This window comes from Homarus americanus, unplaced genomic scaffold, assembly GCF_018991925.1.
Source record: "Homarus americanus isolate GMGI-L3 unplaced genomic scaffold, GMGI_Hamer_2.0 scaffold39675, whole genome shotgun sequence".
Taxonomy (NCBI): domain Eukaryota; kingdom Metazoa; phylum Arthropoda; class Malacostraca; order Decapoda; family Nephropidae; genus Homarus; species Homarus americanus.
In genome coordinates, this window is record NW_024736071.1 from 16,289,827 (window position 1) to 16,427,227 (window position 137,401).

At 39.6% G+C, this 137,401-nt stretch overlaps 1 protein-coding gene across 5 annotated transcripts; it reads right to left on the reverse strand.

Annotated features, from left to right (window-relative positions):
- Positions 1–29,861: 29,861 nt before the first annotated feature.
- LOC121871821 (hemicentin-2-like) lies at positions 29,862–118,946 on the reverse strand. Of its 5 annotated transcripts, XR_006089962.1 has the most exons (7): positions 118,862–118,946; positions 75,213–75,487; positions 61,267–61,440; positions 52,516–52,650; positions 41,880–42,093; positions 37,960–41,092; positions 29,862–29,890 (listed from the first exon to the last, which is right to left on the reverse strand). XR_006089962.1 is itself a non-coding variant. In XM_042374333.1 (6 exons), exons 1-6 carry the CDS (start codon positions 118,938–118,940, stop codon positions 40,974–40,976), a joined length of 981 nt encoding a protein of 326 aa, XP_042230267.1. In that variant the 5' UTR covers positions 118,941–118,946; the 3' UTR covers positions 34,654–40,973. The 5 variants fall into 5 exon arrangements, 4 of the variants coding, with proteins under 4 accessions (XP_042230267.1, XP_042230266.1, XP_042230265.1 ...); XM_042374333.1 differs by lacking the exon at positions 29,862–29,890 and having other exon boundaries at positions 34,654–41,089; positions 61,267–61,428; XM_042374332.1 differs by lacking the exon at positions 29,862–29,890 and having other exon boundaries at positions 34,654–41,092; positions 61,267–61,428.
- Positions 118,947–137,401: the final 18,455 nt, after the last annotated feature.

The following is a 137,401-nucleotide window of genomic DNA, read 5'->3' on the forward strand; positions in this document are numbered from 1 at the left end:
GGGTGTAGTGATGGGTGTAGTGATGGGGTGTAGTGATGGGGTGTAGTGATGGGGTGTAGTGATGGGGTGTAGTGATGGGGTGTAGTGATGGGGTGTAGTGATGGGGTGTAATGATGGGGTGTAATGATGGGGTGGTCAGTGATACGTCTGAGTGAACCAGATTATGTTAACGAGTAGTGCTGAGTGTCGTGAATTACCTATAATACGAAGAAAAGCCTGAAATCCCGGTTCGATTCCCACTTGGCTTGGATGTGAGATCAGTGTTGTTCAGTGTGATCTTAGACAGGTATTTCTTGGTACTATTCTATCGTTATTTTCTATATCTGAACTATCAAGTACAAAAAAGGATAACTCATTTATCTAACTAATCTATTCATCGTATTTATCCAATTTGTTTCCAATTACAAAAAAAAAGTAAATATCTCTTTAAAACGTAAACCATTAAAAAAATCGAGGTGGAAAGGAAATGAAATATGAAAACACAGACCAGTCATTATCCCACAAACACTCACCCTCACCATTCTTGCTTGTTTTGTGATAACGCTCAGACAAGACACACAGGCATTACTGCATCTGATAAACCAACGAGCTTAGGAGAGTCTGTAATTAAGGCCGAAGTTATGATGATTAATAATTCCCTCCATGACCTTTATGAGCTACTGTATGTTGCTCGTTCTCTTATCTCTCTCTCTCTCTCTCTCTCTTTCTCTCTCTCTCTCTCTCTCTCCCTCCCTCTCTCTCTGTCCCTGCTAATCTCCAACCCTCATCCTTTTCTCTCCTTCACCTCCTATCTCCTGTAATTATTCTCCGACCACCAACTCCAAAACAAACCCCAAATGTACCACAATCTAACAAAGACCTTGGCCACTTGTAACACTTTCTCACAACAAAAGAAAAACAACATTTAACACAGAACCTAAGAGGCGATACTATATGTACAAAAGCCTGTAATAGACAATAGAAATAAAGTTACTGAAGCAAGACCAAGTAGAGATAAGAAGAGGGATATTAATTGTCTTTATGTTACGTTAAATAGATAAGAAGAAGGTACTTGTTAGGAAATAGATTATGGACTGATAACTGATGATGGGAAGGAGAATTATTATCATTATAAGCTCGTGTATAGATAAGATAATAAAGGAAATACTGTTTTACGATTTTATTTAAAGATAACAGAAGGATAACAAGACAACAAGACGACAAAAAGGACTAAACCGTTAACAGACAACAGAATACCGACCATCAGGACTAAGCCTATCACAGACAACAGAAAGGTAACCAAAAGGACTAAACCGTTAACAGACAACAGAATACCAACCATCAGGACTAGGCCTATCACAGACAACAGAAAGGTAACCAAAAGGACTAAACCGTTAACAGACAACAGAATACCAACCATCAGGACTAGGCCTATCACAAACAACAGAAAGGTAACCAAAAGGACAACAGAAAGGTAACCAAAAGGACTAAACCGTTAACAGACAACAGAATACCAACCATCAGGACTAGGCCTATCACAGACAACAGAAAGGTAACCAAAAGGACTAAACCGTTAACAGACAACAGAATACCAACCATCAGGACTAGGCCTATCACAAACAACAGAAAGGTAACCAAAAGGACTAAACCGTTAACAGACAACAGAATACCAACCATCAGGACTAAGCCTATCACAAACAACAGAAAGGTAACCAAAAGGACTAAACCGTTAACAGACAACAGAAGAGCAACCATCAATACAAACTCACCATCAACACCCGTAATGTACTCACTCACCTTGAAGACTTTACACCCTCACCTTCATTAGCATACAACAGGCTGGCAATATTACAGGGTCTTGACTCTAGCTCTCTGTTTATCCTCCCTACGAGCTGTCATCCCGCTAAGGTAGCAATAGAGGTCCGACTCCATTACTCTTGTTGGCGTAATTAGCACCATAAACAAGCCTCTCGGAGCCCCATCAGCTTCTCAAGGTACCCTTCACTGGCTTCTTTAATTTAGCTAACGGTTCATTAGGCCGAATATTAAAGACGAGAAGTGGAGTGGGAAAGACGGTGTTAAATAGTGGGAATAGTGACGGTAAATAAGAGGGAGAGAGGATAGGTCAGAGGCCTTTATGGTGTGTGTGAGAGGAGCAGCGGTGAGGGTGGTTACGGTTCTGAGGATTATTAAGGATTTGTAGGACCATAGAGTCCTTGTAATGGTGATAAGAGAGAGTCCTTGCCTACAGGAGAGTTTTTTTTATGTGTGAGTTTAATGGTAATTGTACTCCCTCATATACCCTTAAGTGAAGCAGTTAAATGCGTTGTTAATTCACCAGTTATAAGGATAATTTAACCTATGAACATTTAAGAATTCATATCTAACGACACCACAACTTACTTTTCTCTAAAAAAAATTGAATTGACTTACTTATGATTAAAAAATATGTTCTAATATAGTATGAAAATTCTCTCTAAGTTAACCTTACCATAACACACTGTCTTGTAACACGTCTTCACACTTTAACAAACCTCACGTAACTTTCAACAACTTCACCATCATCATAATACAGCCTCAAACCTCTCCCCGTAGCCCCACAAGCACACCCTTCTCCCCACTTCTCCCCACACTCAACCACCCGACACTCATAACTAATCCCAAAACTTTTTACCCTTGTGTCTTCCCCAGCCTACAATTCCCTACCATAATTCAGACTTCCTACTTAACCCTAACTCTAACTTCCCTCCCCTACCCTCAGTACCCTACACAGCTAACATAATCTAACCCCAAACTCCTTTCCCTATCCCCAATACCCTACACACCTAACCTAACCTAACCTAACCCCAAACTCCCTTACCTACTCCAAATACCCCCACACACCTTGCACTAAACCTCACACTCTCCACTAAGCCCCTAACCTCCCCTCCCCCTCCCTCCACCTCACGCATTTACCAGTGCCCCTTAGCCTCTCACTAACACGCTCTGGTCATCAACTGACACTTTATGGCTAAAGCTAATCGTCTTTGATCTTTGAAGGCGTTACTGTGGGTGTGAGACGACCAAACGACCTTGCATATCATTCTAGGTGTTTTATCCAAGCACTAATACGCTCTTAAGCAGATGGAAGCACCAGCAAGCACGTACAGGTAAACGCAGATTGAAGGATAAACACACTGACGAGCACCCACGTAAACACGCAAGCACAGGCAGAGGGATACACATATCAGCACAGATTCAATGATAATCGCACTCTCTCACAAGGACTCACACGTGAACACACAGGTACAGTTAGAAGGAGAGTAAAACTTTATTAACAAGCATAAACCCACACAACACACAAGCATAGATATAAGTTAAACGTACTCATTCTTAAGTACACACCTACACAAGCATTGGTAGAAAGATAAACGAATATATTCATAATAAAGTTAGGAATATGAACACACACACACACACACACAAGCACAGAGAACAAACATGCACACTCGCAAGCACAAATAGAATAATAAACGCAATGAATTCTTTGTACCAAAACGTGCGGCTGTGTATTTGATTGACTGAAAATATTGACATCAGTGCTAGGAAGTTAATTTCTACATACGATATATTATAAAGGAAGTACAGCAGCGTTACCAGTTAGGGTGTGGATCAACGTGTTATAGTAGGGAAGTGTCCAAGTATGGGAAAGTGAAGAGAGAAAGACTATGAATAACATTGATAAAGAGAAGGTTAGGGAAGGGAGGAGGTAAGGAAGAAGTCAAAGTAGAGGATGGTTAAGGGAGAAAATATGGTGTGAATTTCAATAATGGAAAAAATAAATAAAAAGGAGTGCGTTAGAATGGTAGAGGGTAAAGGAGAAGGAGAAGACAGATACGATAGTAAATATGAGTAATAGGGTAAGAGACATGGACATAAGAAAAAGAGAGAGAGAAAGAGAGAGTAGAAGCGTGAGTCAAACAGACAGTGAATGAAATCAAGAATGAGATCGAATGGACCCTCACTAGTAAAGGGGTTGTGATGTGCGTCCCCAAGTTACCTGATGTTATGAAGAGGACGAGGAGGAGGAGTAGGAAGAGGAAGAGGATGAGGATGAGGATGAGGATGAGGAAGAGCCATCACTAAAATTTCCCAATAAGAAAAATAACTCACTATATATTGAACATTTACTTGGTGTCATTCAATACTTACAATTATATAAAGTATTATTTTGTGTGTGTGTGTGGGGGGGGGGGGGGACATGGATGAGTTTAGGTCATTCTTAATCAATCTTTTTGTGATCGTCCAGAAGTCAGAGTGAAGAAGAAGGAGAGGGAAAAAAATGAAAGTCTCAGCAACCTGGAAGTGGATTTTTAGAGGTAACTTTTTGGACGGTCTGGTCGTCTCGGTGACTGGGAATTGGAGGTAAAATTTGTAGACTGACCCGACAGTTTAGTTAAATGTAGAGGAGGAATGTCAGTGAATCCCTGAGGCACTTTATATCACCACTGAGATTGCTGACTGGTCACTGAAGATGTTGTTGAACATGATTTGGCCATATGGCTAAAAGAATGTAAGTTTTCCTGCCCTTAAGAACGACTTGGAAACCATATGTCAGGACGTCCATAGCAGCACAGAGGGAAAGATCTTTAGTTAAATAGAACAAGGTTATATATGTGTAACTTACTAGACCATAGACTTGTATTTACTAGCCCAAGAACAAAGACCTATACCAAAGCAAAGGCATTATCTTCCAGTATAAGGTCAAAGGTTTAGACTATCAATCATCAATGCCAGTGTAGGTACGAGAGTTCCGGTCACCTATAGTCACACCCCATTTATGGTAAATTGATGTAGTGTGTTTAGTTGTTCGAACAGTAAGATAGTATGGATGATATTTATGATAATAAAATACAAACTAACTAATGTGAAAGAACTTGAGTTGGAAAACATTTTTGATAATGATGATGATAAGAAGGGTGATTATGACGATCATGATCAAGATAGTGGTGAAAAAGATTACCAGGATGATGATGATGAGGATGATTGATGTTGATGATGATGAGGATGATTGATGATGATGATTGATGATGATGATGATTGATGATGGTGTTGATAATGATAATGATGATGATGGTTTCAATGACTCAAATAAAAAATAAGTTCCTAAGTGAAGATTAGTCAATTAAAGGTTCATTTGCATAATAAATATATCATATACTCGAACATATATCTCTCTTCAGCTGGCTTCTAGGATCTTGCTCGGGAGGGAGAAAAGGTGATGAATTTTGATATAAAAAAAGACGAACACGTAAAAACAATCATAAAGTAAAAATGAAAATATAGATTATGCTGAAGCCAGAGACCTGCTGGTAATATTTCCATTGAATTCAAAAAGTTAATTACATTCTGAAAATGTCCTTTTCACGTTTCCTATTTATTACCTGAAGTTATTACGAGGTGGAAATGTCAATTAAAACCTCAATCAACTATGTATCACAATAAATAAATAAATAAATAAATAAATATATATATATATATATATATATATATATATATATATATATATATATATATATATATATATATATATATATATATATATATATATATATATATATATATATATATATATATATATATAAGAGTTAAGACATGCTAGACGACACCTACACATAAAACCCTCTGACTTAGTAGTAGGAGTGAGATCAGTGACGGCTCCCTTCAGATGGATGTCAAAAGTTACTCAGTCGTAACCAAAATACTGCCGAGACACTGACACCCTCACGCGCTCCATTAACCCCCGTCAACATCCAGTGGAAACGTGTTATTATTATTATTATTATTATTATTAGTAGTAGTAGTAGTAGTAGTAGTAGTATCATACGTTCATTAAATCATATTTGAGACAAATTTGATTCTCTCTCTCTCTCTCTCTCTCTCTCTCTCTCTCTCTCTCTCTCTCTCTCTCTCTCTCTTTCTATTTCGTTTCCTTTGTCTTTTATATCTGTCGTATTTTTAACGTACTTTTCTTCCTGGGACAAAACAATCTGCAGCGGCTTAAAGGTTCTTTCCTTGTTCTTTTTCTTTACCAAAACTCTCATTCCTTCACCTATAATTTCACATATACTAAACAGATTACCTTGGCTCATGGTTTTTCTTCGAGTATCCATTGATGAATTAAGCCCTTGATGTTGACGGGTGGTTGATGGTGTAGGCTGATATTTCGAGGAAGTTTTGCTGTAATTGTGATATTGATCTTGAGTTTATTTCACAAAATATGAAGGAGAGAAGAATAAACGCCTGTCATTCCTGCCATTATTCCCACTTTTAACAAGAATGATTTCATTGTTGGTTATCGGCGTTGCTCCCTCGAATGATCAGTCGTATAAACAGAAATCACCGTTGTGTTTTATAAGACTATAAAATAGTGTTAAAATCTAAATATGTGAAATGAAAGTTTAACCTAACCTAACCTAACCTAACCAAAATCAAATGAAACACAACACAACCTTCTGTAGATGGGCAAGTAGTTCAGAGAGTCGCTGTGGCAGGTCGGAACCGTGTGCGTGTCAAGAGACTTTTATTCGTGTACAAAAAAACAAACAGAGACTAATTTGTGTACGAAAAAAATATTATTGTTATCTTGGTATATATATTTTTTTTATAATTTATATGCAATCAAAGTTCCCTCTCGTGTTATCTAAATGAGGTTTATTTTGATGTGGTTACAATGCCTAATGATTAAATTTAGTGTTCAGTTTACAGGTAGGATTCATAACTTGGACTTGGAAGACCTGGATGTAATTTTCGTATTAAGCAACACTGTATTATATGGGAAGGGTTATGGGAGGTACAGTAGTGAATTATATCTTAGTACGAAGTGAGATATTGTCTACTGTAACGTAATCGATGGGACTGCACTGTATATTTTTAGGAGACAGACAGACAGACAGTTACACAGAGACAGACAGACAGACACACACACACAGACACTCAGGTCACGTAGGAGGCAGCAAGGGTAGGCGAGACGACCTCCATCACGCTCTCCTGCTCGGGAAATAACATGGAGCAGCGTGTTTGTAGGAGAATTACAAAAAATTACTCCGCAAACTTATTGAAATTTCTTTACATTCAGAGAGATATAGAGACAAGTTTGTTCTTTCTGATAATATAGATGTATATTAATGATACACCGATTTGTATATTGTTGTATGAGCGAAAGGTTATGGTTAATTAAGTTCCAAATACAGTGAAAAGAATAACAGTTCATTTGATGACATTTAAGAAAATATTCCTTGAACGAATATTGTGTTTTCCTGTCATAATGTGTCGTTCTCTCGCGGTCTGTCAAAACGAGGTTTATTGCAAACTTGTTAAAGGAAATCATACTGTGGCCTTAAATCCTTGTTGTTAGTTGTTTTATAAGTTTGTTTTTCTGGTAGTCAGATAATGTGTTAGTGCAATTGTTTCTCTTTTTTTTAATTTAAATTTTATTGTGAAATATGCTCATAGAGTCTGTCTATCTTTCTGTCTGTCTGTCTGTCTTTGCTTCCTTCCTTCCTTCCCTTTTCCTGCTATACCACTCATCAATCCCTGCTGCAAATTTACACACTCGACACCAACTTCACAATACCATAATACTATTTTTATTCCAAGATCTGAAACCATAAAAATATAAATTCTTGTATGTGTACATTCCTTTCGGTATACCTAACCTGTATAATTTCCGGAAATTCTTTACAAAGTCGATATGAACCATAAATCGTCTCAATTTTAGCTCTATGGATTTTCCTTAACTATCGAGCTCTATAAAATGTTATGACCTAAATCGCCAAGATATATATTATAGCTTATAACTTTGTAAATAGACTTAACTGTTTGCTATGAATGTAATATTAATAATTATATTGGCATTTCTACCGGGATTTAGTATTATATTATTACAGGTAGTGGTTTGGTGATGTAGTTATTGACTCACCTCAAGGCATTCTATAATAGACTATTGCAGAGGTTCTGGTATCTTAGTCGTAATCGTTTACATGCTCGTTGTGGTCGTCCTCGTCGTATGCGTTGTCTTTGCCGTGGCAGTCTCTGATGTGTCCTTTGTACTCCAGTAAAACCCTCCATATAACGGACCCTCTATATAACGAAATTTCATGTAAAAGTATACATATAATAATAATAATAATAATGATAATAATAATAATAATAATAATAATAATAATAATAATAATAATAATAATAATAATAATAATAATAATAATAATAATAATAATAATAATAATAATAATTATAATAATAGTCATAATCATAATCATAATCATAATCATAATAATAAGTGTATTGTGCATGAGCAAATGTCAACAACAGAGGAGTAAGTGAAACGTGGTTGGTGATATCCGTAGACTTTCTCAACTTCCGCTAACTCGCTGTGCCGCTTTTTGTTTACTACTACGTACTACCTTTTTTTTACTACTACTACTACTACTACTACTACTACTACTACTACTACTACTACTACTACTATTATTACTACTACTACTACTACTACTAATAATAATAATAATAATAATAATAATAATAATAATAATAATAATAATAATAATAATAATAATAATAATGATAATGATAATGATAATGATAATGACAATAATAATAATAATAATAATAATAATAATAATAATAATAATAATAATAATAATAATAATAATAATAATAATAATAATAATAATAATAATAATAATAATAATAATAATAATAATAATAATAATAATAATAATAATAATAATAATAATAATAATAATAATAATAATAATAATAATAATAATAATAATAATAATAATAATAATAATAATAATAATAATAATAATAATAATAATAATAATAATAATATAATAATAATAATAATAATAATAATAATAATAATAATAATAATAATAATAATAATAATAATAATTGTATTGTGCATGAGCAAATGTCAACAACATGGGAGTAAGTGAAACGTGGTTGGTGATATCCGTAGACTTTCTCAGCTTCCGCTAACTCGCTGTGCCGCTTTTTCTTTTACTACTACTACTACTACTACTACTGGTAATACTACTACTACTACTAATACTACTACTACTACTACTACTACTACTACTACTACTACTAATAATAATAATAATAATAATAATAATAATAATAATACGCAGACACAAACACTCTTAATATAATTTGCCTCATCATTTTCTTTAGCTCCACCCCCCATTATTTTCTCTAACGATTTGGGTTATCATGGTCTCATTCCCGGACACATGTACAGACGGACAGATGGCTGGGAAGATAGGAAAGCATATAATCCTTGGCCACCATCTTCGGATTTCGAGAACAATTACTAAGATTTTAGATTGAGTCCAAGGCCAATATTATCAATCTAAAAGAAGTATTATTCATGACTGACTGACTGACTGAAGTTTGTACCGAGTATTTACGATGGGCGGTGTGTTGCTGAAGCCTTACCGTTGTACCCTATCTGACAAGTAACAGATGATGGTCAACAGGTTATTGAATAGTAAATCAAGATGAGGAAACGAAGGTATGAGTCAGTTTGTGAAAGGGAGTTCGGGTGTTTTCTCTGTCTGTCTGTCTGTCAATACTAAACCTTAGATGACACAATAACCCGAAAATTCACTTTTCTTCACGCATTTGGCAGATTGTAATTTAATTGACGTTCACAACCAGAACATCGTTTGTATTGACCCCGAAATATTAGTAATCGTCCATATCCGAAGCTGATTCCATCCAGTGACATTAAGCTCATTATGTGATTATTTCTAAAGAGATTTCTCCTTCATCCCAACATGACAGGAGCTCATGAGAAACCCGCCTGTAAGAAGATGTCACTTTGATGTCTCATGCCGTTTGAGTCTTTTGTAAACGTGGGGAGTACCTCCGTCTTGCTATTGTGTATGTTTAAAAAAATCAGTGTTTGTTGATGAATAGTGAAGAGACGAGTCCTCATCATAAACCTTTAGATAATTCTTCCTTATTTTTCATTTATATTTGTTATTATAGCAATGTCATTTATTACTGTAGTCTGATGATGACATTGGATTCACCTGTAAAACACGTTTCTTCTTGTTTTTTGTATATTTATATATTTTTTTAAGTGTAATAATTTATCCTTTTTTTCACCATGATGTTTGTGGAAGCTGGGTGACATTTATGCATCTTAAGCTCGCGAATCCTAGCAAGATTTCATTCCAAGTCTGACATATCCATCTTGACGCCATTCAGATTCTGAGAAGGTCTTTTATCTGGTGCCGGAGGCCGTTCTGGTGTTTAATTTAAGAAGCGCAGTTTCTCGGGCTTCTCGCTCCTTACACATGCTGCCGCTTCCTCGTGTTGAAAATGATATGTATCTCAGCTGCTTATTTTAAGTTGTGTTACGCTTGACAACAAGACGTTAATCTAATTAAAGCGTTTTATCTATATAATCATGAGCTCTTGTACGTGATGTTTGATGTTGAAGTAATGTTTACATTATCATTGCTATCCATAGACTCTAGTTCTTTCATTTGTCTATCTTTGGATCTGTTTGTCACACCCCGCGCCTGCGTGTGTTCAATGCGTGTGTTTTCCACAGCTGGGATGAGGTGGGGTGACCAGGTTCCTTGTGAAGCACCAGTACCTCTGGTGGCCCGCTCACTTTTACACCCCCGTGTGAAAAGCAGGCGGTTGCGCACCCCACCTGGAGTACATTACCGACCCGGGGTACACACACATTTTCGTCCTTTGTTTGTGTTTTATGTGCTCCAGATGCCACAGGTTTAGTCGAATATTTTCTATAGTTTGTTTCTGGGTAGAACGTAGGTGTTTAGACTACCAGTGTGACTATGCACCGAGGACAGGTCTTGTCATGGTATATTACAACAAAACACGCTGTAATCATTTAAAGATATGTGTTTAGTTTACTGTTATCATTTTAATATTTTAACATACAGTAACAGTTGAATTATTTAACACAATACGTGTGTGTGCGTTTGCGTGTATCCTGTGTCCTGAGATCTGAGAATTTTACACGGACGGGGCCACTAGAGGAGAGGTGGAAGAATGAAGTACCTCAGAGGTGGTTGAGTGAGAGGAGAAAACTAATAATAATTTGGAGGACAACAATGGCAAGGAAGTTATAGCCTGCTGGTGTACAGGGAGGTGGTGAGAGGAGGCACGTGTGAGGAAGACCCAACTGTGGGGGAGGGGGGGGGCGAAGAAAGTGCCGGTGACCGAGATGGCGTTCTTAAAATAAATGAATATGGGAGAGACTGAACAGAGGAGACGTTGAGAGATAGTAAATGGATATGAGATGAAGAAGAAGAAAGGTGAAGGAGGAAGAAGAGGAAAGAGGAGGAGGAAGAGGGGAAGGATGAGGAGAAAGTGAGAAATGGTTAAGTAAAAAGAAGTGAAATAGAATGGAGGCTCATCCTTGCATAGTGAAGGAGGGAGTATCTAGTTGGTTAGGTTAGGTTAGGTTAGGAAGGAGGAGAACCATGGACTGGGATCGTGTGGAAAGTGACGGAGTGCGTATGAATGTATGAACAAAACTTTGATAACATATTTTAGAGACGTTTGTGTGGCTGAGCTGATTACCATAAAAAACTCTGCACCACAGAGTCAAAGGGGAAGCATAGATGGTAGTTTACGGGCATAGCGATGACCTTAAGAGATGCCAGATGACCCAAGGTGACAGTGATGACCAGACCTGACACAGTATTAAGATTAAGAATCACGGCTGACAGATTTATTGACAGCGCCACCACCCTAGCCAGTAGTTATGTTTCTAGTAACGACTTCAACTGACGGATGTGATGAAAGAGTGTTGACCCAAACTGATAAATATATTGGCAGAAAAGACCTCAGCTGACTGGCGTGGGGACAGGGCTACAACTTCAAATGACAGATGTGGTTCCAGCAAGATTGGTATCCCGAGGGGGAGAAGAGTGGGGGGGGGGGGCGGTGTAGGGTCTCCGTTGGCTAAAGTTAGGAGAGGTCGTAGGGAGGGCCATACAGCTGGGACTGGGACGAGACACACACACATTTCTGTAGACCAAGAAAATATTACTTAGATATATTTACTTGTTCTCACCTTAATGAAGACATAAGCCAGACACAGTCATATAGAATCAACTGGAAAGATCGTAATAAACATAGATAACATGAAATTATTATGAGGAAATAACTTTTTAACTTTACGAAAATATTATTTTTTTTTAGCACACAATAGGAAAATATTCAATCAACCACGAAGAACTTATCGACAGTAGAACATAATACTTGTGTTAATTAAACCTAGAAATACCGAAATTCACATGTGACTGCAACATGTATTTCCCTTCGGCCAGGCTCCGAATGCCGAAATAAATAAATTAATAAATAAATGAATGAAATATACGGGGGGAGTAAGTAAAATATGTCAACATGTATGAAAATATTAATCAATATTGTGATTATTTCAACATTTATTTAGAGATAAAAAATTGAGAAATTTTGTCTTTGCCACACAGACAGATTTATTTTTTGTATCTCCTTCATTCCCAAAGTTTACTTGAGATAGATCAAGTGTTACAGAAACGTCTAGAGAGGGAGAGCAAGGGAAGGGGAGAGAATGGTGTAAGAAATGGATTGAAATGGAGGAAAGATTACACACACACACACACACACACACACGCACACACACACACACACACACACACACACACACACACACACACACACACACACACACACACACACACACACACACACACACATCTTCGTCATAATCTCAAGTTTCATAATTCAAAGAAAAAAAGAAAGAGAGAGAGAACAAAAAAGTATATAAGAGAGAGATTAGAACAGCTCGGTCAACAATACGATAACAGGAATACGGAATCAGCATTTGTAAAAACATATTCAAGAGATCCTTTGTGTTAGGACTAATATATGAAGATTATTGTACTGCTCCCCCCCCCGCCCCCCCCTCCTGTGTAACAATAACAACTCTCCCCAGCCTCTGGTTTTCATTTACTTTAGGCCACTTTTTCAGCTCATTTCGTTCACTTCTTTGTTGTTGGGATATCCATAAAAGCGTAGTGGAGGAGGAGAGTTACTTTGACGAGGAAAAATTGAAAAGACGAAGCAAAAACATAATAATAATAAAAAAACAAATCCTGGTAGCGATGGAGATTAGATGTTCTGAAGACTCACATTGGTAAGTGATGAGGTGGTGAGGGGCGGAGAGGAGGTGTAACTTGGTTTTAGTGGAGAAAAGAGGTAACAGAAAGATGACAAAAGAAAAAAAAACAGACGTGACTTACTGAATATACTGTACATGGATCCTTTAAGTAATATAGGGTGTCCTGGAAGAATGTCCCTCCCTCCCTCCCTGCCTCCCTTTCTCCCTCCCTGCCTCCCTGTCTCCCTCCCTGCCTCCCACCCGCCAACTCAGTGTCTCAGGGAGCAGGCAAGGAGGGAGGGAGGCGGGGATATTTTTTCTGGGACACCCTATATAAGCCCGTGTATGTACGAGTATAATAGAAATAGACTATCCTCCCACTCAGTACCATTATAATCCCAGCCAGAAGCACTACATCACTACATATAACACCATCTATCATCATCACTACATATAATACCATCCATCATCACTACATATAACACCATCTATCATCACTACATATAACACCATCCATCATCACTACATATAACTGGGAAGGGCGTGCGTAGTGTAGTGTAGGATGAGAGGATGAATGGCGTGGGTGTGTGGGATGAGAGGGGGAATCCACAACCTTCCGAGGAGGTGGTGAATGGTACAATCCGTCCGGCGCCGACAGAAGGTATCAGCACCCACCGACTGGGAAGGGCGTGGGTGTGTGGGATGGGAGGGAGAATCCACAACCTTCCCTTCATCCTTCTATTTTTGTTCTTTTCCTTTGATTCTGTCTTTTCCTGATTATTTCCTCCTCCTTCTCCTCCTCCTCCTTCTCCTCCTCCTTCTCTTCCTTCTCCTCCAGCCCCTCGACCCTCTCCCTCTCCCACCCCTCCCTTCCTTTCTTCCACTCTCCTCTCCCTCTTCACTCTCACCTCCTTCACTCGTCTCTCACACTTGACGATGCGCAGTACAAGACTTTTTCATTAGGAAGCTTTCAGGCGACCAATATCGTTCTGTGGAATGTCGTTCTCGGGTGAAGAAGTTAGCCAAAGGATTCGCCAAAGGATTCGGGTGTTGGAGATCGGGTGCTAGAGGTCGGGGTGTTAAAGGTACATGAGAGCCAGTTTACAGTAATCCGTTGTATACTGCGTCGATGGCAAAAATAAACATCACACTTTGTTTCGAAATTCATTTAAAAAAACACTATTTTCTATGTCCAAAAGGGATAAACGTGGTATTTTGTTTACATCAGGGATAAATTAACAAGGCGCCGTTTTCTTCACGTCTACAAGAATCATCAGCATCTCGTTCTCCCTAAGGCTCATAAAGTAAATGGTGGGGAGGGGAAGTGAGCCGCCGCGTTACTCAGCCAAGTTTTGATGATGCGGCATCTGGCTCGTGCTTATCACAGTCTTTAACAGTTAATGTTAATATGATTGGGCCATTTTTTACAAGTTATTGGATATTTTGTGAGTTGCAATGAAGGGAGGCGCGCCATTTTTGCCCCGTATATCAGTTATAAGTTCCTCCATTATGGCCAGTAACAGCTTGTTTATTATGGAACAGACAGAGTGCGGGGGAATGAAACTCGAGGATGAAAGAAAATATGCTGCGGAAGTTGTATTAAATATGAATATATTTACGATGTGAGATTAATTCTTTTAACATTTAATATTTTCCCTTCACATTCATCCCCTTACTTTCACCACGATATCCTCACTTTAAGCATCATCCCCTTCACTTTCACCATCACCACCACCATTCTCATCAGCCACCACCCCTGTTGTTTACTCTCTTCAGAAACTTGTGTACAGGAAGGCACTGTCATTGTAAGGTCTCATTGCCTAAGTTCCCAGTCAACACAGGTTGTATGTCCGATTTCTAGTGTTGGTCCTCACGGGTTTATAGTGTGTTCAATCCTCTTTCTTGATAATTTCAGGAGTTAGATTAATTTAAGACTCAGGTTATGTTATCATTGTCACGCCTTTGGTACTTTGGGTTCTCCTGTGTAGCGAGAGGGATTAAACCACCTATGCTGATACCCTTACTGGCTTACTGAAGATACGCTTCAAAAATTGGCATAAAAAAGTTTGAGGTCGAAGTTACATTGAGATTGTAACTCAGCCAAATGATGGTTATGGGCAGATAATAACCGTAAGAACCTTTTATAACCATGACAGTGATTGACAGCATGATCCTGCTAATTTAAAACTTCAGCTTAGAAGTTAAGAGGCAGCTTAGTGGGGACCTCAGCTTGTTGTAGCACGATGCCGCGGCGTAATATCTGAGGATGACGATTATATTCACTTGTTACAAGCTTAAAGAGAAAATCGGGATATTAATGGCATCGTCTGTTGCGGGTTAAGTCCACCTTAGGCTGATGCATGCGTAGACTGCGTGATACAGAGGAGTTCTCTCTCTTTTTCTCATTCTTTTTGTCTTTTTTTCTCATTCTCTCCCTTCTATTTATACAAATTCTTCTTCTTTCCCTTTTATCATTATCTCTAAATATAGATACGGTACGATGTTATTGAATTGGATAAGAGGCTTTGTACTTACATTAAATGAAGGTAAAAACACCAATTTAACACCGAAATTACCTTTAAGTGAATCAGTATACACAAGTGAGCGACTCATCTAGCCATAATCTCCTCCTCGATGACAGGAAACACCAGAGGCAGGAAGAGTGGGAGACAGAAACGAAAAAATGGAAGACAAAGTGAAGGCAATGCATAATAGAAAAAAACCCAGAATACTTGAGGGAAAAGGGAAGGGGAGTGTAATGGAAGGGGAAGTCTGAGAGAGGAGGAGAAATAGTAACTGAACACACTGCAGGGAGAGAGAGAGAGAGAGATGCAATAATCATTTTAACATTACGAAAGAAAAAACATCTATATAATTAGCGATAGAGGAAACATGAATGAAAAATGAAACATAATAAAGATGATTTACAAATATAATGAAATTTAATCTACGATGAAGGATAACGGCATTTGATACTCAGAATAAGAAGTCGATACCAAAGAAGGAGACAGACTGACAATGAACTATATACAGAAAAAAGAACCCAAGTACTTAATGGAGTTTCTTGTGAGTTGAGGAAATGGACCAGAAGTTTGTGATGAGGAGGAGATAGGGAAGAACCCCTCTGTGGACTGTGTAAGAGGTAGAGAGTTGAGGAGGTGAGGAGTGAGGGGATGATGGATAGGGGAAGAAAGCCGGAAGAGAAGATATGAAGAAAGATTATAAACGAATGAGGAGAGAAGGCTTGGGAGTATTGATAGGGTAGAAGTGGTAAGGTTAGGTTAGGTTAGGTTAGGTTAGTTTAGGTTAGGTTAGGTTAGGTTAGGTTAGGTTAGGTTAGGTTACGTAAGGTGAGATTAGGTTGTGTTTGGTTAGGTTAGGTTAGGTTAGGTTAGGTTACGTAAGGTGAGATTAGGTTATGTTTGGTTACACGATAATATGTTAATAAATTGATCTATAATTGCATCAAACACGGGATTCTTAAAAAAAATATCAAATAACAAATTCTTAGTCAATCCACCTATAAGTTACAACTCTTTAAAAGCAGGACATTCACTCACCTCTAATTATACGACAAAAATATACCTTGTCGTAATTCTTGTTATGGATGATGTACTGAAGAAGTCTACCTTGATTGCAGGTCATTTACAAGTCTAATCATTTATGTTTTTCTTCAGAGGATAACTAGGAAAGGACAGGTGTACATTTATTGCGTATATATAAAACCACATTTATTATTTATCTCTCTGTTTAAGCTTATTTATCTCTCTCTCTCTCTCTCTCTCTCTCCATTTCCCCTCCACTAAATAGTTGCACAGCGAAATTCAAACTGAAATATTTTAATTCCTTGTATCAAATACTTACCTGCATCATTTATTAGCTAATAGTTCAATTGTAACACGTGAGGTGATATCCATAGGTGTGTTGGTACGTGTATTATTAGTATTACTTTTCAAATTATTACTATTATTATTATTATTATTTTTCTTAACAACAAACTCATGCTTCGAGGAGACTAAGAGGGCAGGAGAAAAGAGATTAGCAGTACGGCAGACACTCACTGTATATACCTTCTGTCTCTTGTAATTAATTGTGTCTAACATTATACCAATCAACATATTAATGCTATGACTTCTAAATACCCATTGAGATAAGTGTACTGACGTTATGACAAGTAAATTGACACCATGACGGGAGTATTGGCATTATCGCGGGTGAATTGGCACTATGACGGGTCCATTGGTACTGAAAAATAGGTATAACACTATAACCATATATTTCCTCCAGTCCACATACCACCTTCACATCCCCAACACCGTCACCAGGTGTTACAGGTGTGTTGCTCATAACATCTCCATTAATGAATGTTTTAAGAGTATCGACACTTCTACATAATTTCCATCTGGTTTAACATTTATCTCACTCTCTCCTGTTTATAGTGTCTGCTTTCCAGGTATATGTGTTAAAGTACTGAGCTGGGTGAAACTATGTCATTTTATCCTTGCGATGCGATATGTAAAGTTGCATTATGTATAATATTACTAAATCAGATAAAACTATTACCGTGTTCATGGAATCAATATGTATCGTATGACGCGTTTCAATATGTTAGTAAATGTATATTAGCGTAAAACAGTGTCGATGAGTAGAATAAATTACAGTATATATCGCTTAAAAGTACTATCATTGTGAAGAGTAGAATGAAGAAATATGACTAAAGAACATGGGGTGATGATAGTCATTTAGAATCCATTAAATGATGATGTACTCAGTGTGTGTCATTAACCCAGGGGGATGACGGGTCAGTCCTCGAGTCTGTTTACTGCGTCGTCGTAGAATTATGATGAAAAATTCAGTTCAGTGAGCGACGACTGGGAGAACAAAGACGGAGAGATGTTTAGCAAGTTATATAATCCCTCACTACTGATGACTAAATGTGTGTGTGTGGGTCGGGGGTGGTGGGGGTGGGTGCAGAAATCTCTCAACTCAGTATATAAAACAGTTTTTAGTCACCCTTGTTGAGAAAGAGAAGTCTCAAGATATAAAATGTGTTGGGTGTATCGAGTGTATTGCTGCTGTAAGATGTGAGCATTAAGAGAACGAATAAAAAACCTAACGATTCAGTCATTATTTACGGAACTTTAATGAAACTCACTGGGATATATTTTTAATCATAAGAGCTCTAAGGTATTGTGGGCTGTGTAGGAAGAGAGAATGGGTATTTGTTTGAGGACGAAAATGAAGACGTTTGGGAAAATATATCACATGAAGGGGAATGAGAGAACGAGAAAAGGCTAATTGAAATAAACAAGTAGAGTATAGCAGAGAGCTGTATACGACTGGCACACACACACACACACACACACACACACACACACACACACACACTGGAGGAATATTATTAATCATATAATTAGGATCCATAACTGTACCGGGATCAATGTTGATAGACACTAGACCTCAAACAACGAAATGAAAGCAAAATTATGTTAGTGCTGACGGCTCCTAACTTGTGTGGTAAATTGTTATAGACTCTGGGGGCAGTGTGGAGGTTCACTGTTTGCTCTGTGTAATATATCATTCATTAAATAAATGTAGATATAGATAATCGGAATCAAGTAAAGTCACTGATGCCTAATAGAAAAAGTTAACTCAGACACGCATGTATACACCCACATATTTATATACCTATGTAAACCCTTACATACATATACATACATTCACAAACACATGCACATTCCCATACACACACACACACACACACACACACACACACACACACACACACACACACACACACACACTAATTCAACCATATTCTTTCCGTCTTTGTTTTATTTTCGTTTTGTTCTCCGTCTGTATGTGTGTGTCTGTTTTTTCTCTGTCTCTCTCATTCTCCGGTCTTGGTAAATTCTTTTCCCAGTACAGTTATCACCGATTGACTTTCTCCAGTGACTAACAAAAGCAGTACACCAGTAAAAATACCAAACAGCATCCAGAGCCAGGGTGAAGTACCAAGGAATTCGACCTTCATTACCACGTGTAGTAAGGAAGAAAACAGCTTAGCCCTCTGCTGGTTGGTTACGACCTTCCGTCATATAAACTTGGTCGAGCTCGTTAACGATCGATGGTGCGACGCTGAAGCTGTCAGAAGGTCAGGTCGTTACCCCGAATGACCTGAAGCTGTTGTAGGTCAGGTCATTGGTTCAAATAACCTGAAGACTTTTAGCGGTCAGGGGCCTCGTCCTGAATGACTTGTAGTTGGCTGTTGAAGTCAGGTTGTTCAGTCGAATGACCAGAAGCTGCAGTTATATCAAGAACATTTGGAGGTCAGATCATTACCCTTAAGAAATTGAAGCTAAATTTTAAGGATCCTGTCGTTGACTCAAAGGCACTTAAGCTATTAGAAGAGTAGGTGTTTGATCCTAATTACCTGGAGCTTTTAGTGGTCAGGCTGTTGAGCTGACTGATATAATGGGAAACATGGGAGCCAGGAGTGCTGATCGAGTCGGTGTGAAGATGTCTGGGAGGTCATTGGGTGGAGTGACCTGGATCTGTCAAGGGGGAGTCTCGTTCGCTAGGCTGACCAGAGGTTGTGGTGTATGAGATTATTCCCAGGATGAAATAGACCACTAATGGCTGGTCACTGCGGAAGCCAGATCATTTGTGTTGGCTGAGTTTAACTATTAAGAGACCGGAATATTCTCAGAGGTGACTTGGAGCTAGCAAGAGCCACAAGTTGCTCTCTGTGGTGACCTGGAGCTATCAAGAGCCGCAGGTTGCTCTCTGCAGCGACCTGGAGCTATCAAGAGCCACAAGTTTTTCTCTGCAGCGACCTTGAGCTATCAAGAGCCACAAGTTTTTCTCTGCAGCGACCTGGAGCTATCAAGAGCCACAAGTTTTTCTCTGCAGCGACCTGGAGCTATCAAGAGCCCATTGGTTACTCTCAGAGATGACGTGACTCAGCCAAAGGGACCGATCTATTCTTACCGGTGGTGCGCAACCATCGAAGTCAGAAGTCTTTTGAGAGAGAGAGAGAGTTTATAATTAATCAAACAAAGACATTTTAGAGGGTTAAAGAAAAAGGAAAGAAACCGTTTGTTGCAGCTTTAAAAGATTTATTTATTTTTACACGTTATGTATCGTGAAGAGAGACACACATATTGCTTCCATAACTTTACGAGAGTGATGGGATTTCTGTAACTGGTGATTAGAATGTGACAGGGTTAGTGATTGGTGATTAGAGTGTGACAGGGTTAGTGATTGGTGATTAGAGTGTGACAGGGTTAGTGATTGGTGATTAGAATGTGACAGGGTTAGTGATTGATGATTAGAATGTGACAGGGTTAGTGATTGGTGATTAGAATGTGACAGGGTTGGTGATTGGTGATTAGAATGTGACAGGGTTAGTGATTGGTGATTAGAATGTGACAGGGGTTAGTGATTGGTGATTAGAATGTGACAGGGTTAGTGATTGGTGATTAGAATGTGACAGGGTTAGTGATTGCATTTACGATAACAGTGAGACGGTTTAAACGAGTAGGGATTAGTGACTGGAAGGTGGTAGGAGGCAGACAAACAGGCTAACAATAATGTGAATCATGCAGTAACCTTCAATGACTGATAGCTCTTACCTCTCACTCGCACACACACTCGTCTCCCTCTCACTCCGTGTTCCCTCTCCCACCCATGTTTACTCTCCTTCTCTCCTCCCCTTCCCCTCACTCTCCCACCTCCCTCTCCCATGTTTACTCTTACTCGTTTGTTGCTTATTCGCCTTTTTCTTTTCTATCTCTCTTTCTCTTATACACTTTTTATTTTATCTTGTTTTCTCTTATTTTGTCGTATTCTTATCTCTTCTCTCTCTCTTACATCTTGTCTTTCATGTTTATCCTGTTTTCTTCTCTCTCTCTCTCTCTCTCTCTCTCTCTCTCTCTCTCTCTCTCTCTCTCTCTCTCTCTCTCTCTCTCTCTCTCTCTCTCTCTCTCTCTCTCTCAGGTTAAGCTGGTTAGGTTAGATCTGGTGGAATTCTTACTCTATTCACCTATTCCTTACTCGTCCACCTTACTTTTTACCACTAATGAATTTCCTTTTCTCCAGTCACCTATATTCGTCACCGATTCACCTGCAGTATCACCTCCTAACACTTCATATTCTTCCAGTTAAGTTATCTTTCCTCTTAATGTTTTTCGCTCTCTTCTACACACTCGTTGTCTACACATTGATACTCTACTCTTATTTTCCTTTTGCTCTCTTTTCTTTTAAATTACTTATATTCTTTCGTCAATTGCCTTTTTTCTTTTTCTTTTTTTAATTTTCGCTTTTATTTTATTTTCTTAGTTTATTCACATTACCTTATACTCTTTACAGTATTTGTTTTATTTTCCTGTTATTCTTTTATTAATTTCTTTACTATCGTACGATATTCGTCTGCCCCTATATCTTTCATCCTTTCATCTTTCATTTTCTCTTTCCTCCGTTTTCTTTACCTCTTTTTTACTTTTCTCGCTAACACTACCCCAGCTTCCTTACTCTGTTGCCCTGCGCCCGCTTCTCTCGTCCGGGTCGTGGCCCAATATATTGATTTCCTTTTATAGCTCAGGGAATACTTATGTAAATTGGCAAATTTTTCTCCGTTTCGTTTTTCTTTTGTGTTTGTGTTAAAGCCGAGGATTGCTGTCGCATTCTGGTGGGCGTTCTTAAGTATCCGAATGCAGTAATAACGGCGGAGGTTCACGTTTATTGCCTCGAGAAATCCGAATGGGTGTTTACTGGGGAGGGAACTTGGGAACCTCTGCATATTAACTTGGTGATGTTACGGTGTTAGAAAAATAAATATATAGATACATTTTATATATGTCTGAGTGTCTGTAAGTAACATTAACTAGGGTTCGTCCTTTAATCCTTACAACGGAACTAACAGTTATGTCTAACAGATATATGGTTAATCTTTGTTACTATATCTGAATTAATGTTATTTTATATGAGGTAAAATTAGATCTGTATCATTTAAGGCGTCGTTTATTATCATATAATAACCATATCATAATTAAGTTAGGTGTAATAAGATGGTGTTAGGTTAGGTCAGGATAGGTTAAGTTAGGATAGTTACATGTGGTTATATACTGATAGTTATATATTTGCGAGGAAAGGAGGAAGAGGGGCAGAGAGAGACACAGTACCAGAGGAATATTGACACACAGTAAGAAATAAATAGAGAGGTCTTTTGGAACGTCTTAATCTCTCTCTCTAGCTGTGATTCAGACAGAGACTCAGGCAGCGTTACCCTCCTTTACCCCCACACAACACACCCTGATAACACTCGTGACAAAAGACGCTGGGGAAGATAACAGGAGGCAGTGTGTAGGCAGGCTGCTGCTTCACGTGCAGTGCGCCACCAGGCTAACGTCTTGGACAAACCTCCCACACACTAAACCGTGTGCCTTGAACCCGCTATCTGGTGAAGGTTCTGACTCTGGTGTTTCTCTGTTCCTCTACAGTAAATAGGAAATAATTATCTTTCGTAGAGAAGCAAACAATGAGAGAGTGTTTCAGTGACAAAATGACCTACAGAAATAGATTGAGAGAGACAACATCACCTTACAGAGTGTCTGAATGTTTGTATTAGTGTCCTCACTGGGGGGGACCTCACACATCAACGAGTGAGATCATTGCTGCTGTCGTATTACAATCCTCCACGTGATCTCAGCTACAATATACAAGGCTCTATGTTTACTTGTGTATATTATTTTGGTTATTCAATTTCATGTAGTATCAGTGCAAGCGGATAGGAATATCTATCTGTAAAATCTGTCTGGTATAAGTCGCTTTCTGTTTCCCTAAAGCCTTTATAAAGGTACTTGTCAAACCCACACATAGTTTTGATGGGTGTGTGTGTGTGTGTGTGTGTGTGTGTGTGTCTCAAGGTAATATAACAAACAGCTGTTGAAAAGAGCCAGTGCAAAGCGGAAAACTGAAGTGATCCCTTGAGGTGAGAGCAGATAATTGAAAATTCAAGATCGCGAGCATCGAAGAGACTTTTTATTACAAACTTCAAGCATCAAACCATTGCAATTCATAATCGATGTCCAGAACAGGAGGATGAAACTCGTATCTGAAACACGAGTGATTCATACCTACTGTAGCTGTGGCCGGGAAAGAGGAGCCTGTCCCTGTCGCTGTAGTGTTACTGAGCCAGCATATTCACCTGTGTGTCATCATCTCTATAAATACTAGTCTTCACTGACTGAACGAATGGTGATGGGATGACTGATTGACTGACTGATTGACACTGAGAATTTTGTCCTCAGGTCACATTGACTCAGTTGTTGGCTTGTCCTTCTTGGGTTGTTTCTCCCCCTCAGTGCCCGTAGTAGTGACCAGCAATACGGGAGCCAGGAGAGAGAGAGAGAGAGAGAGAGAGAGAGAGAGAGAGAGAGAGCGCGCATTAAACACGAGACACTAGGATTTTATACCAGGCGTTTGGAGTGACAATCCAGGAGATATATGTCAGAGCCTCACACTGGTGGAGGTTACACTAAATTATTCACGAACATCGACGAACCGGTGACACCATTGCATAATTTTTTTACCATGGACGATGCTGGAGAAAATGAAGGAAAAAATTAACAACAAAAGAAATACAAAAAACTGTAGAATCGTAGATGAAAAACAAAAACAACGAAACTAGTGGGAATAATTATTATACAAACACAAAGATGCGAACACGAGAAAGACATGACTAAACTTACAAACAGCCTTTTAACATGAGCGTCACTTTTTGTGTGTGCTAGAGGCAGTGTGTGGACCTTACCAGTAACTCAACACCTCGTCACGCTGACACTCCCCTACCGACGGCTCCTCACACCTAAACACATTACCACTGAGTAAACATTTTGTCTCTCTCTTTGTCATCCTGTATGGGAACTGTCTTCACGGGTTCCTCGTCTATATGACCGCTAGATTGTGTATTTTAGTGTGTGTGTGTATATGTGTATGATAAATATGTGTCTACATGACTGTGTGTATATTTATACACGTTCTTTTGTGTATCCGTCCGTAATGTGTGTATGGATGTATACATGAATGACTGCGTACGTGAGTGTGCGTATGCGTGTGTGTGGGTGTGTCCGTATGAAGAACGGTGGAGTAGACATACGCGGATTATTGAGGCCATAAGCATACAGACGGTTTGTTTACATGGGTCACGTCACAGTGGGTCAGTGTTCCGCTGAGTAATGCCCCTCACATAGTGCCGCCACGCTGACACCTTCACCCAAAGGGCAGTGTATAGCAGCCGCCCACGTCACACTCCGTTGATTAATCCTAAGGCTCCTACGCCCACAGGCTTCCTACATCACTGTCTACATCACAATAAGTTACACACGAGAGAACACTAAGCCACATTGATGATACTTTCGTGGAAAACCATGAACTAGAGTGAATATTCCTTCTATATTGTTATAACGGCAAGATACTGGTATACCTGTACATGGAAGTTACTACAGTGTCAATATTAGTCTTTTCATATCAATATAATTTCTATCGTGTGAATACTAATGTGTAAGATTATTCTTTCTTCTATTTTTTCTCTCACATTCTAATTAGATCTGTAATCATTCTTAAGTTTTGTCTTATTTTATGTAAACAACTTTAATGTTTGTCATTAATTCACTCATTGACGTAAAGCATTCTCATATTTTATCTTCCACAACAGGATCATGAGATTATAAAAAAAAATACCACAAAAATCTAAATATAAAACACTACATCATCTTCCCGGGATGTTAGACTAGGCGGGGCTCACACAGACACGACATGCGTGATGTATTTGCACCAGTGAAATTGTCTTAATAGGGATGTGTCATGTAGCAGTGGGAGGGCTGGAGGTTAATGTCCTGGCTACACCTCCTCGTAATACTAGACGAACAACATTACATTAAGTCCTACACAGAGCAGAGGTTAAGTTCATTTGTTTAATGTTAATGATAAAAACATAATGTTTATTTGTTACACTAACTCGAGTTAATTGCTTAATAACTATCAATTCTATGTAGTATTTATTTAAGCTTCTGACTGGTCCATGGGTGATCGTGTAGGCCATTATAATACACCTAGCCTAACCTGACCTAAAACTTATAAAATAAACACTAACAATCAATATTCATCTCAGTGCGCCAGTTGTTGTGTCTGTCCGTACATGTACTGTACTCGTATATTTAACTATGGACGAGTTTTTCATTGTTTACCACGGTGTACATGGTTGGGACTGTGTGTGTGTATGAGTGTATTGATGAAGTATCACCTGAGCTGATACATACATGTTCACTACAGTACGTCGATGACTTATTTAAGAATTATTTAATAGTGGATCATAGAGGAACTTTTATGTCTAACTATTCATTCATATGTCTGTCTGTCTGTCTGTCTGTCTGTGCATAAAGCAGATTTTACCATACCACTTACACGCTCATCACCTACTGAACGAAGGCCAGCCAGTCCTAGATCCTCCAGGTCTTTACTGTGTTAGCTAACTGGTGTTTAATGTTCCTGCTGGTAGGTGACATACTTACTTAGCTTTATAAATTCAGTTTCAGTGTTAGGATCTTGTCTTTTGTTGCGCTTTACGATTCTACTCTGCAGTCTTACATTTAAAAGATTTGAGTAATAAATATCAATGTTTTAGTGTTCAGTTATATTTATTTTTGTTCGTATATTTAATGGAACCAGCACTGTATTTAGTGGTATTTGTCATATTGAACTTTTAATATAGATGGTATTGTATGTTGGTTCGTGGTTTTGGTCGGATGATGACAAGAGATATCGAGACGTTGCCCTGCTGTTTATCCTTACGTTGATGCTGTTATTTATCCGGCATATACTATACGTTTCCCCCGAGGAGAGTCAATTAATCAGTTTTATATATATATGTGTGTGTGTGTGTGATGGGAGGTAAATATAGATCTCTCACTTGGTAGTATAAAATAAATTGGTGGTCCAGTTGGCCCTTGCACGGCCTTCACTCACGCTGAACGATGTCTGACCTTTTTTATTTGAGAATTATTCAGGTGAGAAGTGCCGCTGTATTCTCTCCCTACCACCAAACACACCTTGACACAGTAAGAAGCGGATACTTCTTCTTGTGAGATTAACTTATAATGATAATTTCAAGTACAAAATGTTACATACCCAAAAACTTAACTTCACTAGTATTCTTTGTGGATATATATATATATATATATATATATATATATATATATATATATATATATATATATATATATATATATATATATATATATATATATATATATATATATATTTATTTATTTATTTATTTATTTATTTATTTATTTATTTATTTATTTATTTATTTATTTATTTATTTATTTATTTATTTATTTATTTATTTATTTATTTATTCAGTAAATGTGCCTACATGTCTACCCAGGGACACAGATGATCCTTCCATTATACAGTATTTTCGACAGGAGTACAAAGCAAATCTCTGGTGGTATGAATATATGAATATTCATCACAGACGACCATGTCAGATAATCTTCGATCTCCATTATTTTGAAAACAAAATTCTGAAATGCAATATTTTTTTAGTAAGATGAGGTGGAATTGGCAAACACGTGATCTTGAGTTGCTACAGTGTACACAGAGTGGTGGTTGTTCAACATGCACAACACCATGATTGTTCACATGCACAGTTCGTCACATCATATAATATTTTGATAAGATAAACCAAGAAGCATCATAATTGGTTACAAGTACACGATATGACAAGGGAACTCGGAGAGCAGCTGTACTATTAGCTCTGAAATAACGAATAGCATCTCGTTAACAAAGACTTCACTCCAAGATATTATTTTCAACTTTTGTTTCGAAGCTTTATTATGGCTGATCCAGCTTCACATACAGACTTAATTAACTAATTAGTTTCTAAAGCCTTTCTCTTCTAGTCAGGTCAAATTCGATAAAAGCTAAACGAGAAAAAATCTATAATGGTTGCATCAAGGAGAAAATTAATAACATATATTATTAGTTAACGACAATGTCATTGTTATTTACGGGACCCGACAAACTCATAATTGACTTTATTATTTTGACGTAATATATTTCATACATTTTGGTCAATATATTAATGTACACTGAACTATTGAGACTTATTTGTCGTGCTCCAGACATTGTTCACACCGTCAACTGCTGCTCCACCAACACAAACTGGTCTCAACTTCTCGACCTCATCCAGGCATCCGTCCTGCATGTTGTATAATCAGACATAACCAACTTTATGTTGTTGTGTCATTACATGGTGTGCTGCTCGGGTGAGGTAAATACTGTATAACCTTGACTACCACAGGTTATCCTCCATGACACGGGTAACCATCTTCCATCGTCGTAGTGATATATCAGTCGGGGAAGATTTTTGGTTCCGTTTTGGTGATATGGCAGACAGACAGACAGACAGACAGACAGACAGACAGGCACGTTATTGTTGTGTGTATGTTTGGTTTTCCCGAGAGGAATAATATACAAAGTACAGATATGCCGGGTCTCTGGCTACACGAGGCGGGGCGTTGTACTGAAGTAAATATGATGGTAATAAATAATTTTCTCTCATCAGACATGAAAATATTTACACATATATTTTTTCTTTCTGACATAATTCTACTCTCTGGTGAAGGTAAAGTGCGTCTTATAAATAATTGAATTTAATGTTTAACACTCTTATTGAGGCGGTGTTTACACGTACAACACTGATGACGATGTAAGGAATTTAATTATCCACTGTCAAATAATGCAATTATTTGTCTTCCTGGAATATAAAGACGACGCCTTCCGTACACCTCCACCACCCTCCTGCTCCACCACCCTCCTGCTCCACCACCCTCCTGCTCCACCACCCTCCTGCTCCACCACCCTCCTGCTCCTCCACCACCCTCCTGCTCCTGCTCCTCCACCACCCTCCTGCTCCACCCACCCTCCTGCTCCACCACCCTCCTGCTCCACCACCCTCCTGCTCCACCACCTCCTGCTCCCCCACCCTCCACCCCTCTCCTGCTCCTCCACCCTCCTCTCCACCACCCTCCTGCTCTCCACCACCCTCCCTGCTCCTCCACCCACCCTCCTGCTCCTCCACACCCCCCTCCTTTCCCACCTCACCCCCTCCTTCTCCACCACCCTCCTTCCTCCACCACCCTCCTGCTCCTCCACCACCCTCCTGCTCCTCCACCACCCTCCTGCTCCTCCACCACCCCTGCTCCCCTCCACCCACCTCCTTCTCCCACCACCTCCTGCTCCTCCACCACTCTGCTCCTCCACCACCTCCTTCTCCCCCACCCTCCTGCTCCTCCACCACCCCTCCTCTCCCTACCCCTCCCCTCCCACCACCACTTCCACCATCACTCCTCCTTCACCCCTTCTCTATACGACTCTTCTCCTCCTCCCACCACCACTCTTCTCCTACACCACCCTCCTCCTCCACCACCTCCTCCTCCTCCCACCACCACTGCCAGGATATTTCTACCCACCCTCTCCTCTGTGTGTGTGTGTGTGTGTGTGTGTGTGTGTGTGTGTGTGTGTGTGTGTGTGTGTGTGTGTGTGTGTGTGTGTGTGTGTGTGTATGTGTGCATGAAATTGTGTGTATTTGAGCAAGTTTGTGTGTGTTTCTGCCTGAAGGAAAAATTCTCTTTGCCTACCCAGTACACTGTTTACGCTTTAGTGAAACGTCAATCTCAACTTTGTTATTCCGCTGTTAGTCACGTTACTTAAATTCCTATCCCAACACAACCACTTCCTCCCACTTCTACTATCTTCACAATCACCCTCCATCCACTTCCTCCACCCTCACCTCCAACCACTATCCTTCCACCTCCACCCTCACCTCCAACCACTATCCTTCCACCTCCACCAGCCTCCTGCCCCTATCCACCATCACCGTCCTACCCTCTACACACCACCTCCTCCGCTACCCTCCACAAGGATTGATCATGAACCAGGGGCAGGGAGGGAGCAGCTCACTCCCTCATGTCAAACCTTACAATTCACCTCTTCCCTCACCCCCTCTCCTCACCCCTTGACGACAAGATGGATGAAGGTTCCTCGTCTTTATTATTATTATTATTATTATTATTATTATTATTATTATTATTATTATTATTATTATTATTATTATTATTATTATTATTATTATTATTAAGGGCATTAGTATATTTCTTAAGCGAATTGCACTATTTATATTGATTATTTCCGTGTGTGTGTGTCATTCCTTGCCTCGACCACATCTAGCACGTTTGAAGCATCACCTGAACTACTGTATTATCTCCTTTACATAACCCTCCTCAGGTCACTATCACCTCTCTCTATTCACTTCATAACCCGGAAGAGCTTTGTCTATCACCCCGATCTCCCGTTGCTTATTGTTGGCTTATCTCACGTGTCTTCCGGTGACTACTGTACACAAGTGCTCTATACTCCCTGTCAGCCTCCTCTTGTACTGTAAGCTGTGATATATTTTGTATTCCAGTTCACGCACACACATACACACACAGACACACACACACACACACACATACATACATATACACAGACAGACAGACACACACACACACACACACACACACACACACACACACACACACACACACACACACACACACACACACACACACACACACACACACACACACACACACACACACACACACACACACACACACACACACACACCTTTTTGTTGATATAATAATATCATAGGGGATGTAATATTTTAATGATTTTACGTTATCGTGTTTTATCTAGTCTATTTATGTGGATATAGAGCGAAGGTTTATGTGTCTCTACCTTGATGGCTGTGTTGGCTGAGGGTTCATCCACGACCTACCAGTCCCTTTTCCGTCTACACTCCACACAGCTCAACGCTTCCTAAGAGCTACTCCCACATGCCTTTCCTTTCACTCTACCCAACACTCATAGACTTACCTGAACCCCCCACTCGACCAGTTCCAGGATATGAATAAGAGTTGAGGTCGCTTAATGACGCCCTTGACTTTCCAGAGCTTTTATGGACGGGGTAGGGGGGTGGAGGGTAGGTTATTTTCTGCTTTAACTCAGTAAGTGCTTATATAAACCCGGTGAGCCAACACACAGACGTGCACAAACATAAATACAGACACATCTCTCCTACCAACACACGTCAGTCTTTCGTTCTTGGTTATTAGTCACATGAGGTTCTTTTGTTGAGGACACAGCGTGAGGATGATAAACTGTCAGGGTGTAAGGCTAATTATCGGCGGCTTTGTTACTGTTTGTAATATATGTTTGTAAAGTTACTTTTTCTTTTGATATCACTTTTATTACTTTGAAGCTGTTCATAGATAGATAGATAAACAAGTAAGGGTTAATTTTGTCGACTCTCTCTCTCTCTCTCTCTCTCTAGAACAAAGCCGGTTAATGAATATTTTCCCCCAATATGTACAAACCAGCTAGTTCATTTTCCTTTATTGCCCCTTCTGGTCATATTTATTAGCCAGCAAATATAATTTGGAATGTTATAAGCCGCTGTAATATATTGTGAAGCGATAAGCTCACGGGAGATTTGTGTTGTCTGCCAGCGTTTATCATCCTGATTACATCCCGCCTAGTTTATGATGCCTACTCAATTATCATTATGTCGCCTCATTTGTATGTTTGTCGTCGGCCGATTTTGACAGGGCTAATTTTTTTTTCGGCAATATTGTGTGTGTGTGTGTGTGTGTGTGTGTGTGTGTGTGTGTGTGTGTGTGTGTGTGTGTGTGTGTGTGTGTGTGTGTGTGTGTGTGTGTGTGTGTGTGTGTGTGTGTGTGTGTGTGTGTGTGTGTGTGTGTGTGTATTCTCGTTCTTGTTTTTCTGTCGACAAATCAACTATTAAGTGTCACTCTTTCAACTCATTAAACCTATTACACCTTGGCCTCTTTATCAAACACACACATTTGTTCATTGCATTTACATTTTTGTTCAAGAGACGACTGAACATCTAATTTACCTCGGAACCCCCCCACCCCCTGCCGCACATAAACGCCCTTCCATTAAAGATCAAAGTTTATCACCTCCCACAGTAAACATTTACACCATTTTCACCACCACAGTATTTAATTTTATACTATTTAGTGTATACATTTTTTTTATATATAGTATACAACACGGAGTCTCAGTGCCCGATGAGAAAAAAAAAACGATAAACATTTTTTTAAAACCGGCTGAAACTTAATTCCAACGGACTTACATATTCATAAGTCAACTAAAAACCTCAGCTCCCCCTATACACTTTCCCTAGCCTTGATAACCCAATTTTTACACCACAGCGTAGATGATGGAGGTTGGAGGTAAACGTCAGTATATTTTTCTAGTAATTGTGAGTCTTGGCTACATTGGATTGGCTATGTTAACTGCTACATGGCCTTATAGATATATTATAGCCAACTGTGTTAACTTTATCTTCTATATCTGTTTCCTTACCTATAGTTATTATGCTTCATTGTCATTATCTCTCATCATCATTATTTCTCGCCATCATTATCTCTCACCTTCGTTATCTCAGCATCAGTATCTTTCAGAATCATTATCTCTCACCACCAACATTTCACTATCATTATCTCCCATCACCATTAACCCCCACCATCACTATCTCGCGCCCAGACAATACCAAACTTATCTGTGTCATCTTTTATTGCATTCAGCTCCAACTTCAGTGGTCATTCTTTCAGCGAATTCCCAATGTAAGTTCTTGCAATTTTTTCCCTAGTTCAACCTTGCAGGAGGATAATCCGATGATTCTTCAATTACATCTGTCGATAAGTAATATTTTGGCCCCTAGTGTTTATAATAAAAGATATAATATGATGGACGTTTAAAAGAATAACAAGATTAATTTTAGTGTTTTTCGTGTTATGTCGAAACTCTTTAGATTATCTCATCGGATTTCATGTTAATATTCATACAACCCCAAAGAAAGGTGTGAAATCTAGTCCTTTTGATTGTCGTCTGATTTTTCTCTTCTCGACAGTTGCAATGCTTCCTGTCACACACTTTGAAAAGAAAAATTTATTCAGTAACTAACAATATGGCTTCAGTAGTGGATGTTCTAATTCTGATCTTACGTCCTTTTCATATAGTCTTCTTTCCTTCCAGCAATTGATTACTGTGATGAAATATAAGAACCAGAACTTGACCGCTCCGAAAGTATTTAACAGTTTGATAAAGATACTTAATGGAAAAATTACCTTCTTATGACCTTTCCTCTTTAGTTCCTTTTAATTTACCTTTTCTGTCTGGTCATAAAATGTCTAGAGTTCTGGAAGGTTATTCATTGATTTTACTCCATTAATGCCGGAGTTCCTCAGGGTTCCTTCCTATCACTCACTCATTTTCTCGATTATTATTCAATAACAAAACTATTCACTCATATGAGATTGTCCAGCCTTATTGAAAGTTTAAGCATCAGCATTACTTCAAGTCTTACCGTAATAAACTTTGTCATAAATTTAGCCAAAAAAGAATCAGTGAAGCTTGGACACATGATCAGCCAGCAGACTCTACAGTAAGTAACCATTTGTATGTCTTGAACTCTCTCAGGTGTGACATTTTATATTCATCTGTGGGTTGGGTGTTCTGTTAGGGCACGTCACCTCCTCGATACAGTCTAGAAACACAAAACAAAACACCAAAGGAAACCTACAGTGATGATCTTTCTACAAAATGTATCCATTATTTCACATTCATAGAGACTGTTATTGTTCTACATATTCTATAGGAATTTCTAGTTAGTCTTCTGGCGAACTAAACTCAATATTACCATCACCACCATGCATCCTCAATCAGCTTACGAGGACACCTCATAGGACCTATGGCCTTTCTGCTCATATCTCATTATTTACCCTATGAAGAAGAAGCCTTGTGTGGAACTTTTTGCCTATTTTTTTTTCCTATGGCATATAACTTCTTTTAATTTAAGTCATCCTGTGTTAAATATCCTAGGTCTTTATAATGGCGACGCCTCGGTGAATACTCATGATATTTGTTTGATGTGTCTCTGTGCTTTTATTCGTTGAAAAATAAACAATTCTTACCCTCATTATCTCTCAACATCATTATTCCTTACCATCATTATCTCTCACCATCTTTTTTTATCATTTTCATTGCCTCACACCATCATTATTCTTTGTCCTCATTATCTCTCATCATCATTATTCATCGTCTTCATTATCTCTCATCATGAATACTCCTCACTATCAATACTCCTCACCATCATTACTCCTCACCATCATTACTCCTCACTATCATTATCTCTCACTATCATTATCTCTCACCATCATTATCTCTCACCATCATTATCTCTCACCATCATTACCCGTCTCCAACATTTCCTTTCTCCATTATGATCTCTCTCCATCGTCCTCACTCACCATTATTTACTCTCACCGCCAACATCTTTCACCATCATCATACCTCACCATCATTTTGCCTTAACACGAAGTTCATCGCCTTTATGCTGAAACGGGAATTCCTTGACATAAAATTTTCACATGTTTTCACCCTACAAATTGGATTTCGGAAATGCCTTTGTTGGAAATCCAACCAGTTGAACTGAAGCTGTGAGTGGCAACCTCAGGGATTAGTGGTGAGAGAGAGAGAGAGAGAGAGAGAGAGAGAGAAATCGATACTGAGTACGCTTACCACAGGAGAATGTGTTCAGTTTTCGTCTTTCTTTTGAATTGACTTTGGCTTTCTTAGAATCGGAATTTTAATAACTGTGTGGTGCTCTCTCTCTAGCTCTCTCTCTCTCTCTCTCTCTCTCTCTCTCTCTTTCTAGCGTGTCTTATTGAGTAAAAGTAATTAAATTTCTTTCATCACTTCTCAATAGGAAATTATATTCCTTTATGTTCTAGTAATAACCACTACTCACGACTTTTTTATAACACAACCACACAAAAAATATTCTCAGATATAAGTTATGACGTTCCTCTATACATTTATATTCCGACTGAACTAATTTTATGATTCTCTGAGTAAATATTGTCGAGCTAAAACCACAAATAACACTGATATCATGACGGGTGTTTAGTAACAGCTGATACCTCCAGTGATGTAAAGGTTTCCAGGAAAATATATAAAGGAGGAAATATGTTCAACTTGTGACCCTCACTATGAAAAAAAAAACCAATCTACAATATCTTTAAGTAAACTATTCATAATTTTATCTCCTTTAAATTATATGCTGTAGTGAACTTGGCCATTAGTGATTTTTTTGTTTTACATATATCCCATCATCATTACACCCGCCATTACGTGTCATACGGTGATGGAACAACAGCAATACATCTTACATAACACATAACAGACACTAACGACTCAAGCATCACTAACAAGGGCTAAAACATACTCATTAAAGATAACGTCAGGGATAATAGTCTGAACTTACTCTTGAGCAGTAAAGGATAAAGGACAACACAGGATCTTTATGACACGATATATTTTTACAAAAATAACAATTTACAAACAATAAAGTATGAATCCTGTGAAAGAAATATGTAGAGTGACATTGAGAGAAATAAAGTGGCAGCCAATTACATGAAACACTACCAAGACATGAAACTGCAGCACTCTAGGTAGAAAAATCTTCCTAAAAAGCTTTTCTGAATAATTTATATCCGGAACACCACCACTTTCAGTCTACATGGACACCGTTTCTCGCCTTACATAGAATAAACAATAATACAAACTTAAATCTAAATGCTTTCATAAGACCCAATCAGGAAAGAAAGATAATAAATATCCACATATAAATCCGTTAAATAACTTTTTAGGGATTTTTTCTTCATAGAAGGGCAAGCCGATTAACTTAGAACGGCAGTAAGTGTCTAGGGTAAGGGGGAGGCAATACACAAAACGTCGTGGCCGAGGGCATCGACACGCACTTCCGCGAAACTTGGAAACCATGAAAAGATAAAATATGCAAAATACGGAGAACGTTATACGTAACTTTGAGCTCGCCATTGCCCTAGGAAAATATATGTACATGGGCGCTTACACGTGAATTTGTGTACGTATATATATATATATATATATATATATATATATATATATATATATATATATATATATATATATATATATATATATATATATATATATATATATATATATATATATATATATATAGCAAGTCTTTAGCAACGCAATGTTTTAATTTTGACCGAAATAATGTTTGTGTGTTAGGTGTGAGGAGGAGGAGGTAAGGAAGCAGTTATGTTACTCTGGATTATTCATGAAGTTATTCCTCTTGTGTCTCGCCATAACATATTTATTTGGGTTATATTATTAAGAAGAGTTTTTCTCCGTATAACGAATGGTGCAAAAAATCAATTTATCGGCATTATTAAGCTAGTATGGCTTTTAGGGGTATTAGAAGAATATGGGTGAATGCATGGCAAGAGACTTGCAATAATACTGCATATATAAATATATAAATATAAATATATATATATATATATATATATATATATATATATATATATATATATATATATATATATATATATATATATATATATATATATATATATATATATATATATATACTGTATATGCATACATGAAAACATTGCTATTACACATGGTTTATATTGTTCTCGGAGATAGGAGGTAAGTTCTTTCCACTATTATGTTACGTGCAAAACATGTTAACATTCACTGCAGGAATTTTGTAGTATACAGTCTACCAATTGTCACAAAAAAGATTATGTATCACAATTCATTCACTAGAAAATCGCAAATTTCTCAGCATGAAAGATATTTTTGTTTATATTTCCCCCAGGTCACCCACAGTAAGGAAGGTTTAAGGGTAGTGAGAGAGGGCGTGAAGCCTCCTGGAACACCGGTGTGGCACAGGATGTCTTCACCATCCTCACGTTTACTTACATTTACCCTTTGTGGGATACAAGGATAACCTAACCTTAAAAAAATCCTACAGCATAAGAATTGTCGAGCTACGTAACGGTATGAAACGAAAGTGCCGACCATTATAGTGTATACAGACGGCACTAGCAGCGGGACCCTGTCATTGGTAGTGAAGAATACCAGCCTTTTACATATCAAACCTGCACAGTGTATATATGGTACATTGTGTCTCTGTACATCTGGCTCTAAAGTCTTCTTTTGTCTCGGCACACCAAGTACACCTTTAGTGTACTACTTCTGACAGCGGACGAGGCTGTATTTCTCCCCACACATGATGGGAAGCGTCCCTCGCCTGCCCTGGAGGAGCCTTCCTTGACATGACTTGATTCACCGACATACACACACATATACTCTCTGACGCACATGTTTAGCCATGTGTACACATGGCGGTCGTGTAGGTAAACACCCAGTGTACACAAGATGAGGAATATAAAGAAGGTGACGTACAGTACGTGGTGGCCGGAGTGTGTGAGAGAGAGACGCTACGGTGACAGTCGCCTGCAGGCAAACATCTGTAGGGCGTCAGACTGTCACCCTGTGGGATGTGTTACCGTCAGGAGAAGTGCTGATGTCCCAATCAAACATGAATTTTGTTTTGGATCATTAAAAGACGCATTATATGGATGATAACATGTCTATCAGGCTGCACGGGATATAGCTTCAATCAACTGACTTCCCGCTCACTTCTCTATAACAAAATTCCCTCAAAACCATGAAATTGAATAATGGCTCACTGATGGCATTAGTGTTTACTTTATTCACACGAACAAGCACAAACGCGGACATAACAACCTCACTTCACCCAATGATAGCGAAATTAAACTCTTGGATATCTGTCGAGTTAGATCTGTCGAGTATCTCACACCGAGAATAATTGTCATAGTTGATCTTCGCTTTAGTAGTTAGTGTTGATAATCTGCCGTTAATCTCGACACCTCAGAGCACGAGCCTCGCTATAACCCAGCTACACTACACGTGTTTGTTAGCAGCCATGAGTGAAATTCCCAAATATACACCTTACTCTGTGTGGGTGTAAACTGGTATAGGTGTAGATGCGTGTAAATGTAACTGGGTGTAAGAGGGTGTAGGTGGGTGTAGGAGATAGTGTAGATGGGTGTATGAAGGTGTAGGTGCGTGTAGGAGATAGTGTAGCTGGGTGTAAGAGCGAGTACTTATGTTCAGTCAGTAACCAGAGGAGCCGGAATATAAGCACCAGGTACTGTACTCCTTCAGGTTTCATTAATGTAACATATATTTAAGTCACTGAGGCATGAGTGAGCCATTGAGGTGATATATAGCCATCGGTTGCCTGATTAAGCCATAGTATGTCTGCCTTCTTGTTCCATATATGGCTCTTTCTTTAATTGCAACTTTTATGAACAAATTGACGTATGTAGATAACAGTGGACATTAGCTCTTATAAATTTTGAGTAGTATTCATAGTTCATAGATCTGCAAATAACAAAATGGAACTGAAATCCCGTAAAACTTGAAACTTTTCTTATATCTGTCAATTAAGAAAACTTCAGTTCATATATAAAATTGTAAATTATATTAATTGATCTAATTATCCTATTTTAAGTCGTCAAATATAGTGAGAAAAAAGGTCTATATTATACAGATCTAAAATAGCCTTAAATAGTTATGTAATATAAGAGTGAAGTAATCTCTTAAGTCAAACATTTATTTATTGACTAAAACTAACCATAGACAACAATTGAAACTTTTTTTCTTGGTATTAATATTAACATAAGGACCAAAAAAATATATATATATGATCTTTACCACTGACGCCACGGTACACACACACACACACACACACACACACACACACACACACACACACACACACAGAGGGAGATAAGGGGGGACATTAACTATGCAAAGATAATTTTTTTTCCATTTTGTTTTACACTTATGAAAATATTGAGATATTGAGCTGGCCGGACACTCAGCGCTGGAGCCTCTAAGCTCTTCATCACCATCTTCTTCAGTAGCTTTCACTTTGCATGTTTCATATTGTCTGTTCCTTTCTCTCCATTATATTTATTCTCTAATTATTCTCTTCTCTTCCTTCCTATACCTAATTCGTTCTTGTATTTTCCGTCACTGTTTTTATTTACGTTATTATTTTTTTATTTGGTCTTTATTTATTATGTTTCGTTTTCTTTTCATTTCTCAGTTCTTCAATTTCTTTATTCATGACTTTTTTTGTATTTTTATTTTATTTTTCTATATTTTTTATTCATTCACTAATATTTATACTCATTATTTCTTTCTATATTTATATCAGGACACTAGTTACTTTTTTTTCTATTTTATTATATTTCATTATTATCTGTTTCACTTCTTACTCATTTCTCTTCCTTAACATCTCTTATTTTTCTTCATTTGCAACTATTAACCAAAGTTCCTTCAAGGTGTAATGACTTATTACCTATGTACGTCTATACACTCATTAACTTTATATTTAATTAATCCACATTATTATCCTCTCTTCATTAACATAATTTACCTGGTGATTAATTCGATTATTTGTTTCTCGTAATATCTCACCTGTATTCGTCTTCATTCCCTACTTTACAGATTCCTTTTCCATTGGTGTCATCATGTATCCATCGTCTTCCATTCCACTCTCACCTTTTCCGTTATCATCATCATTATCAGCATCATCAGTCAGCATCACGACACTCCGTCATCATTATCTGTGACGTTACCGTTCCTTCTTACTTTCTCTTATTAAATATTTCCCAAGTCTTGTCCGGTTGTTATTTATGTCTGTTAACGTCCTAATATAACCCTTTCAGCATCATACGCTATTTTTACTCCATATATAACATGTAGTATTATATTGTCATTATACATAGCCGTGAGAGTTCGGCCAAGTAGTCTAACAGTATATTAGCAGTCTAGGAATAATTAGGACGCTTCATCATTATATTTACACACATAGGAGTACATTATACTTATATGTTCTCTCTATGTTTCTTCCTGTTCCTGTATGTAAAGTGTTCAAGGTCTTCCATCACTCACTCTTCAGTTACGTAATGTCACCTGTCAGTAGAGAAAAAGTTTTCAGGATTCTGTCACTTATTCTCCTCCACAGCATTTATACCTTCATCGAGATTTTCATGTTTTGTATTTTTTTTTTTTTTCTTTTATGTGTATCTGGTTTCTCGTTCAACTTCTCTCGATACACTTGGACATCCACTGCTCTTTCCCTCACTCAAACCATAAAGTTTGACTCCAGTGATCACTTCTGAACTTTTCTACCCTATCACTTGTGAGTCTTTCTTATCATGACATGTTGTTGTTCCACGTAGAGAATCGCGTGCGCTTGAGTGATTACCTGACACACACACACATATATTTCTAATGACTTACCCAGATACAAGTCGCTCATTTATTCAGAACTATCTTCGTCGTCCACTGGGTAAGAAAGTCTACGTATACATCACGCATTCACAGACGTACACACTCACACACCACCAGGCCAGGTCTTGTAGGGTGCTCACGTGCCAAAAATATAGAATACACATTTAGCATGGGAGTGGCCGAGAGTCTCTGTGACTTAACACAATATTGTCCCACATAATGTTTTCTCTGCCACTGCTGGACCGACAACTGTTCATCAGTGTTCATAGGACCAGTTTTTTGTTCACATCTGATTTTTTTTTGTTTCATTCTCGGATATTTATAGTTCATAAGTCTTTATTCTCCGGAGAAAGAAGTTGGTGCAATATGGACAGCATTCGACCACAACACTTAGTTTTTAGTTATTTATTTATTTATATATGTATATATTGTTTCAGTGTTATTATGTCTCCATCACACCCCATAAACTGTCTCCACGCTGGACGAAGTCTCCACCATAATGATTAGGTCATCATTTAATAAACTGTCACTTAGTCTTCCTCTCTGTTATTATTATTTTAGTTAATTTGTTAATGACCTCCACAACTTGACCTTACATGTTATTAGGTTGTTTGTCCAGCTGTTGTCTTGTATACCTCAACTAATCATAAACAACAGAGATAAGTCTCATCTCACTCTTGTCTCAGTCTTGTCTCAGTCTTGTCTCACTCTTGTCTCAGTCTGTTATCCTGTAAATAAAAGAAAAACCTTTGGAACGCTACCATATTTTTCTTATTCTCTTTAATCTCAGGACAATTATTTTTCTGACACATTAAAACATTTTTATTGTCTGTTTCTTCCTGATTGTTTGTGACAGTGTTGACGTGTTCAGCTGTGTTCAATGATTAACTAAATGTATCATTAGAGCTAATAATGATAGAGGTTGACAACTGTCCAGTGTGAGGTGGTTTAAACTGTATATGTTAGTTGAATGTGATGTTTATTTTAAATGTTTGTCAGCCAAGTTAAAGTTACTGACTTGGCTGCGTGTTGTCTTCCCTGTCTAATTGTCGTTTTATGTTTTCCAGACCGATAAAGTTTCGTCCGCCTGTCTGTCATATATCATGTCTCTCTCTTTGTGTGCACCTAACGCTGCAACCCTAAAAAGATTTTATCATCTTGACAAAGGATTGATTTTATTTTAGATATAAAGGGGTTGAAGTATGGAAGTCAAGTCTAACTGTTTTAGCTGTGGAGGTCAAAGTTTGTCTTAGCTGTGGAGGTCCAGGTTTAATTGTTTTAGCTGTGGTGGTCCAGATTCAGTCATCCAAATGGTGACAGCATGGAGGGCTCTCAATGGCCCTAGCAGTGATGGTGGTGGTATTCGGGGGAGGCCATTATGAGGCCAAGTGGAGGCCAGGTGGTGGAGGCCAGGTGGTGGAGGCCAGGTGATGGAGGAGGTTCAGTGGCAGGTGATGAGGTGTGTGAGGAGGAGCAGCCCCGCCAGTAGCGTCACAGAGCCACGTAGAGACACGGATGAGTCCACCGCCCGGGGCTGTATTGCGGCGATCTTGTTAGCTGCTCCAGGTGGGGGAAGAGACGAAGGGAAAATCTTAAACCTTAGTTCCTTGACCCCGAGGAGAACACAAATGTAATTCTCTTAATTATTAAAATTGAATGATGTAATTGTTGTAGTCACCCCTCTGAGATGTCATGGTTGTTAATTAAATGAGACAACATGATTCACGAGGGTTAATTATCTTCCCAATTATATTACCTTTATGATCAGCTTAATTTCGTAATTGAAAGGACTTCAAGGAACATTAATTTATCAATCACAAAATACCTTTATGTTTATTTACAGGTAATATTATTGGAAATAGTAATGGTAAAGTTTGGGGACTAGTATCTAAGCAGTGTTAGCATTGGCATGTGGATAGAAGTGGGTAGATGGGAAGCAGTGGACAGGTGAGATGGTGGGAATAGCTAGTTGAGTAAGCAGGGAATACTGGATAGTTAGGCGTTAGAAGTGGATAGGTGGGGAGAGTTAAATAGGTGGAAATAGTGTAGAGAAGTGGTCAGTGGTGGGGAGATGGGAGGTGGAAGAGGAATAATTCAGGTGGGTAGGTGGGCAATACAGCCCAGGTTGGGGGAAAAAATCGTGCTCAGGTGCGTAAATCTTTTTTTAATTGATTAAGAGGTGTAGGAGAAATCATGTACAGGTTGACAAGAAATTAGAAAAAAAAGGTAATTACGAGGTGGGGAGAAAGCATGGTTATTCAGGAAGAGGTGAGCATCAGGTGTACACAAAAAGCAGAGGAACAGAACAGGTTAATTAAGGTGGTGAATCAGCTAATAGACGTTTTACCTTCCGTGATGTAGACAGTGATGGAGGCTGGTTTAGTGTTGGCCGCAGCGCACGTGTAGTTGCCGGAGTCCGAAGACCGAGCATTACTGACACTGAGGAGCGACTTAACCCGAGGCCCACTCTCGATGTGGACACTCACCCCACCTCGCTCCCTGTCGTAGTTGATCATCCGTGAGTTGTGGTACCAGAATATGTACTGCGGCGCCACGGGGCTCTGGAGACGGCGAGGAGGAAGTGGTTAGTGTGTGGTACTAGGAACAGATGATGGGTACTAGGTGTTAGTGAGGGTAGTATACCACAGTGGTCCTAAAAGTTTGTAAGAGCTATTAAGTAATAATGAAAAAATAAATTATAATAATAATAATGGAACATAGTGATTGATGTAAAATAGAGTATTGTGGACATTTAACTTCTGTGTACAACATTGTTTTGTATTCCGCTAATACATGTAATAATAATATATATATATATATATATATATATATATATATATATATATATATATATATATATATATATATATATATATATATATATATATATATATATATATATATATACAGTACATGAGAAATAGGGGAAGAAATAAAACTCCGCCGTATATCACAAATAGAATTTCCGGCTTGGACTTTTCCACTACAGAAAACGTGGCTAAAATGGTTTGTGTTGAGGCTGAGAGTATCAGCCACATGTGTAGTGGCTGGATAAGCCTACTTCCGTGGCCTGTATTCACCGCTGCCACCCGACCGAGCCTGTAGGACGCTTTGAAAGTCCTGTGAGAGAGTGTGAAGTGTCGGGGGGGGCTGAGTTGGGGAGACACGAAAGAAGAGTTGAGGTTGTGGGATGACTGATGAGGGTGGAGGGAGTTGATACTTGGTCAGGGACGGAGAGTCAATGTTTGGTGAGGTGAGAAGGAAGTTTAGTTGGGTATTAGGGAGAGAACGATGAGGTTTACAGTGAGAATATAAAGTGGGACGAGACAAAGTAGACAGGGTGTCAGCGATGATGATTGATGATGCTGATAATGATGATGATGATGATGATGATGTTGATGATGTTGATGATGGGGGGGTTAAGAGGAATGATGTTGATTATTGGAAAACTAATGATGAAATCCTTTTGGTTATCTATAAGGCGTGGGATGATGAAGCCGTGTATTTGACAAGAGTTGGTCGTAAGGGAGAGTCTCATAACGTCTTCGGTAAACACGAACCCGTGATCTTTGGCGACCTTGATTACCACTGAGCCACCCTGGGGACCCTGGACAAATACCCAGATTAAGTGAATCCATTATTGTACTGATGTTGACCCTTAAGCCCGAGGGGATAGGGGCGAGGGGGTGCTTCTTTCTCTCTACTTTTCTTTAATCTGTTAACCGGAGCAAGTTCTCCTTTTGTGTCTGCTGAGTGTAGTTACGAAGTTGTTAGGAGTGGTAGTTAGTTATTGCTGGTAGTGTGATGTGACTGGTAGTTAGAGATGGAGTAGATAACACAATATGGAAGAGATAGTTGGAGGAAAGTAGTTAGAGAGGTAGGTAATTCTGAGGTAGTTAAGAAGGAAGGCATAAAAGATGTAGACAAGTTGGTATGAGGTTCAGTAGATAGACATGTGGGTCGGCTTTTGTGAACTCCTAAACCTAACTTCTACCTCAAGTGGTGGTATTTATTATCAGCGTCTAACTCTCTCTGTCAGTTCCGTAAGTAAACAAGGAAAGTTTCTGGTTATCTTTGTTATTTAGGTTGTTTGCCTCAGTGACTTAATTGGTGTTATTTTAGGGAAACTTTACTTACGTATTCTTTGTGAGAGTTCGAGGCCTCCATGTTTTCTTTACTCTATTATTAATCTTGAATTATTTGACGCCATTCTGAGCATCTATAAACAGTATATGTTATCTAAATTATATTCCTTTTATTTACATATTCAATTATCTGTCTAAGTTAACTTAATTTTGTACTTTAAACATCGAGCTACGTTAATGTAACTGAATTATTATTTTTAATGTTAATATCAGCTTATCTTTGTAAGGAAATTGTAATGTTATTTTACTTTACCGTCTGTATGTCTGTTGGTTTAATGTAGTTGAATTCCACTTATGATATATCAAAAGATCTCAAAGGTATTTATAAATATCTACAGTCTCTCAAATCACTGAAGTTGACTAAACCTTCGACAATCAAGGAAGGTTATACGGATAAGTAAATAAGTTGATAAATACTTAAATAAGTGTGGAGGATACTGAGGGTTTCTAAGAGATCCTGAGTATAAGAGATACCGGAAGACCTCGACGGTGAACGGTGAAGGAGGTGACATAGAAGCCTGGAGGAAACATTTGAGGGAGTCTGTGTATGCTGGGGGGTAATAAAGGCGGCACACAAAGGGTAACTATAGGAAGCCGTGTGGAGGGGGACAAGAATTAGTAGAGAAATGTTGAGAGGGAATGGTTGTTGTTGTGGTTCCTTAATTGTTATGGGGTTTTTTTATTTCTTCATTAATCACGAGAGCGTGGGGGGAGTGCTCGCCGCTATATGAAAGCACTTTTATTGTATTTCTGTATTAAAAAAGAAATGCTAAGAATAAAAGTAAGATAGAACAGGAAATTTTCAACTATATAGTGTATAGAGATGTATAGACTCATACATATTATTCATGCATTTACACAAAGGCAACTGTCATGAATGTCAGCAATTTTTTGGATATTCTTATATATAATGACCCATAACGATAATATATTAATTAATATATTTATTTTATTATCTCAAACATGATGTTATCAGCTTAAAGTCGGCCAATCCCCTGTGTGTCGGCTTCCTCATATTGCTAATGGTCGTTCAAGTGGCAGCCAAGTGTGTCGGAGTTTGACTTGCTCTCAGTTGCTGACACGATGTTGTATGTCAAGTTAGCATTTACTGTAAATATGTGATGTTACAGTGAACGAGGGGGAGTGTTTCAGAAGGGGGAGTGTTTCAGAAGTGCACAGCTGCCAGGGATCTTGAGGTGATAGTGACACCTCCCGCCGCACCATAGTGAAGGACACCACTCCTAATTTAGAGGATATCGAGCTTGTGTCCTTGAATTGTGAGGATGCCACGCCCCTCCACATAACCAGAGACAAGTACCATCGTTAATCAGGAGAGATCGACCTTACGTCCTGGATTCAGGGGACTTTTCCGTGCCAGGATCCCCCCCCTACCTCCTGTGATCCTCTGCTACAGTTTTTGAGAGTTCTCGAGTCCAAGTTGATTGAAATTCGAGCTGGCTCTTACATGCTCGATTTCCTTTTACGTAAATAGAATGGTAATAAACTCAATGCCTAAGACACTTAACTGGGCGAGACTGTCCAATGGGGTGGTTGGTAATTACGGTATCGTCCCCCTGTCGGGGGACTGGCCACATAAAGTCCGCTCCAGACACGTCTGTTATGAGGTCGTTACGTACCATTACGAGGTCGTTAATGAAGGCGGGCACGCAGCCACTGTGTATTGGGGACGACCCTGCTGCCATCACCTGCTGACTTCTGCTGTCACAACTTTACGATATCACCCTATGATTAATAACTGTATAATGAACTTAGGATTACAGATGACTAATAGTTCATTTTCTTTATAGCTATATGACCAACTCTCTTACTCTAATTTACCCATAACGTAGCTCGCCTATATTACCCAACAGGCCTACACTGCCCTGCATTGACTAACATAGCCTCACCTTAATACATATTACCTGCACTGTACTACCTGTGATCACCTTACCTGACACTGACCTCATCAACCATCCCCTGGCACGCGTTACCTTGACTGACTTCACCTAAATATTTATTCTCGAAAATTCCTAACATAGCCATCAATATGAGTGTATTCATATATATATCGTACATAATACTTATATATATATATATATATATATATATATATATATATATATATATATATATATATATATATATATATATATATATATATATATTACTAATTGTATATATTCCCTCTACATCTCAAAATTTTCACTGGTTCAGTTATATAAATATACTGACCTTGTGTGTGTGTGTGTGTGTGTGTGTGTGTGCGTGTGTGTGTGTGTGTGTGTGTGTGTGTGTGTGTGTGTGTGTGTGTGTGTGTGTGTGTGTGTGTGTGTGTGTGTGTGTGTGTGTGTGTGTGTAATACTTTATTAACATTAACGTTAATTCTAAATCAGTTAAAATGTTTTGTAATATTCTGAAGTAAATATTCAGGATAATTATATCAATCAAATGTGAATCACTTATCACGGAGTATCTTTTCATAGAGTCCAGCCATTATGTTAAAACTTTATTGTATGTATCAAAATAATACACATTATATGTTATGCTTTATGTGTAGTTTGTTGCAGCGACTTCCAGTGACGTGCGGTGTTCCCTACGTAACACACAGTAACTTCTTCACCCGTCTCCTGCTGCTACTGCGTCTGCTGCACTAATACTGTACATCTGTTATTAGATAAAAGTCGTATCATATGTTATCAGCTGCCCATTTTTACTGCGCCTTTGTGTTAATGTAATTAACATAAATTGCATAACTGCAATTCAGACCAGAGAAATTGTCGGGTTCTCATTGGCATGGATGTCAGCAATTAACGATTCAGAGTCGTTTCCAGAAAATTAGTGAAAGTAGTTTCTCGTTAACAAGAGTATCTGATTCTTTAGAGGTCTCTGATCATATTGTGATTATCTGCAGAATAAGAGTTTAGTAATATTTTTGCATTACTAAGTGAGAGTTAACAATATAAGAAAGATTTCCAGTTAATACATCCACCAGGGACTCTCCGGTGTTGCCTGACCACGACACAAAACAGACACATTGATCTAAGGAACCATACTCCTCTGGTGTTGTAAATTCAGACCATAGTACAGCTGCACTTCAAGCCGTGTTCGGTTCACTGGACACCATCCTGCTAGAACAACTTGTATAAATCTCTACCGTGATATAAAACTAAGACCTATCCCGCCTTTTGTGATTTGATTAATTTTCTTGTTTTGACGACGAAGTGAGTTAAGGGGATGAGGCCAGAGATGACAAGTCAGTAATAATAATAGGAATTGGACAAAGAAAGAGGAGAAATATTAATAAGAGAGAGAGAGAGAGAGAGAGAGAGAGAGAGAGAGAGAGAGAGACACTAAGAAGAATACCGCAACACTCGTCACCTGCAACACATAAATATATCTTAACACTGAGAGAGAAACACACAACACACCCTATAAGAATTTTGCAATTTTCCAAACTTTCCCCCCGTGTTACAAGGTTTTACACCCTGACATCCACCACTCCTTTGAATTGCCTGTCGACAAACCCCTTTCCGTATTGTGAGCTCACGACTCAGAAAGAGTGTGTGAGTGGTCGTCCGGGACACCGCTATTGTAAGTCTGAATGGCTAGCTCACATGTTTTAAGACCTGACGGCGATAACACTGACGACCAATAGATCCCACTCCCATCACCACCATCTTAGGTTAAGGTAAAGTGATGGATATGAACACCAGATCTTAGTAAAACAGATCCTTTATATTTCCAGACTAAACAATAATACTAAAGTGTGTGGTCTCTTTAAGGTTCCCGGAAGTCGCAATTACGTCGGCCCTTCACTCCCCACCCACTGACGACACACCCCCATAACGTGAACTTATCGTAGCGTCACCACATTATAGTTCTCATCATTGTTTTCACTATAAGGGTGATGGATGTATATTTTATTCATTTAATTATTTGTTTATTTACTATATCTATTGATGATAAGAGGTTACACTTTATTAATTGCCACACAGGAAATCTAAACTGGAATGAGTTTATTTGGAATACAGGGTATGTCTAATGTGGACACTGGCGTCATGAAGAGCTCTCATAACCCTGGCAGTTGTGGCACTGAGTCGAACACATGAACAGTCTGTGTTGCGAGTATCATGTGCTGATAAATGTTTTTCGTGTTTGTATAAATACGAATAAGAGATCAAGTCTGTACTGTATTAATTATAATTCAGCGAGCCTTATCCTCTGTTAACATGTGTGGGATGAGAGCTCTGAGTTTACAGTTCCTTCGTCAAGCTCCAAAGTTTACGTAAATAGTCTTCAGAGATCTCTTCCGTGTTTGCATGTGCATGGAAGGTCTTTTGATCTTAATTCCGTGTTGCATCGATCTCTTAAAGCTTTACTTACACGGGGTCCCTCAGAAGTCTCTCTTACGTGTTTGCCCACACGCTCGTCGGGGCTCCATCCAGAGCTTTCACATCCACAAAATATCGTGTTAGGCGGGAGGCTCCCTCCTCCGGGGACGCAGCTCACGATTTGATTTTTTCCAACACATTCATCACTACTTTCTGACCTACTGCACACGAGCTCATTCAGTGTCCTGCGCCACCAGACATGATAGTCGCGTGTTCTCATTTCCTCGAAGACGCAATAAATGAATGGCCTGCCAATGTTTACTCCGCCATGTATCACTGCAGAATCGGTGTCGTGCATATTCATCATTTCGCGGTATATCAACACACAAGAAAACTCATTCTTTTTGTTTGTCTGAGTGAGGAAGGAAAATAGCCTCGAATGACGTAGGAATTGACCGTAATTGCCTTTAGTAAACGTCGCCAAGAGCACGGAGAGCATGACACTCACTAACTGTATATAAATAGGTGGTAAACAAATGCTAAGCGGCCGAGCGAGTTTCAGCAACCTCTCACTTGAGTCAGTGTACTACCGCTGCTGACGTCTCTATACCGTGTCCAAGTTGTTCATGGCAGTAGAGGGATTACCTGTATTAACCTAGTGTTATATTCTATGGCGTATAATTGTTGAATGTGTTGCATATTATTTATAAGTGATGTAGAGTATATATTTCATATTATATATACTCGTATACTTAATTATTGTGTTTTTGCAGGTAGGGAAAAACTGCAATTTACCACAATAAAGTGTGTGTGTGTGTGTATGAGTGTGCAACTTGATATGATTCAGGGTAAACGTATACATGTTTGGCACTATTAACTTGAGAGAAAAAGTAGCAAGGGAAAACTCTGAGTGTGTAATTGAATTGACAATCAATTTCTTTAAATTTGCTGTGAAAAGTTCCAAAACTCAATTTCTCTGCCTTTGACTGTGTGGATTTAAATTAATTGAAGCTTTCTAGCAGAGGAGTGATATATATACTTTGCTCTTCAAAACTAATTTTACCTTTATTAATATTTTGCTTATGAATACGAAATAAGAGTTTGAACAGTTTCGTTTTAATTGTGGCCATCAAAAATTAACGTGACAAATATCATTATTACAAATGATATTATCAGCAAAACTAATTAAAACTGTTCTATCTCCGACTCACAAATTCTATAAAATGTGGCCTTAATTTAATCTATTTTTTTCCTGGGGATTAATTAAGGCTATTGTATATTCTCGTCATCATTGATATGAAGGTTCATTTGTATTCTAATTATGATGGAGTCATCAGACAATAGTTCCTCTGACTATTTTCTTCTTTTCAACTGTCATATATATATATATATATATATATATATATATATATATATATATATATATATATATATATATATATATATATATATATATATATATATATATATATATATTGATAAAATCACACAGGGAATTAGACAAATTAAATAAGATTTGGGTGAATTTAGTTCATTTCTGTTTAATACACCTGAAGAACTTACTGATCTCTCTTTGACTTAGATGAATTATATTTAAGGTTCATCTGCCTGAGGTTTAATTATAAAACGATGATACTCTGAACATTTGAGGACGATGGTTTAACACAATGATAGTTTAGAACTTAAGACTATAGGTTAACACACTGAAGCTGATAATTAAACAGGATCATTGTTTAATTAAATAAGGATAATAGTTCCACCTTGTAGGATGACGGTTTGATCCATTTTCATTAGAAACTATAAGTTACATTTTACGTGGTGTATACCTTTAATATATATATTTTTCAACACTAAAAAAATTTTCATGTGTGATCGCAATATCAAAATTGAACAGAGACCAAATACCATTATTTCATTTTTTTTCTTTTGGAATGCTCAATTTAACAACAAAAACATTATTCTTTAAATCATAAAAAATATAGTTAATTTCATGGCGATGGAAATAAACGACCAGTAATCCTTTTTTTTTAATATCATTGAAAATAAAATAAGAGTTGACATTTCCATTGAATATTTAAAGAGAGAAAATCCTCGCTCTCAGAATAATGACATTTTTCCATATGTACCGGAATCTCAACAACGGCAATTTGGAGAGAAAGATTAAAAGCGAATAGATCAAAGTACACAAGGAGAAAAATAAGACCCCGAGTGTAAAAACCTAACACACACACACAAGAGAACGACGGAGGGGAAAAATAGGTCAGCGTGAAAAGAGTTGGATAGCGAGCCCGAACACCGCCCACACACACTGAAGAGGCCGTACGTGAAACACACACACACACACACACACACACACACACACAAAGTAAGGGTCATACCATGGAGGCTTGACGTTTATAGCGGAGTGGGGGAGAGAAAGAGAAATAGAAAGAGAAGAACAGCTTTTAAGAGAGAAAGAGAAGTTTAAAAAGATGAAGATAAATAGAGAGAGAAATGCAAATACATTAATATATACTGTACACACACACACACACACACACACACACACACACACAGGAGACACAGGTAATCTGTCATAGTCTTTCTACAGATCATTCATTTCTCTTCTAACTAGATATCTCGACCGTGTTATCTTGCACCGCTGTAACTAGATATCTCGACCGTGTTATCTTGCACCGCTGTAACTAGATATCTCGACCGTGTTATCTTGCACCGCTGTAACTAGATATCTCGACCGCTTCATCACCTTATGAAGTTATCAGCTAAGACTATATCGATAATTCCTTGCATCCTTTATTATGACAAGCGAGTTGATTAAAATTATCGAGAGGTGACTTACACATTGCAACCGAACACAGTTGCAGGTTGTCATATTTATCAACTTAAAAAACAAAAAACGAAAGTGATGTTATAGAATAGGAGGAAAGTGATGGTATATATGAGCCTCATTTTCACAAAGAAGTAATTGCAGGCCTCAGTAAGTGCGCCTTTTCATCATCATTATCATAATCGGCAGCAGAAAGTCGATACTACTCTTAGGGAGGAGTAAGTTTTGAAGGTTCTTTGATATAATGAACATCACCAAGATCCCAGTAGGGTGATACTCTATAGTTTATCTTTTATAAGGAAAGTAAACACGTAAAGGAACGAACTGCGGGATGCTTATCTTTTATTGCTTAAATTTACATAAACAAATTGATTTCGAAATAAAAAAACACTTTGTGAAATTTTATTTATTTTATAAACTGAATATCTACTCGCTAAAGATAATTATTTATATAAAGAAACAACGGAATTTTATAGAATATTAATCACTTGTAAGTTAATTTGTAATAAATGGATTAGTTCTGTGTAGCATTACTGATCCTGCTATGCTCAATGAGTGAGCTGTTGTGAAAATTTCAAGCAATTTGAACATTTTATTCCACCTTTTTTATTGTAACTTTTTATAATTACTAATGGGGCTGTTCTGTCCCACTTGGTTCAAAATTAATTATATATCAAAATGGACTTCAATCATAATGGGCTGCAATCCAACTGGACCCTAATTCTAAAATACCGAAATCAAATTAGGACTGAGTTAGGTTAGGTTAGGTTAGGTTAACTGAAATGTATTAGGACTGGTGCCTATTATACTATGATCTATTACATCAGGTACTAATTAACACAGTCATCTGGATAAACCGACTAGGGAAATGCTGGAGAAATTAAGACAGCAGGAGAATCTATAAAACGTATATTTTTTGGTCAGTTTGAATTATCTATAATATTCCTAATTTCATCCTTTATCAGTTTCATTTAAATTATCAATAGCGAGTTTTCCATCGGTACTTTCTGTTTCGACTCAGAAATAATATTACTGAAATTTCCTAAGTGCATGTAAAAGCTGAGTCACTGTTTGGGAAGTTTTTTTTACAAACAAATCACTATTCTTACTTTTCAAATCTTTCAAAAATATCCCAGAAACATATACAGTAAGTTAAAATAATAAGTTTAATAAACACATAAACAAAAGGAGATATTAAGAAACTTAGTAATAATTAAAACAGAAAATCATAAGAAGTGAATTTGTTTATACATTTAATTTGTATGGGAATAATTTCTCACCTTACAGAATGACGTAGCCTTTATATATCCTGTTATTACCTTGAACACGATAATTAAAACCTACTCACCCTTACGACGGAATTAATTATATATTTTTACTATTATTAAACTAGGATTGGCATTATACATTGACATTCTAAATAATCATAAACGATATATACATAATTTCCCTGCAATAGATTTGTTTTTTTTAATATAAGGCTTCAGCAGTTTTAACCAATGATAGGCTTCCTCCCTTTGATATGTGTGTGATATATATAATGATGCTTTTTAACAATAAAGTCTTCCCTTTCATGTGCTGGAAAAAGTGTATCAATTAAACTGTGGTAAATATAGATCTGATAGTCGAGAGTGTTGGAAGGTCAACCAGGCGGCAGTAAGAACTAGTCCTCGTCCTTACCTGTTCGATGAAACACACGAGGGAGATGGTGGAGCCAGACTCGACGTGGTACTCCCCGTTGCCAGGTATCACAGCCCGCGGCACCACCACATTCAGTCTCACCAGATGTGACACGATACCTCCACCCGTCGAGATCTAGTGACAGACAATACAATACAATACAATACAATACAACATACGGGAGGATACAATATGATAAAATATAGATCGAAATTGCAATAAGATAAAACTAAAGTACAGTGTTATACAAGGAGATAAAATACGAGATAATGTGATGTCATGATTATTTGTTTTTTATTTACAACTCTTGTAATTTTCCTAACTAAATCAATCATATCGTATAAGCTTAAACCACCTCAGATTATATTTTCCTTACACTAGATATATCAGAAGTATCATAGCAATCGATGATGTGCGTGTGTGTGTCTGTACATCTCTCTCTCTCTCTCTCCATCACTATAGGAGCCGATGGTCTTCATGAACCGTGGCTCACTTGGCTCATAACCTAGTGGGGGCTACACGCCTCGCTGATTTAAGTCTGACTTGTGACAAATTACCTCGTGAATGTATAAAAGTGAAATTCATCCCTCGGTTTAATGAGCCCATTTTTTTCTCGTGTTTTCAAACAAAAATTATATTGAAAAGCGTCGGGGACAGAAAAATATGAAGCTTTATTGACTAAAAGTTTTCCATTTTTTGCTCTTAATTTTATGTAATATATAATCTCAGGGTTTCAGTTTCATAATCATAAGAATATTAGATTGTAAAGGTTCGTTGATAAGCATATATAACAAGAAGACTTAGTTGGTTACAAATTATTTTTATATTACCTTGATTATTCCACTAATTTTTCTCAATTTAAATATATGAGAGTTTGTGAATGAACTCCGCCCACCTCTTGATGACAGTAAGACATTTCTTGTTAGTAAACTCTTGGTTGGAAACTCATCTGTACGGTCACTGGCCTGTTATATACTCTCTAACGTACCATGAACAGTACAATATTAGATTAACGTTAAATAATACAGTATAATGTATAATGTATTATACGCGGAGTGGTATTTAAATTATTATTATCATTATCATTTTACCTGTATTAATCTTCATCATTATTCCGGACAATGTAAGGCGAGGCCAAAAGGCAGTATAGGAACTTGTTAACATCTGTTGTCTTCTTATGGGTCAAGTTATGATTGGCTTAAAGAGAGTTATTTCATTGTTAAGTATGATAGAACTATAGTGTGAGATTACTATTCATTAATGAGAGGAAAAGTCATGAGCATTTAAATAGTAAATTCCTAATCCATCTTCACTATAGAACTCTGAAGTAGATGACAAATGTTCCTGGAAGTGTTTGGGGAATTTTCTACACAACTGTATTACCTTTATTTTCTTTAAGTCATTTTATCATTCAAATGGTTTAGTTTTATATATGATTAAAATTTTTTTATTAATTCTCTTCTACCATAACTTAATAATACTGTACAACTCCGTCGGTGTATATATATACACTTCACCGCTGTCAGTGCAAGAGTTTAGGTCCTTTTGTTTACCAGCGGTGGTGGAGACGCTGAATACTATTTCAGGTTTTGTTGTTTTTATATGTTCAGGGCACGAAGAGTGTGAAATCCCTAAAATAGTCTTTGTAAAGCGTGTATTTACTGAACAACATTACATCGCATTATGGAATATTTAATTTTTAATTAAAATGTTACTTTTACCATGTTTACACATGTTCCTTCGCAATGTTTTGAAGTCATACGTCTCTATATTAACCCAAATTAAGGCTAGTTTGGTGCTTGACATGTTTTTATAAACAAAAATGCCTCAATGGGTTTTTTCACTACACTGTAATTACATAATATTAGCTTCAAATTATGTAGTCCGGATTATGGGGCTAAACAGGGCGAGTTTCGGGCTAAACCTCCTAATATCGGGCCACGACCTTCATTTGCATGATAAATTAACCTTGAACCACACCCGGATTACCGACCATAATGCTCAAAGTTCTTGGTTGACGCTACGTTGGTCCCTCCACACCACACCCGACACCTAGTGAAGCATATAACACAGGTAGTGGAAGAAAAATAATAAAAACAAATGAAAGTAATGATAGCAACATACTAATAGTTTAGTAATAATAATAATAATAATAAAAACAACACAAGATAAAAGTCTAGTTTAGTTTGGGTTCACTGTGTGTGGAATGTCGTCGGCAACTCAGTGTTTTGTTTTGAAGATCCAACCATCTCTCTAAGGCCTCACGCTGATGGTACGGGAGGCGAGAGGGAAGAGAGGAAATGGATAGTGTAGATTTCCTCTTACAAACACACACACACACACACACACGCCAGGGGAAGAGGTGAGCACCATACCTTTGAGAGTGAATTCGTTTGAGTAGTTTACCTTAGAACTTCTTGATTGATTTGTCACATTGAATATTAATTACCTAAATATCGGTCTATCGAATTGACTTAATTACCATTTAATTGATTATTTATATACTCATTCACCTTTATATTTATTTTCCTATTTATTTGGTTTACTGATCGTTAATTGTTTTTATTATAATTTACTCACATATTTCCTTGTCAATAATTTATTTATATAGTTATGTTTATCTTCAGTTCATTTATTCATATAACATTATTTTCTGTACTTTTTTCCATTCCCTAAATCAATCAATATATTTTCTATTTTCAGTAAGTTTATGTTTATTGTATGAATTCTCTATTTATTTAATTTCTTTACACCCTGATCGCATTTAGTCTCATTTTGGGATAATATTTTGACTAGATACAAACAGAGTTAGTTTAAGTTTTCATACTAGTTAACTTCTCCAGCCATATTAAGCAGTTCCTTCTAGCTATACTCGATGAAGTTAGATTATTCATATTGTGTAAAGTTAATTTACATTGACTTTATGATATCGAGGAACAACCTGGCGAAGGTCATCAGTGATCTTCATAAAACTCAATTTCCGGAAAACGATGAATTGTATTATAAGGTGAAACTCATTAACCAATATGCGAGCGAATCAGATGTATGTATATGTTAATTGTTATTTGTTAGCGTTGTTGTTGTTGTTGATGTTATGTTATTTATTATGATTTCTGGTCTTTAACTCATACAAAACCTTCTGTTAGTGTTGTTATTTCTCTTATTTATGTTTTAAGTTGCTTCAGTTAACAGTACACGCTTGGTTTAAAACTAGTTTTAGGTGCTTCAACTTCCAGGGTCATTAAGCAGCTTTCACTAAATTCTGTAATTTCTGTATTGTACAAATTTTACGATTTCAGGACAAACTGATGACTCATTGTTTTAGGTATCAATGGTTTCCAGGTCTGTAGTCAGGTGAAGTCATTAAGTTAGCAGGTAAAGAGGTTTTATAATTAAGCTGTATTTACCTGTGCAGATATTTACACACATAAATATTTTTTAATAACGAAAGAAAATAAATTAAAATAAATTAAAAATATCTTACAGTGCTATTAGTTTATTTTATTTTATTTTAGTTTAGTTTCATAACGAAGAGGAGAACCAGGGAGAACCAGGGAAAACATAAACATCTTGACTAAGTTGGGTTTTTTAGTTTGTTGAATAAAAAATGTTTAGTATCAAAGCATAAATTTTGTTGTCATTGCTGTGATAATTTATTAGCGTTCTTCAGCACAAAACTCAGGGCTTAAGTCTTCACACTACGCTACTTAGAAGTCATTTATCAAATACATTAGTCACACTGGTGGGAATATAAGGTCAGGAGTGTCGTTTATTATGGGACAAAAGTAATCGTTAGTTACTGTCGTCGTACAATGAGAGATGCATTGATTACAGGTAACATAGCCTTAATTACATCCAAGGTGATGGCCTCTTATCCTTAGCAGTCTATCTCAGAAGAACTATGTGTTTGGTCATTGTCAGATAAAAATGTTCTTCTTTAAAATATAAATAATAATAATAATAATTATCTCTTTTTAATATGATATATATATGTGTGTGTGTGTGTGTGTGTGTGTGTGTGTGTGTGTGTGTGTGTGTCATCGTTGTTCATGATTTATCTTTTCACAGATCCAATGGAATAGAACGTCGTCCCCCATAACACACACACACACACACACAACTCAACATAAGAATTGGGTAATTTTTTGGGTGCGTGCAAGGAAAGGAATTTGGTGACCGCACACACGTCATACCAAGGTAAAGAAGGAGGGGGGGAGGGAGGACCTTACCTTCAGACCCTCCCTCCCTCCCACCACCTAGTACCTCAGGGGAAGGTTCTGGCGCTGAGGGAGTCATGACAACCGTAACTTGACACGTTCCTGTACAAAACTTACCTTAAAGACTTATCATGAACTTCAGGCGAGGAGAGAAGATTTTTTTCATCATCTCTCTGAAGCAAAACGGGGGAGGGGAGGAAGGGGGAGGGGGTCCTCTTCGCTCGAAAAGAAATATTAAAATGAGAGAGAGATAGAGATAGAGAGACTGGAATGTAGACAGGGAATGAAAAGGAGGAGAGTAAAAGAGTAAGAAGCACAAGGAGGTTAAGATAGAGAGAATTAGGAGGAAGATAATGGAAGTTACAAAGATAAAGAAACAGGTAAAAACATAAGAAAAAAAAAGGAGTGACGGAAGATATAAAAAGAGACAGCGAAAGAAATAGACAGAAACAGAGAAACACAACAAATAAAAAGTAAGATATAAACTACCTGTCAGCCAGATGGAACGACGGAAACAAACACACACACAAACAAACATACGAAGAAAGTCTGACCAGAAGCGAAAGAAAACAAACACCCAGAAATACAAACAGTCAACCAATCAGAGAGATAAACAGAGACAGAGACAAAAAAGAGAGAGAGAGAGAGAGAGAGAGAGAGAGAGAGAGAGAGAGAGAGAGAGAGAGAGAGAGAGAGACATGTATTTAGACCCGGATTCTTCCTCTACCTGTGTCCCTGGAGTCAATAATGCTAAGCTCATGTCACTCTGGCCAACGTGTGTGTGTGTGTGTGTGTGTGTGTGTGTGTGTGTGTGTGTGTGTGTGTGTGTGTGTGTGTGTGTGTGTGTGTGTGCGTGTGTGTGTGTGTGTGTTTTGGGGGAATTTGTATCATGTACGAGAGTTATAGTCACAGGTAAATGTATCTGAATGTGTCTGTGTCTGTATGTGTATTTGTGTGTATGTAAGTAAACAAAATATTCATGTATATGTGTACGTATATCAGAGACAGTTGCTGGCTACATGTACACTAGACAACATTACACCAAAACTCATATATATATTCACGTATTACAAATTATTATATTACCTCATGACTAGTGAATATAATTATAATAGCAACCTGATGTTATAATTTGCTATTTTTGGGGGGGGGGATCATTGCATGTGTAAATAAATAAATAAATATATAATACAGTAATGATTATCGTTAGTTACTATCAATAGGCAGGAAAATGTGGTTAGATTTACTTGTCAATATTTAAAAATCATCTTAATAAACACTAGGATAAGACAGACTCGTGTTGTCAGATCCAAAGATGCGGTTCTGTTAAGATGCAGTTATACCAAAGTGATATGACCTAAATATCTACACGGAACGGAGGTGAGGTCATATATTTTCACATCCAAGAGTTGCATTTGGTGTGGTTAGGTTATGTTATGATTGAAGTAGGTGAGGTCATGGTTTTGGTTAGGTTACGTTAGTTTTGGTTACGTTAGGTGTTAATATGGTGGTGTTTGTTTGAGTTAATATATGTTAATAAGGATGTTAGGCTATGTTAGGGTAGGTTAAGTTAGTTTAGGTTAGGTTAGGTTAAATTAGGTTAAGTTAGATTAAGTTAGATTATGAGAAATATTGTCCAACATTCTCTTCAACATATTAAGCTACACTCACACACTCAATATATAACACAAGAGTATACAACATACAACATTATCCCACATTATCTTGGTAGGAAAATAAGGAAATCACTACCAGGGAAACAGTAAACTTTAACGACACAAACTTTTCGAGAGGAAGCAGTTGAAGTCTCGTCGACATACTAATGGGACCTCAACAATACACGACCCAAGTTTCGACGAGGCAATAATAAGGTTCGACAATGCGGGTATGAAGCTTAGAGAAAGTAAACATAAGGCTTGAAAACAGATTACTGAAGCTTTCAACAACGAGGTAATGAGGAATACTTATGATAAGTAATGAGACTAAACAATAAGACTTAACAAGAGACAACCAAAGTCTTCACAAGGAAGTTATAAGACTCGATTATATTATACTCACTCTTTAGTATAGAAGTAATAGGGCTAAATATGATAACAATGATGCTTTGAAAGGCCAAAAGCAAACTCGGTAATAGAGGGTATTTCAACAATGTGGGAGTATTTTTAGCATAATTATAAAATGTTTAGAAACTTGTAACAATTAAAATAAAGGAAAAAAATATTGCCTATAAATAACAAATTAAACACACTAGACAACGCTGACACGAGTAACGTAATATAAACATATTTTCTTTCTCTTCGTTTTTGTAGACAAACATTCTTTACCTAGAGGGGAAAAACATCTCCCTTATTAAACTGACACTTACGATCAATACGTCAATGGCTGTTATTTCGTTTGTGTCTCATTAAAAGTGATCTCATCTCTCACCACAATCAATCCCATTCAACTTTAATATGTCATCAATTTTGACTCATACCCAAACCTAAGACCATGTTATCGTTGATGGCCAGAGCGTCCCTGTCTGACATGAAATCTTACTGCCCCATGTGCTCCCGACTTACTGTTAATGTAATTAGAATTAGTTACGTGGGTCAGTTGCAGATAAAGGAGGACTTAGATACCTTGAACACCTAACTGATACCAGGAAGGTAACTGTGTATAGCACCATCACCTGCAGCGACACTATAAAGCGTTAATGGTATATTTGACGGTTCCTTTGATGTGCTTTAAATGGGATTTCGATGCGAGAGGCTAAGCGAGTGACGTAATTTTGGTGCGTGAAATTAAAAGTCTGGTTGCAGTAATTTGGTTCCCGGGGCATGATAAAGATCTCGACAGCTACACACACGCGCACACACACACACACACACACACACACACACACACACACACACACACACACACACACACACACACACACACACACACACACACACACACACACACACACACACACACACACACACACACACACACACACACACACACACACACACACACACACACACACACACACACACACACACACACACACACACACACAGTTCACCGTCGTTTACTCCCCACCATCACCAGGTTCGATAAATCAAGACTCCCATCTACACCAGGAGAGAAATGAGAATTCCTAACTGCATCAGATGAGAAACAATAACTCTCTCTACCACCCTGTGAGAGCTGAGAGACCAAGGCTTTCAGGACTACGTGATAGGTGTGGGAAACAAGTACAGATTGTGACCAGCCAGAGAGATTGAATGACCAGGACTCTTCATGGCACTGAGGTGAGACAACTCTGTACTGCTGGAAGGATCTTGTTGGTGTCACTATCAGGTCATAAGACAGTGTATCCGGCTCTCCTATAGGCACTGAGATTACTACCAGGTGTGGAGTTAGTTTGTGTGTTCATTTCATGTTGTGTCTGTGTTTTTGTCCTGTAAGCTATTGTTAATCGAGTGATCCATTCCCCAATTTTAAAATGTGTAACTTTCATCATCTCTGTTTACTTCATATTTTCATAATTTTGCATGACATATTTTAATAAGGAGTTGATGATTATTATTATAATTATTATTATTATTATTATTATTATTATTATTATTATTATTATTATTATTATTATTATTATTATTATTATTATTATTATTATTATTATTATTATTATTATTATTATTATTAAAACAACATCAATAAATAGACTCAGTAACAGAAATTTAACAGAAAACATCTTATTAACTGAAGAAGAAACAGTACAAAAAAACAAACATCATCTTAGTACCAAAAAAGTTAATTAAGGATGACCGACCCACTGGCAGAAGTGACCCAGCATCCCACTGACCAATTATAGCTAATCTTCAGCTGGTGATACTGAACCAACTAATTGTCAGATAGTGTTGGCCAGACGTGAACACTGGGGCAGCCGAGTTAAGCTTCTGTTGCCTTCGTTAGTCGGCTTTACGTGTTTGTTCAAGGTGAATAACTAACCCTCAAACTAACACACTCGGGCAGTAAGGTCCCGGAAAACTGCGTGTGGTCTTCATCTACACACTGTTAAGATAATCAAGTAGGTTGTATATGTACGGTACTTCAAGGTGAGTTAATTTTATAAGACAACACTGAAGTCATCTTGTTTTATACTGATTTTCTTTTGCTTGTCTTTCCTGGTACTTTTCTTGTTTGTTTACCCACCTTCCTCCTATTTCATTCTAATATATTTCCATTTCAACCTCAGCCTCCATATGTTTCTCCTTATGTCACTAATTATCCATTTTTCTATCTACGTTCTTATCACTCTGGATATCTGTTTTTTTTCTTTTCTAAAATATTTTCATTTTTTGTTCCTCCCTGTCCGTTCTATTCCATTACTTACCCCTTTAACTTACTTGTCACTCCCATGTTACCATCCCCCTTCTCACGCTCTCCCTCCTCTCCCTACCTTGTCAGTCTCTGATTTTATTCACACCTACAGTACCTAAGACTCCTCGGCTCTACCATGCCTCGTTCCCTACTTTACTACCACTGTACCTCCTCCTCCACTTACCTGACACTCGTAGGTGCCGGCGTCTTCCAACTCCACGTACTTGATGGCCAACGTCCACTCGGTACTGCCCTCTGGATGGTGGACGGTGAACCTCTCTTCCTTGGTGTAGGTGAGGGTGCCGGAGGTGAGGATGTGCCAATCCCGCCGCCGCACCCAAGACACCTGCGGCAGGAGCTATCGTCATACATAAGTGGAGGGTTATGCTTGGAGGGCTTGGGGGGTGGCTGGCCTTAAATTATTAACTCCTGGCTTTTTTTTAATTGTCTTACTTTTCTCTTTTTTATTCCTCATCTGTGTGTGTGTGTGTGTGTGTGTGTGTGTGTGTGTGTGTGTGTGTGTGTGTGTGTGTGTGTGTTTACTATTCAGAGATGCAAAGAGCAGGGTTAATGTTAGATGCACATTACAACTTTTCCTCATATAAAACTTTTTGGTTTGAATTTTCAAGTTGTTCTCATCACTTATGTATCCTACACAAGGTCAAATGTCGGAAAAGTCATTGAGAGAATCCCTGAAAGCCAGGAGTGGAATATTTAAGGAGCCGTTTGGGAATAAAAGCTGTGGAAGATACAACTGCATGATTAGGGCACACAGCTGTTCCATCTCACACAATCCTGATGACAGATTCGTAAAAATCCTTACAATATTGATCCTCGTAGTGGTGCTAAAGAGGACATATAGTTTAATTACAGTCTCAGTGTAGTTTAGGCATCATTTTGCTGCCATTATTACGTCATACTTTAAATGAGCCGTGCTGATGTGGCACAGATTTATGTAGGAATTTTTAAGAAACCGGATCAGGTGTTTATGACGATGCTGATGGAAATAAATCGGTGCCAGATTCACCAGTCATACCTCATGCAGATTTTATCCCCAAAAGATTATACTTCAAATTACTGAGATTCACTGAAAACATCCAGATAAATAATTCAATCAAAGAAAATTCGCACGACACATATTTTGACATTTCATAAAATAAAATGATATAGAATGAAACAAGACGTCAACCTGTTTTTGTGTTAGAATAATCATGCTCATCAATATTGTTAATGTTCCCTGAGCCATGGTTGTGGTGAGGGAGAATTAAGCTTCAATAAACAGTAAATATAATATAAAACATAGCCTATCAAAACCCTTCTCAGTATTAGTGATCTAGATGCACTGTGTATAACTGGCTTAACATTAATATATGGGTCTGTACGCTGCTCGCCACCACGTGATTGTAAACCCTTTTGGTGTCTAAGTGATAAAGCAACAGACGTAACAGTAGTATATTTAGCATCAGTAACAGTACCATCAATAATATCAACAGTAACAACAGTATTCGCAGCAGTAAGAGCGACAATGACACAGCAGCAGGTGAAAACAGTTAACAGTTATAGCAAAAGCATCAGTAGCATTAGTAACGGCAGCAGTAGGGACAGCAGTAACGTCAGTGATAGTGGCAGCAGTCGCAGCAATAGCAGTGGCAGCAATAGCAGTAATAACAGCAGGTAGTAGCGGTATCGGAAGCAGCAGAAGTAGCATTGAGTCTAACAGCAACAGAGCTAGCAACAGTGACACGAGCAACAGCAGCAATAGCAGTAAGAACAGCATAACCAATAGCAGTAACGACAGCAACAGTAGTAGTAGTAGCAGCCAGCACTAATCACACCTACCGTAGTAGCACTAAACTATAAAAAAACAGCGTTAATAACAGTAGTAGGTAACGGTATAGTTGCAACAGAAACAGACACTATCGCAACAACAGCGACGGCAACAGGAAACTACCCTTAGTTATAGCAATGGTAATAACAAAAGATGATATCAATAACAGCGGTAAAAAACAACAGTACCTAATACTCAAACAACCGTAACATCATCACTAGTTACAAAAGTCGTGACGGTAACAAAAACACCAACACCAACAACAATAGCCCCCAATACTTGTTACAGTGGACAGATATACAACAACAGAAGCGACGGTAAAGCCACCAGACATCTTTGACTACCCCGAGGTTCAAATATCACATCACTAAGGCTAATGTAACTAAGTGATATGAATTAGAGAGGAAAAATATTCAGAGTAATTTTCTTTGTACTTTGTGTCTCTAACCTACGAGGGGAGATTTCCTTTGACAATTATTTTCCCCCTCTGAATAATTGTCTTCTTTTTCAGGTCGAAACACAAAGAGAAGTGAGACAGCTGAACAACACTAGACAAAATACCGGCAAGGAAGGAAGGGTTAAATATCCACAGAGGGACATACATCTCGCCCACACCTCAACCACAACTCTCTTAATGGTTCTTCACTCCTCTCTAATAAAAAAAACATCAACCCACTTAAAACCTAATGGATCGTGTATGAAATTTCTGGAGCTTAAAATCTCCAGAATATACTGAGGTACGGGTAAGTGTGGAACGTTTAAGACAACAACAGAAGGATGATTTTGTTATCGTTTCTATCTTCCACAGTGAACACATGTATGCCGATGGTGACGAGTTGCCAGCTAAGATGCGTGCTCACAGTGTCGACCGATTTAGGCCTGACTATCATCATCATTACTTTCCTCTACATCTACAACTATTTGCTACTTCTCACATTCAGGTAAGCAACCCCTTCCTCCCTAACCCTCCACAGTGGTATAAACGTGAGAGAGCCCCTGTAGGTGAAGCAGTGCCAAGACCTGCAGGTGCTGAGAGGTCAAGGCGCAGTGTGACTTTAAAGGAGAACCTTCAAGTGTTGTCAGGTAGAATGTAATAAACATCTCCAGTGTATTAATGTTTAAACTTGTTACCAGTTTCAGTGTCGGGAATTTAGGAGACACTGAACCATTCTGCCGTTATAGAGACACACACATGTTACAGCAGGTCTTCCCAGTGTTGTAAGTTTACGGCACAATAAATTAGTCATAGGTTGCGTCCCTTTGAGGTTCTCCAGGGTAGGAGTTAGTAACCAGGAGTACTGCCATCTTTCACCCAACAACCTTCTAGTCACCGCTACCAGCTTTTTTTTTTCTCATCAGTCTTGCTGTGGTGTGAAAGGTAACCACAGCTTTGGTTGTGATGGGATAATGTATGAGACGCGGGCGGCCACCAGACAGTAACATAGTGGCAGGCTGTATGGTGAGCCGCAACACTGTGAGACTCTGTTGTGTTAACCAGGAGATAAATGTGGTAATCTATTATAATGAATTCTTACAAACTTATGTTTGATTATCAGTTTACGTCAAATAGTTTCATTGAGTTGTAGTCTATCGATGTAGGAAGAGGTGGGTTATGCTGCACTTACAAAAGTTATGATCTTTCCTATAATTTAATAACACTGGAGTGTTTTGTTTATCATCAGTTTAGATCACTGAAGTATTTTGATGCGCCAGAAACTCACAGGACTGGGGGGATATTTAACGCTTAACACTTACACAAGAAGAAGGATTTATTACTTGGTAAGGGACTAGTGTAACGTAGACGTGTGTTTCCAAGTACACCTCTGGGCACTGGGTGGCAGAGTAGGGGTGAGAGGGGGTTACTGTGTCCCACTACAACAAAGCTCTATTAGATTCACGACGGACTAACACGTGAATAAAATTGCTTCAGCACAAAGGCAACAGAACAAGAACAGACTACAACTTTAATAAGACAAGACAACAAGAGAACGAGCCGTAGTGTTGAAATTTGCTTCTTGGCTTAAGAGATGAGCTCTAAATATTTCCTGCACTCGACGCTACAGGTCTGACCTCAAATATCGGTAGGAATACGGCCCCAAGATTCACTTCATGTTAAGTGTGTTCATTATATTTTACGATAACTATTTTATGACTCCGTTAGCTAAATACAATGTTAAATGAGTTATCTAACAATCATGGAGGAAGTATTGATAGTTTGTGTATTTGCATGGGAGAGTTTTTCAGTTTGTTTCAACGGGTGAGAATAAACACACACTATTCCCTCCTCACTCTCATCCCCCGTGACGCTTTATGACCGCATTACATACTTTCATGAGATCATTATAAAGGTAATTACTCTTCTTGTATTATTAATGCTGTTTATTCTTGACAAGGATTTATATTTCTTTAGGCTGTTACCATCTGTCAAAAGAAATTTTCTCAGGCGAAAACCTATTTTGTGATATATGTTGGACGTTGAACTTTACTCGTGGGAGAGAAACTTAGACCCGCGAATAATTTATTCAACGGTCTGAACAGATATCCCCTAAAGTCCTATGTTCATATTTAAAGGGCTGCCTCTTCTAACTATACATTATATCACCTGGTCTCCATATGTCTAATAAATCCAAAAACATAAATTTCAGTGCGTTTGCCAGTATCCCGAAGGGCCGTATTTTAGAGTTCAGACCTATACAGTCGAGTACTCACAGTGTTTACAGAGCTGCCCTTTAAATTTCAACAGTAGGACGGTGTGGAGGCTACCTGAGGCAGGATGGGCGGGGTGGTGGAGCTGTGGTGGTGAGTTGAGGGTGGCCGAGTGGGTCTAGACCCTGGTGGGGTGGGGGCAGCGCCCTGCCAGGTGGGGGAAGAGAAGGGGGTTAGCGTGTCCTAGAGCAAGAGGTTAGGGTGTTATACCATAGATCCTCGCGTCTTGTGGCTTGTCTGATGTTGTATTAGCGTGTCCTATAGTAAGATATCTATCATAGGGAGAGTTGGTACGTCTTAGGATAGGGGATAGATTATTCCATTATCCTGAAATTAGAATAACACGCGTTTTACAAGCAGTTGCGTGTGTTTCAGGGAGACTGTAGGGCGGTGAATGCGTCAGTGTGTCACAGAGAAGGTTTAGCTGCCGTAAAATGCGTCAGAATGTGAGAGAGGGGGTCAGCGCGTCATTAATGGTGTTGGCGTGTGTCGTGAGGAGGTCGGTGTGGTCCAGTTTACACAACCTTCTCTTTCACAGGTTACCTCAGTGCGGAGACGGGGGTAAGAGTGTCATGGTAAGTGGTAGGAGTACGAATAATTCTACACACTAATAACAAATGTTCAGTCCATTCTGTCCAGTGTTGCAGTATCCTAAGAACCTTATCTATCTAGAGGAGTCGTCTTCTGGTCTTTATTTTCAAGATTAAACAACCAAGTGTTGTCCAACGATAGTGAGAGTATAGAACCCTAGACCTTATTATTATGTCCTGAACAAGTTACCACATTAAAAATAACTTAGTATTGTATAATATATAGTAGTGTCAAGTGATATATACTGTATATATATATATATGTAATTAAAAAATCCTATCTGAGATATACAAAAGTACGATCACGAATAACATCATAAAATTTCTAGTTTAACAAAGAGTTCCTGAAAATGGCTCAGTGTATCCTGGAATAATGGACAAAAACTCTCGAATATGTATCCCTGTGTTACTGACAGGATAAATCAATGGTGAGTGGTTTGTGCCAAGCTAGTATTTGGGATCTGAGAGCTGCCAGTGTTGATGAGATCCCTGAGAGCTGAGACGGTAAGTACAGGTTCCTACTATATAGCTGTTCATTATGTTTACTCCTGAGATGGTAGAGTAAAGGTCTTCTATGACACACCTTTCGTATAAAGTACAATGGAGAACGACGGCTGCCAGAGTATGTTGTGATAATATGAGGTCAAGGTTATCAAGATACAGCTTTTGTGGTGGTTGAAAGATAGAGATAGAGAGAGAGAGAAATAGATATCGAGAGATAAAGAGAGAGAGAGAGACAGACAGACAGACCCAAGACCATATAAAGTCTATCAAAGCCCATTTTACAGGACCACATTCTAAGACCCTGATCAACACCCGCTGCTATACCCTCAACAAAACCCTGAACACACACACACACACACACACAGAAGTGTAGCCAGGAGCCTGAACACGGCATCTCGATCACAGCTGTTGTTCATTTACTCACACTTCAAGTACTTCCACTCTGGCGGCTACACGTAAACATGTTGTTACGGGAGGAAGCAGTGAGGTGTGTGGCCCTTACTAGATGCCTCTCAGGGATGGAAATCGATCTGTAACTTTTTTCTTCTTCAAACAAAGTTAATCCAACTTTTGATTTATAATATCCATTTGTTTTAACTAATGTGTAATATAACTCTTGTGTGTTCATCTACTGTGGCCTTACATTACAGCCGCGTATCGTACCTAATGTGTTTATGATATATGTTATAATGCCCTTGATATTTGTAATGTGGAATACCCTCATTGTATTCATGAAATATAATGTCATTATTGTGTGAGTTATGAGTATTATCCCAACATTGCTTTAGCGTATTTTAATGGCCCTATTATGTGTCTAGTAAATAACACCCCTGTCGTATATTTGTTATAGGGTGTCCCTGCTATATTACTGTACTGTATATATAACATTCTTGTTGCACTGTAATAATATTACCCCTACTGTGTTCATAATAAACAATGTCACTATTTTACTTTGATGAAAAAATCTTATTGTTTCACTGATAAATAATTATTTTAACGCAATTTTAAAATAATGTTATACTTGTACATACAATATTTTATTCCCACAAAAACGATGATTTATTATAGTGCAAAGTTATGACCAACATATTGTTTCTCAGTAAGAGTTACGCTTGTTTTTTATCAAAGTTTTGAGTAATTGTCTGTTTTCATTTCTTTTCAGGATTCGTACGCCTATTGACCCCATATTTATGTGGATATACAGAACAAGAAAACATAAAGAAGCAGGTAACATATGTATTTAAAGAGACAGACAGATAAAAAAATGACTTACACACAAACACTGAGGACTCCTTTAATACAATGTACACACAACAACATCATCTTACTGGATAAGTTTTCATAAATAACAAGATAAATACACTTAAAGATCAGGTCATTAACAACTATTAATTTTTTGTATAGTCATCAGCATTGTCTAACTCCTAAATATTAAGAGTTACGGTAGAGAACGTACACACTCATTAGGAAACACAAATATTTGGATTACAACGTCATTATGATTTTAAGTGAGTCGAGTAGATCACGAGAGGGCAAGACAGTGTTAAACAACAAGTCAACTTAATCAATCTTCCATTTTGCTTATTGTACAAAAAAATTTCAATTTATTTTTGTAACGTGTACTTAACTTCTGCCATATATTTACCATACACAGTTGACAGAGCACGTGGAGGTTATGGCTGTCAAACAATAATAATGACACTGTATTTCTGTCATTAAGTTTAGTCTCTACCTTGGTGCAAAGTATTTCTCTTTCTCCTGTAGTGGTGACTTTATTACATGACTTATATATAGAGTACAAGGTAACTTACTAACCCGTAACTTGTATCTTGAATCTAGTCTTATTAATGTGTATGAGTGAGGTGCAGTGTTCATCCCTCTCCCTCCAGCATATTCCTTCTCCACCATCAATCTTCATGCGTCCCTCCCTCTCACCACTGTCCTACTCGACAGTCCTCATCCATCACTCTCCTCCTGTCACTATTCACCCATCAGCTGACACCATACACACCATTCTCCACCCATCTCTTTTCAACCACCATCTTTGACACATCACTCTACACCCGTTATTCTCCACCCGTCTATTTCCATATCATTATGTAACCGTCTATATTAAGTCGCCACCCTTAACCAGCTAGACTCTAAAGGTTCACTCGATGATATGGTTAATGCCGAACTCCCCAGAATGTCCTCGACCTTATCCTTATCTCTCAGCTGAGTGATCAACACCGACGTTCAATATCTATGGAAGGATCAAGGCCTCTCAGATAGTTATCAGTTAGATATAAAACGGTCATAAAATAGTGATATAATTACTGATGTAGGACGTCACTCCATCAGAAACAAAATTGCTAATTACTAAGCTGGAGCTGAGTGTCTGATGGTTGATTTACAGTATTTGGATAACACTTTTTTCCTACACTGAATATAAAGTAATATAAGCGCGAGAGAGTTTGTTGCATAAGTAAATATGATTATGTAAACCCAGCAACGTTCACTTCCTAAACAACCACATAACTGTAAGAACTCTACTGTTTCAATGTGGAATTAATCATGTATAATGGCGTATGTCTAGACCTTTCAACACGCGAGATGTCTACATGTCTGAACTGGCGTGTACTGCACATTACTGTAAGAATATGGTAGTTTCGTGGGTTGGGCAGAATGGACTCTTATTAAGGAAAGCAATTTTCGTTTCATTTGATAAATTACCTCAATTGCCAAGACTTCCTAAGATTAAAGTCTTAAAAATGCCTTTATTTCGAAATGAAGATAATCATTGTGAATTTGCCTAAAGGGAAGAGATTAATCTCATTATCTTTATTAATCTTTATTAATCTACTGAGGCGAGGCCATTCTTCAACCACACACACACATACACATATTCACAACAGTAGATTTCTGGAGTGTTTCGAAGTTTGTCATCATTACTGCCCTTAGACCAGGCGAGGTCCAGATAATATTAGCCTTAGCCATTTGAGGACGATCGTTTAACCCAGGCATGGGCAACCTTTCCTCAGTCATGGGCCACATTACGATTTTGGTATTTTTCTCCGGGCCAACCCACTAAAATTTATATCCTATCAAACCCAAAAGTAATGTTAAAATTGTATTAGCACGGACAGGGAAGCAGTTTATCATCACGTCCACCTTACGATATTTACAGTTTACAATCGCAGTCTTTTTATCCATTTATGTAACAAACCCATCATTCTCCATTTGTGAAATGTCTTCCTGTGAATTGTTGTGTTTTTCATACAAAGGCTCGTCTAAATTAAAGTAATTCCCCCTGTACATTTTAGTTTTTTTCCGAGTTTAGGTTTGTACGTAGGTCTCCCGTCATTTTATTGGTTTTATAATATAATGATCTTTTTAAAAAATTGCGGAAGGTAAATTTTAGAATAATGTTCCATTTTTATTGTATATTACCTGTAATTTTTTTAAACCCTTTGTCTGTTTTCTAGACTCTGATAATGGAAAAAGATTTTCCGAAATGTTAGTAATCAAAGAAACCCAACTTAGTCAAGATGTTTATGTTTTCCCTGGTTCTCCTCTTCGTTTTATATATATATATATATATATATATATATATATATATATATATATATATATATATATATATATATATATATATATATATATATATATATATATATATATGTGTGTGTGTGTGTGTGTGTGTGTGTGTGTGTGTGTGTGTGTGTGCTTCGTTGAAAATCTCAGTATAGGTACTCATGATCATGCTGATTCCGAATCTATGGTCCAGGATTCAATTGCGCGGTAATTAGTGGTCGTAATGACGCTTGGAATATTTTAATTACATTTTCAATGCCAATTACTCGCCAAAATGGGTTTTCGAGGTGGGATTTTTTTGTGTGTTATTCTGGAAGTACTTGAATAGTTAAACCACCGTCCGTGACCCCACTTGGTCTTACCTAACCTTAGTTAATTCCCAGGTGACCCACTGCCACATAACAGCTAATCCATCGAACAGACTGCGCTGAACTTGGCCCGTAAACTCACACAAGTTAAAATGTTGACTATATATACTTACTTCACTGTTACATTTCCGTAGTTAGTTACTCTTAGGTGATGAACCAGTAACGAATCGTGCGAAGATTATTCTTATCATAAATGTTACTTTACTTACCATAAACTGACTACAGCTACCTGAACCGCAGGCCACATTAAATATAATTTTTCAATCACTCCACGGGCCGTACAAACAATTGGTCCAGGCCGCGGGTTGCCCATGCCTGGTTTAACCCCTTGAGGACTATGGTTTATCCCTTTGAGTAAGATGGTTTAATCCTTTGAGTATGGTGGTTAAACCCGTTGAGGATGAAGTTTTAACCCTTTCAGGATGATGGTTTAGCGGGGTCACCTAACCGTTTCAGGATGGTTGTTAAACCTTTTGAGGACAACAGTTTAACGCTTTGAGGATGATGATTAAGGATAGAAGGTCATCTGGGATCACACTGTGTACGGTTAACTTAATTTCGCCTCTGTGGTAATACTCCGTGACCTGACTCTTTCGTAATCACGGGTAATCAAAAGCAACTCAGGGCCGTGATTTCAGGTCATTATGGGTTCACCTTGAGGGTAAACGTTCATTGTAGGGTTATACTGTATGAGCGTTATTAAGTTTCCAACTGACAATGATCCCTTTTACTTACCTGACTTGATCTTACTCGTTAACTACGGCTCGGGTATATGATGGAGCTCACTGATACCCGGACCCAGACCCGGAGTATATTCAGATCCAACTCCCAACCTAAACCTGACGTAACCAACTCTAACCAACCCCTAACCGGACTTAACTCATTATAATCCTACCATTACCATGTCTTAACCTACACTAACTTAAATTGCTATTTTAATACGAAAATTTGAGTGCGATATCGGGTACAGATATTAAGCCCTTTGGTCCATGGGAGAGAGCGGCATCCCTCTCCCCCATGAACGCCAAAAAGAATGACCACTTCTGACACTTATATAAAAAAAGAAAGAGTGAACATAATATAACACTGAAAATCCAAATGAACTTCTGTTCGAATAGAAAACTAGATGTAACGATGTCGAGACCATTTACCAAAGTTTAAAAAAATCGCTCGCAGATAAATTGTATCCGTGCACCATTTTGGGGGTGGCTGGGATGCAATCTGGCTGTGTTTATTTGTGTGCATGTGGAGTGTATATATATATATATATATATATATATATATATATATATATATATATATATATATATATATATATATATATATAGATCATTACGTCTCCCTAAAAATAACAATGAAAAAAATAAACTCGACTTCAAAATTTAAAGAAAGAATGTATGTCTGTGTCTGTGTCTAATGTCGTAACTCCTTATTTTCTTATGTTCTTATGTTCTTATAAAAAGTTACTGAGGTGACAACTGGGTTGAAATTGGCCAGATTGCCATCAATTATTTCATTTTCGATTTTACGTAATCAAATAGTGAATCAACTAAACGTTTTAATCATCACTTTTATGGGGTCATTCTCCTTTGGATAAAATGACGAACGTTGCTTAAATTAAGACAGCGCTGCCTGAACTACTGTGATGATAGGTCGTCGGTCCATAAACTGTGGACACATTCAACTTCTCAAACACTGTTGCAGTAACTAGGTGTTGTTGAAACATTCCTGAACTGTTATTTACGACGTCAACATCAGCTTTATATGATGACCTACTTGATAATAAACAGAAAATATTGAACTATTTTCTGGTACAACATCGCTAAATTTTCCATGGTGGTCCCTCTTGTGTCCGCCGTCAGTGTTAATTATCCCAACTGAACGTTAAGTCCTGCGGGGACTTGTAATTGGCGTGGGAGCACAGGAGGGACATGACGCCTGAGCCTGGTGCTTGTGGCTCAGTTATGGAAACATCTTTACAAAACATCTTTTAAAATGGGTTTTAAGCTAAATCTATTCTTAAAAAAAAAGTTGTTACAAGTGTTTATCCACAATGTCATAGTAACTACAATACCTGTTTCTCTCTTAATATCTTTCCTTCTCTTTCGTTACCTGTTTGACTGTCTTCCAAAGTCGTCTGTGCCCATGTCTTTCTTTCTCTCCCTCTCTCACTCTCCTTAACCATAAAATCTCTACTCCTCTAGTCAACACGCATACTGAGGCACATGATGAATGTTTATTTACTCAACCAAGGCAAGTAGTGGGAGACATATTTTATGACAAGCGGATTTAAAGGTTGAGACAGAATATCTCCTGTCAGTCTCTCAGTAGAGGTAACTAAGTACAGGTGTACGGGGTGTAAAAGTGGGCAATATATTTTGTGACGTGCAAAATTCTAGTGCTTAGGACACGCAGTTCTTCCTCAGGTACCTAAGCGTATAAGTCGCTGTTGTATAGGAAGTTTTCTTAGTAAGGTAGGTGAATACTTGAGTGTCTAACATTTTATTATGGTGACCTGTGGTGTAATAGTCAGCATGCTCACCTCGCAAGCGAAAGTACCCGCGTTCGATCCCCGGGCAGGGTGAAACTATGGGCAAGTTAATCGATTTGTGGATCGTGTTGGTAAGTTGTCCGGTCTTCTCGGACTATTCCTTGACACTGGTTGTGGTGTTGGCGACAGCTTCTACACCTTAAACAAATTCACGCCTACCTGTAAGTAGCCCTAGGGCCGGCCATCCTCGTTACACGAGGGGCAACTATTATTATCATAACCTTTTATTGTTATTATTACTATCATTGTTACTAATATTATTCAATGTAACCCTGATAAAGGTTCAACACACCATAGCATGAATCTGAAACTAATGAAGCTTCAGACTGGCCAGCATATTAAAACGAAAATCATAAAATCATTCTTCTTATCCCCCCACCATCCTGCCTTCAGTTGATTAGTCTCTCTGTGCGTCAGGTATATGTGTATTATATCACGAAGAAGGTCTTAAGAGATTGGTGATATGGATATTGTTGTTATTTTCTTGGAACTCAACTAATTCCTGGATTTTACTGTAGTGTGTAGAGGTGGTTGAGATTAGTGTGTGGCTGTGACCTTCTGAGCAACACACAGGGGATAACTGACTCCCTCTCTTAACTCCTTCAGCCTTTACGTGTTGTTGAGGCCATGTTGGCAGCCTCGGTGTTTTTGTTGTTCTTTCCTTCCGACTTAATAACATCCCCAAAGACGATGAGCTGCTTAAAGTATCGTGTTATAAATACTGTGTTGATAGTCATTATAACAATAGAAAAATATACTTAGTGGCTTATCTACAGGTAAAAAGGAGAGAGATATAGAATCCAGGTATACAAGCAGTGTGTGTGGGTAAGCTTGGCGGCGGCGTCCTCAGTGCGTGACTTGAGCCTCACTTTTTTTTTCGTGCTGGTCAAGCCCCGACCGAAGGTTTCAAACTCAAAACCTTTCGAGGGCCAACTATTATTTTAGTTACCCTCTTCAGGGCCAACACAAGTGCTATATCACATATTTGCAGGATTGAAGTTTACAGCTTCACACATTGCCTTACCTGGCTTACCAGGAATACCTCATTTGGATTTGTAAAGTTCATTTTACTAAATAAACATGATTATACATATTTCTTTCATAATTTCACGGGATGATAAATTTTACCGTCATCCCGCGGGCCACACCTGACCATCCCAAGGCCCACAGTTGACCTGCGGGCCATGAGTTTGACACCCCTGCTCTAGTATGTCCATTATGTCCGCTATGTCCACTAGCTACAGTACCTCACACGAACATGTAAGGGCAATATAGCCGGAAATAAATCTTTGACCTTGACCATCGAGTTCTGTTTTTAGCTGAGAAAAAACTTCCTTCGTGGACAACATGGATACACACACACACACACACACACACACACACACACACACACACACACACACACACACACACACACACACACACACACACACACCTCTGCCGTTCTCATTACTCAAACACGATAACACGTCTCGATATTCGAAGCTAAAGTTACGATAACAGTTAATACACTACAGCTGTGGAGAAACAATTTTCTTACTAGTTTTTGTATTCGCTCTACTGTATGTAAGAAATATATTCCTTTCTTCCTTTCCGTATGATAAAGGTGACTAGACTCTATCCTTTATTAATATATTCCTGATTATTATGATCATTGTCATTATTATTATTAATGATATTATGAGTAGTAAAGATGTTATTATTAGTAGTATTTCTATTATTTCCTGTTACTTTTGTTTTTTATTATTAAGTAGTTTTTTCCTTTGCTGCTAAAGTAATTAACTACATAAATTGTTGTTATTATTTGATGCAGCCCGCCACATCCAGTTGACTAGGAATCAGGTAAAACTTGATTGCTTTAGTTTTCTCATCAGTGAATTTTATCATTCTCTACCTCAGTTGGATTAGTTTAATTTTCCTAGCTTCGGGTTATTAACGTGATCTACCTGCGGGTTACACTACGAGCTAGGCGGGGTGGGTGAGCACAGGTGTGGTGTGGGTGCGTCTCACCTGTCTCTCCATGGAGTGATGTGTCTTGCAAGGCAGGAAGACAGATGCGCCCAGCTGTGCCGTTATGTTGGTCACGCTGTTATTTTTCGCGGTGGCGGAGGCTGTGGCCGTCAAGCTCACTTCATCCCCTTCGGCGTCGACGTCTGGGTCGTCGGCGGCTGCGGCTGCGGCAGCGGCAGCGGCAGCGGAGGCAGTGACGACGGAAAGATCGTCTCCTGTCGCTCGGGACGGAGAGGCCGTCACCCAACGTGGCTCGCGGGCCCCGTCGCCTGACCCTGTGGGAAAGACAAACACTCTGGTTATGTACCTGTGAACTAAATTGCCATGGTAAGAGAGTCATGTGCCTTTGTATACACCAAAACTCTTTTCAAACTACTACATATCTCTTTGAAACTCACAATGAAGCAAAATGATTCATGTCGTCCACTCTGCTCGTTGCCTCACAACTACTATCCTTAATGGTAAGAATACATTATAATTAATATAGTCTATCCGTATAAATTAGCATTATCGAAGATCAGAATTATGTCAATGCCATTCACAAGGAATTGAACTTACCTTTCATTATCATACGTAAGAACCATGTGGAAACTTCTTTGTTGACATCATTACCATACACCAATATTAACAATGCAAGAATATATCACCATCATATCACCATCACGTGTCACTGTCATGCAACAACTCTACTCCACTTGTTTAACATTATCATAGGTCATGTTTATGTCACTAGTATTATCTTACACCAAGCTCTAGTATCACAGCCACTACTCCGGGTCAACACCACTATCAGCACCCATCTCCGCTAACTTAATTGCCATCACGCACGAAGAACACAACGTCATATCCACACTATGCACTATTTAACGAGTAAACACTATACTCTGTTATGCTAATCAGTACAACTGCTATAAGTGGCTACCGTACACCACAGCTCTACACCATCACCTTATACTATACAGGCAACATACAGTAATACCTTCGCTGTACGTGAGTCGGATACACCATAATACACTAATATATTCACATTAAACCTTATCTAATGCTACCTACTTTATACGTGACTCTCATTTATCACTACGACACACAAACACCTTTGCCTGATACCTAAGTTAACAGTGATAACTCTGTGTGTGTTCTACGCGACTCTCATACACCAAAACGTTGCACTAATATTACACAGAGCCACCTAACCTTACCTAACCTAACCTAACCTAACCTAACCTAACCTAACCTAACCTAACTTAACCTAACCTAACCTAACCCCAAGTCAAATATAGAACGCAGACGCCAGAAACCATAACATCAAGATCTGTCGAGGTTTAGAGGGTGACTCCTTTATATATTAACGACTGGGCTCCCTCCTCTGGAATATCGCCCTCAGCCACTCTTAATAGGGGCCTCTGGTTTCCCTTTGTTCCTGTCCTATGGTAGGTCAATCCCCTTCCTTTCCTCTAATAATGAGAATTACTCTACCACTGACCACACACTTGACCCTAACCTTCTCTAACACTTTTCCCTCTCTCTTTCACTATCCCCTGACCTCGCTCGTCCCCTCTCTCCCCCTCCTCCCCGCTCCCGAGCCCCAATTATCAACACACATTCACACGCACTTCCTCGTTCAGTTTGACATTCTTTCACCTTCAAAACTATTACTGTGAAAGTCTTATATACGCTCTTTTCTCCCCCGTGTCGATGTGTATCCTCCTCTCGTTTCCTTCTTCATTATCCTGTACTCCTCCCTCCCTCCCTTCCTCATTTAGAAAGAGGTGAGTCATCCATCTCCCAGGAGTGAGTCAATATGGAATTTTTTTATGAGTCATACGTAATAATTCCCCATTACCTTACCCTTCTTCCCTCTCTTCCTTTTCTTTATCCCATTATCTTCCTTTCCTCTCCTTTCTTGTACCAGCTTCTTCTCCCCATTCTTCTTCCCCCTCCTCATTACACTCAACTACATCTCATTCTCTTCCTCAATCCTCGCCACATCCTTCTCATCCCTCTTACTCCTCTTCCTTCCGCTCCTCATCACAAACAAACTCTTGTCCTTCAACTCCTCCAGGTGCACTCCCCCCACCGCTATCATCACATTAAGCCAACAGCAAAAAAAAAGTAAAATATTTTACGTATCACCCTTCCCAAAGTCAACATTCCACAGGTTCCCCAAGGCTCTATCCTGCGGGGACACATACTGTACACACACACACACACACACACACACACACACACACACACACACACACACACACACACATATACACACACTAATTCCAGAATCAGAGTGCGTGCATACAATCAGGAAAGCACAAAATTATTAGTGCTTGTAGACAGCCTCGCCCCACACCCTGTGATAAAGCAACAAACACTGTTATTAACAATTGAGAGTACTAAGCCGATTAAGCGTACGTGGGTAGCTTTCGTATACCTCCGACAATATTATGAGAACTAGTCCAAGCGCACACCATGTTGCATGATGCTGCTAATGGCTGCTGTCAAGGTGAGTTTAGAAGATTATTTCCAAACCTTGACCACGACGGCGACTGACAACAGGGAAATGATATATATTTACATACCTGTCCCAGCACGGTACACCCAGCAGTTAAGTACATCCAGCATAGACACTCACTAGCATTTACAAGTACTATTAACACACACAGTAGTACCATTAACACACCCACTAGCACCAATAACAAACCCAGTAAAGAGAAGAGATTCACTAGCACCACTAAGAGACCCACTGAGAGAGTCCATCAACAACACCACGAACACAACATTAGCACCATCACCACCATCATCACCACCATTACTCACACCACCACCTCCACCATCACCACCACCACCACCATCACCACCACCACCACACTACCTGCAACACAAGCTTTAGGTCATCCCAAGAACACAATTCTCTTGTAACTTGGGAACTTCACTTACACTAACGAAACACCACAGATAAAATACCTCCCTTGGGTGTTGCTCCAAAGGAGAGAGAGAAGGAGGTGCAACAGTAAGGAGAGAGAATAAAGGAGAAAGAGGAGGCAGAGGAGTGAGTAATTGGAGAGAGAAAAGTGAGGAGGAGGAGAAGGAGTGATATTTAGAGATAGGAGGAGGGGAAAGACGAGTGGTTAATAATAGTCAAAGGAGGAGAAGGAGGAAGACAAGGAAACAAAGGGGTGATTAAAGAAAAGAGGAGGGGGAAGAAGATGTGTACTTTAAGAAAGAGAAAGGAGGTGCGGCAAAAAAATAATGAAAACAATAGAGAGAAAGAAGAGAAGGAAAAGCAGGAAACAGAGACGTTTTTGGAATCGGTGGAGAATAGACATTGAGAAGAAAGAGTGTTAAGTACTATATAAGGAAGAGAGAGAGAGAGGAGGACGTGGGAGTCAGATTGTGGTGAGGGAGAGAGGTGCTGGGATGATGGGTAAAGGCTGCTTCTAACCCAAGTGCAATAAGCGATGAGGGCATCATTACTGGGCCAAGGCACGTAGCTGAGGCGGTTCAGGGTTACGGCGAAAGGGGAGGAAATTACCCCCACATGACCTTATATTACTTGCTACGCTATTGTACCAAGGGGCGCTAAGGTATTCATAGGCAGGCGAGGTGAGCACAAGGGGGAGGGTGATGAAGGAAAGAGAAAGGGTTTTAAGATTCAGGTTAGTGTCTCTTTCTCTGACGATGATAAGAGGGAAGAAGGGAGGGTTGTCTTGTGTTCTTAGCAGCAGCAGCAGCAGCCTCCAGGGCACCTCCCAGGGGCCGCGGCGCCCCTAGGGGCCCGCCCAGAGGCGGCTATGCCCCCAAAGACCCTCCCAAGGGCAGTGGCGACCCCAGGGGCCCTCCCAGCGACGGCGACGCCGCCAGGGGTTCTCCCACGACCGGCAGAGCCCCCAGGGGCATTTCGAGGAGCGGCGGCTCTCCCAGAGGCCCTCCCAAGGGCAGCGGCTCCCCCAGGGGGCATCCCAGTGGCGACGGCACCCCCGGGGGCCTACTAGGAGCAGCAACGCCCCCAGGGGCTCTCCCAGCGGCGGCGGAGCCCCCAGGGGACCTGCCAGAGGATTTGGCACGCCCCCAAGGGCCCTCCCAGGGGCGGCGACGTCGCCAGGGGTTCTCCCATGGGTGGCGGCGCTCCCAGGGGCCCTCCCAGGGTCCATCCCAAGGGCGGCGACCGCCCCCAAGGGCCCTCCCTAGAGATTCATATTATTATCCACGGTACTGTACCCCATTCAGCAGTAGGCGCCTGTGAACCCAGAGGTGTGTGTGTGTGTGCGTGCTCTCTCTCCACGCAATTTCAATAGGATATAAATACGTGCCTCTCCTTCCCCCGCAGCCTAATACAAGATATTGCGACATAACATTGCACTCTGATGTTGAGTACTGTGCGTGTGTGTGTATGTTTGTGTGTGTGTGTGTGTGTGTGTGTGTGTGTGTGTTTGTGTGTAGTGGCGTCCTAAAGCTCTGTATCGATAAAACCAGACTAACATAATAAAATACAAATTATATTCTCTCATAAGGATCTATTAATTACATGAGGGTAGATAGAGAAGGAAGAGCCTGACCGTGACTAAACCAAACTAATGTACCAATCTTGTCGACGGAGTAGCACGGGAAGTTGAAACGAGAAAGCCATTTCCTTGGTCGGAAGAATATACTTTTTCTCAGCAACTCTGTACATGATTCCTCAAAAAAAAACGGGGTGGGGTGGAGTGGGGTGGAGTGGAGTGGGGTGGGGTGGGGTGGGGTGGGGTGGAAAGGAGAGGGTGTGGTGGGGTGGTGTAGGGTGGGGTGCAGTGGGGTGGGGGAAGACACATTCACACACTCTGTCTCTTTCGTTTTCTTTCTCGTTCTCACGTTCGATGTCATTTTTTTTCTCATTTTCTCTCTGATTTTTTCCCTACTCTCTTTCAGGCTATCGCTAATTCTAATTCACTTATTTACTGTCTGTCTGTCTGTCTGTCTATCTGTCTATATGTCTGTCTGTCTGTCTGTAAGTGTTAGTCTTCTTACACCTTGTTCTTTACGGCCAAACATCTGGGCTAAATGGTCGTTATGGTGAGATAAGTGGCTCCAATTTATTTAAAGTGGTTCAGCCTCTTTCTCTCTGCCCCGCTTCCTACGTCCAGTTTTAACCCTTACATATCTGGGTTTACGTTCATTGTGTGGGTGGGTGTGTGTGTGTGTGTGTGTGTGTGTGTGTGTGTGTGTGGTTGGTAGCGCTTAGGGTTTGATTTTGTAGAGCTCATTGGTGGCTAGCATGTTTGGTGTGTTTGAGTGTGGTTAGTATGTGTGTGTTTTTTTGCGTGTGGATCGAAGTAGCGTGTACGTTGATATATACGAGTAACTTTTTTTTGTTATGTGTGATAGGTAGTGAATAAGTAAAGTAAACGTACGTGTGTGTGTGTGTGTGTGTGTGTGTGTGTGTGTGTGTGTGTGTGTGTGTGTGTATAATAGAGTATAGTGTGCAGTATTAAGTATGTGAGAATATGGCGTAGGGTGGTAAGTATGTTAAAGTATGGTATTGCAGTGATAAGTATGTTAGTGTTAAGAATGTATGTATATTGATAAGTACACGTATAAGTATTAAGTGTATATGTAACAACTTGGAGAACACTGTATGTTTCAGCTTAGTATGTATGTATGAATGTTTATAATTTCCAACAGTAAATATTGACTAAAAAGCTAACAAACATTACCTTGAACGCCAGTGCACTATGTCTTAATTAGCTTTTCTTTTACCTTTACTCCGCACAGCTACAGCTAAACTAGCTTTTTGCTGCGTAAAGCTCGAAATACTTAACGTGAAAGTTTATGATGGAGGTGAAAATATTGTTCTTTGTTCAAATTTATTTCCGGAGAGACAAAATATTTTTCCTTGTGCGTGTTGGTAGGGAAGAAAAAAATTTATATCAAGCTTTGGGGGAAATTAAACTGGAAAGTAAATTTGTAAGATTCATTTGACAGCGAGAGGAATACAGTAATTGAAGATGATGATAATGAAGATGAAGAAGACAAAAGAAGAAGCGCAAGGAAAGGATGGAAGAAGAGAAGAAAGACAGGAGAAGAAAATGAGCAAGAAGACGATGTAGCAGTAGTAGTAGCAGTAGTAGTAGTAGTAGTAGTAGTAGTAGTAGTAGTAGTAGTATAGGAACTGTAATTACATATTCTGGAGAAATTTAAACACAGGAGGGAGAAAGAACAGGAAACTAGCCTTGTAAACAACCAGAACAACACAAACTCTCTGACAAACAAAACAGATTTAACCAAGCAAGAGTATGAAAAACAATTACTGACACAGGTACAAGACCAAAACTTAATAACACCAGGATAACACGAGTATAACAATAACACCTTAGAAAGAAAATCATGATAACAACAAATTAAACATAACAGGATAACCCATAGTAATAACAGTTGGATAATAACACTATTGCCGTAACCACAACTTTAATAACATTAGTCCAGTAACAATAGGATAATAATAACACCAGTCTTATAACACAAGAGTAATGTAATGTTAATAAAACCCAAGATAACACCATGATGATAACACCAGGATAATGAAATCTAACACCTGGATGATAACACAAGGAGGAGATAGGTAGACGACGCAGCTCGGGCGCTATGTCTGCGTGTTTGTCATGACACACGCTAGTCTACGCTATAATAACACAGTGTAAAAGTTATATAACATTCCCTCACGAGTTATTATATATCATGATCACCAGTATCAAATTAAGCTATAATTACTATAACAAACTGGTAATACCTTTGTAAAGATGATCTAAGATAACCTAGAATTATAACATAGGATAACCAATGCAACAAGATAGCATAAACAGTGTTCAAACGTTGCCAAACTAGTATTTATACGTAAGACTACAGCCATTAGGAGAAATAAGAACATAATCCTGATGAAAGGTCACCTCGACGTAAAGGATTGTACCATTAATCTTTCGCTTCCTGTAATATGTCCTCCAGCAGGCGTAACACCACCTGGAAATAACCACAAGCTAAAACTTCTAGAAACTATATAATAATCAAAGAAATACAAATAATAACCACAAAAATAATAGTTTAATGATAATAATGATAATAATATTCATGTGTAATAATAATAATAATAATAATAATAATAATAATAATAATAATAATAATAATAATAATAATAATAATAATAATAATAATAAGCGCAGTAAGAGTTCTACCTCAGATTACAGATGAAATTCGCGTCAGAATATTTCATGTGTTGGCTTTTCTGCTGCGTGTAGTGTCTGCCATAGATGGAGTAGAACAAAATAAAATCCGTCTGTATTGGTAAATGATGCGAGAGGAGATGAAAGGGTGTTTACTGACTGTATAGGTTTGGTATTTTTAAAAACTCAAACAAACATACGACACGAAATGACCACAACAGAGATTAAACATTAAGATAAAAAAATCAAAACAGAATATGTAAACAATGATAATTTTCAACAGACAGAAGAGAGACAGACAGCAAGAAGCATTTAGACGGTATAAAAGGTTTCAAGATTTTCAAGAATTTAGGAAGCACTTTTTCATTCTTTTTTCCACCGAGGTGAAATTAGAGGCTTTACTTTCAAGATGCCTGAGGAAGTTCTTAAGAGGTAAGGCAATTTGGTGCGGTTTCTGAGGCAGGATGTATAAAGGGGGGAGGGTGGGTAGGAAGGATGGACATGATAGACGTGGTTGGTTCTGCTTATTGGATTGGAGTTCAGTTTCCAGGGAAGAGAGATTACGCTACGTTACAACAAGACAATGACTAATATAGCACACCGTAATATATTAGTTTAGATTATAATGATATAAATGTGTGAAATATAAGTTGCAATATATGAAGAACATGGAGATTATTACCTACAGTTTAGCTTGCAATGATATATAAAAATGAATAAGTAATAGTCATTAACAAGAACATCAACAGAAGTTCAAACGTAATAACTACACGATATACAATAACACAGAGAACAAGAGAGCATCAAGAGTTTGAATAACAATGTAAGATATGATGTAAAATAACAGAATAACATCAGTAGGAGTTGAACTTTCAATAACATGTGGGACTGAAGTAGCCTAAAAAAAAATAGAATATGGAAACTAGGAACAGGAATTCAGGCTGCAATAACAAGTAGGAGGAAGACGCAATATGCAATAAAGGAGTGACAGAGAGGATTTAAAATAGCGACATTTTATATACGATGCTGATGTGAAGTAAATATTACGTATCTATATTCATGAGTTATATTTATTCCTTTTCCATTCTAGTGCGGGAGGGATCAAGTGGGAAAGGCGACACACACACACACACACACACACACACACACACACACACACACACACACACACACACACACACACACACACACAGGTGCCGAAAATGAATCTTTGGGAGTCAAAATAATTTAAATGTTTCATAATAATTCACAGTAGTAAATGGACGAAGCCGGGTGATGAACGAAGGAGTAAGGGCGGATTTAAGGAGAGAGAGAGAGAGAGAGAGAGAGAGAGAGAGAGAGAGAGAGAGAGAGAGAGAGAGACATTCATATATGATAACGAAAACTATACGAGAAGATAATAAACAAAATAAAACATAATAAACACGAAATAAAGGGAACCACTGTGGAACAAATAGTGTGTGTGTGTGTGTGTGTGTGTGTGTGTGTGTGTGTGTGTGTGTGTGTGTGTGTGTGTGTGGTGGCTACGCTTTCTCACACCACTGGGGTATATTGATTGGTGACAGGAGACTATCAACCACCAACTCGTCATCTGATGGTGGTGGTGATGGTGATGGTGTAGGTGGTGGTGGTGGTGGGGTGACGATGGTGATGATAATACACCCTAACCCAACTACTACCCACCCACCCCTACCTAAACTACCTACTCACTCCCACCCCCCATCTAAAAAAAAAATAGAGACATTCCTTACAACACGCGATCAAATAATGGCAACCTGAAGGGGACTGACTGGGAAAGGAAGGGTTCGATTTCACGTACCAAAAGTTAGAGCATATCAACGAGCCACACACCAGTAGGCTATTGGTCTTCGATAACATGGGAATAATGTATTTAACTCTGACTGAAGCTCAAACTCTCCAGAAATAGGAATAATGTTAATCGAAGCTGAAGAAGAATAAAAAAAAAAATAAGTGAAAAGCAGAAACACCTGAGGAACTTTTGGATTCACCTGTAATTATCATTTTCTTTTTACCTTGCTTGACATCACACATGCAATCTACCAATAATAACAGGTTGAAGAATCACCAGTACCTTATGGTGATTGGTGTTGGGTTATTTTGTTTTTCTGCGGCATAAAAATGGGGAGAACTAGTTGGTTATTTTCAGGTCACATTCAGACGAAAAGAACAAGGAAAAGGTTTAAGCCGTGATGAATCAGGCTTTTGTGGAGGTTCAAGTCAGTTGTTGCTTTTGTTAGTAAGATTTTGTATTTGTTGCTGGTGGTGATGGTGATTGATGTTGGTGATGGTGGTGGTGATGATGATGTAACTAATGTTGGTGAGGTGATTCATTTTGGCGATGGTGGTGGTACTAGTAGTGATGTGATTGATGTATGTAGTGGTCACAACGACGTTATTGATGTAGTCGGTTTTGGTAATACTGGAGGTTATGTGATTGACGCCGGTGGTTCTGGTAACGGAGTTATTAATGCTTAAAATAATGGAGGTGGCATGACTGATGTGGGCAGTGGCGCTGGAAGTAGTGTTATTGATGTTATTGATGTTATGATGGTGGTGGTGGTGGGGGTATAATTTTATATCATATTGACGCTCCCGGTGTTGGTAGTAGCGTGATTAATTAGGGCGGATTACTTCTAGTGGTGTTATTGATGTGTCGGTGACCTGGACGTGATGTTATTGATGTGTCGGTGACCTGCATGTGATGTTATTGATGTGTCGATGGCCTGGACGTGAAGATTTTGATGTTGATGGACTGGATGTGATGTTATTGATGACGGTAACCTGGACGTGATGTTATTGATGTGTCTGTGACCTGGACGTGATGTTATTGATGTCGGTAACCTGGACGTGATGTTATTGATGTGTCAGTGGCCTGGACGTGATGTTATTGATGTGTATGTGACCTGGACGTGATGTTATTGATGTCGGTAACCTGGACGTGATGTTATTGATGTGTCTGTGACCTGGACGTGATGTTATTGATGTGTATGTGACCTGGACGTGATGTTATTGATGTCGGTAACCTGGACGTGATGTTATTGATGTGTCAGTGGCCTGGAGGTGATGTTATTGATGTTGATGGTGTTTTATATGGTGTAGTGAAGGAGGTAGTACCCGCCTCTACTTGTTTTGACGATGGTGGGTGTCGCTGGCAGATATATGATTGATGATGGTGGTGTTAGCCGATGGTGGGGTGGTTGGTATTGGTGGTAGTGGTGGTAGCGATGGTTGTAGTGATGGTAGTTGTAGCGATGATGGTGAAGTGTTTGCATTGGGAAGGTCGTGGCTGGGAGGGTGAAGGAGAGAGATAGTCTGGAGGATAGGGATAGTGGAGGACGTAAATGTAAGAAGAGGATAGTGATGATGAAGTAGTGTGGATAGAGACTAAAGAGTTGATAACGTGGGATAGGATGGGGGGGAGGAGGAGATGGACAGGGAATTATTTGTCTATCCTACTTCCCCTTCTTTATACTTAAGAACATGAGGGGATTATCACTTACCCTCTCTTACTCCTACTTCTCACCCCCCCTCCCCCCCTTATTGTGCCATTCTCACGTGTGCACCTTGAGGATGAGGTGGGGAAGTGGGGGGGGGGGGTATCGCTAAGATTGCTCCCCCTCCCTCTCCATCCCATCTTACCCCTCCCTAAACACGGTTGGAGGTGAGGATGACTGTCGTTAATAGGGTTCCTCCAACTCTCTCTTATACTTCCACAAGAACGGAAATAGCGGGTCCTTGACGTGTGTGTGCGTGTGGCTTTCCTCAGATACATGGTCAGCCCAAGGAAGCGATATAGGTCATGATGGAGTTCCTGAGAGTGGTATATTGTGGTGCTTGAGATGACCCCTATGTCTCTCCAATTCCCCGCCGCCTCCTTAACCTTTAGTGTATATTTCAACATACCTCTGAATGAGTATATTGTCCTTGAAATGTTAATCTCTCAGTTTTACCCTCCCTCCCTCCCTCTCCCTCCTTCCCTTCCTCCCTCTCTCCCTCCCTCCTTCCCGTCCCGTCCCGTCCCTACCTCCCTCCCTACTCACCCTTCCCTCCCGAATCCCACTAGACATACCCGTAGCCTTGATGAGTGTCCCGCACCCTACCCTACACTCCCCCTCCATGAACGTCAAGATAAAGACCTCCTCCAGGATATAGTGTCTTGTCCTTGAAGGGCCTCTACTAACCACTCTACCCCTCACACCCTTCCTCATCTCCTACCTCCCCAGTTACCCCTTAAGAGAACACGATGGTAGAAGGAAGTGGGTAGGAAAGGGGGTGGAGGAGGAGTTATAGGAGGTGATGTGTAGAGGGATGGGATGATGGAGGGGGTGGCCTGAGGGAGAGTGAAGGTAGTGGTGACAGGTGTGAGGGTGAGGAATGACGGGATAAGAGACAGGAGGAGGGGATAGGGAGGTAACTGGAAGAATGCCAAGGACACGTAATAACAACAACGATGTAGATTCGTCCTTCTATCAGGCTGTGTGTCGTGACATTCTCGGACCGTGACGCTAGTGGGTGACATTCTGGCATTAAAACCCTGCTAAACTATTGTGCTTGGTGCTAAAACTGCGTTGTTCTTTGATGTTAAAATTATAATGTGCTGAAATTACACACAGAGTAGTACTAAAACAACACGGATATTGGTGCAAATAACACATTACATTTATACAATAAATTTATGTTAGTTAAAATTGAATAGTAGGATGGTTGTATGTATCTGTGACTTCTTAGTAATTGGAAGAAAGAATTTGCTGGATGGGGTTAGGTTAGGTTAGGTTAAGTTAGATCTCTGTGGACATTCACTTGATACATACTTAAGATGTCACTGAGGGTACAGTGAACGGAGCATTTTAACTATTTACTGTAACCTAAAATACACAAGAAGGATGGAAGACTTTGATATAACCAACTGTATATAAACTGAGTGAAAGGATGTGTAACCTAACTAAATATTACACTGAATAACAAGTCCAAACATAATCAATAATAAACACCGATAAGCAGAGAGACACGCCATCACGAGTTAGCTGAAGCTGTACCCAGACACGCCACCACCACGAGTTAGCTGAAGCTGTACCCAGACACGCCACCACCACGAGTTAGCTGAAGCTGTACCCAGAGACAAAGCCACAACGAGTAAGCTGAAGCTGTACCCTAATGCACTGTAATACAGATTGAACTACGATGTCCTATATTACAGAATCTTAATATGTGTGTTTCTCGATTATACTATGAGATATTTTTTATTTTAGTTTCCGAGTCAAAATTATAATATATTCCTTAGTTAAATTTTTTTATGAGTTAATAATCCCATACCATAAGAGAGGCTAGAAGTATCTATTTTACGAGCTCTTCAAATTTAACTCTGGATCAAAAATCAACCATTTCTAGTAGTAATAAAATTTCGTATTTCGGAGTTGGAATAATATTTGACCAACATTTAAATTGACTCTGTAGTTGTGTGGGATGAATGACAAAGTACAGAATGAACTGATGAATTACACAACCTATTCATGAGTCTTTGTGTCTCTCTCTGTGTCTCTCTCTGTGTCTCTCTCTGTGTCTCTCTCTCCATTAACTATAGTGGGATACAAAAAAAAACAGCTCTCTCGGCCCCCTACGCTTGGCAGGTCATCACGTTAACAATGCCCAGCCTAGACACTTCATCTTGACCAATCTACGAACACCAAAGAAACACACAATGTGCCAGCGGGAATTACTTGTTGGTCCCTCCTCTCTCGCCTGACCTTGAGCCACCCTTCTCAACCACCTGTCACCCAACTAGCTCTGCCACCTGATAGAGCTAGTGTTACCTGTCACTAGTAGCGCCACTGCCTTTTAGAGCTAGTGTTACCTGTCACTACTAGCGCTGCCACTACCTGCTAGAGCTAGTGTTACCTGTCACTACTCGCGCTGCCACTACCGGCTGGAGCTAGTGTTACCTGTCACTACTAGCGCTGCCACTACCTGCTGGAGCTAGTGTTACCTGTCATGTTCAGAGTAATACGAGTAAATACCTTATAACTACTACCCCGACTACCACCATTAACTCATTAACACTAATAGTAAAAATCACCATCCATCACTCCTAATCACCATCACTACTACCACCACTAGTTCCAGCACCAACACCACCCTCATTACTATCACTATTCCTACTATCACCTTCACCAATTCCATTATCACTGTCACCATCATCATCATCATCATCATCATCATCATCATCATCATCATCATCATCATTATTATCGTCATCTTCATCATCATCATCATCATCATCATCACAACATCTATCAACTACAACCACTACCATGACCACCACTACCACCACTACCACCTCAATTTTCTTCCCTCTCCCTCCCCTCCCTCACCCACAGTACCCCCCTCTCCCTCACCCCCAGTAACCTCCCCTCTCCCTCACCCACAGTAACCTCCCTCTCTCACCCCCCCAGTAACCTCCCTCCCTCACCCCAGTAACCTCCCTCTCACCTCCAGTAACCTCCCTCTACCTCACCCCCAGTAACCTCCCCTCTCCTCACCCCCAGTAACCTCCCTCTCCTCACCCCCAGTAACCTCCCCTCTCCTCCCCTCTCCCTCACCCCCAGTAACCTCCCCTCTCCTCACCCCAGTAACCTCCTCTCCCTCACCCCAGTAACCTCCCTCTCCCTCACCCCCAGTAACCTCCCTCACCCCAGTAACCTCCTCTCCTCACCCCCAGTAACCTCCCTCTCCTCACCCCCCAGTAACCTCCCCTCCCTCACCCACAGTACCCCCCTCTCCCTCACCCCCAGTAACCTCCCCTCTCCCTCACCCAACCCCTTTGTTGACTGATCAAGCGAACGAGTTCCTCCTCTCCGCCATCCGTCCTTCCCCTCTACTACCTCCGCCCCCCCCTTTCTTCCTTCCTTCCTTCCTTCCTTCCTTCCTTTCCTCCTTTTCTTTCTCACGTCAGTCAGTCAGTCACTAACTCAACCACTCACTTAGTCGGTCAATAAGTCAGTCAGTCAGTCAAGATTTGCTTTCATAGAGCTGACTCACTCAGTTAAACACATAATCCTTCAGTCTAGTTAACTCAGTCACACAGCCTCCATGAACATGTATTGTCAGAATCGCAGTTTTTTTCCCTTGTGTAATTAGCTCTGAGTCAGACAAACCATCACGTTTGGCTGACCAGAGTAGCACTCACTCACGCGTGTGTTGTGAACCGCAGCACGAAAACAATGGGAGTTATTGACAGTTAAACATGAATACAGTGTATATCTTCAGTGTATAATTGAGTTAGATTATCAATTATTTCTTGTGTAATTTAAATACATAATTTCCTTCACTCTTATAGAATTAATAAACTTGACACAGACTTATTGTTATATAGTAGAACATAGAAATAACTAACTTCGTCTTGTTATATAGTTATGGAGAGAAATAAACACCTGGTCTTCTATATCTGACTCAAGAAACTCAACAATCCTTCCGTGTAAATAACCTCAGCATCACAAACTCCTCACCTCGTATAGTTTTTCCGCCAAACAAACCTGGAATATATCGTGTTTGTTTAGCCTCTTCCCCCACCTCGCCTAAAAATCAAACTCCCCAGTGTCCAACTAGACTCAGAGGGTCAAACCTTTCCATTAACTAACCTCAGAGTCCACCAAGAGTCTGTTTGTTTACGTAACGTGAGTCTCAAATTGACTCCCAGAACACACAGAATCAACAATAACTCAGGCGAGGAACTGTGAGACTCAGCACCCCTCAGGTCGTCTACAACATTTAACATAACAAAGTCGCATCTGCAAAATAATTGCACATGATTTCCGGCAAGCAAAAACTTAGCAATTTAATCGAGTTACATGATGCAAGGTATACAAAATATGAACACTTGCAGGTTTTAAGTGCATAAAACAGGCATTAATGATTACTTAAGTTACTTCTTTTACTTGCAATTACTCTGGATGAAACATCAGGTCAATTGTACACGACACCTTAATCTAGCAATTGTTTATCCACTCATCACTATAGAAGCAACGACAGGAGGGCCTCTCTGCTCATACCTCCTGCTGGGGTACCTGTAGGTGGTGTGGGGGATATATATCTATCCTGCCTCGTCTTACTCGTACTTGAGAAGAGCTGTCACATTTGGCTACTGCTATAAGTTAACTCGTATAGACGCTTTTTAAATAACAAGAGCTGTACTGCATTTACGACACAATCACCTCCTGTAGAGCAAAAGCTACGGCACAACAGCAGGTATAAAATAACCCAACATGAGCTGTATTAGTAACTACGATACAGTAGAAACTTCGATACAGGTACAATACACAGAGAGTTACAGTATAGTTAAATAATAATCTTAATTCCTGTACCAAACAGTAATGGCTCCTATTCTATACTGTTTGTTGCTGGCCACACGGAGAGTACTGGCCAGTACAGCCACGGGAGGATATAAACATCTCACAAACACACACACGCACACATTCTCGCTGAGCAATTTTCCTTACTTTTCCTTTTAAAATAATTATGTTTCCCACATTTCCTTTTCTAACTCTCCTTATAAATTACATCTCACTTTTCCGGCTTCATTACAAGTATTACACTCAGTTTCTTATACAACTAAACAGTCTCATTTTAAAAACCAGTTCCTCAAGTATTTTCTAGAATCCACTTGTATTCTCTTTAACCTCGGCAGCAAGCTTTATGAATACAAATTTTGACTGACTGCTGGACTGACTGAAACAATTATTTAACCAGCCCGCACAAACCCAATTTATAACCAATTAAAAAGCTAATATTTTCTTGTTTATGTATTTCGTATTGTCTTGCTGTAGTCTCCACCGTAAGCGACTTCCAAGAATCTCTGGCATGAGGTATATATTTCTTCTATATTCAGTGCTGAGAAAATGTGTCTCAGAATTAGCCTCAATCCTTCGCAAACATTCTAAACTTTCCGTCTTCAGCCTCTACTTTACCCAACTCTCGGGAACTTGCTAACACGCAGCTCCTCCCTGAAAGAGGTGATCCTTCTTCCTCGCTAAAGTTGTGGTCTGCCGCCTCCACCTCCGTCATCACCCAAGCTAGCGAAATGTGTACCTTAATCTCACAAGTATATTTACATACTTTAATACTTCAGTGTAGAAACAACTATTGTGGACAGTATCATCAACACAGTATAAGGGTACAGTATAGCTTGATGCACGGTACAGCTACAGACGCAGTACAACATCCTGCACTATATAATATCCTTTACTTCACACTAGAATCTGCCAAACCTGTTCTGGTAATATTGTTGGAAGAAACTCATGAAACCTGACTGGCAGATTGAAGCAGCTCCATCAGGCGTGTCGCTTTTATCTCCGAAAATCAGAATTTCCTGAATAATTGGAATTTCTCATCGACCTAATGCATCGAGCTCCCAGCTGCATGACCGTGACTTAAGACGAGAGTTTGATAGCGCTTGATAGTTTAACACTTGAGGATGATAGCTTAATCCTTGGAGGACGACGAGTTGGCCGTAGGAGGACGATGAGTTAACCCTAGGAGGACGATGAGTGACTAGCATGATGGTTTAACCTATCCACACCACACCCTCCTCTAACTATCCACACCCTGTAACTCCTTACTATCAACACCCACTCCTCCCGATTACTCCTCTACTCACACTCCTCCCCCTCCCCACTTCCCCTTCCCCTCCCCCTTCCCTCCTCCCCCCTTCCCTACATCTACTCTTTCTACTTTTCTAATCTCGACCAAACTACCCGACGTGGAATTGATAGCGCTGGTCGACTCTCTAGAGATACCTCAGAGGGTTTCTATTGGTCAGTCTAGTTCCTCTAGCCTAGACGGCAGCCAATCGGAAAGCAAGGAAGTATAAGCTTAATATTGTCACCAGTTCCTTGGAGAAATCATGCATGAAGATATACGTACATACAAACACTGAGAGACGTACAGGATACAGTATTATGTGCACAGACGAAAGTTGAACCCACACACACACACACACACACACACACACACACACACACACACACACACACACACACACACACACACCAATACGTAACATGATACGAAGTCTTTAGTTAAGAGGTGAAAGAAGATTATTAGGAGTTGAAGGAAAAGTGGTGAAACTGAAATACAGTAGGAGTAGAAAGAATCTGGGCTCAACCAGATCGCTTCATCTTTCTTATTGGTATGAACCATAGGAACACACTTTACATACATACATACATACATACATACATACATACATCTACACACAAAGTCTCAAGCATGTACACATAAACACAGAATTAACACACAAACACACACATGTATTTAAAACATGTATACATAACACGACATTAAACCTTCTTTATTGGCCTTTGTTGCCAATTGTTTGTTGAGTTGTTAATTGTTAAAGCTGAAAGGATATACATGTTGCAGTCTTGTTTGTGGTGCCACTGGGTAAACGAGTTATGGTGGTGGTGGTGGTGGTGGTGGTGGTGGTGGTGGTGGTGGTGGGGGTGGTGGAAGTTGGTAGCTGGTGGTGGTTGTTGTGGTGGGTGGGTGGGGTGGTGGTAGCTGGTGGTGGTTGTTGTGGTGGTGGTGTGGGGTGGTGGTGGTGGTAGCTGGTGGTGGCTAAGTGATGGTGGGTGGTGGTGGTGGGTGGTGGTGGTGGGTGGGTGGTGGGTGGTGGAGGTGGTGGTGGGTGGTTGTTGTGGGTGGGTGGGGTGGTGGGTGGTGGTGGTGGGTGGTGGTGGTTGTGGTGGGGGTGGTGGTGGTGGTGGTGGTGATGGTAGTTGTTGGTGGTGGTGATAGTTGTTGGTGGTAGAGGTGGTGGTGATGGTAGTGTTGTTATTGTTAGTGTTGGTGATGATCTTGGTTATAGTGTTGGTTGCTGTGGTGACGGAATTGGTTATTGTGGTAGTAATGGTGGCAGATACAACAGCTGCCAGGGCAACACACACAGTGGCTATTTTGATCAATACTTAAACTTCCTCCCAGAACTTAAGGTCACTTGACCCCTCCCCTCACCCCCCTTCTCTCTCTCTCTCTCTCTCTCGACTGGATCTCCACCAGGTTAGGATGAGCAGGTGGGTCTCTCCTCCGTCCCTCCGTCCCTCCCTATCCTGTTCTTCCTTTCTTTCTCATTGCCTTCATTCCTCCTTTCACCCTTTCTTTAATTCCGTCCTTCCATCGTTTCGCCATTTCAATCTCGTTTTGTTTTTCCTTCTTTCCTCCCTCCTTTCTTTCTCTCTGTTCCTCCATCGCTCCTCCCTTTTCTTTCTTTTCCTTTCTTTTTTTTCTTCCCTCCTCCCATTTCCATTATTTTTCTCTCCCATCTCTCCCTTCTTCTTCTCCACCATCCTCCTCCTCCCTCCCTTCCCTCCCTCCCCTCTCTACCTGGTCACCACATGGTGGTCAGTTTCTCCTTGGTCGCCATTGGTGATAAATATATCATATATCACGAGAGGTCACCACATGGGGTGGTGCTCCTTGGTCGCCATTGTTGGTGATAAATATATCCATATCACGAGCAATGGAGAGAGAGAGAGAGAGAAGAGAGAGGGGGGACTCGTTTGATATAAAATTGCAGGAGGAGAATAAATTCTTCATAAGTATTTTCTTATATAGGAGTTAAGCTAAATCAGGAAAATATACCTTCACTACAAACTTTCACTAAATGCTTTCACTACTAAATTTTGGCTACCACTCACATCAGGAACTATTCACTGCCAACCCTTTGATTCCTTATTTATCTCGTTGGCTGAAAGTCTTCCTCCGGTGGCGTTTGCAATCTCTCTGATGTATATATTTCAAGTGAAGGGCGAAATCTGTGAATTAAATTATTATTATTATTATTATTGTTATTGTTACTATTTTAGGAGAATTATATGACATGTAAATAAACATTAGACTGGAGTCAATAAGTTATTTAAGGAGACTTGCAGAACTCGGGGGCAGAAAAGTTCCCTTGATTCTCTGTAATGGATGACATAGACATAACACATTAGTCAATTTCGATCTATTACTATAATCACTCGCCCTAACAAGAGTATAGGAAACACTACAGGAGGTGATGAAAGAACAAAGTTTGTGACTATAAGCAGTAGCGTGGTACTTACATAAAGGTCCACGAGACTTATACACGGGAAAAAATATAACTTTGTGAGGATCTGAAATGTTTAAGTTAAGCATCTGAATGTCGGGTTGATTATAAGAGTCAGTTTCTAGTTAACAAATCCGGTTATTTCTTTTGATTAGTTTTGTAAATGTTGTAGTAGAATACTGTCTGGGTTTAACACCGTGTATAAAAATGAAATAAATGAGAAAAATAGGGAAATGAAGTACCTGGTGTGTAGCGGAAGAGGAGAAGGAGGAAAAAGAAGAGGAGTACCCTGGGGGAAGGTTTTACGAGTGAGGAGAGCAGTGACTTCTTGCCTCGTGTTCAGATGACGATCACGGTGATTTAGCTGCTGGGGAAGTGGACGACAGGGAGACAAAGAAGTCAGGCTTATCTAAGGCAAAAGAACGCTCGAGGAGGTCCTGGCACGAGAAAAGTCGAGGACAGGGAAGAAGTGAGACTCATCAGCAGCAGAAAAATCTGAGGGGATTCGAGACACCAAATGTCCTGAAACTTTGGGAGATCTCGACTTGGAATAATGCAGAAAGTGAAGTGTTGGAGACTTAATGAATGTAATAGCAACAGAAGATAAGTTTATAAAACACAAGAGAAAAATGACAACAAAAAGTAGCGAAAATTTGAAAGTTTTCATGACACCGAGGAAGAAAATTTTGGAGTCACAGTCTCCGCTTCGCTTTGAAGTTAATTGAACATAAGATAGTGAGAGACTGGAGGAAGGAGCTAATGAGGTCGGGCTCTTGCAGCCAGAATACGAAGACATCATTAAAACTCAAAAGGAGAAAAAGTTGAGGGCGCCGGTAGATGAAATAAAGAAAGCAGTAGAAAGAAAAGTAGATAGTAGATACTTATTGGTCAGGTATAAATTAGAAGGCGGAAATAATGTTGAAGATATGGAAAAAGGTCATTGATCTTTTCCAGCAGAGTCTCCTCGAGATGTGGAATGTAAAGTCAAGACCGTCGGGCAAAGTATTAAAAGATTTAGTGAGGCAGAGTGTACCCTGCAGGCATTTGGCTCGAGGGAAGTGAAGGAGGTCATCGATGAGGAGGGGATCCATGTAAGGATGAACAGGCTGAAGGCAAGTTAACTACGCGGTCCATTTTCAGAGGTCGTGGTCATCATTTGCCCTCGGGGAAATCTTCCTTCCTATCTTCCCTCGCTCTCTTTTTCTATCTCCTTTTATTCTTCTTATTTTTATTCACTTACTTTTATCTCTCTCTCTCTCTCTCTCTCTCTCTCTCTCTCTCTCTTTCTCTCTCTCTCTAAATACATGTATTAGCATGATGCCAGGAAGACAAGTGAGAGATAATCTTTCCATTAACTGTTTGATCAGATATTTAGTTCATTTTCCTCCTGATTGGTTCGGGTAAGTTAGGCGTGAAATGTGTCCGTAACGAGAGCGATACCTCGGGCGAATAGACCTGTCAGAAACTAGGAAATCAATACCTAGCAGCCATCCACCTCTCTATTTATGAGTGAGTGCCCTCCTACCACACCAGGGACAGGACAACAGCTGACGCAGGAGGATACCAGCAGGCAGAAGATGACATCAGCCCATGGCGGAGAATATCAGCCTAACTAACGCCACTAACTACCTGATGATGATGACAACAAGTAATACACGAGGACGCCAACGAACACAACAGTACATAAATCAAAAGTTCTATTAATTAACGGACGAGGAAAACAGCTGAGAGACTTGAGTTGTTGACAAAGACCGATAGAGTTGTACTAATGGAACACGAGAATGTAAAAATTGCAATCCTGGGGACTAGTCCTGAGGGAGAGTTGTTTCTTGGGAACTACTGAGGAAGGGGAAGAGATCCTCCTGTTACCTGAGGGACAGGACGGTATGACTGAGCCGCAAGAGAGGAGGCTGGTAGGGTGTATTCTTTCTGAGAAAAAGTTAGTGACTTACGTCTTTGATTTAAAAGAGAGAGTAAGTTTAGCATTCCGGGGCTGTAGAAGAGTAGAGTGGAATAGTGAAGTGAGGTGCGCTGGGGTACGGTGGGGTGAGGTAAGGTGGGGGTATTTCTTTCATTAGGGGGGGGGGACGCGGGGAGGAGGGAGGAGTAAAGAGCCATAGGGCAATTACTTCTCTCGGGAGATTGACTGGTTAAGGTAAGGGAGAAGTCGGGAGATTATTGTCAGAGGCGGTGGTCGAGGAACCAGTAGAGGCCAGGGTCAGGGAGGACTACACCGTGTTGTTACCGGAAGATGGAGTCAGTTATGAGAAGAACTAAGGTAAGAGACGATGATTGTAGAAAATATAAAGTGTTTTTGTTATGTAAGACGTCTACCATCATCACCACAACCACCATCCACACCTTCCTTCACCCTCTAACATCTGTCACCACCACCACCACCATCCACACCTTCCTTCACCCTCTAACATCTGTCACCACCACCACCACTAGCCACACCTTCCCTCACCCTTGCTTTTCACCTCCATTGTTCCTCATTCCATCTTCCTCTTCCCTACTCCCCAAAACAACCAACCTTTCCCCTTATATGCGTGTTAGGCCTCCAAACTGTGATGTTCTGCGCAGTTCACAGCGAAGGAGATATTAAACTGGAAGGTGCTAGAGCCTCCTAGTCCAAGTTATTAGATTTTGGCTGAGGTTAAATCGTAAATACTCTGCAGGAGGTTCTTCGTCAGTGTCGAGACCATGGGAAGAGTTTATTCCTATGGGTGTAATATACTCAACTTTTGTGCGTCTTAAGCTAAAGTTTCCACAACAGATGAAGTAAAAATAGGTTATGAAAACAATGATAAAGCGGTGTAAAGTGAAACTGATAATAATTTACTGGAATAAGTTTAAAAATAACAATCAGAATCAACAGACGAGATGCGGGTAAGATGCATGGAGAAGAGAAAAAGATGAAGTCATAAAATGGGAGAAAAAAGGAAAAAACTGTGTTGATGGAGACTCTAAGAGACAGGGAGAGTTGAGCCAAGGATCAGGAGGAAGAGGTGCCGTCCATCTGAGAAGTCAAGGTCGACAGGGACGGCACGAGAGACAGGAGCCGAACCATCAATAAAGAATAATGTCATTAAATGAGATTATTGAATTCTTATAGTGCTTTTAACTGAAGGCCGCACGTCAAAGGGTTTTATTGTTATCGGTCTGTCCAACGGCTTCCACCCAAGAGAAGAATCATAAAGGATTTTTTGTTTAGTAAAGCGGCCATTCAGTATTTCTGATAATTTTTATCATCGTGACGTTTACGACTATTCCACCCCGGGAGCCAAGAACACTATTGCCACTTTTATTGATGCAACAACCTTGATGTTATCTAGGTGTAATCATCCTTTCATTTTCACAATAATAATCACCTACAAAATTACGTATTGTTGATTTCTATGACATTTTTCTTTTGTTTTTACAATTAGTAAAGACGTTACTGTATTTCCCTAAATTAAATTGGTTAAACATGTCCTGAATCTCACTGCATGTAAATGACGCCCAACAGGAAGCGTTCCATCCCACTTTAGTTGGGTTAAGGATAAATCTTTAGTAAAGATTTAATAGTGAGGGGAAATTCATTTAGCTTCAGGCCATGGTGCTAAGGTGGGCTCCTGATGTTGTTGGCAGGGGAGCCGTGGTGTCGTTAGGAGCCTTGTAAATGGTAGTACATAATGGTGAGTCAGTCTCCTTTTGGCAGACAGAGGTGTTTGAGTCAGTCTCTTATCGGCAGACAGAGGTGTTTGAGTCAGTCTCCTATAAGGCAAAACAAGGTGTATGGATCTGAGTATAACAGTTCTACATTATGTGAAGAACTTGGTGATTGATGTTATCTATTGTAGGAAGAACTAACCATTAAGAGTCCTCTAACTTTGGAAGTACCTGCTGTTAGGGTTTCTATCACAAATCGACGTCGTGATGTTAGGGTGTTCTTTAATTTGGAGAGAACCTGCTGTAAGGTATTGTCTTAGACGTGAGGAAACTGATATTATTGGTTCTCTAGCGTATAAGGAACTGGTGTTGGAGGAGAGTCTCATGGAGGCGTTAGGTGTGGTAAAGGCTCAGCAACGCCACGCGACTATGAATATTTGAATCGTGGGCTCCCGGTGATGACTGGCCGAGCGAGAAACATAGAGGGGAAAAAATAGACTTACATACACACACACACACACACACACACACACACACACACACACACACACACACACACTGAATCCTTATCATCCACCCTCTTTTTTTTCTCTTGTAAATAACATCATTCATATATCGCCTGATGATGTTGGTTATATTAATAGAAACAGAGAAACACACACGTCATAAAGACTGCTCGTAGGATTAATCTTTATTGTTAACAGCACGACTACTATACATGTCAGGTTCTATTAACAAGCGATCTATCACTTCAATGACGTTGGAAGATAGATGCGAGATAATCACGCTACCTTCCATCAACCGACCTGACTTACCTATTAATTAACAAAAGGTGTAGCTGATTCAGTTTGAAGATGGATCATGTTACTGTTCACTACTTCACCCCTACGAGTCATTTAGTGTTGCATTTGTTAGTTCTCTTATAGCAGCCAATATCTTTCGCCCACTCTGTCTGTCTGTCTGTCTCTCTGTCTCTCCCGTAACTCATATCACTTCCTTAACTTCATATACTCATTTACTGAGTAACTCCAGTCCGCTAACTGAGTAAACGGCCTATTAGTTACACCACAATCAATAGCAATGTTCCTTAGATAACCATCACTCTTATCATTAGAGCTCACACACACCACACACACACACACACACACACACACACACACACACACACACACACACACACACACACACACGCTGCCATAATTCACCTCACATTGCCCTCCTGGGGGACTTTGCCGATTGACTGTCTTCCAATATTCTGACGTTATCTCCTCAATCACGCCGAGTATACAAGTTTCTTCAGTTTGTTTGTTATTCTCTGTTTTCCTCCTATCTACTCTCTCTGTCATTTAGTCTTACATTGATCTTTAATGTTTTTGCTATTTGCTTTCTATTCGTCAGACACAAACATTCTGGCTTTCCTTTATATTCAAATGAGATATTTTTCATGGGCTTTTATTTTGTTTATGATACTCTCTCTCTCGCTCTCTCTCTCTCTCTCTCTCTCTCTCTCTCTCTCTCTCTCTCTCTCTCTCTCTCTCTCTCTCTCTCTCTCTCTCTCTCTCTCTCTCTCTCTCTCTCTCTCTCTCTCTCTCTCTCTCTCTCTCTCTCTCTCTCTCTCTCTCTCTGAATATTCCATCAACACGTTTGTAACTATTGTGTCGACTTGGCTATGAACCTTATCATAATTTACAACACAATGAACCTATAAAATAAATAAATAAATATATCTCTGTCTGTGTCTGAAGTCAACGAAAACACACACACCAAAAAAACTACTTCATAATTTCAAACACAATTTCTTCAAGGTTTCCGCCACTTCGTTTATGCTAAGGATTATTTTGTGGCTGCCAATTTAACTTTTCCGCCTTCCCTTATCGCGAAGCTTAAGCGTGTTGGCTATTCAAGAAGGATTACACAGGTGGCGGGCCTTGTGGAGGATGCAATAATTCGTAATTATAATCAGGGTTTAGATGAACCAGTTTTTCTCCCCTTACTTCATATTTCTACGATATTATTTTGGGTTTAATGTTTTGTCGATAATATTTTGATTGATTGATTTTAGTTCCCGGGGCACCTGAGAGCAAGGCTGTTATTGTCCCCACTTTGCTTAGTTCAGTTAGTTAGTCAGGACAGGTTATCTCTGTATAATGAAAGTTTTACTTACGAGGACAGACCTATTTAAGTTCCACGTACTCACGAGGACAGACCTATTTAAGTTCCACGTACTCACGAGGACGGACCTATTTAAGTTCCACGTACTCACGAGGACGGACCTACTTTACCTGCCTATTTACATCCATGACGTGTTCGAGGACATGAGAACCTATGACTTTCATCCCCTAGAACACGCAACACAGTTCTTCTAAAACAACATGCATTATCCTAACACACGCACCAAGGCTCGGGAAGACGATCTCTCTGTGTGTGTGCGTGTGTGCGTGTGTGTGTGTGTGTGTGTGTGTTTTGTGGTGAGAGATGGTACAGAGGAACGCTCTTGGTCCTGCTTGGTGTGAGATGTGTGTTGGTGGCTGTAACCTTTACTGTTCTTCATTAAATATCTACACTTGTTAATGCTGCATCCATTATCGATTGTAATTATTATATCGTTATTATCGCAGTCATGTTTTTACTATCATCATCATCATCATCATCATCATCATCATCACCATCATCATCATCATCATCATCATCATCATCATCATCATCATCATCATCATCATCATCATCATCACCATCATCATCATCATCACCATCATCATCATCATCACCATCATCATCATCATCACCATCATCATCATCATCACCATCATCATCGTCATCATCATCATGTTGAGGATGACTTAGGAATGTTAATCTCACCTCTTAATACAACTCCCACATGTAAACTATGAGAATTAAAATAAACACACACACACACACACACACACACACACACACACACACACACACACACACACACACACACACACACACACACACACACACACACACACACACACACACACACACACACACTCAGGCCTTACCCATGACAAAACACTTCTTCACTTCTTAGGCAAATTATTAACGCCTAAAGGTAACATAACAAGGACAAGAGCCTACACCTACGCCTCCTTCGCGTGACTCTCCCGCTGGTAAACAGAAGCCATCAATAAAACACAAAGCCACAAGAGCTAATACTAACACCGAGAGGTTATACAGTACTGCTGGGGGTCTTGTGATATACTGGTGAATACTTCGCGCAAAAAATATACTCTGTTACTATACTCCATTTTGTGTTTTGTGTTCATGTTTTCCCCCTCCCTCCCTCCCTCTCTCTCTCTCTCTCTTGATAAAACAGAGGTGTAGAAAGGTGTGTGTGTGTGAGAGAGAGAGAGAGAGAGAGTACTTATATCCAGGGTACTATTACCTTTCTCGTTTGTAATCGTTCGTTTTTTGTTTGTAATCGTTTGTTTACTTTATACCCAGGAGCCGTAATGTTCATGTGTTTACTGAGTGTTTCTGTGTGCATGAGTTTGTGTGTGTGTGGTAGAATATTTTGGTGCTCACGGTGAAATTTTCTTTATTATCTCTCTCTCTCTCTCTCTCTCTCTCTCTCTCTCTCTCTCTCTCTCTCTCTCTCTCTCTCTCTCTCTCTCTCTCTCTCCGTCCGTCTGTCTACGTATCCGTATGTTATTATTCCTGTTTATTGTAGTTATAGACCAGCGTGTGATTTATTATGACCGGTGTGTTGGTGTAATGGTAATGCTGCTCCCTAACTAAAGGTGAGGTGTTTGTGCTGTTGGTGGCTATTGCACCTGTTCTTATTATCACACCCTCATCATCACTAACTTCATCACCAACACGCCGCCATCACCATTATCACAGCCACACACCATCACCATCATCCTCACTACACATTAATATTATCATACACCATCATCACATACACCACCATCAAGCACCACGACCACACACACTACAGTGCATCACACACTACACACCATTACAACACATTACCACTACAACAGATTACCACCACTCACCACACAGCATCATCACACACCACCATCACACACCACTATCACACACTACCACCATCACCACACACCAACACCACACACCACCACCACACATCACCGCCAGAAATCACCACTAAAAACCTTACATCATCGTAAGGCAAAAGTCTGCGTCCCAGAATTCCCGATCGATCGCATACATTCCGTAGTTTTTGTGTGCAAATTTCGTGCCGTAAATTTGCGATGGCCCGGTGCGATCGACAGTAGATTGAGGGCGGGCAAAATATTTACCTCACCCGAAGCTGAGAGAGTCTCTATATTGTGAGGTAAATAGGCAGGCTGGCATATACGACGAAGCTCTCGGCTATATACTTAGAATTTTAGGGTCTAGCCAATATATATCGTCATTTGGGATCATTAAAATGTCGATTACTTAAAGGTACCCGCGGCCTTAGACTCACAGTAAGGCTGACGGTATTTTCCTTAAATCCGAGAGTATCCCGATAAATATTACCTTCTCTTAACTTTAAACTCATCGGTTCGTAAACGTATTCAGGGACTAGACCATCTTTTGAAGCCTGGAGTCGTAACCTGGAGAAGTTTAGGGTGTGGATGACCATATTGGCTTATTAAGATTTCAGTCACCCCAATACGGTTAGCTGGGGCCGTATATCAGAGACTCGAGATACTTTCTTCTTTTTTTTTACTTTAGGGACAAGAAACTGTATCCGGTTGCAGTAGCTTTCGTGCAATTTTGTAACAATTTTTGGCTGCCATATTTATGTCGTGAATTAAGTGAGCTAATTTGATATCCCACATCTCTGGTTACTGATAAAAGGAACAATTCTTTGAGAACCCAAACTCAAGTCGCAGCTTAAGTGAGGCAATTAGATGTATTCTCGTAGATGAAGCAAATAGAAAAATCCTTATTTTACGAGTCTCTAACTTCATCTTTGCGTTGCAGTTTAAGCGATCCAGAAATATAAAGATATTGGAAAAATTGATGAACGGAGAACCTTTGAGATCCCATCTTTATGTCGTAGTTCAAGAAATCCACCATAAACGGGTTTTCTCACATTTCCAATTATCTTGAAAACGCTGAATACACGACCCTTTGACGCTTTGAGAATCTGGAACCAGTCTTGTGCAGAATTAAGGGCCAGGCACAGAGTTGATTTGTCTATATATTGATGCTACGCGACGCTCTGAAGGTCTGGGTACCGCGAGATCATGAAGCTCCAGACTTGAGTGAAGACTAATAAGATTCGACGTTAAAGGTTCGCCAATATCATGAATGAGGTTGTTTATCATCGCCAGTAGCAGCACTCGACGATTCAAGTCATCAATAGCACTAGAAGGTTTAAGTTATCAGCAGTCCTCGACGACACGACTCTCCTCACCACCAACCATAAACAGATGTCGGCTTTATACATCAAAAGTAATCGAAAAGATGACTAGATATCCTATTAATTCATACATAGAAATATCCATCCATGCATACATCAATCCATACATACATGCATACATACGCTAATGAATAAACACACAAATATATACAGACGTAAATTACCTTAAAAAACAAATCGACTCCCGGGAGACCATCATTCCCTCTCGGTGTTCGCTAATAATCAACTTCCTTCTCTGGCTTCAGGTAAACACTCTGGGACTGAGAGTTCGCCTTTGTTAGCTCTCCCTGGCCTAATTATGCTGATATGATTATAAAATTACCTCGTATCGTAATGACACTCTAAAATTCGTGTAATTATGCAGTTACCAAATTATATAGTTATACCTTTAATAATCTCTTTTAAATAGAGTTAAATAGGTTTCGGTCCGTTCAGTGTACACGATTACAAGCCCGTGGTAATATAGGGGAATGACTTATAAGTTATAGGTGTATAATTGCCTGAGAAGTAAGGCGACAGACAAACACGCTGGAGTTCTCTGGTATCGATTATATAATGAGTGGATAATAAACCATATACAGTATACTGATTAAGCCTTTCCGGGGGAAGGTGTCACACAGGAGAGACTGAGGACAAGTAATCCAGGGTCACTTTGCTTGAATTGAGGTTGATCTGTTGTTGTTATTTTCTAGACAACAAATACATAAGTGACTGTATTTACACGACTACCGGAGAAGCTGTGGCATCCAGGAGAAACACTCAAAGTAAGTCAATGATCTTTATACTCGAACTTGATATTGGTATTTCTAAGGGAGATATTCAATGAGATATGAACCTCCACCTGTAAAATAAGGAGGTACGTCACCCAGAAAAGTCCTATCGCTTTTCCTCCTGAACCATGATCCCTGAGATTGAAACTCGTGAATTTGAAGCATTTATGGATAGAATAATGTATCAGTCTACTGCTCCGGGTTCACGAGTCTGAATCTCTCGGTTCGTTGTTCAGAAGGAGAGGTGAAAGAACTTTTGTGGGTGAATGTACCTGGAAATATTGTGGTACCAGCATAAAACCAGGAGATACCGTATTAAACTCATGGTGAAAAAAAAGGGGGGGGGGTACTTCTTAAAACTTGTGTTAGCCAGGAGGAATCTCGCAGACTCTGAGGAGGCAGTCAAGTACGTAAGAGAGCGAGAGGTTCTTTGGGTTCGCTAACACCTGGCAGCGTCTCCGTCAGGCACAAAAGATTTTCTGCTGGTTCATGTGTGTGTGTGTGTGTGTGTAGGCCAGACACGCCTCAGGTAAAAGCTCACCTTTACCCGGCCTCATCATTCTTTGTATTCTCCTCACTTTTCCTTCCTCGTGAAACGCCCACAAATTGAAATCCTTCCGCGGACCTACGGACAACCACCAAGGCCCCCAGAGCCGTCCGGTCATGTTTTACTGCAGCCATTGTTTAAACGAAACAGCCGGCGAGAGTTTTATCCAGCTTCAATGAAAACCACCCACTGACTGTCTCTCAGGCCCGTCTAGGCGAGCCGTCCATTAAATGTCTACCCGTCTTGCTTTTGTCTAATGAAAACCTTAAACAACAGGAGACAAAATGTTAAGAAGGAGAATTTTTTGATGAAGGATGAATGAAATCTTAATTGCAGTGTTAAGGGGGAAAAATTCTCAGCGACGGTCAAAAAATGTTGAGATGATCTCCAGAGCAGATATTGGGAAGGTGAGGTGGCGGTGAGAGAGAGAGACTTCACAAATTAATTATCCATTACTGAATGAGTGCCACCAATAACGCATCAGAGGGAAGGTGAAAGGACAAATGAGGAAAAGAGGGAGATAGAATGAGGAATGGAAAGAGGAAGCGGGAAAAATAAAGAGATATGCAAACGTACAGATGGAGACTCAAACAGACAAGTATATGATCAGCTAAACGGACTCACAAAATAAGAACAAGAAATAAGACACACAAGGTATAACATTATTGCTCTGGAGACACTCATCCTCTCACCCCTTCCCCCTCATTGTCTGGGATCTCCGCTGTTCTTTGTGATAAAACAAACCCAACAAATAAGCGGAGACCAACGTAAAAAAAAGAAATAAGGATAAGACAAGAATAAAGAAGCCATACACAAGTTTTGTCTCTACCATTAATTAATGGGAGTGTTTTACCTGGGTCCTGTGAAGCCCACTTCAATACACGCAGGTAGGTTCCCAAATTAATTTAATTAAACACCAAGAGGAGGAGCAATTCTATTGCTCCAAGTTCTCGTCTTATTTTTCTCTTAAACTTGTGTTTAGTGCTGAGCAGAGGCCGCCCTGCCGCCCTGCCACCCCTTGTTTTCACTTTATATGACAATTTAGATGCGCGATCCTTCCTGGGGTGGCTGGGCGTTATGGTCGGGCGGTAAATATTCTTATTTTTACCATCTTACAGGATTTAGATGTGTGTTTATCTGTATTGTTCGACGTTATCCCGGACTATACGGTGTTAGAAGCAGAGGCTATAGTACAGAAAGGAAGGTTGGGTACAGTGTTAGCGTGACGAGTACTCCGGCTTTAAGGGTAACACTTCTGACTGTAGTTATTAGACTTTCTGTTAATACAATTGCAGTTTATGCGAACGAAATTGTAATATGCACCTATTATTGTTGATGATGATAATGTGTGACAAATAGAAACTTTATGTTACTAACGAGGGTTTCAACTCAGTGTCGCCAGGAGAGAGGAGCTGATGGTATAGTCGGGTTCTCACTCTGCGTTATATAATATCCATAATATTAAGAGCTAACACTTTCAATACGATGAGTTAACCCATTGAGTATTATGAAATGGTCTATTGATTAAGATATCTTAACCCCGACTAAATGATGACTTAATCCCTTAAGCAAGATAGATTAATCTATTGAGTACAATGACTTAATCCCTTAAGTACAATGCCTTAGTCCGTGTAATATTGACTCAATCCCTTGAGTACAATTTTCAAAATTCTTTGAGTATTATGACTTTATTCACCGAACATAATGCCTTAGTTTTTGGACTCTTGGAGTACTATAATTTAATCACTTTAATATAATGCTTTAACGCAACTAATGCGAGTACCTATTCCCTAAGTAAGATGGTAATGTACTCAGGGGGTTAAGCAATCGTCCTCAAGAGTCCATTGTTTGCCATTCACTCTAAGGATCCAATACTACACACAAAAATAATCAAACAACTTGTCGGGGAGAGCATCAAGCAATGGTCCAAGATTGAGCAATAGACGCTACTGTTGAACACTGAGTAATGATTGGCTCGCCCTGACGATATTAGATGCAGGAGGAGAAGAGGAGTCAAGAGAGAGAATGGGAATCAGGGGGAGATGGGAGTCAAGAATTTCAATGGGAATCACGGGGAAAAGAGGAGACTAAAAGGGGAAATGGGAATCAGAGGGAGAAGAGGAGTCAAGAAGGGGAATGGAAATCAGGGGGAGATGGGAGTCAAGAAGGGGAACGGGAATCAGGGGGAGGGGGGAATTGAAGTCAGGAGGAGGATAATTGTCAAGGGGGAGGGGGAATAATGGTAGTCAGGAGGGGGGATGGGAGTCAAGAGGGGAAGTGGTGTTTAAGTTGGACCTGCAGCTGTGCCTTGGGCGACCCCCCTCCTTCCCCGAGGCCTCCTGCGGGAGTCTCAGGTATTCATGTGACACGGAGAAGATGTCAGAGTTCACACCCTATTTCTCACCTCCTCCCCCTGTGAGTGGCACTCCCAGCTCTCAGTTCCTCCCCCTGTGAGAGTGGCACCCCCACCTCTCACCTCCCCCCTGTGAGAGTGGCATCCCCAGCTCTCACCTTCCCCTGAGTGGCAGTGCTTCCAGCTCACACCTTCCCTGTGAGTGGAGAGTGGCACCCCAGCTCACCTCCCCTGAGAGTGGCACCCCACCTCCCCAGCCTCCTTCCCCTGTGAGAGTGGCACCCCAGCTCACACTCCCCTGTGAGAGTGGCACCCCAGCTCAGAGAGTGGCACCCCAGCTCACCCCCCCCAGTGAGAGCGGCCAGCATCCCAACTATCAGGGGGCAATAGACCAAAGTGGTGCTCGGGCCAAAGCTCTCACAGTCCCTATGAATAAATAAAGCGCTGCCGCCACCACGAATACCACCGCAAGCACTGCCACAACCACACCCATTACCACACCTACCACACCCGTAACCACACCTACCACACCCGTAACCATAACTACCACACCCAACACAATAATTACCACACCCGACACCATAACTACCACAACTGTAACCATAGTCACTATACTCATCACCACAGCAATTAACACAGCCACCACAAACTCTGTACACTACCACACACGTCTTCACCACCACTGACAAGACTACTACCACCATCACCACAAGCACCAACACCACTATAACCATTACCACCATCATCACTACTACCACCACTACTATGACAAATCATTGTTATCACTATCCGTGCAACCAATACCACCACCACTATAACTATCTCTAATACTACCACCATTACCACCATTACCACCATCCTTCAACGTCTTTATCTCAAAGTGGCACATCTCCAGAGGGAATAATACTTCCTCCAAGAGTGTATGGGAGAGAGAGAGAGAGAGAGAGAGAGAGAGAGAGAGAGAGAGAGAGAGAGAGAGACACTAATACCCATATGAAGAAAATATAAATGAAAGAAAGAAAGAAAGACAATATTGTAGAAGAACGAATGACAATAAAATTAAATTACGACAGACAGACAGAGAGACAGACAAGCAGACATACAAAACATTACATACAAAACATTACATACATACATACATACATACATACATACATTACATACATACATACAAAACATTACATACATACATACATACATACATACATACATACATACATACATACATACCATGACAGATAGATAGACAGAGAGAAAGAGAGAGAGAAAGAGAATAGAGGAGGAAAAAGGCAAGCAATAACGACCTATTAGGGTGTGGCTGACTCGCCGCTCAGGGCTCCGGTCCACCCTGAATTGTTACCTGAAATTTCTAACCTGGTTTCCCTGGCCGCCTCCTCCTCTTACTGCTTCTGCTGCTGCCTCTCTTCCTCCTGCTGTTGCCTCTCCTCCCCTTGCTGTTGCCTCTCATCCTGCTGCTTCCTCTATTCTTACTGCTTACTCTCTTCCTCCTCCTCCTCCTCCTCCTCCTTCTGCTGCTGCCGTATTCCACCTGCTGTCGTTGCCTCTCCTCATCGTCCTCCTGCTTTTGCCTCTCTTCCTCCTCCTATACTGCCTCTCTTCCTCCTCCTCCTATGTTGCCTCTCCTCCTTCTATACTGTCTCTCCTGCCTTTCCTCCTCCTACTGCTGTTACCTTGCCTTCTGCTTCTTCTCCTTTAGCTCGTCTCTTACTGGTCTACCTCCCTCTACTTATCCTTCGCTTGTTTTTCGTCCGTTCCCTCTCTCTTGTTTATTATTCCGTGTCCTCCCTTTTACTTCCTGTTTGTTTCTCAGTTTTTTTTTGTTCCGTCTTCTCTGTTTTTTTTTCAACGTTGTATTATTTCTTATTCATTATCTATTATCACCGACGGTTTTCTTCCTCTCTCTCTCTCTCTCTCTCTGTTCTCTGTTGTTCTTCTACATCATCTTCCTGTTCTCCGCCATCACCTATCGCTGTTGTTTATTGTTATTATTTATGTCTTCCCTTTTTCCTCCTGTCTCTGTCGCTTTTATTCACTGTTTTCTTCGTTGCTTCCCGTCTCTAATGCTTTTTCTTCAACAATGTCTTCCCGCCTCCTCCTCTTACGCCGTCCCTCGCCTCTTACTACCTCTCTTAGGGTGTATCCAGTGAGGAGTTTTACCCATGGGAGTCACTTAGGGGTCAAAGCCATAAGGGCGAGAGTCTTAGTGTTCTCCTTGATGTGGCGTACCAATCTGAGCCTTACTGCAGGTTGCCTTACAAGAGAGTTAGGTTCTTCTCGCTCTCCCTAACTTTGACATTTGAGGTCGCTAGAGTTGTCGTACTGGAGAAAGATACAGACACGGATAACATATGTCTGTGTGATCAGGTCGTGTATGTATACCTGTGTATGTACAGTTGTCTCAGATAGTTCCTTTACCCACTGTGGTGACGTTTGCGTATATGTGGTAGGTATTGTACAGTCCCCTTCACTTGTGCGTTTACAGGGGTTCGTCATTATAAACATTCCAGAAATCATTACTTTGAAATATCTGTTTTAATATTGTTTTACTTTGATTCCATGATATGTTTAATATGGTGAGTTAACCTTCTGTTGAATGTAAACAAACACAGGGCTGCCACACTCCACAAAACCTGACGAGCCCCTGTAAACGCATTCGTGAAGAGGACTGTACATCATTGATTCCTTAATAATTTAACCAATTATTTGTGTAGTCCATTAACGACGACCCGAGTTAAATGTTTTAATCTACTAAAAAAATTAATTCACAGAAAAGATGCAACCCATTAAAAATTAATATAAATAAGGCATTACATTCTAATAATTAATCCAGCTTATGACATCATGCAATAACAATTAACCCTGGGAAAGGTGCAATCCATTAAATTCAACCAGTTACAGGTGTAATCCAGGTGAGTGATGTAATCCACTTACAATACCAAATATCACTAAGGAAGGGAGGAGGAGATATTAATGGAAGAGAAGGAAGGAAGGGGTATGAAGGGGTGGGAAGGGGGGATGTTAAACGAGGAAAGAGGGGGAAAGGGAAAGGAAGAGAGGAAAAGGGGGGAAGGAAAGAGGAAGAAAGGAAGGAATATTAAGAAGAGTAAACCACGCTCCTCTTGTGTCGCATCGTTACTAATTCAGAAGTCGATCTTACTAATTGACCGTCAGCGTTGTAAGGGTGAAAGATTGCATGTTATGATACAAAGGGAGTGACTAAAAGAGAGAGAACGGCAGAGTAAGGGAGAGGAAGAGAAAAGTGAAGGAATTAAGGAAGAAAGGAAAGATGGAAGGGAGATAGATTGAAGAAGAGGACGGATAGAGAGGAGGTAGATAGGGAGTAATGAAGTAAAGGATTGGAGGAAGGGAGATTGCCGTAGAGGAAGGAAGGAAGGGAAATAAAAGGAAGGTAAAGGAAGAATAAGGAGGGGGGATTAACGAGAGGCAAGAAGGAGATTTAGAAAGCTCATTGAGAGAGGTGGGAGGGATTAGCCGATATTAAGGGAGGAATTGGGATTAAGGGAGAAGAAGGGAAGACGGAATACTAAGGGAGGAATGGACAGAGAAGATTTTTAGGAAGGATATGAAGGAAGGGAGAAAAGAAAGATTAATGAGGGAGAAGGGAGAAAGAGAGATAAAGAAAGAGGAAGAAGGTAATGGGGAAGATTAACAGAGGACCAAAGGGAGAAAGGGAGGAGACGTTTAGGTTTGGAGAGATGGAGAAACAGGAGGAAATCAAGGAATGGGGATCAAGAAAGAAGGTGTAAAGGAAATAAGGAATAAGGTGAGGAAAGTATTGGGGGGAGTAGGTGTGTGTGTGTGTGTGTGTGTGTGTGTGTGTGTGTGTGTGTGTGTGTGTGTGTGTGTGTGTGTGTGTGTGTGTGTGTGTGTGTGTGTGTGTGTGTCATCCTGGTACACCGATTAGTGGTCAGGTTTTATTTACATATCATGTTGTCAATTTAGTTCGGTTCCTCTGACGGCATGGCTTGTTTTTTCTTTACTGCACAAAAGGGGAAAGAAAGAGAGATAGACAAAGAGAGAGAGAGAGAGAGAGAGAGAGAGAGAGAGAGAGAGAGAGAGAGAGAGAGAGAGAGAGAGAGAGAGAGAGAGAGAGAGAGAGAGAGAGAGAGAGAGAGAGGAGAGAGACAGAGACAGACAAAGACAGGGCAGAGACAGAGACAGAGACAGAGACAGAGACAGAGACAGAGACAGAGACAGAGAGAGACAGAGAGAGAGAGAGAGAGAGAGAGAGAGAGAGAGAGAGAGAGAGAGACAAAAACTTAAGACTTATTTATCTCCAAGTTAAGTCATCATCAGAGTGGGTGTGATCATTGTAATAGATGTATTCACCATGGCACACACACACACACACACACACACACACACACACACACACACACACACACACACAGCTGTCACCAAGGGAACACGTCACGTCTGTCTTAGTTAAGGTGAGAGCGCCAAGAGAGAGTGACATGATACACACACGCACACTGGACACCCTCACGTCACTGTCATGCAAGGCGGCTGTCATACGAGCCAACTGTCATATTGTCAGCCAGGCAAATTACCTGTATGCTGGCATGTGGGATGGCACTTTCCTCTCTCCCCTGGGAGGACATGGAACAGTGAGCGGTTAACGGGCAATATGCAATTCTCCCCACAAGTGTCATATCTTGCTATGTGGGTAATTACCTGTCGGCAGACCTTACCTGTCCACACCGGAAATGAAGTGTGGTAATTATGCTACGATATATTATTTCATTAGGTTAGGTTAGGTTAGGTTAATATATCTTGCATAAAATATCTGTTTCTTCTGACGATTTTAGTTAACAGAGAAATATGACAATAACCTCTCTGTCTATATAAGTCATTAAGACAGGTGAATTACGATAATTATATCACCTATGGATGTCATGCGTTATGGGGATAATTAAGAAATAGTGTTAATTAATTTCTATTTTTTCCGTAATTTCAAAGTACTTCGTATGTAGAGATGACTAAGTAATAAAACACACAATATAGAGTTGTATCCCGGTGTTTCTGGTCACCCTCTCCGGCATCTATATACTTCCAGCCACACGACTCAGTACACATCAATCTCTCTCGCCCTCTTAATTCTCCCATTTGTTGTATCTAAGCTCCCCTACCTCCCAGGCGACTCCTTCCAAATATATCCAACCATTCTCTCTCTCCCTAGCTCCCCCACCTTCTCTCTCTCTCTCTCTCTCTCTCTCTCTCTCTCTAGCTCACCCCCTTCTCTCTCTCCTCTCTCTCCCTACGTCACCCCCTCCCCCCTCTCTCTCTACCTCTCCTTCTCATCTCTTTCTTTCTCCTCCTCTAGTTCTCTCCCACTCTACATTTCCCCTGGGTTCTGCGTACTCGCCTTTTACCCGTTTGACTGATTGGGTCTATTTGCATGAGAGTTTATTGACTTATTTAGTACAGGAGGGGAGGGAGGCCAACCTTACCATGTTTTGGGGTCTGTCCACCAACTCACCACTCTGACCAGGACCTCACACTCTATATTCTTCATCTGGATGCCTTTATCCTTCATCCTGGCGTCTATACTTTGATAGTCATCCTCCATTTCTACCTTTTAACCTTGGTATATAATGTATTGTAGATTTAAGATATTTAATAAAAAAAAAGTGATCGGAGCTTAAGACTGTCATCTGATGGCCCTCAGTGCTCCCATGACTGTTGTTGTACTGTATCTTTCTTGTTCTTGTATTATTATTATTTACTCATCACTGTTGTGCCTCTGCTGCTTACCACTACAGCCTTATCGATGCAGCACTGCCAGCACTGCCGTACAAACATAACAACACCAGTACAGGTATACCAGCAATGTTGCACGGTCACAACTGCTACAGTACAGCTGCATCAACTCAGTGGGATTATTACTTCTGCAGCTGCAATCTCTTCTTGCCTCCCTCATCACCCTCACCACCACTTGAAGCTGCACCAACTCTCTTGTTCCACTAATATTGTGCCTCCACCATTAGCGACGGGGAGGACCTGCTGCTAATCCCCACAAACACACCTGCCGCTGATCCAACAGCCGAATGATCTGCCAATTAAGAGAAGGCAGGAATGTTTGAGGGTAATGTTTTAATGCCAAACAGCGGGTCCACTTGCAGGTAACCGGAGCAAACTAATCAGAGTTACGCATCGACGAATTCATGAAGAAAATATCTGTTTGGAAATAGAAAAATAAACACTGTGTGTATTGAGGTTAGCTTCTGGGTATATGAAACCCACCTTCTGCATGTTAGGATTCTGTTAATTATAAAAAAAAACTATATATGTATTTTTCTTCTTTGAATTTGAGGAACAAGATGGAGCTTCAATGTAAATTATGCTACGAGGAGGGAGGGAGGTATTGTCAGTATGGGGTTAGGTTAGGTTAGTAATGAAACTATTCTCTCTCTCTCTCTCTCTCTCTCTCTCACACACACACACACACACACACACACGCTAGACAAAAACAGAACATATAAATCACATGACACAGCCCGGACTCCTGACTTATAACAGGTAGATCTGCGAGATAATTTCCTGGTGTATATTTCTCTCAAAAGTCTACGAGTGAGACGTGGGAGTTGTCAGTCCGCGGATCTGTTATGCCAGGGGTCTGAGGATCTATGGCCCAGCTAGAACGCCTCCGTCAATAGTCGTAAATCGTGATGGCCGTAAGATAAGATTTACGTCTGGTCAGCCAACATCGATGATCGCGTTTGTTGACGGTGATGTACCGCCCCCATGATATTGACAGGTAATTACATACAAACACACAGCTATATCAATGTATATACACACACACACACGCACACACACACAGACACACATACACAGACCAGGATCAATGTACGCATATATATCCAATATCTATGCAAGTGTATGTAAATGAGTGTACCTGTATGCATGTATAAATGCATTTTTATCTCAATTATTTATATATATATATATATATATATTTTTATATATATAACAGGAATAAGTGCATTATATGGTAAAGTACAGTACATCCACATAACATATGTAACCTCGACAAGAGGGACCAGACCAGCGGGAACTACCTGTTACATAAAGAACTGGTTTATACGAACCTATTCGAATACTCATTCGTCTTATTATAAGTAAGGTAAAGTAAGGTAGGCCAGGCCTGGCGCCTCTGAGACCCACGCTGCCTTTAATAAGATGAATGGGTGTTCGGTTACGATCGATAGCCGTGTTCTTTAAGAAACTGGTAAGGGAGCTCCCCCGCCCGACACACTGTTGGCTGCCGTGCGAATACGACGTGTGAAGGTTTGAAATGTTACGTGGAAGTACCATGTAATGTTTTATATACACTATACCGTATATACTATATCAATACCGGTGTTGCCTTTTGCATATTTTCAGGTGTGGGCTGCTGCATTTCCAATAAAACGTAAATAATTATTACTATTTTAATGTGTTACTAAACATCTTATTTATTTAAATTAACTTTAATCTTCTACAAAATAAACATCGTCACTCCACACGCTCCACCAGGCCCTAACACAGGCCAAGTCTCACTGGACTAAATTTTTACCTCGAGATTAAAAAGAAAAAAAGATGTTTGGTAAACTTCTTATCTGCACCTGATTAACGTCAAGGAAGATGGAGTGTCCAAGGAGGACACTCAAGCTAAATTTCCGAATTTATCTTCAATTACTTGTAAATATTTTATAGTGTAGGAGAACGAGAGAATACCATAAAATATTTTCGTTTTAAATAATCCTGGAAATATATTATCCTCAAAATGATCGACATGCGATAATATTCAGTCATTATACTTGAATTTAGATAAGAATTATACCCTCATCTTTTTTCTTTCCTGGTAAATGGTTTCTATAATCATATTTCTCAAATCACGTTTATAATTATACGGAGTGAATTATGACTAAATTGGCGTTCTGGAGAAAACTTCAGAATTATAGCCGCCGAATTATCATGAAAATGCCGTTATGAAATTAACTAAAGAATCGGCCTCAGATTTATCGATTCGGATAATATCTCCTTGTGAGTATTTTTTATTAAATATCTTCACTTATTATCAAACTTTATAGCTGCAATATCATTCTCGAATTATCTTCACCATAGATAATTAATTACCCCAGGAGATGCTATTGGGGTCACTCCTCCTGCCGGGGTCACTCCTCCTGGGGTCACTCATCCTGGGGTCACTCATCCTGGGGTCACTCCTCTCAGTCTTGACCTTCGTGACTCATGGTAAACACAAGCCAATGACGTCATGTATCACAGCCTCGGCAGGAAATCACCTCAGGCGTCAGATAACATTAACAATCCTTTCTTGTTTATCATTTTTGTATTATTATTTTTGTTGTGTAATCTTAGCAACTATTATTTAGTGTTGGGGTAATGTTTATGGTGTGTGGGTGTAGTGATGAGTGTTTTAGTACTTTATGGTGTATTATGGTGTATGGGAGTAGTGCATACCGTTTAATACACTACAACTTGGAGATGCTGACTCGCCTTAAACCATATCAGACAACTCAGAGAATGGAACTTTACAGAAATAAATAAAATAATAAACTCGTTCCTATATTCCAAATAGTGTGCTTAAGATATATTAATAAGATAATGGTAATGTTCTAGTTGAGTTACATATTTATTCTTAAGTTACGAATTTCCGTTTTCTATGAATTAGTGTTTGATATCTTCAGTGAATTGGGTTTGGGATATTTTCTGAAAGTTATGTAATGGGTATGAGCGTTGGTGTGCTTCCTAACGTGTGGGTTACTTCTGATGACGAGGAGGTACTGCAGTGTGTGTTGACATGTGGACTTAGTAAGGTTTGTCATAGGCCATGGCAAAAATACAAGCTTAGAAGAATATTTTTTTTACGTAGTTTTCCTCTCTTATTTTCTCTCTTTTTGTTTCTCTCTACTATACCTCTCTCTCTATCTCTCCTTTACTCTCCTTCTCTCTCCATGTACGTAAAACATATCCCTTATTTCCTTAACACAAATCCCAAACTGAATATTGCCTTTGCATATTTTCTCGGCTTGGGGTGATCTCAGTATGTAACATAATGCCCACCCTGTTTCATGAGAGCTTCCTCGTCTAGCAGAGAGAGAGAGAGAGAGAGAGCCACAGGAGCCACACCCTCTTGCGCTAAATTATGGATCACACCATCAGCATCTTCTCAAACCATCATGGTGAAGACGAGGCATCATACTTCCCTTAGCAACATCCATACTGATAACTTAACTCCCACTCTCCCTCCTTCCCTACCAAGACACACACACACACACACACACACACACATACATACACTTTCACTCAATATTTTGTATCTATCCCTCTCTCTCTCTCTTCATCCCTTGTTCCATCTACCTCTTCCATTACTCAACCTCGTTTTTTGTTTGTGTTTCCATCAGTCATTCTCTCTCTTCTCCCCTTCTCTCTTGCTGGTCATAAAATGCCTCAAACGCTACATCTTTTAACTCAGAGACCAACACCTCTTTCCCCTTTCAAAGTGTCGCATCATTTCTTCAGATTTCCTTATTCCTGGTTCTTATATACTCTCGTGTTCTTCTTCTTTCAAACCATTTATGGATTCTCTCTTAAGATCCTATTTATTCTAGGACTTTTTATTCCCGTTTCCCATTTCCCTATTTCTTCCAGATGTGAATATTCCCTATTTTTGTTTTGTTTTGTCTATTGTTTTTTGTTTTTAGTTTTTGTCGTATATATTTTTTGAGGGTATAGTTAATCTCCTCTTTTATCTTCCCTTGATCCTACATAATCTAGCGCCACATGCTATCCATTTCAGCTTCTTTGGTCTCCATTAACTCTCACTCCGCGTTATCAACTTAGGCTACACTGAGGAGGCCTAAGTGTTTCACCTTAATACGCATGAGAATTTGGATTTGTGTCTTCTGCATTTCTAAATAAGTAACTAAGGATCATTATACGAAGTGTAAATAAGATCAGTTAAATAAATAAGTTTGTTTTAAATAATTTTTGATTTGTAGATATATAATAATTCCGATGCAAGAGGTGTTTGATAATTCGGTATTTTCTGTTATTATTGTCAAGATTATGGCATCCAAGACTTTATCATAGAGAGAGAGAGAGAGAGAGAGAGAGAGAGAGAGAGAGAGAGAGAGAGAGAGAGAGAGAGAGAGAGAGAGAGAGAGAGAGAGAGAGAGAGAGAGAGAGAGAGAGAGAGAGAGAGAGAGAGAGAGAGAGAGAGAGAGAGAAACTATGACAGTGCCAGAGCCATAAATATCAGATGCTGTAGTGTATATTGACTAGATCTTGTTTCTGTTTTGATATATAAGTATTGACAAAGGTTTATAACTATCCTATATCTTTTTTTAAATTCCCTTCATATATATTTTCTTTGTTTTTGTTAATGATTTGTTATTTCTGGTCTCTGAATTAACCATACTCGTCTTATGGTCGACCTTGATGCTGTCTCTTGTACTCTCATCGTTACCAATAACCTTTCTCAGAACACCAACCATATCTGTACATACAAACATTTCCTCTTCTAAGAATAAGGACGAAAATATCACACAGTCAGACCGATTATAGTACCTCCCTCGCTTTACCAAGGACAATAAGGCTTTGCGCTACTCCGCTGAACACTTTAAGATATCCCATCTGGAGTTACTTTCCACATGAGCACTTTTTTTTTCACCCTCGATAAAATATTGCAGTGTAAAAACGTTCTAGTTCAGTCTTTACACGCGAGATAACACACACACACACACACACACACACACACACACACACACACACACACACACACACACACACACACACACACACACACACACACACACACACACACACACACACACACACACACACACACACACACACACACACACACACACACACACACACAACACACACACTACAGTTCCTTTCTAAACCCCTTGAAAACTGGAAAAAAAACCAGTAACACATCTTCATAATGAAAAATAAACCCTGCCGACACGGATGAAAATATCACTCTCTCACATTTTCTAGAACTATTTTAAAACTTTTATCATATGAAGAGACTGTTTACCTATTACCTGGATATATTATGGTATGCTAATGAGTCACAATTGAAAGGTGATTTTGAGGCAGTGTGGCGGCTTTGGAGGTTTGGTGATATAGATGATAGACATAGGTATAAGGTTACATGTGTGTGTGGTACCTTATATCCGTAGTATGAGGTGCAGTATAGGATAAAAGGCTACGTTTAGAGTTACTTAACGGTGTGAGGAAGGGATCAGGCTATAGTTCTTGACTACCAAACAAGATAGAGTTACCTACAAGTTAGGGTTTTCTTGAAAGGTGTAGGGCTACAAGTCGAGGTACAGAACAGGTGTTGGCTCTCGAAAGACTATTTTACAGGTGTGTTGAGGTCGAGGGTACAAGATTTGGCTATAAAACAAGGCTACATAAATAAGTGTCGGGCTACTCTAAGGGCTACTCTATGGACTACTATACGGACTACCGTGCGGGCTACTATAGGGGCTACTATGGGGCTACTATAGGGCTACTCTACTGGCTACTGTACGGGCTACTATACGTGGTACTGTACGGGCTACTGTTCGGGCTACTCACCAACGTTGGGGTCGGCGAGGGCAGGAGTGTGGGAGACCAGGGCTACTACGAGCAGCAGCACCAGCAACCTCGAGCCCATCACGGAAACCCTGAAACACGATACAGGTGAGTTAATTGGACAGGTAAGTGAGTGAGACAGGTGAGTGAATGAGACAGGTGAGTGAATGAGACAGGTGAGTGAATGAGACAGGTGAATGAGTGATACAGGTGAGTGGCGTAATAATAATAATAATAATAATAATAATAATAATAATAATAATAATAATAATAATAATAATAATAATAATAATAATAATAATAATAATAATAATAATAATAATAATAATAATAATAATAATTATATTGTGCATGAGCAAAGGTCAACAACAGGGGAGTAAGTGAAACGTGGTTGGTGATATCCGTAGACTTTCTCAACTGCCGCTTATAATAATAATAATAGTAATAATAATAATAATAATAATAATAATAATAATAATAATAATAATAATAATAATAATAATTATAATAATAATAATAATAATAATAATAATAATAATAATAATAATAATAATAATAATAATAATAATAATAATAATAATTATATTGTGCATGAGCAAAGGTCAACAACAGGGGAGTAAGTGAAACGTGGTTGGTGATATCCGTAGACTTTCTCAACTTCCGCTTATAATAATAATAATAATAATAATAATAATAATAATAATAATAATAATAATAATAATAATAATAAAACACCTGCAGGTACGCTGCATGACAGACTCTCTTTAACACGAAATAGTTGTACCGAGAGAAGAAAAAAAGAGATTCCATTAAGCAGTGTTTTTGTTTCTTACTGTGATGCACAACAAACCCCCTGGGACAAACAGCGGGATGACTGCTTTCAAGAGTTTCCATAACATCCGCGTATCGTTGACCAAGTGATAGCTTAAAAGGTAAACAAAGCCAATTAATGGAGATAAAACGGTAAAAAGAACTAGGTGATAAGACAAACAACGGTAAACAGAGTCAGTTGATAGTCTAAACACCGGTAAACAGAGTCAGTTGATAGCCAGAACAAAGGTAAACAGAGTCAATTGATAGTCCAAACAACGGTAAACAGAGTCAGTTGATAGCCAGAACAAAGGTAAACAGAGTCAATTGATAGTCTAAACACCGGTAAACAGAGTCAGTTGATAGCTAGAACAATTGTAAACAAAATTAAGTGATAAACCAAGATAGCAAATGAAGGCTTTTGATATCCAGAAAAATTATGGACAAAAAGCATCCAATAGCCACAGTAAAAACAGTCACCAATAACCACGTGGCTAACAGAACAAGGAGACATAAGACTTGGTAATTAACAGAGATTTATGCTCTGTATTATACTGTGTGTGTGTGTGTGTGTGTGTGTGTGTGTGTGTGTGTGTGTGTGTGTGTGTGTGTGTGTGTGTGTGTGTGTGTGTGTGTGTGTGTGTGTGTGTGTGTGTGTGTGTGTGTGTGTGTGAACCATGAAACCACAATTTCCACAGTATCTTTACAATAGGTTAACCCCAATAATTTCACCACCAAGTTCTACACAACTAAACAGAAACTAAATTTTGCTTGAAGCGTTGAGGGCCAGGTTGTGAGGGAGGAGGAGGAGGAGGAGGGGGAGAATTGGTGGCTGGCGGCGGTACACAAATGTTTCGTGTGTTTATCAACCCGTGAGTGAAGATATATTTTGTTGTGTAGGACTCTAGCTTGTATAGTTCTCTCGCTCTTGGCTGCTCACACACACACACACACACACACACACACACACACACACACACACTTCATTTCTGAATAACCTTACACGTACATAAGATCAAATTCTATCAATAAAGGATAATTAACATTTCGTTCTATTACAAAGGACTATCTACTAATCTTTCCGGTGAACTCAACTGCACTTCAATTTCCCCATCTGTAAAACTATATACAAAACGGAATATATTCTAGATAACCATAAATAAGTGGACATTGGAGGTAGCAGTTATGTTGAGAATATCCTGAAGTGGAATTTTGAGAAGAGGGAAGAAACGGGGGAGGGGGAGGTGAAGTAGGAAAGGAAGGGAAGGGAAGGGAAGGGAAAGGGAGGGAAGGGAAGGGAAAGGGAGGGAAGGGAAGGGGGAAGGGAAGGGAAGGGATTAATATAGTAGGGAGGGATGCCAAAGAGGAAGGGTGGACAAAAAAAAAGTTGATCTCAAACACACAGGATAAACAAAGGTTCCATCTACCAATTGGAAGCTATATAGGTCCATTTATCGTGTTTTTATATGGTTACTGGGGGCAGGTAGTCACAGAGCAAACCGCACCCCAAACACACACAGGTCACGCTCGCTGCAGACCTCACCATCAAAGGATTCAGCCGTCTCCGTGACCTGGCCGGGAAAAAGGTCATTCTCCTGTGATCAAACTCAGGGTAAGAAGAAAAGTGAAACCTCCATATAACGGATTTATCTCTCCATAGAATCCGTTATATGGGGGAGTTCTATAGAAAAGATCCTCGATATAACGGATTTTCATGTCTATATTTAATCAGATGGAAGTTTCACAGCTAACGGATCCTCGATATAACGGATTTTCCTCTCCATATAATCCGTTAAACAGAGGTTCTACTGAAGATGCTTTTGCGATCAGCTAAACAAATTGTTATAGGGGTAAACAAAATTACTGAAACAGATGTTTTTTTATGAAGATCAAGGTAAACAATGTGTGTTATATTAAAACAAGAAGAGCTTAGTTGGCTGTACTATACACTCATCCTTGACAACTCGTAAATAACTTCTATTTTTTAATACACACACTATAACCTTATCTTATACACTCATACACGATAACTTTTCATACTGATGGTCAAATAAAAAATAATTATTTGACAGTTATGACTTAAAAAACAAAATTATTTTCCCTTTAACAATAGGTCGAAATTCCTTCGTTTCTTTCCATTTTCCGAAACCAGGAAGCGCTGCCATTGTTATCGTACCGTATTCAGTGTTGCCAGCTTAGCGGAAATGTCGCCAATTCCAGCGAACATCAGAGTCCCCAGAGTAACATTTTGGGGGGTTGATTTTAGTCAATGTTCGCGATTTTTAAAATAATATTACGGAATGTAGGAGATTTTTAGATTTATGTGTGTAAACATTTGTGATTTTAGAATGAATTTATTATTACAATACATCTCAGTGATTATTAACCATGTTTACTAAAAATCTTTGAAATTATGAGACTTTTGGGAGTGATTTCAGTGAAGTTTAGCGAGTTTTAGCACAGAGAGACGTCAGGAGTGTGAGCGGTGACTTACCCTGTGTGAGTCAAGAACAGCGATGCTCTTAGACACTTGTGTATGGGTGACAGAGCAGCGTGCAGCGTGTACAGTCGTGTGCGTGAAGGAATTTCTATTTTAGCTCAGTCATTGGAGTAAGACTATTAGTATGAATGATTGCAATGGTATGGGGAGAAAACATGGACCTCTGAAAAATATTGATAAGATATGATATTTTTTAATTCGAAATTATTATTATTACTATTACTAGAATTATTATTATTATTATTATTATTATTATTATTATTATTATTATTATTATTATTATTATTATTATTATTATTATTATTATTATTATTATTATTATTATCATTATTATTATTAATATTTTTATTATTATTATTATTATATATGAATTATCACCTTAAATTCATTCACCTGTCATGATATATTTAATCTAGATCACCATAAGCTGAACACGTGCCGACCTGACCTTCACATATTCCAAGGTGTGTTTGCACATCCATCATTTTTCTGCTTGTAATTAGTATTGATCACACATTGATGAAGTAGTGCACAGTGTAGATCTTTAAGCTATGTAATTTTCGTCATTCCAGCACGCTATAAGACCACTCGACAGCTTCAGCGATTACTAGTCATTTGGACCCTGGTTCTATGAGACCCCTGTGCTATTGGGTCCCAACTTTGGCTGAAAAGCATTGGGAAACATTAGGGACGACAATCATTAGGTTTAAGGTTCTTTTGGATTCGGACCCATTAGGCCAGGGACGTATTAGGATTGAGTTCCATTTGCGTTAGATCCCATTAAGATTGGGACTCATTAAATCTGGGACCCATTATAATAGGGGTACTTAAGACTACGGACCCATCTGACTAAAAACCTATAGAGCTGAGTCACATTACGGCTGGGAACCCTTGGAACTGAGGCCCGTTGGAATTAATTAATCTCCAATCCAAATACTTAAATAATTGACTGACTGGAACTAGAGTCTACAAGGATTGGATCATTTTTGACCAGCCACTTTACTGAACCATAACACCAACACGAAGATGGACGGAAGGGCTCTCTGAAGGCCCCTCGACTAGTCATCTAGTTTCAGTGACCTTTGACCTTTGACCCTTCACCCTGTTACTCTGAGGGGGTGATGATTATACCTTCCAAACTTCAAAGAACTTCATTGAAAAGTGTAAAGCTGTTTTCGACAAGAGAGGGCGTAAAATAACACATATATTCGCAGAAGCTCACTCACACAGACCTATGGCCAGGTGAAGGAGGAAATAGTTTGCTTGTTCTTATTTCCGGGTGGTGAAGTGGTGACCCAAACCTTCTTTAAGACTACAGGGATGATAGATAAAACAATGGTGGTATTAATAATGGATAACAATGATGAAAATAATAATGTAAATCATAAATTATATAATATCAGATGAATATTACTACCACTAATACTACTACTACTACTACTACTACTACTACTACTACTACTACTGCTAATAATAATACTAATAATAATAATGATAATAATAGTAATTGTAATAATGATAAAGAAATCTGGGAAATTTAACAGCACACCACCACCATTAAATGACTGCCAGTGACCTTTTCACCTGTTTGGTTTAAGTTCCACCAAGTTTCTCTCTCAAGTTTTCCCTGCAATTGCATCTTTTGTTTTCTCTTTCGTGAAAAAAAGAAAGAAATTTATCCTCTTTTTACCAATATTCCATCAATGTGTTTTCTATTTGTCTTTCAGCTAGTTTATATGTTTTTTATTTGTCTGCGTCTGTCTGTCTGTCTGTCTGTTTCCTGTTTGTTTCTCTCTTGTGTTATTTATTTACTGTCCCTTTTCTTATCTGTTTGTCTTTCTGTCTTATTCCTGTCCACTGTCTCCTTTCTATACGTATATTTTCTCACACACACACACACACACATGCACACACACACACACACACACACACATTATCTGACTAGTGAACTATCTACCCCAGCTGACCGAACAATCATGTGTGGCGGAGATGGTGATTAGACGCAGACCAAAAGACCATTGTTACCAGCTGGGGGTGACATCTTACCTTAGAAGATCATACCATTGTTCCCAGCTGAGCGAAGTATCTTACACAGCCGAGTATTCCAGTGTTGACAAATAGGTTATTGCTTATTACCGGATGAGTGCGTCAGTGTTGCCATGGGAGAAGGTAAGCATTGCTATAGTTGCCATATAAGTGGATGATAATGTCAACTGAAAATACCAATGTTGCCATATGAACAAAAGATCCCTGATACTGTTGCCATATGAGTGGACCTGATGACATTTTTTTTTCAGCTCACTGTGTTGCCATACGACAGGGCGATCCCTCCAAGCTTAGTATTTGCCAGTGTTGCCATCGCGGCGGGGACCATCTATCCTAGCAGAACGGAGCATAATTTTCATCTTAGTAGGCCATTATGTCTCAGATAATTAGGCCATAGTTCCCAGCTGAGTGGCCATCATTTAGGGTTGATCGAGGCCATTATTCCTCTCTGAGAAGGTCATCCCTTGTGTGCTAAGGAGGTAGTCGTTGCCATAGTGTGCCTTTGTTGTCATGTGTGCCATCAGTGTCATATGTTTCGACGATGCCATAGAGTACTATCGTTGCCATGTGTATCTGTATTGTTAAGTTTGTCAGGCTTTTAATATTTGTTAGTATGATCAAGAGGAAACCATTAATGTTATGTCTGCCATCGTTGCCATAATGAGTATGTCATCGTCTTCAATTATGTCATTGTGTACCTGTCAGTGTGTCATCGTTGCCAACTAAAAACTCTTCTTCGTGACTAATAAAATGGTTCGTTATTCAGAGAGAAACACACCACGTGGGAGGGTTATTATTACCACCTGGGGAAGCTATTTCTCCCAGCTGGGTGGACCATCTGCCCCGGCTAGGTGGATCATTTCTCCCAGTTAGACACAATACCCCTACTAGCTGGGTGAACCTACTCTCCCAGCTGGTGTGGACCCTCTCTCCCAGCTGGTGTGGACCCTCTCTCCCAGCTGGTGTGGACCTTCTCTCCTAGCTGGTGTGGACCCTCTCTCCCAGCTGGTGTGGACCCTCTCTCCTAGCTGGTGTGGACCCTCTCTCCCAGCTGGTGTGGATCCTCTCTTCTCCCAGTTGGACAGACCACCGGTGCCAGCTGAGCGGCTTAGTGAGAGGCCTACGTCCCGGAACCCTGACCGTAGGAGTAGGGAGGGGGGGGGGGCATTATCGGCCAGAGAGGATCATCAGTGGCTGGTGAGGGGCTCTCCTGACAAGCCTACCTCACTCTTTACTCACGCCTTCTCTCCCTCCCTCCCTCCCTCTCCCTGTTCTAATGTTTATCAGTATTGTTGATTCCGTCTATACAACCCAACTTAGTTTACATGAAACTTAAAACCAAAAACTCCAACTAAAGTTTACTATTTTCAGTTGTCTGCCATTTGTGGAAGTATTATCAAGTCCCTTTTCAGATCATGATATTGTGAACGAAATCTTCAAGCAGCGAGTCAGTCAACACACTCTACCTGTGACGAGGCATCGTGCTGAGGTACAAGGTAATCACCCACTAGTCACCCATTATGAATACATCAGTAATTCTCACGTTGTACTTATCGTAACTTAACAGGTAGTGAGGCTGATGGCTACACAGGCATTGAAGGTAATTACACAATGTTTCACTAACTTAAATTTATATGTTAATAGATTGTGATTTAAAGTTTTATTAAAGAGAAGTTAAAATAATAAATGTTCTCTTTTTTACCTTAAGTTTGCTTGTAACTCATGACTACTTCTAATGAATTGTATTAAGATAACGAATATAAAAGGAAAGCAATAGACACAATAGTTATACATACAGTATACATATATACTCTACATGTATACTGACACTTGGTGCATCAATAATGTGGTATGTATCGGTATTCGGTGGACAATCAATACACAATTTTCTTCTCGCCGCTGTGTTGTTACATCGTCAAGGTAATAAATTTCGTTTTGCAATGTGTCACAAACAGATGACCGAAATTCAATGTTCTTTATACATACCAATTTAACAATCAATTCACTAGCAAGAAGGAGACTCACACCTGAACACATCTACCTGGTCTAATTAATGGAGTTATTTCACATCCTATTATATAGTTCCCTATGTCAGCAGTGAATTAAAATACCTGTTTCGATTTCCCCCGCGTCAGAAGTTACGTAAGACTGTCTGTATGTAGTAGCAGCAGCTATAACCCTTATTAATTTTCACCTGGTATTTTTCCACCACTCAGGTAAGAAACAGGAAACAATCGTCCGAACTAATTCTTACCTGGTATTTTTTTTATCTAATCATACAAGAGACGTAAATACAGCCCCAATTCCCAACTTATTTCTCTCCAGGTATATATATATATTTTTTTTTTTACCATAGGAGACAGAAATACAATCTTCCTCCTAAGTAATCCTCACCGGGTATTTTCTACCACTGAGCGCGTCCTGGGTGTTGCCACAAATCACCTGAGCGAGCCAGAGATATAAAGCCCACGTACAACAACAGCGCCGGGAACAAGGCACTCACTACAGGTACAGTGTAAAATGTATTTCCCTCGGCTAGAAGCGCCAGTTTCTCACAATTCCAGCGTAAACGATGCCTGGGGAGGTATAAATTGGGGTGGGTGTGGGCCGGCCACTGTACGACGGGAATAATGCCCTATAACAGCGTCTCCAAGGAAAAAAGTTGGGACGAGATGGTGGTCTTGGTGTGAGGCTGGGAGGCCATAGTGATGCTCCTCTACGTGTGTGTGTGTGTGTGTGTGTGTGTGTGTGTGTGTGTGTGTGTGTGTGTGTGTGTGTGTGTGTGTGTGTGTGTGTGTGTGTGTGTGTGTGTGTGTGTGGGTGTTTGTGTGTGTTTTACCATTTTTGTACAGTTGTGTAAATAAATTCGTAATAACCATCAATCTCTCTCCTCACTCACCTGTAAGAGGTCAGTCATGAGGTTTGTCAGTTCTCGTGTATGTATATAATCAAGTGAAGCTTAGAGGAGTGAGCAGGTTCAGCTAAGACACAAATGAAGCTGGTAGCTCCCCCTTCACTCAATGAGAAATGAAGCTCTGAGACACGAAAAGAGAGAGGGTCGTCTCCCTGACAGATATAACAAGTGAGCTGAACTGTGTGTGTGTGTGTGTGTGTGTGTGTGTGTGTGTGTGTGTGTGTGTGTGTGTGTGTGTGTGTGACCGTGTTCATGTGTATGTGCATGTGTGTGCTTATGTGAGTGCATGTGTGTGTGTGTGTGTGTGTGACCGTGTTCATGTGTATGTGCATGTGTGTGCTTATGTGAGTGCATGTGTATACGTGCATGCATGTGGTGTTCTCCCCCTCCTCCCTCTGTCTCATAATTCTCTCTCATTCCTGGAAATTAAGAATCTTTTTATCTTCTAAATCTTAAGGTTCATGAGCTTACACGAAAAACTACTTCAAGATCATATTTGTGAGGGAGTGTGTGTGTGTGTGTGTGTGTGTGTGTGTGTGTGTGTGTGTGTGTGTGTGTGTGTGTGTGTGTGTGTGTGTGTGTGTGTGTGTGTGCGTGCTTGTTTGTGTATGTGCGCCCAACACTCTTTGCCTGACTTCGAGCACAATATTTGTGTATGTAATTCTATCTCTAGTCGTCTGTCATTTATGTATCTGTCTATCTGCTTCTCTGACTGTCTGTGCCGCTGTGTTGTCTTACTAAACACCCTAAGTCAGCGATGATGATAATTTGACAACGTATCCGCCTCAGTATCGCCAGTTCTTACAAACAGTGAAAATAAAAGATACACGAATGCAAACACAAAATAACTTTACACTGAAAAAAAGAGATTGGAATTCAGTCTCAGTTTTAAGAGTTCTAGTTGGGAGTAAATTATTTATCCCCCGCTGGTCACAACTTAGCTTTGTAAATACTAGAGATGGTTTGCTGCAACAGCTGAAGGTATTGGTTTGTTGACGATCACATCAATGCCCAACACTACACTGACGTCAACACCCAACACTAAAGCACACTGTGTGTTCAATGGCACAGCACTTTGTATCTAATGGCAAGTTAGCTGATATATTAAGACTGCAGCCATGCATGTCTCCCATGCAGATGCGAGTGACATTAAATGGAAAATGTTCGGCCAGACATATTGGCTCACACTGGCAATATAGGACCCACGCTGGAGTGAATAAGTCAACTCCTCTGTGTAAAACTAAACAAATAATGTACTGGAAATACTCTGTAACATTTAATGCCACAATTCCCTGGCCACTGGGGTCTGTTATACATACCTTTTGTGACCTCTACTCTGTAATTCTTTTTTAGCTACCGCTGACAGGATGAATATGGGATGCAACCTCCATCACCACCACCTCGATGACAACATACACCACCACAACTACCACCATAACCACCATCACCACACTGACGACAACATGCACCACCACCACCACCACCACCACCACCATCACCAAAACCACCACCACATTGATGAGGCACAAACTCCCTCAGGTAATTTACTCCTGCAGTGGTGATTTATCTATTTCCAATATGGCGTTTCCCAATAGCTAGCAGGTAAGTCCTTGGCTCGATACACATCAGGGTCTGCACACCTTGTCGACGACAGCTCCCTGCAGCCTTGTCAATAAACCCACGCCTTTGGACACGTTAGCTCGCTGTATCCGTACTGGCGGTTTTAAATGAGTTTTGGAGTCGTTGTTTACTTCTTGGCGCATGTAAACCTCTGCAGTGTCATCTTAACTAGGTGATAAAGACTACGGAAAGCACTCGTTCAGGATGCATTTATACTCATGTGACCTTCTTGACTTGTTTTGAAAATTCTGACAAAGTTTATCGGTCTGAATATCCCAACTTAATGGTTCTCCACATGTAAGCAAAGACCTTCATTATTAATACTGTGCACAGTATTCCATATACCTCCCTCCTGTTTCATACATTCATATAAGATCCAAAGCCACTTCCTCACTCACACGTCACTATTACCATAGGTCCAGACACACCAAGCGTGTTAATGTAGGTCTGTAGGACACGGTCGCTGCCGCCTGTGGAAGAAGAATAGTCTTAGGTTTTCAATGATTTTGTTGTTGATGTTTTACACAGAAGTGATTTGCTAGATCCTCATAAGCGAGGTTTCTCATTACTAGGATGAGATTTCTAGTCGTTAAACTTTCTCACCAGAACCACTTTGGACTCCTACTAAAACTTTAAATTGTCGTATTTATTGCTATATCATAGGCTGGTCCCGCCACTATCGCCTGTTGGAGGTTGATAGCTTGACTGCCACAGCTATAAAATAAATATTTGGAAGCCCAACTTTATATCACAAGTGAGTCATTGTGCTGCCACTAGGAAGACACCGGTCATTATCAACGTTAAAGCCGCCGTAAAAGTTGTAATAAAAGTTACGACATTGTCAGAGGCAGAGTTGTGGTCAATGTAAATAACTTGATAAAGTAAAAGTTAATCACCGAAGCAAAATAATGACGAAAGTTGGAGACAATGTTTCAGTTTATGCAAATTACACTGACACACACACACACACACACACACACACAAGAGTGGAGTTCAAAGTAAGAAGCAATGTCAAAGAAGAAGTCAAAGAGAGTGTTGAGGTGATGAGAGGTATTAGACAGCAACAAGAAGAGTATTATCAACAAGCTCTTCGTCAGCCTCAAGAGCATCACCAGCGATGGAAGGAACTCTCCCCTCAGCGTGGCCTTCCTGATAACATCTGCCCTATATACATTAGAAAAACAACAGCAATAGTCATGGATATACAATTAAACTGAAAATAAACTTGGATAATATTATGAGTCAGAACTACCAAGAGGAAATGAGTTTGAGACCTGGGTGAGCGCCGCCATTGACTTGATCTTTCTAAATGACACATCGTCCGACCCATCAAGACCCTACACACCTCTATACGACACTCCCACTGTACACTTACACGACTTAACCAACACACAGTAGAAAGTAAAGAGGAAGAGAGAGAGAGAGAGAGAGTCAGACAGAGAGACAGGCAAATAGACAGGGGGAAAGAAAAATACATAAAAAAGAAACAGATAAAAGAGGTAGCTAAGGAAAGTGTGGAGAGAGAGAGAGAGAGAGAGAGAGAGAGAGAGAGAGAGAGAGAGAGAGAGAGAGAGAGAGAGAAATGATGAAAATATTACTAAAATGAGAAAGAAGGAAAAATTGAGAAACAGAAAAAAGAGAAAACGAACTCGAAATTGAAAAAAAAAAGAGAAAACAAAGAAAAGAAAAGAGCCAAAATCAGATGAGACAGAGAAAGAATCCAGTTAGACTCTCAAGATAAACCACCGCATACTAACACTAGTTCTGGTTAGCCTAAGTCGGCCTTTCCTGTGTGGCTCATTGGGCATAAACAAACAGGGTATGGAAGGCAACGAGGGCTTGAGGTCTCGTTGTGTTGGGATTATTGTGAGGATTACAAGGCCTTATCATTTACCTAGGCTAAAGGCTTATGATACTGAGATCAACAGGCATTAACGTGTGTGTGTGTGTGTGTGTGTGTGTGTGTGTGTGTGTGTGTGTGTGTGTGTGTGTGTGTGTGTGTGTGTGTGTGTGTGTGTGTGTGTGTGTGTGTGTGTGTGTGTGTGTGTGTGTGTGTGTGTGTGTGTGTGTGTGTGTGTGTGTGTGTGTGTGTGTGTGTGTGTGTGTGTGTGTGTGTGTGTGTGTGTGTGTGTGTACGAGAACATATAAACGTCCTCACAGATCTTCGCTTTCTGGAAGGCTTAATCTGTTTACCACAACCACAGGAACGGTAATCAGGTCACAAAAACCATCTAATTGGCTAATCCGCATGGCAATTGACGCTGAATCCTGCAAAAGCCACTTGAGCGTTCGTGCCTTAGCCAGATCGATCCAACTCTAACTACATTCCTACACTATATACAGTATCAGGTATCTGTTGTGGTTACACCGAACTCAACTTAGAAACTTATTTTGATGAAAGGTAACCAACTTAAACCTTCACTAGCTTAACCAAATTAACCATAACTGAATCAATTTAAACCCAACTTACATATATTACATTTCAAATTATCTAAATTCACTATAACTTAACCCTAATTCATCCTAAGTTGAATTAACCCATTCATCCTAATATAACCTGTTTTAGTATATATAATCCAACCTCATCCCAGTTTACCGATACACTACACCTGTGCTGGGTGACTATATACAGCGAGGTCAAGGAGCAGAGCAGAGCCTGGCTACACCTGAAATAATTACAGAGACTCGACAATCAACGCGACACACTGGTAGTCATTGAGGATCGACCCAAACACTGACGGCAAAGTAATCTTGACAAATTGAAAAGATAACCGACCTACTGCACTATTATATATATAGACCTGGATATAGTTCACTTTATAACATATCTATATACCATTATGACAAAATGAACCCTACCCTAATCCTCAAAGCAGCATTATATTTTCGTCTGCCTGCCTCCCCCTAATGCCTCCATTATAAATCCGGTTCTCCCCCTCCGTCCTCCTGCTTAACCCTAACTTACGCTATCCTCACACGGCTATGAGGGCTCGCAACTTTTGAAACCTTGGAGAATTTACGATAGACGGAGTGCAAGAGGAGGGGGGGTGGGTGAAGAGGGGACGAAGGGCGGGGAAGAGAGAATGCGAGGAGGGAGAAGCAGGAGGGTATAGAAAACAGGAGAAAATAGGGAGAGATAGATGAGAGAACTCGCAGGGGGAGGAGGTAGGAGAAAAACTATTTTAAGTTGTTATTGGTGAAGGGTTGTACAGGAGAGGCGAGGCAGGAAGACAACCAGGCAGAGAGGGAGAGGGTGGGAGGGAGGGAGAGGGAGAGGGAGGGAGGGATGGGGGTGGGATGGAGGGAGGGTGAAATGGGTTGAGAATGGATGCTAAGAGAGGGCGCGTGTTGGCGTGGGAAGGAGAACAGCATGAGAAAATGGCACAGGATAGAGTGGATATTTTGGGAAATGGCGCTTAGGAGTCGAATGTGTGGAGAGTGACGGGGCGAACTGGCGTGATGAGGAAATATCTTGGGAAATAACAAGACGAAAACGTAGGAGTGTGGGAAGAATGTAGGGGAGAGAAGGAACTTAGAAAAATAACCTAGAATTAAGGATGGAGTGGTTAAAAAGCATAGGAGATTTGTGGGGTGGTAGTGGTGGGGGGTGGGGAGATAGCATGGGGGAAATTACGTAGGGAGGAAGAAGAGGATAATAATTTGATGAAGAGAGAGGGAGGTACAATGGGGAGACGCGACTTGGGGAAAGTGAGGGAGGGTGATGATGTAGTGATGAAGGGAGGGAAATGTGGGAGAGAGAGAGAGAGAGAGAGAGAGGAGGGAGGAGCTCTAGTGGGGAGGGGAGGGGAGGGGGAAGACAATGGTCTAGTGGGTAAGGGGAGGAAGGTGGGGATCTAGTGGGGAAGAAAGTGTAGAGGAACTTCTGGAAACACTGCAGCACCGCGCCTGAGGGAACAAGCTTTACTCGTCCCTCTAGTTTACAACCCTGATACAACCCGTCACAGCCCTGCATAATTCCGGCTTACAGAAGTTTACTGTCCTGAGTGGCGTGGGAGGCCGTCACCACAACAGACCCAGCTCTGAGTCATCCATTCAGTGGGTTAAAAAAAAGAACTATTTACACTCGAACTGAAAACCGGACCCAAATTACCGCACTAAAACCATGGCTTGGGTTGTGTTAGGTTAGGTTAGGTTGTGTTAGGTTGTGTTAGGTTAGGTTAGGTTGTGTTAGGTTGTGTTAGGTTAGGTTAGGTTGTGTTAGGTTGTGTTAGGTTAGGTTAGGTTGTGTTAGGTTGTGTTAGGTTGTGTTAGGTTGTGTTAGGTTAGGCTGAGGGCTCTAAGATCGCAGAGTCCCACGTGTCAAAAGCTACTGACGCCACTGGCAAGAGACAAGAGGGCGAAGTAACCTCTTAGAGCACACAGACAGCCTCAATTAGTCTTGTTTACAAAAATAAAATGTTTTATCACAGGTGAGGACCCTAGATGATGCACGCGAGGGAGGGGGAGAGAGAAGGAGAGGATAAGAGAGAGGGAAAATAAGAGGGACAGATGATGAGGATAAGAAAGAGAGAGAGAGAGAGATGGGGGACAGAGGAGAGAGGGAGGGAAAAGGGAAGGAGTGAGAGAGAGAGAGAGAGAGGGAGGAGAGAGAGCAAATCAGACAGGCAGAATAAAAAAAAGGCAACTCTTCTCTGCTGGTAATTCACACTGATAGGATGTTCTTTGTTTTGTCATTTTTGGCAAGGGAAATTCAGACAAGGTCTCAGGGTGGAGGGAGGAAGAGTCTTCAGTGTGTGTTCTGTGTGTCTAGATACCACCACTCCCACTACAAAGATTTGTGCATGGGTTAAAACTGTACTATGTCCTACTCTAAAATGACCCTGTTCCGCCATTCTAAACACACACACATCTCTTCCTAGGGTCATAACCCTCACCTCAGATAAAAGGTTCGCTGGTAGTTTTAATGCTCCACTTCCTTATGACCGCTGGACCTACCGAAGCAAGATAAATACTCGTACCCTGCTGCTGCTGCTCCTGGTGCAGACATTGGAAACTACTCTTTTGCCAGGAGATGGGAAGAGAGAGAGAGAGAGACAGAAGGGAAAGTCGATAAAGCAGTAAACATTGGGAGATAGATAGGTAAATGAGGGTAAGATATCCGTGTTGGGAATATTTTACCCGGCGCACTTTACAGAGAGAGAGAGAGAGAGAGAGAGAGAGAGTAAATTTCAGTTAAATTTCTATACAGCCAATCTAGTTCATTCCATTTTTTTCCCCGGTATCGACATTCAGCTTCACATGTCCGACACACAACCACTTCCCGGTATAAATAACATCATCGGGTTTGGTCGTGTTGTGCCAACCTAACTTTTAACAAGGTGTGTTATCTGTCAGTTATGGATACCATTTGACACCTGACACTTGTATGATCACTGAACATTGGGTTGAAGTCGATTTTTTTTATTTTTTTTTACCGAAACTTCACCACGATGTATCAATGTTTCCTCTCATAGACAGTAATAAATCTCCAGTTAATCTATCTATGCTTACCTTCTGTCTAAAACCCCTACAGTGTATAATATCCGTCTATTCCTGTACTTTATAACTTGCCTTCACAACCCCTGCCGTCTCTCCTACCTACCTATTTACTCTGCATCCTTCCTCCACTAATCCCTACCCGCTGGATCTTTGTTTATTACCTAAAATAACTACCATCACGTTTCATTAAGCTCTGTGTTTACGTCTGCCAGCGCTCCGTGTGTCACTGGCGCCATCAACGTCTCGCCTGATGGTATATTGTTCAGGTCGAGGCCAATTTTGGGGGATTTTTTTTTCTTCAGGAAAGGGAAATCGGTTTTGGTTTAATAATGATAATAATAATAATAACATTAATAATAATAATAATAATAATAATAATAATAATAATAATAATAATAATAATAATAATAATAATAATAATAATAATAATAATAATAATAATAATAATAATAATAATAATAATAATAATAATAATAATAATAATAATAATAATAATAATAATAATAATAATAATAATAATAATAATAATAATAATAATAATAATAATAATAATAATAATAATAATAATAATAATAATAATAATAATAATAATAATAATAATAATAATAATAATAATAATAATAATAATAATAATAATAATAATAATAATAATAATAATAATAATAACTAATAATAATAATAATAATAATAATAATAATAATAATAATACTAATAATAATAATAATAACAAAATAATAATAATACTAATAATAATAATAATAATAATAATAATAATAATAATAATAATAATAATAATAATAATAATAATAATAATAATAATAATAATAATAATAATAATAATAATAATAATAATAATAATAATAATAATACATGATTATAATTATGAGATTATTTCAGACACAAGAGTAGAGATTATTGAATTATCAATTTAGCATTTTTGGGTTCAGGGAGAGACATATAGATTACAGTATATGTTTGTTTTTAGAGTTTACTTTTAATATACATCATCTGAATATTAATTATTGTTTGAGAAGAAAAGAACTGATTATCACAAGTTGCTTTGGTGTAGGATGAATGCAATACGAACTTTATTTTTTTGTTATAATTGTCTTTTGGTCAATTGTTCAAACTACGATTTTTAAAGTGGTCAAGCTATGATCCTCAGAGGGTTCTAATCATTCTAAATTAGATAAATTAACATTCTTATTTGGTTATCATTCAGAACTACTGTCGTTAAAAATATTAAACCACCATTACTAAATCATAAAACTCTGATCCTCAAGGGTTAAACCATTATCCTGTTGAATCATGTCCTCTTAAACATAAACCATTGTGTTTTTATATACAGATCATCTTCTTAAAGGGGTTAAAACATCCATCATCAGCATATTGCTTAACCTCTCGTCCTCAATGAGTTACATAATAATACTTGTAAATTAAAATAGTATCAACTTAACAAACAAATACACCTAATAATATGGAAAACATTTTATCTGTGGTCTTACTGAGAAAAAATCTGAGTTTATTTATTTTTTTAGAATTCGTAAATACAGTTTACCTTCAGTATCATAACAAATAGATTTATTGTATTAAATGTATTTTTTTATTGCTGTGCTCACTTCAAGAACTAAGAGGAAATACTTTGGTAAATATAACTTAGTTCTTCCTTAGCTTTGTAAGATGTACCGTAATGAAATAGTGTTTATAATATTATCTTACTTGGTTAATTCTGTAAATAACTAAACAAAACTAACGCAACCTAAGTTTACATAACCTAACCTAACCTAACTCGTGGTCTTGATAAATGGAATTCTGGTCGAGGTTCAGGTTTGAGTCGGTCTTTAATTATTATTTTTTTTTTCTCGGGTGGTGGCAGTAAGTGACCTTCCTTAGCTCTTGCTTAATGCGTTTGATGTGACCTGAGGCGTGAGGACCGTGAGTTGTGAGGACCGTGTGTTGTGAGGACCGTGTAGTGTGAGAACCGTGTGTTGTGAGGACCGTGTAGTGTGAGGACCGTGTGTTGTGAGGACCTTGTGTTGTGAGGACCGTGTAGTGTGAGGACCGTGTAGTGTGAGGACTGTGTGTTGTGAGGACCTTGTGTTGGAGGACTGTGAGTTGTGAGGACCGTGTGTTGTGAGGACCGTGAGTTGTGAGGACCGTGTGTTGTGAGGACCTTGTGTTGTGAGGACCGTGTAGTGTGAGGACCGCATTATTTGACTAGTGTTCTTGTACCTGCTGTTTCTCCCACGCTAACAGCAGTAGCACCAATTCCTGTTGTGTTATGTGGCGTGACAGTATCCATGTCACGGCCGTGTAACGTGTGCGTGGTGGTCCCCCGTTAGGCAAGTCACCGTGACCTCCCTAATGACCTCTAATGCCCTCACACGACACGCCAGCCTCATGCTAATCATCTCATGTTTTTGTTTTTTTAATTATTTTCCTGAGTTTTGAAAAAATGGTCATTGCCGTTTTCATGCAAGTCAATAGGCTTCAATTTCTAATTATGAATTTTGATAAAATTTATAATACAGTTAAACTGATCCAACTAAAAAGAAAAGCTTGAATCTTCAACACTGTTTACTGTTCAGAGAAGATCAGGTTCAGCACTGTGTTAGAACTACTTCATTATTTAAATGTTTCTCATATTTCTTCAAGCCCAACAATGGTATGTATAGGCAGAGAAAAAGCAGATACATAGATAATATTGATACATGTTGAGAGGCAGATTATACATATGTAAACGGATAAATACAAACACCACATCGGTAATATCTTTCGTATTTATAATTATTTCTCGTCTTCATAACCTTCATAAATTTTCCTTAATACTAAACACGTATTTTGTGTTCATAAAGATAAAAATAATGACAACCATTTACAGCAAGTGACAAGGTCTTTGATATTCATTTATTCCTTGTTAGATTAGGTTAGGTTTGGTTAGGTTAGGTTAGGTATTAATAATTGGTCGTGGTAATAACGATAACAACAAAGCTATTCAGGCAAAAAAATTCTTTCATGAAATTTTGGAAAGGATTATAATGAATTTTCCAATCTATTAACCTCTTCAGTAGCCATCGAGGTGTTCAGTATTCACATTTGTTCAATACTCAGAGCGTAGAGTGTGTGTAGTATAGTTTCAGCTGGGTGTTGTGAA

What these genes read in the sequence shown, in the direction of transcription:
- LOC121871821 (XM_042374330.1), bottom strand. Translation starts at nt 118,940, where the DNA reads ATGGGCTCGAGGTTGCTGGTGCTGCTGCTCGTAGTAGCCCTGGTCTCC. An exon ending in TCGTGTGTTTCATCGAACAG is followed by an intron (nt 42,094 to 52,515) that starts GTAAGGACGAGG and finishes CGCCGTCTCCAG; the next exon opens with AGCCCCGTGGCGCCGCAGTA. An exon ending in CACTGTCTACATCACGGAAG is followed by an intron (nt 41,093 to 41,879) that starts GTAAAACGTCTA and finishes CCCCACCTGGAG; the next exon opens with CAGCTAACAAGATCGCCGCA.